Source organism: Petaurus breviceps, unplaced genomic scaffold (assembly GCF_028583685.1).
Source record: "Petaurus breviceps papuanus isolate PSGF00001 unplaced genomic scaffold, PetGlider_PUasm1.0 38, whole genome shotgun sequence".
Taxonomy (NCBI): domain Eukaryota; kingdom Metazoa; phylum Chordata; class Mammalia; order Diprotodontia; family Petauridae; genus Petaurus; species Petaurus breviceps.
The window spans coordinates 94,656,866-94,801,044 of NW_027186304.1; the positions used below are offsets into that span (position 1 = coordinate 94,656,866).

The following is a 144,179-nucleotide window of genomic DNA, read 5'->3' on the forward strand; positions in this document are numbered from 1 at the left end:
ACTACATAGCATTCAATTTCTTTCTGTCTTTCCTTTTCCAATTTATAGTGTTGTAGCCATTGTACATATTATTGTCCTGGTTCTAGATGACACAGTGAAAGGGGTCAGAAAGACCTTAGTTCAGATCATCTTTTTTTTTTTAAAGCAATTGGGGTTAAGTAACTTGCTCAAGGTTACACGGCCAGTTATTTTGTGTGGGTGCCAAGTATCTGAGGCCGGAACTGATCCCAGGTCTCCCAACACCGGGGCTGGCACTCTTACTCACTGCACCACCTGGCCACCCCCAGATCAAATCTTAGATATTTACTAGCTTTGTTACCTTGGGCAAGTCATTTAACCTATGTCTGCTTCAGTTTCCTCAACTGCCAAATGGGGATAATAATACCATCTACCTTGAGGCAGCTAGGTGGTGTAGTGAATAGCACTGGCCCTGTAGTCAAGAGGACCTGAGTTCAAATCTAGCCTCAGACACAACACTTACTAACCATGTGACCTTGGGCAAGTCATTGAACCCAAATTGCCCCTCCGAAAATAAAAGCAAATTATTGTAAGGATCAAATGAGATAGTATTTGTAAAACACTTTGCATAGTGCCTGGCACATAGTAGATATTATATAAATGCTTTTTCCCTCTCTTCCTCTGACTTCATTCTTCATTAGTTCATATGATCCTTCCCATGATTCTCCAAGTTCATTATATTCATTGCTTCTTAAATATTTCTTTAATGTTCTAAATATTCTGTTACTTTTATGTACCACAGTCTGTTTCTCTAATCATTAGGTGTCTACTTGGTTTCCAATTCTTTGATACTATAAAAAGAGTAATATTTTGGTAAATATAGGTGCAAATGAATACCTTCTTAAATGTTCATTTTAGATAATGGTGTTCATATAAAAACATTGAAGATATAAGCAAGCAACAATAAAAGCCAACTAAGTTAACTGAGTTGAAGTGATTTGAAGACCATGTCATTGGATAGAAAGGCACTGTGCTAAGTGCTGAGAACACAAGGAAAGGCACAACAAAAAAATAGTTGGGGAGACAACATGCAAACAATTATTTACAAACAAGGTATGTAGAGTGTAAATTGGAGATAATCTCAGAGGAAAGGCACTGCATGAAAGTGCCTCTGGAAAGGTTTCTTTCAGAAGGTGCGGTTTTAGTTGGAACCTGAAGGAAGCCAGGAGATGAAGATCAGGAAAAAGAAGATTCCAAGCATGGGGGACAGTCAATGAAAATGCTTGAGTAGGACTGGGTTTATGATTTCACTGGATTAAACAATTCCCATATGAAGAAATTTCTTCTAACAATTGACACCTTTTCTGCAACTTATATAGTTGCTGCCTAAAACACTGAGATGTTAAGTGATTTGGCCAGGATAAGGTGGGACTTGAACCGAGTTCTGTTTAGGTTCAAGGGCTGCTCTCTACCTACTACACCATTCTGCCTTTTTCTAATGTCATTGAAAGGAATAAAAACAGAACTAAATGATACTCATTTCTGAAGGACTTACTATGAAAAATGCGATCCATCTTCAGAGAAAGAACTAATGGAGTTTGAATGCAGATCGAAACATACTTTTTCTTTATTTTTCTTTTTTTGTCTATGTTTTCTTTCACAACATGACTAAGATGAAAATATGTTTTGCATGACTGCACATGCATAACCTATGTCAAATTGCTTGCCTTCTCAAGAGCGGGGAGGGGGAGGGAAATAAAAGAGTGAAAGAATTTGGAACTCAAAAATTATTTTAAAACAAATGTTAAAAATTGTTTTTATATGTAATTTGAGTAAAATAAAATATTACATTAAAAAATTAAAAAAAATGTTTAAAAAATAACTAAAGGATACTAAATAAAAGAGCAAATCAAAATGAAATACTATGGTTCAGAGTTCAATCAGTTATCAAACATTTAATAAGCAACATACCTTGTTCCAAGTAGTATAGATGGATTTGGACATAGACATACAAAAGTAAGACAGGACTTGACCATAAGGAGCTTGTATTCTAGTGGGGGATACCAATATAACACATATAGATAAGAGGTGACAAAGGAAGGAAATTTTCATTTAGGCAATAACAGAGACTATGAATAGAGCTATAGGATGATAGATTGGTTTTAGGGAAAAGAGAGCAGGGACTGAAGCAGAGGATGATCTACGTAGAGAGAGATATGGTGAGGAATCACTCAGGCTTTCTAGTTGAGGGCATCTCCTCTCCAGGGTCAAAACAAAAGAATCATTTGGGGAACATGCTATGTTATAAGTGAGAGCTCTCTGAGGTACAAAGACATCTGTTTTTAATAAAAATATTAATAATAAATGATGTAAGTAGTATATGAGCAGTGGATAAAGTCAGTTCTTTTTTTTTGCTTTTTGAAGGGCAGTTGGGGTTAAGTGATTTGCCCAAGGTCACATGGCTAGTAAGTGTTATGTGTCTGAGGCCAGATTTGAACTCAGGTCCTCCTGACTGTTCACTGTGCTACCTAGCCACCCCTAAAGTCAATTCTTAATGCTAACTTCTTCATTTCAAGAGCCTACAATGAAGTTACATAAAGGTAAGTAAGTGGATCAATCATCATAACCTTTAAATTTAGTGCCTGTACTGGAGAAAGTAAATGTTACATTTTTCAAATGCAGTACTTCTTGCATGCAAATGATCTGTCTACAAGAATATATCTTTTTTTTTTTAAGAAATTTTAGCTGAACATACTTAATAAAAGTAAAAGACATAATTTGCTATTTGCTGCATGCTTTTCCACACCCTGAAGAAGAACAAATGGTGCAATTTGCCTGCCAAGTTAATGGGCAATGATATTCTGAGGTTACTGTAACCTTGTTCTCATCCTGTACCAGCTGACAATGTGGGTTTCTGGCTCTGATCAGTTCCCACCTGACCTCGAAGAAACACTCCTTTAGGAAAATATGTATACTAAAAGTAAAGTCCTTTATTTATAGGGCAACTTCTGGTGTACCTGTTCTCTTCAGTCTTCCATAGTTACTACCCCTCATATACTCATATCTTCATTATCCTGATTTCCATCTTGTATGCATCTGGCACTCAATAACTATTTATCCATTGGTTATATGCTTGATTGCAAGAAAGAATGGGATAGAGGTGGGAGATCTACGAGTGTTGCGCACTGTACATATTTTTGAAATTTTTCAACATATTGATTAGTTATGCTGATTTTTTTCCTCTCTCTTTTTCCTTTTATCTTATTTTAAAAAACATATTGTTTGTTATATAGAATGACACCCTAGATGAGGAGGGGGGAGGATCCTGGGGAAATTTATGGTGATGTAAAAAAAAGACCAATGAAAACTTATGTAATAAAAAGAATGTTAAGAAAGAGATTCATGTAGCATTTTCTAGCCTTCAACATAATGCCACTTGTTACTGAGTTTATACTCCTTCAAGTTATTGGTGGCAAGTACAGTCCTAGGAGCCTCACCATGCCTACAAGAATCCCATAAGTCATCTTCATGTGTCCTACGAGCTATCCTGAAAGAGATACATCCTATTTAAATTTCTTTTCTCAGTTGTTTCTCATATTTGACACATCATCCGATATTTCCTGGTTGTCAAGATCATAGCACCTATGATGATTAAAGAGTCACATTCTATACAGTCCATTCCAGGACACGTTGTACAGGAAGTAAGAAAGCCTGTAGTACCCAAGAGGATCTTATACCCTACTTTGTACCCTGTCTTCCAACCACACCCCACAGTCCATTCTTTTATGGACTAAGAAGAATCATTTCACTGAAACTCGTTTTTCATTTCTATCTACTCTTTTAAAAACCGACAGCCCTGTCCAATGGCTGTTCTAACAAATCCCAAAAGATGGCTCTCTACCATCTGGGCCCTCTTCACTGAATGACTGACTCTTTTCTCCTACTCCATCTATTTCTGCTCTTCTTCCTCTCTACAATGATAGTTTGTATAACTATAATGCAAAGTCCTTTGAAATATAACTTAAGTCCTTCTAGAATCTTAACTAATTAACTAAGCTTAACACTGATCCTTTTGTCTCCTTAGTCCCTAGATGTATTGTATATACCTTGCATAACATTCATGTTACCTCTATCATTTAATGCATCTTGAGGTCCTGACCAGATGAGGTCTTTATGGGTATTGTTCTTTGTTTTTGTATCTTTCATAATACTTAGCATAGTATCTTGTATACAAAAATCCTAATAAATTATGACTCAGTTGAATGGAAGTTTATGTCTATAGTGGGGAATAACAGAATTTTATAATTACAAATCAGTAAAGTTGTATCTATAAAACATCAAAATAAAGTCAGAATTCAATAAATTCAGTTAAATCAGTGAAAATTGCAGTCAGTTTTGCCAATCAGCTAACATACTATCAGCGTACCTACTTTGCTACTTCTTCTTCCATGATCTTGGGCAAATTACTTCACCCATCCTGGGCTTCCCACAGCTGTAAAATAGAGGGGTTAGATTACATTTGATTTTTTTTTAATATTGTTTCCTTCTTCTAATCACTACATTAACAAAAATGATTGATTGACTGAATTTTCCACTTTTCAACTGATTGTTTAGGTTTCATGGAGCTGGGATCTTTTGTTAAGAAATTTTGAATCAATCAAGTTGCCAAGAATCTTTAAATGTTTAAAATCTGCGTATTACAAGATCACTTATAAGAGAGAAAGAGTTTGGTTGATGAAGAGAGGGGGCACATCCATGTCATCAAGAAGTATATAAAATTATTTTATAATTAGCTGCCTGTTTCTCAAAGTCAATATGTCAAAACTGAAATGATCAACTTGCCTCCAGAACATGTCTCTTTCTTCTACTTTCCCTATTTCTATCAATGGCCCTGCCATTTTCCCCAGTCACTCAATGTTGAAATCCTGATTGCTTGGACTTTTTCCTTTTCTTATCACAGCCAAACCAGAGGTAAATTTTACTAAATTTGTCTTCACTAAATTTGTCCCCTGCTTCCCTACTACCACATGAATTTAGGCCTTAGTCACCACCATAGTAGACTTTTACAGTAGTCTTCTAACTGGTCTCCCTGCCTTTGGTTTCTCCCTTCTCACAGCCATCAGTTGCCAGAGTAACCTTCCCATTAGACAGGCATGGTCATGTCATTTCCCTGCCCAAAGATCTTTAGTAGCTTTCCATTTTTTATATAATCAGATACAAATTCTTTAGACTAGCTTATAAGGTGCTTCACAGTTTGGCTCTAATGATTCATATACTCTCCATTCCTGGAAAAGTGCATTCTTTTCCAACCTCATCCTGCCCTGTCTTACCTCTGTGCATTTCCCTAGGCATAGGGGATGTCCTATGCCTGAGTGGTAGGTCCTCTTAACCTATTACTGCTAACATCTAAACTTGCTGAAATGCTGTATTTATTTTCAAAGACTGTCTCAGGTGCTATCTATCTCCTCCATAAAACCTCCCCTAATGCTCTTAATCAGTAAATGATCTTTCCCTCCTCAAATGTATTGATAACACACTGAACCTCTTCTACAACCTTATTGCATTATAAAGCATATGTCATAATATAGTGTTTATATAATGCTTTAAGGTTTACAAAGTTCTGTACATATATTATCTCATTTGATCCTCACAACAACCCTGGGAAGAGGAAGTAGGTGTGGTTATTATTTTAATTTTTACAGAAAATGAGGCAGAGGATAAGTGACATCCAGGATCACCCAGCTAATAAGAGCTGAGGCAGGATTTGAACTTAGGTCTTCTGAATCATCTATGTAATTCTTAGCCATTTTAGTAGATTTCTTTTGGATTGATTTTATTTTTGATAGTTCTCTGAGTACATGGGCAGGGCATGCTTTTGTTTTGCTTTTTTGTGTGGACTTGTAGAAGTCATCGAACTCCTTTGGGTTTCAGTTTCTTCACTTGTAAAATAGCAAGGTTGAACTAGATAGCTTTGATATTTTATCCAATTCTGGATGTTAGTTTGATCAGGGTCCTGGTGGAAGCTAACACATGAGTTCTCCTAGTCACTTGGGGTGGTTTTCAGAATAACAAGATGTGTCCAAAGGAGGCTCATCAGCAATCTAAGTCCTCAAGTTGAGGTTCAGGGCAAAGCTCAGTGAATACTGACTGAGACTCCCCTTCCCAGATCTTCCCTCCTCCCCTGGTGAGGACATAGGTCTGACCCTTTGGACTAGGGGAACTTGTGGATCTCGGTTCTCTGTGTCTGATCACAGACGTGAAGAGAAGATTGGTTGCGTCTGTGTCTGAAATAAAGTGAATTGAAGTTAGCAAACAGATAAAAGGAGGCAAAGTCAGTTTGAGGCTTGGTATATATGGACACACAAAGTCTGAAATTGCCTTAGAAGGGTCCCATCATTGGAAGGGAATAAACACTGAAATGTCATTCATTCCTTGCTGTTGGAGATACTCCCAGAAGCTAGATGACCATTTTGAAGGAATGCTGTAGAGGGGAGATTCATTTATTATTTTATAATTGAAAAAAACTGAAGCCCAAAGAGATGTCACTTACTCAAGGTCTTATGGGAATCACTCAAAAATTACTAAGTACTTTCTATAATAATCATTGTACTTAGCTTTGGAAATATAAAGGTAAAAACAAAATAGTTCCTTCCCTCAAAGTGCTTGCAATTCAGTTGAGGGAGAAATATAAAGTATGTGCAAACAAAAAATATACACAAGATAATTTAATTTTGAGGAAAATCAGGAAAGGCCTCATGTAGAAGATAGCATTTGAGTTATTTTAAAATGCATTTTATTTTCATTTTCTAATTCTCTCTCCCTCCCGCTGAGAAGTCAAGAAAAACAAAACCCCTTACAAATATGTATAATCATGCAAAACAAATTGTTAGCCATGTCCAAGAAATAAAAGAAAGAAGGGAAGAAGGGAGGGAGGGAAAGAAAGAAAATATGCTTCATTTTGTACTCTTGAGTCCATCAGCTCTCTGTCTGAAAGTGTTTAACATGGTTCACCACGAGTCCTTTGGAATTATGATTAGTCACTGTGTTGGTCAGAGTTACTAAATCTTTAAAAGTTGTTTATCTTTGCAAGATTGCAACTGTTGTATAAATTGTTCTTCTGGTTCTGATCCCTTGACTTTGCATCAATTAATTTAAGTCTTCCCAGGTTTTTTTTTTAAATAATCCCCTTTATCATTTCTTATAATATTCATTACATTTAGACACCACAGGATATGAATAGTCCCCAGTTGATGGTCATTCCCTCAATTACCAATTCTTTGCCACTACAGAAAGAGCTGCTATACATATTTTTGTACATATGGGTCCTTTTCTTCTTTCTTTGATTTCTTTTGGGTACAGACCTAGTGGTATGACTGGGTCACAGTTTAATAGTTTTTTGAGTGTAGTTACAAATTGCTTTTTAGAATGGTTGAACTAGTTCACAGCTCCACAAACAGCATATTAGTGTATGTATTTTCCTACATTCTTTCCAGAATTTGTCATTTGACTCCTATTCATGGAATTCTCTCTCCTCATCTCTGCCTCCTAGCTTCCTTGGCTTCCTTTGAGTTTCAATTTAAGTCCCACTTTCTGAAAGAAGCTTTTCCTGGTCTTCCATAATCTTAATGCCTTCTTTCTGAAATTACTCCCAATTGATGCACATTGTTATTTGCATATTGCCTCTCTCCCCCTTTAGACTGTGACCTCCTTGAGAGCAGAGGCTGGTTTGGGGTTGTATTTTTTTTGTTTTATTTTGTTTTGTTTTTTGCCTCTCTTTGTATTCCTAGCACTTAACACAGTGCCAGACACTTAGTAAATGCTAGTTGATTGACATGGACAGAAAGGACATGGGATATAGGTTGGGATTTGCATCATTGATTATATACTCTCATTACTTATCTGTGACTATGACGTCACATAGGCAATAAAAGCCTTAGAGTGGGATTAGAATCCAGGTCTTCCAACTCCAGGGTTAATGCTCTTTTCTCTGGAGTGTCTTAAGGTAAATGTTAGCCTTAGTCTTTGAGACCAGGGTTTTAGGGGGGATTTTTACCATGCCACCTCAAAATGAACAACCTGAAGACAGACAAATATAAATCAGGGCATTAAAAGAAAATTTTTTAAGCAAAACATGATGATGCAAGCATGGTAATCAAAGCACTTAATATAATTTAAGACAAAAGTTACTCAAGTTAAATTACATATTTGGGTGATAAATCATATGTTATCATATGCAGGTGTTCCTAAATTGGACCTGAGCAAATAAAAAGTAAATTGCAATGTGGAAATCTACATCTAAGCCTAATAATGAATTTCTATTACAGGAGTAACTAAATTAAAAACATAATATTGTCTCTGAAAGCAAAAACTTAGGTTCTTAAAATAAGATTTAAAAAACAAATATTCAGAGCATAGGCAAGGGTGGGGATAGAGCCAAGATGGCAAAATAGAGGCATCCCAGCTGAACTCTCTGAACATTTCCCTCCAAACAACTTTAAAATAATGCCTTAAACCAAATTTTGGAGTGGCTGAGCAAACAAAACATCAGAATGAGACATTTTTCTGGCCTTAGGAAATTTAGGATAACCATAGGAAAATTTTGTGATACTGGGGTGGAAGCTGATCACATATACAGGGCCTCAATAGTGTCTGTAGCAGCAGCAACAGAAGCAGGGTTTGGGGAGTTCCCAGCCCAGAAAAGGTAAGGTCAAACAACTAGTTAGAAAGAGATTACAGGGGACCCTTTGCTGGCACTAATTGAAAACCCTATTGTCCATATACAGTTCTGGGTTACAGTTCCTAGGCAGACAAGAGAGATAGGGATAGGACATAAGGGAGCAGGGGTCCTGATTGCAGTTCCAAGGCAAAGAGAGCACTAGAGCTTTCAGTCACAGGGGACTAGGGGCCCTTCCTGGATAAAAACCAGAATACAGACTGGAAGAACAGTGACCATACCTCTCCCAGAATCATTCCACCATTGAAGCACTAACAACTTGTACACCCCCAGAACTAGCTCTGAAAAATACAGTGTGGAAAACTCTGAAGCTTGAAACAGTGCATCCACATCTTCAGGTGAACAGAGCTCAACTTTAACATAAAATTCAAAGATGAGAGGGGTGGCTAGGTGGAGAAGTGAATAGAGCACAAGCCCTGGAGTCAGGAGGACCTGAGTTCAAATTTGGCCTCAGACACTTAACACTTACTAGCTGTATGACCATGGGCAAATCATTTAACCCCAATTGCCCTGCCTTTTCCCCTCCAAAAGAAAAAAAAAATTTAAAGCCAAGAAATAGGCTGAAAAAAGAGCAAACAACAACAAAAATAACTTGACCAATAAAAAGCTACTATGGCAGCAGGAACAACTAAGACACAAACTCAGAAGAAGACAACAATGTGAAAATAACTACAAACAAAACTGCAAAGAAAATCGCTAAATAGACCAAAGTCATACAAGAATTGCTAGAAGAATTAAAGGAAGAGATAAGAATGGCAGAGGAAAAATTGAGAAAAGAAAGGATAAGGATACAAGGAAATTATGAAAAGAATTAAAGGCTTTCTAAAAGAGGCACCAAAAAAATGCTGAAGAAAATAATGTCTTGGGGTGGCCAGGTAGCACAGCGGGTGGGAGCACCGGCTCCAGTGTTGAGAAGACCTGGAGATTGAATCCCGGGCTCAGACACTTAGCACCCACCCAGAAACACCTGGCCGTGTAACCTTGAGCAAGTTACTTAACCCCAATTGCTTAGGGGTGGCCAGGTGGCTCAGCAAGTAAGAGCACCGGCTCCAGTGTTGGGACGACCTGGAGATCAAATCCTGGGCTCAGACACTCAGCACCACACCCAGAAATAACTGGCCATGTAACCTTGAGCAAGTTACTTAACCCTGATTGCTTAAAATAAAAAAAAAGAAAAATAAAAAAAAAGAAAATAACGTCTTAAAAAAACCAGAATTGGCCTAATGGTAAAAGAGGTAAAAACATTCACTGAAGAAAAGAACTCCTTAAAAAGTATAATAGGCCAAATGGAAGAGGAGGTACAAAAGCTCACTGAAGAAAATAATTCCTTAAAAATTAGAATTGAGTGAGTAGAAGCTGATGACTTCATGAGACATCAAAAAACAATAAAACAAAGTCAAAAGAATGAAAAAAATAGGGGAAAATGTGAACTATCTCATTGGAAAAACAACTTACCTGGAAAATAGATCAAGGAGAGATAATTTAAGAATTATTGGACTACTTGAAAGTCACAATAAAAGAAAGAGCCTAGACACCCCATTTCAAGAAATCATCAAGAAAAACTGGCCCAAAGTCTCAGATACAGAAGGTAAAATAGAAATTGAAAAAAAAATCTACCAACCACCTCCTAAAAAGATTGCAAAATGAAAACTCCCAAGAATATTATAGTCAAATCCCAGAGCCCCCAGGTCAAAGAGAAAATACTTCAAGCAGCTAGAAAGAAAAAATTCAAATACTCTAGGCCCATAGTCAGGATCACATAAGATTTAGTGGCTTCCATGTTAAAGGAGAGGAGGGCTTGGAATATGATATTCTAAAAGGCAAAGAAACTAGGGTTACAATCAAGAATAACCTGTTCAGCAAAACTGAACATAATTCTTCAAGGGGGAAAAAATAAATATTTAATGAAATAGAGGACTTTAAAGTATTCCTGATGAAAAGACCAGAGCTAAATTGAAAATCTGACATTCAAATACAAGATTCAAGAGAAGCTTAAAAAGGTAAACGTGAAAGAGTAATCAAAAGGGTCTCAATAAAGTTCAACTTTTTATATTCCTATATGGAAAGATGATACATGTAATTCCTAAGAATTTTATCATTATTAGGGCAGTTAAAAGGAGTTTACATAAAGGTCAAGGATATCAGTCAATTATATTGTAATGATCTCCAAAAAATGAAGAAATGGAAAAAAAAAGGATTCACTGGGAGAAGGGGGAAGGGAGAGGTAGAATGGAGAAATTTTTCTCACATAAAAGCAGGGAAGAACTTTTACAGTAAAAGGGGAAAGGGGAGGGGTAGTAAGCAATGTTTGAACCTCGATCTCATCAGAATTGGTTCAAAGAGGGAAGAATATATATACATACAAATATGCAGGGAAATCTAATTTAGGAGGGGAGATAGGTGCTATAATAATTCCCATTTTGCCGATGAGGAAACTGAAGCAAATAAAGGTAAAGTGACTTGCCCAAGGTCACAGAGTTAGTAAGTATCTAAGGCAATATTTGAAGTCAAGGCTTTCTTACTCTAAGTTCAGGTCTCTGTCTACTGCATCATATAAAACATAGCTCTTACCCCTCAGTCAGATCCTGGATGAAAATAATTTTATTCAATCTTGATTTACTCCCTAACAATACTTTTCATAGAAGTTACTCCAACTGTCCTCAAGTTCATGCATCCCTGGCCACCTCTTTATCTCAGTAGATGGCCTTGCCTCCTATGCTACTGAGAAGACTGGGGCTTCCCCTCCTTGACACCTAAAAACCTTTCTTCGTATTCTATTTCATAGTCATGAAGAACATTTCATATTCTTCATATTTCTATCATTTTCACTCCAGTTTCAAAGGATGAGATAGTCCTTGTCTCTCTTAAACTTACCCCATTTCTGTTGTCCATGATCCAAATTCACTGCCATCTCCTCCAGGAGCTCCCTCCCAAGAATCTCTCTCCATCTCCTGATTCCTTTCTTGACTCCATGAACACACTTAGCTTATCTCTATCCTTAAAGGCCCTGGTCCTGTCTTCCTCTTAAATTATCAATTTAATTTTCTCCTACCTTTGCTACACCAGAAAGAGTATAGCCTTTACTTGCTTTCCTCAATTTTACTCATCATTTATTCACTCTTCAACCTCTTGTAATGTATTTTAGGATTCCACTAATCTAATCTAATGGAATTGTCCTCTCAAGATCTTCAGTGACTTCTTAATTGGTAAACCCAAAGATTTTTTTCTCAATCCTCATTCTACTTGATCTTGAATTGCAGTGTTTTGAGGGAAACAAAATTAATATGCACAAAAGAGTTAAAGTGATAGCTAATAACAACAGTAGTAGTTTTTGTTGTTGTTTTTGGAGAGCAATTGGGGTTAAGTGACTTGCCCAAGGTCACACAGCTAGTTTTTGTGTTAAGTGTCTGAGGCTGGATTCTATAATAATAGAGCCGGTGCTCTATTCACTGCATCACCTAGCTGCCCCAGCAATAGTACTTTCTGGCACTTAAAAGGTCTAAACACACTTTACAAATATTATCTATCTCATCTGACCCTTACAACAATTCTGTGAAGTAATTGCTATTATTATACTTATGTTGCAGGTGAGGAAACAGAGGCAGAAAGTGTTTAAGTGACTTACACAGGTTCACACAGCTAGTTAGTGTCTGAGGCTGAATTTGAACTCAGAATTTGACTATAAGTCTAGGAATCTATACTCTACAAAATCATAAATATATGATCCTGTGCTAAGTTGTCTGTTTCAGATGACCCAAGATGTCACAATCACATTATTGAAATCACTGTTTTATTTTTTAGATAAAAACAAGATTCCAAAAGATCCAGACCTCTCCAATAAATTGCAATTCATCTCAAATGGTTAGTTGGTGTAGCACCAAGATGATATTCACAGTGTCTATGGTGGCTATGAGTATGCTGGCATAAGTTGAATCACAAAATATAACAGACTCTCCATATTAAACATAGAACCAAAACATTTATTCAAACACCAGAAATTCAAATCCATCAGAGCAACAAAGAAATCTATACACAATAACAATACAGGGGTCACTGCCATCCTCGGGCCATCCCACTGCTAGGGTCTTCCCACAAACAAACACTTACAGCTTACTGCCTGCTTCCTCTCTTTCCCTCAGCTCTAAACTGTTCTGACCAACTTCCTTTCACCAGCTCCACATCTTCCTCTTATGCCTGTTCAGCAAGCTCCTCCCACCACACGCTTCATGTCACTCAAACTCATGTGTCTTAGGCTTCCATGTGACTTAAGCAGTTCACATGTGCCTATTAATGAATGAGAAAGATCTTCCCATTTACATTAGCATTATACTTGGTCATGTCTAGGCTTTCAAATTATAACTAGAAATTTTTGTGCTTGGGGAAAGCACCACAAAGGATGTCCAGGACAATTGACAAAGAAGATGTCCTTGGTTTGGAGGGATAGGGAGAGTTGGACACCATTGTACAGGGAGATAAGTTATATAGTGAGATAAGGATTGAAGGGGTTGCTGCTGTGGAGGCTGTTCACTTCAGTAAGTGGGGCTATCCAGAAACTTCTTCTTTTAATTATTCTCCACAATTAGATGTTAAAGTCAGTTGTTTCTTTCTACAAATCCGATTGTGGGGGGGTGAAGGAATGGTGACATTTGTAATTATACCTGGAGAGGACCTTAGAAATTATCTAGCTCAGGAATTCTTCATCTTTGGTGTGTCACAGACCCTGTGGGCAATCTGGTGAAGCCCTTCTCAGAATCACATTTTTAAATACATAAAATGTATGGGATAACAAAGGAAATCAATTATATTGACATACTGATCAAATTTTTTTTTTAAAACAGGAACAACCACAAAACAAATTCGTGGATTTCAGGTTAGGAAACCCTGATCTAGTACAATGCATGCATTTTACAGAGGAGGAAACTGAAATCCCAGAGAAGGAAAGGGACTTGTCCAAGTTCACATTAAAAAGTTCATCCACACATTCTGGAAATTGAACCTGAGCTTTCATGGAGCCAAATGGAGCCAAAAGTCTCATAAACTTGCAGGACATGATGCAGTAGATAGAGCACTAGGCTTGGAGTCAGGATATCGTGCCTCAGACACTAGCTGTGTGACCCTGTACAAGTCACTTAATCCTGTTTCCCTCAGTTTCCTAATCTGTAAAATGAGCTAGAGAAGGAAATGGCAAACCACCCCAGTATCTTTGCCAAGAAAACCCCAAAATGGGGTCATCAAGAGTCAGAAATAACTGAGCAACAAAACTTAAGGGCAGCTAGAAGGCACAGGGATAGTGCACTGGGATTGGAATTAGGAAGTTTATGGTCTCAAATCCAGCCTCAGACACTTACTAGCTATGTGACCCTTGGCAAGTCATTTGTCCCTTTTTTTTCTCAGTTTCCTCATCTGTAAAATGAGCTAGAGAAGGAAATGGCAAACCACCCCAGTATCTTTGCCAAGAAAACCCCAAAATGGGAGTCACGGAGAGTCTGAAACTATACAGTAACAAAGCTCTCTACTAAGCCACTAGGAGGCTCAGTGGATAGACCTGGAGACAAGAAGACCTGAGTTCAGATTCAATCCTCAGACACATATTATTTGTCTGACCCTGGGGAAGTCAGTTAACCTCTGTCTGCCTCATTTTCCTCATCTGTAAAATGGAGACAATAATAGCACCTATTTCTCAGCGTCATTGTGAGGATCAAATGAAATAATATTTCTAAAGTATTGCCTTTCCCCCAAGGTGGTGCTGAAGGCAAAGAAGGAAGCCATTGTTCTCCCCAAGACAGAAGCCAAGTTCAAGGCCTTGAAGGCCAAGAAGGCATTGAAAGGTGTCCATAACCACAAAAAGAAGAAGATGTGAACATCTCCCATCTTCTGGAGACTCAAGACACTAAGACTTCAAAGGCAGCCCAAATACCCTCAGAAAAGTGCCTCTCAGAGAAATAAGTTTTATCACTATGCCATAATTAAGTTTCCCTTGACCACTGAGTCAAGGGAAGAAGACTGAGGACAACAACACCGTAGTCTTCATTGTGGATGTCAAGGCCAACAAACATCAGATCAAGCAGGAAGTAAAGGCGTATGATATTGACGTGGCTGAGGTCAACACGTTGATCCCACCCGATGAAGAGAAGGCCTATGTCCAACTTACTCCGGACTTACAGACTTTAGATGTTGCCAACAAAATTGAAATCATCTAACCTGTGTCCAGCTATCCCACACTGCGTATGATAAAGTTTTCCAGTAAAAAAAAAAAAAATGTATATATATATATAACATACATAATATATATTTCTAAAGTATTTTACAAACCTTAAAGTGCTATATAAATGCTCTTTTATATTTGCTGTTTATAAATGCTATTTAAATAAAGTTTGTATTAAATTTAAATAAATAACATTTTATATACATGTTATTTACATGTTAGCTATTTCTAAGTCTTTAGCTATTTACATAATTGCTAAATGGATATCATTATTGTTATTTTACAGAGTAGTTAACAAATCCAGAGTTGGTCTCAACTCAGAGCCTAGAAACTAGATCTCTCCACTTCCAGTTTAGCACTCTTTGAATTTTGCCCCCACTGGGGGCTATTTGTCCTCCCTAGGCAAACTAGCCCTTTCAGAACTGCAGCTCTTGGTATCATGACTCAGGGCAACTTGCTGAACAGGTAGAAGGACCCCTCTATCCCTCCAGGTACACTCTGGCCCCGAATTCTCCAGCTCTTCTCATTTTCTACTGCTTCCACACACTCTCACCCTCCTGCCAAGACAAAACTTAAAGGGAAAGCAAAAGTCCCTGGGATGGGAAAGCAAAGGTGTTTCATGAAGGCATGGCCTTCCAGCAGGTGTTGACCCTCATTTCCCTTAGCTTTGTACTGCCTCACAACCCTGTCTCAAAGCATATGTGGTTGATAAGTCCTGGAAGATATTTCCCTTTCCCTGGGGCAGCTCAACTCATGTGCTCTGTGGGCCTCCACTTTGAAGTACTTTCTCTTGCCTCACAGGGCAGCCTATCACAATTTTCAACCAGGTCTTCTTCCCTTCTCCATGGTCCAATGCAGGTAAGAAAAATGCCTCTCCCTAGCCTACCCCTGGTCCCTCTCACCTGGGGAAAAATATGCTTTAATGGAGTGGGAGAGCTCTCTTGTAGCCATCTTCATCACTCATTACCTGCTCTACCCCAGCAAAGAAATAAACACAAGACAGAGAAAAGTACACGTGGTGGGAAGAGAGAACTTACTGGCACAGTTGCTTTGGTTGCTTACTCCTAGTCTAGCATATCTGAGGTCTGAAAAATGTAAGCAAAGGATGACTCATCAGAATACTTGGAAGAGTAAGCTATTTCTAGAAGTGACATGTTTCAGTCATCAAAATTGTCAAGAAACGACTTCTCTTCCATACTTCAATGAATCTGTTATTTCATTGGTGTAGGTGCAGATGAAGACCCATCCAAGCCCCGTTTCATCCAGTTCTGTTCTTTAAGTACAAGCCATTCTTTACTTGTACTTTTCTCTCTCCTTCCCAGAATGCTGTATCACATAAGAAATAGTATTTTTTCTATTCTTTTTAGCTTTTTTTTTTGAAGAGGGGAAGGCAGGGCAATTGGGGTTAAGTGACTTGCCCAAGGTCACATGACTCGTAATGTGTTAAGTGTCTGAGGCCAAATTTGAACTCAGGTCCTCCTGACTGGAGGGCTGGTGTTCTATTCACTGCACCACCTAGCCACCCCAGAAATAGTATTTTTTAAGCCAAAGAAAAAGAAAAAAGAAAAATGTATTAAATGTATTAAAGATGGCTGCTCCTTTGGAAGGAAAGCTATGGCAAATCTGCACAACATACAAAAAACAGAGACATCACCTTGCCAACAAAGGTTCATATAGTCAATGTTATGATTTTTCTAGTAGTAACATATGGCTGAGAGAATTGGACTATAAGGAAAGCTGAATACCACAGAACTGACACTTTTGAATTGTGGTGCTAGAGAAGACTTTTGAGAGTTCCTTGGACAGCAAGGAGATCAAATCAATCAATATGTAAAGAAATTAACTCTTGACTATTCATTGGATTATTTAAAATGTATTAAAAAGTCTGAAAATTTGCAAAATGTACACTTGTGGACATCTCACCTCTGCAAAGGGGTAGAATGGGAATGTCTTTTCATATCTCTTCGAGTCATGCTTGTTCTTTATAATTTTGCAATATCTGCTTCTAATTTTTTGTGTATTTGTTTCCCTTTCGATCTACATTGCGGTCATCATGTATATTGTTTTCTTGGTTCTGCTCACTTTATTCTGTATCAGTCAATTTGTCCATGCTTCTCTGTATTCATCACATTTGTCATTTCTTATAGCACAATAATATTTAATTACATTAATGTAACACAATTTGGTTAGCCATTTCCCAATTGACTTAAATCTGCTTTATTTCCAATTCTTTGCAATCGCAAAAAAAAATTGCTAAGAAAAATATTTTGTTGTATATGGGGACTTTCTTATCAGTGGTCTCCTTAGGGTATAAGCCTAGAATCTCTGGATTAAATGATGTGGACATTTTAGTCTTTTTTTTTTCATAATTCTAAATCACTTTGCAAAATGGTTGTATTAATTCAGAGCTCCACCAACAACACATTACTGTGCCTGTCTTCCCACACAGCCCCTCCATTATTGACTTCCTATCTTTTGTCATTTTTGTCAATTTTCAGGGTATGAGGTAGAACCTCAGTATTGTTTTGATTTGCATTTCTCTTAATATTAGTAATCTGGAGTATTCTTTCATGTAGATAATAGCTTATAATTTTTCTTTTGAGAACTGTTGTGTGCTTTAACTACTATCAGGGAATGTCTTTTGGTCTCAAAAATTATATATGTATATGTGTTGCTGTTCAGTCGTTCAGTCTTGTCCTACTCTGTGACCTTGTAGACCACAGCACTCCAGGTACTTCGGTCCTCCACTATCTCCTGAAATCTGTCCAAACTCATATTTATTGCTTCCATGACACTATCTAGTCATCCTATCTTCTGCTGTCCCCTTCTCCTTCTGTTTTCAATCTTTCCCAGCACCAGAGTCTTTTTCTAATGAATCTTGTCTTTTCATTAAGTGGCCAAAGTATTTAAGCTTCAGCTTCAATATTTGTCTTCCAATGAATAGTCGAGTTAATTTCTTTACATATTGATTGATTTGATCTCCTTGCTGTCCAAGGAACTCTCAAAAGTCTTCTCTAGCACCACAATTCAAAAGTGTCAGTTCTGTGGTATTCAGCTTTCCTTATAGTCCAATTCTCTCAGCCATATGTTACTACTAGAAAAATCATAACATTGACTATATGAACCTTTGTTGGCAAGGTAATGTCTCTGTTTTTTGTATGTTGTGCAGATTTGCCATAGCTTTCCTTCCAAAGGAGCAGCCATCTTTAAATTTCAGGGCTGCAGTCACTGTCTGCAGTGGTCTTTGAACCCAATAATATAAAATCTAACACTGCTTCTATCTTCTCCCTGTATTTTCCAGGAAATGATGACACAGGATGTCACGGTCTTAGTGTTTTTTTTTTTTAAATGTTAAGCTTCAAGTCAGCCTTTATATTCTCCCCTTTTACCCTTATCAATAGGCTTCTTAATTCTTCTTTCTGCCATCAGAGTGGTATCATCTATATATCTGAGATTGTTGCTATTTCTCCTGGCAACTTTACTTTTGGCTTTTGATTCAACCAGCCTGGCATTTCACATGATGTACTCTGCATATAAGTTAAATAAGGTGACGGTATACAAACATACTCTTTTCCTAATCTTGAACTAATCAGTTGTTCTATATTTGGTTCTAACTGTTGCTTCTTGACCTGCATACAAATTTCTCAGGAGATGAGTAAGATGATCTCTTTGAGGATTTGCTACAATTTGTTGTGATCCACACAGTCAAAAGCGTTTGTGTAGTCAATGAAACAAAAGTAGACTTTTTTTTTCTCCCTTGCGTTCTCCATAATCCAGCAAATGTCGACAATTTGGTGACAGGTTCCTTTGCCTCTTTGAAATCCAGCCAGCATTTCTGGTAATTCTTGGTTCACATATTGCTAAAGCACAGCAAGCAAAATCTTAAGCATATCCTTGCTGGCACGTAAAATGAATGCAATTGTTTGGTAATTTGAACATTCTTTGGCATTTTCCTTTTTTAGGACTGGGACATAAAACTATAAACTGATCTTTTCCAGTCCAGTGACCACTGTGGAATATATGTGTATGTGTATATATGCTAATTGTTATATATCTTGAATACCAAACCCTGAGAGAAATATGCAAAGACTTTTTTTCCCCATTCAACCGCTTCCCTTATTATTCTAAGTGAATTCATTTTGTTTTTGTTGAGGATTTTATTTTCATGTAATCAAAGTTATCAATTTTATTATATGTAATTGTCTCTATTCCTTGTTTGACTACAAATACATCTTCTACCCATACCTGTAAAGGGCATATAATCTACTTCTCTTCTAATTTTTTTTTTAAAGCAATCGAGGTTAAGTAATTTACTCAAGGTTACACAGCCAGTTATTTCTGGGTGGGTGCTAAGTATCTGAGCCCAGATTTGATTTCCAGGTCTTCTCAACACTGGAGCCAGTGCTCTTACTCTCTGTGCTACCTGGCTGCCCCTCTAATTTTTTTTAATAGTAAGGTCACACATACATTTAAAATGTATTGTGGAATGTGATGAAAGGTATTGGTCTAAGCTAAATTTCTGTCATACTGTCTTCTAGTTTTCCCACAATTTTTTTTTATCAGATAAGGAGTTCTTTCCCAAGTGCTTTATGTTTTCCAATTTACCTGAAAGTAGGTTTTTGAATTCCATTGTTTCTAATTCTCTTTTGTCTAATTTGTTTCATTTATCTACTCTCTATTTTTAAAAATAGATGGTTTTGATGATTTTTTTTATACTGTAGTTTAAGGAATAGAAGTGCTATTCTCCCTTTATCTCTATTTCTTTTAATTATTTCTCTTGATATTGTAGATAATTTGGGTTTTTTTTAATGACTACATTTATGATCTTGAGTTCTATAAAGTATCCCACTTTTAATTTGATTAACATGACTCCATCACACCTGGAATGTCCTCCTTCCTCACTTCTGCCTCATGCTCCCCAGGCTTACTTTAAAACTCACTTCTAATCCCAAAGAAAACCTTCATGCACAAAAATATTTATACTAGCTCTTTTTGCAGTGGCAAAGAACTAGAAACAAGGGGGGGGGTGTCTATTAGCTGCGGAATGGCTAAACTAATTATAGCATATGAATGTAATGGAATAGTAAATACTGTGCCATAAGAAATTATGAAAGCAACAGTTTTAGAGACTGGAAAGACTTGTATGAACTGATAGAGTGAAGTGAGTCAAACTAGAACACTTTCTTTTTCTTCCTTCCTTCCTTCCTTGCAGGGGGGAAGGCAAAGCGATCAGAGTTAAGTGACTTGTCCAAGGTCACATAGCTAGTAAGTGTGTTAAGTGTCTGAGGTAAAATTTGAATTAAAAAAATTGAATCACTCCTGACTCCAGGGCTGGTACTCTATTCACTGCACCACCTACCTGCCCCAAACCAGAACACTTTAGATAATAACAACATTGCAAGAGGACCAGCTTTGGAAGATTTCGGTACTCTCATCATCACAATAATCAACCATGGTACCAGAGTACTGATGATGAAGCATGCTTCCAGCCTCTTGACAGAAAGTAGATGGACCATGCATTGCTGGTGGAGTTGTGAACTGATCCAGCCTTTCTGGAGAGTAATCTGGAATTATTCCCAAAGGGCTATAAATACTTTCATACCCTTTGATCCAGCAATACCACTCCTAGGTTTATATCCCAAAGAGATCATAGAAATGGGAGAAACACCCATATGTACAAAAATGATTATAGCAGCTCTTTTTGTGGTAGCAAAGAATTGGAAATTAAGGGGATGCCCATCAATTGGGGAATGGCTGAACAAGTTGTGGTATATGCATGTTATGGAATACTATTGTGCTATAAGAAATGAGGAGCAGACGGTCTTCATATTCACCTGGAGAGGTTTAAAAGAACTGATGCTGAGTGAGAAGAGTAGAAGCAGGAGAAATTTGTACACAATTACAGACACAACATATGTGTGATGACATACTTTGATAGACTGGACTCTTCTCAGCAATGCAGTGATATAAGTCAATCCCAAAAGACTCATGATGGAGAGAAATATGTGCATCCAGAGAAAGAACTAGAAAGAACTAAGATTATATCCAGGTGGAAGCAAAATACCTGATCTTTTTCCTTCTCTTATTTGGTTTTATGTCCTCTTTACCATTTTTCATTCCAGCTGGTACAATCCGTCCTTATAACCTGACCAATGTATAATGTGAAAGTATTTACAGATCCTATACTTGACTATAAGCCGCCATGGGAGGGAGGGGAGGGAGGGGGACAAAATGTGAAACTCAAGGAATTGTGGAATTGAATTCTGTAAACTAAAAGGAAATAAACAAATTAACAAAAAAAATTTAAAAAAAAGAAAGTAGATGGACCCAGGATGCAAAATGAGACATATATTTTTGGACAGGGTCAATTCAGAAATCTGTTTTGCCTGACTGTCTACATTTGTTACAAGGCCTTTGTTTTTCCAGTTTTCCCAATGTGGGAACATGAGAGAGAAGAAAAAAATTCATTCTTTGAAAAAAATGTATATTAAAAAAAAAAGATACCACAAATCCCACCTTCCACAGCATTTCTTTCCAGACTCCACCCTAGTGGCTTCTGGTAAGATTACCCTTCCTTTACTCAGCTTATATCTTGTATATACATAGTTATTTGATAGTTATCTCCCCCATTAGAAAGTGAATTCCTTAAGGGTAAGTTCTAGGGATCAAATTTTTTACTTTCTTTGTATGCCCTGTGCTTAGCATTGTGCCTAACACATAAGAAAGGCTTAATAAATTCTCTGACTGGCTATATCAAAGTGGTTGTCTTGGGAGTAGAGAGAAGGGAATGGATGTGAGAAGTGTTGAAGAAGTACAAATCAGCTTGATTTAGTAACTGATCAGATGTGTGGGATTAAGGTAAATAGTCACAAATGACCCTTAAACTGAGACCCTATTTATTTATTTTTATAAACTGTATTTTATTTTTTCCTATTACATGTAAGGATAATTTTCAACATTCATTTTTTTTATAAAATTTTGAGTTCCAATTTTTTCTTCCTCCCTTCTTTCTCTGTCTCCTCACCAAGACAGCAAGCAATCTGGTATAGGTTATACATGTGCAATCATGTAAAACATATTCCCATATTTATCATATGTGAAAGAAGAAACAGAACAAAAGAAAAAATATTTTTAAAAAAGAGAGTGAGGGTAATATCTTTCAATTGGCATTCAGATTCCATGAGTTCTTTCTCTGGATGTAGATAGCCTTTTCCATCATGAGTCTTTTGGGCATTGTCTTTGATCATTGTATTGCTGAAAAGAGCTAAGTCATTTTATAGTTGATCATTGCACAATGTTGCTGTTACTGTGTACAATGTTCTGGTTCTGCTCACTTCATTCAGCATCAGTTCATGTAAATGTTTCTAGGCTTTTCTGAAATCGACCTGCTCCTCATTTCTTATAGCACAATAATATTCCTTACATTTATATACTTTGAGACCCTATTTGTAAAATGCTTACTTAGCGCAGTACCTGGCAGGTAGTAAGTTTATTCCCTTTTCCCTTCCCCTCAACAGAAATAAGAAGTTGGGAAGTAGGTTTACTCTAGTATATCAATCAATCATTCAAAAAGTTTACTAAGTGCTTACTATGTGCCATGTATTATGCTAAGCACAGGGAATACAAAGAAAGTAAAAAATAGAGTCCCAGTCCTAAAGGAGCTCACATTCTACAATGGGAAGACAGCATGCAAACTATATACATACAAGACATATACAGTGTAAATGGGAGGTAATCCTATAGAATAGGCACTAGAACTGGGGATGGAACTGGGAAAGTCCTCTTGTAGAAAGTAGAATTAATCTAAAACTTGAAGGAAGCCAGTTAGATTAAGATTAGGAGAGAGAGAGAAAGAGAGAGGAAGAGTATTCCAAGCATGAAGAATGACCAGTGAAAAGGAATCACCAAAGTCTCTAAATTGGAAAGTAGAGGGGAGTAAAGTAAGAAGACTGGAAAGGTCAGAAGGGTTCAGGTTGTAAAAGGGTTCAAAAGTCAATCAGAGGATTTTATATTTGATCTTGGAGATAATAGAGTGCCACTGGAATTTACTGGTTTACTGAGTGGGGGGTGGAGGTAGGGAGGTGCAGGAGTGAGGGGTGGTGAGGGGAAGGCCTTGATGGAGCTGCACTTTAGGAAGGGATCATTTTGGCAAATGAATAAAGCATGGACCAGAGTAGAAAGAGGTTTGAAGCAGGGAGATTAACCAGAAGACTATTGCAGTAGTCTAGGCATGAGGTAATGAGGGTCTGCACATGGATGGGGACAATGTCAGAAGAAAGAGGTACAGAAATGTTACAAAAGTAATATCAACAGGACTGGGCAATAGATTGGATAAGAGATATGAGAGAGAATGAGTTCAAGATGACACCTAACTTGTATGCCTAGGTGCTTAGGAGGATGGTGTTGCTCTCAATAGTAATAAGGAAGTTGGAAGAGGGCAAGATTGAGATGGAGTAGAGGTGCTAATGAGTTCAGTTTTTGATATGAGTTCAATGCTAATGAGTTCAGTTTTTGAGTTCAAAGTGCCTGCAGGACTTTCAGTTCAAGAGATCCAAGAGATAGTTGGTGATTCAAGATAGGAAGTTAGGGATGGACACAAAAGATTTGAGAATAATATGTAGAGGTGATCATTGAAATCATTGGAACTGATGACATCACCAAGTAACATAATAAAAAGGAAAAAGACTAGAGGGCCCAGGATAGAGCCTTGGGGAATTCTCAGTTACTGGGTATGACCTTGAGAAAGAACCAAAAAAGGAAACTGAGGACAAACAGTGTCAAGTAGGGAGGAGAGAGTATGCAGAAGAAGAATCATGATCAACACTGTAAAAGACTGAAGAAAGGTCAAGAAGAATGACTCTGGAGAAGAGGTCATTAGATTTGGCAATTAAGAGATCACTGGTGACACTGGAAAGATCAGTTTTAGTTGAAGCCAGATTACAGAGAGTTTAGATTCAAATGAGAGGCCAGGAAGTAGAGATATCAGACATAAACCACTTTCTCCAGGAGTTAAGCCAAGAAGGGAAGAAAGAAAAATCTCAGCCAGCAGAGATGATCAGATCAAGTAAGTATTTTTTGAGGATAGAGAGATGTAGGCAGTGAACAGTAGAAAGGAACAGAATGAAGATTAGAGAGAGAATGAGGAAGACAGAAAGATAAGCTTAAGGATGTATGTAGAAAGGTTTGCCTTATCAAGGAGATGGGTTGCCTCTTCATGAGGCAGGGGTAAAGCAGAAAATAGACAGGGAAGCCTGAGTGATGTGAGATGAAGAGGGTAGAAGAAGCTCTTAGAAATGAACCTAATTTTTTTTAAGGAAGTCTGAGGCAAGGTTCTCAGATAAGAAGGTGAGGGCAGCACAGGAAGGCTTACAGAAGGGGTGAAAAGATTTAGAACAGACATCTTTAAAAGCACTCATTGCCCTGCCTGGGGCACCACACCTCCTCAGCGCTAGGTAATCTCCTCAGATTTGGGCCTCCTGCTTTGTGACTGAGCTGAGCTTATCCACCCCCAGACCATGCTGCATTCCCATAAAGGTTAACGGGGACTCTCCAATATGGACATATGGCCATCTGCCCTGCCATTGACCTATATCACAACTATCCCCTCCTTTCACACTACCTCGCACTCTGTGATCAATAATTAAATTACTGACCACTGCTACGGGAAAGGGCTTCCATAGTTCTGCTTACAATCCCCCTAATTTAAGCTACAACTTCCTTCCTTGGCCATCACATTAGAATATAAGCTCCTAGTGGCCTACTTAATGTCCTACTTATGTACGAATACATATATTTAAATGCATAATGTAAATTAAATATGTATTTACATATAAATTATATACATATGTAAATCTAGTGCCTAGTACAGTACCTGGCACACAGTAGGCACCTAATAAATGTTTGTTGATTAATCATTCCATTTTGCTTTGTATTATAATCATCTATGTACCTGTTACCAGCCCTATTATATAAACTATGTGCAGTGACTCTGTTTTTAGCAAATAACAGATGCTCTATATATGCTAAATTAATAAATGTACTAACAAAACGTGTAAAGTTACAATGGGATCTTAAAGAATTTGTAATCTAACAAGGGAAAGAAACATGGGCTAAATACACATAAAACTTTAGGTAAACCTCATAACTAATGATGACTATAGAAAAATATTGTAAATTTACAAAAATTAAGAGATTCCTGGAGTCACTGGCATGATTAGGCTTGGTTGAGAAAGGCTGTTTTTAATTCTTCATTAGAAAATTGATAACACCTGTTAAGGAATTAGAGCTCTGTAGCATGGAGAAGCCAAAAAAGAGAGCACTAGGCTACTATTACCTAATTTGTGACTTTGGGTAAGTCATTCACCTCCGGCTTTTAGTTTATTCACCTGCAAAATGATTTGGAATAGAATATTCTTTTTAGGGTATGGGATAGACTTTTTGACCCTGGAGGTCCCTTCCAGTTGTGGAAACTTTGTGGTTTCAAAGATCAATTAATTAATTAACATGGATTTATTAAATTTCCATAATTTGCCAGGTACTGTGCTAATCACTGAGAATACAAAGACAAAAAGGAAATAGTCGTTGCACTCAAGGAGTTTACACTATATAGGTTTTGGGGTGCTAGTGGTGATAATTGTATAACAAAAGTATAGAGGAAATACATGTCAAATAAATTCAAGGGACATTTGGAGGATGGGGAAGGACTAGTAGCCGAGGGTATCAAGAAAAGCTTCAGAGCTCTTCTATTTCTAAACTTCTTTTGTTCCATGTTAGATTTTAGTTAAGTCTAAAATAGTTTAACAGTCAGTTTTCCAAGTTAAATGAATCAAGACTGTTAATAGAACAAGGTAGGACTTTTCCCATGACTCACTGAGAGTAATGGATTTAGATTCAGAGCAATTAGGTTCAAATGCTGGCTTTGTAACTTACTCCTTCATGTGACCTTCAGACTGTTTCTTCATCTCAATGACCCCCAAAGTCCCTTCTAAACTTATGCACTTATGATTCTATGACTATCTCGAGGAAGATACATTTACTATTCTCTGATAAAATAATGTCTCCTGTAAACAATATTTGACTTCAGATGAATCTCCTTCCAATGGGCAAATGTGCTACCCTTGTCGATGAACTCTGGAAAATACTCCCCAGAGTGTCCACTGGATACACTGAGGGCTTTCCCCTAGACATGTTAGCACTGCACACTGAGGGAATTTGCAAAGGAAATAATAGATATTTAATATTCTAATAAAGGAAAGAAATAATGGCTAACATGTACATGAAAACTCTAAACAAATATTCACAGCAGGCAGACTGGTGACTTTTCACTCTTGATACCTGACTGTCCCTCTTTTGTTTTAACCTTACAACTTTGATGATATCTTTTCCACCCATTCTGCACAATTCTTCATTGGGCAGGGACTGGTTCATTTTTATCTTTTTGCACAGTGCCTGACACGTAGCTTCTTTACCTGTAATACTTTTTTACTCAATCAACAAGCATTCATATTAAGTACCTACAATGTGCCAGACACTGTGTTAGGCCTGAAGATACAAATACAAGAAATTAAACAATCTTGCTCCCAAGGAGCTTAAATTCAGTCCTGAAATCCCTTCAACTTTAGAATAGCATTTGGTCTTTTACCTGCATGCATACTTTAGTAGAATGGAATCTTATACCATGGAAAATCTTTTGTATCCACTGCAATCTTACTTTGCGGGTGTGAATTTAGTGTTAGATATCATAAGCTATACTACATCTTTAACAGACCTCTAGTATTTTTACATGCTTGTTATAAGGAAAACAAGTTTGGCTGGAGCAGCCCTTTGACCTGCAGGGCCCCAGCAAAAATCCAGGATCATCATTTTACCTGTACATACAAGATTCCAGAAAAGGCAATGTTTCTTTTTCAAAGCCAAGGAAAAGTTCTCTTGGTTTTCGCAAGCCAGAGAGTCTTCTTTCAGAAATTTAAATTTAAATTAAACTATAGCAATAGTAAAAGTTTTGTGTTTTTTTGGTGGGGGAGGTCCCCACACAGGGGGTGGTGACTGGATTACAAATCTTGGAGGGGGGATACCACACAAGGTTCAGTCATTTATCTATAGTTTTCCTTTAGGGGAACACAAAGGATATTGATGAGCTTAGAGCTCCAGTAAGTACAATCAGTGGTTGGGTGGGGCTTAGTAGAAGACATTCTTTCTCTGGGTGTCAACAGGGAGTAGTAGTCTGAGTTTGGGGGATCTTCCCTCTGTTTCCCTTAGGGGTTTCTCTAGACTTTATCTACCCCCTACCCTTAATTTAGAGTGGAAAGACACAGAACTGTTCTCGATTTCCACAGTTACTGCTTTTAACACTTCCCCCACTCTAGCACAACTTAAAATTGACTCCAATTCTTAAAAAAAATTAAAAAGAACAAGTATATTTTAAAAGGCCTATTGCTTTGGGCTGCTATTAAGCAATCTACCTTATATCTAAGACAGAAATCAATTGACTGTGATAACTAAGTTATAACAAAAATCGTTTGACAGACCATACAATTTTTGTTTCTAAAAATATGGTCTGCAGGTCTGTGACCTCTCCTTTCTCTCTTCCATTTGTAGCTCTGGGACCCCGGCATTTCTATCCTGGATCAGTCCTCTCACCTCCACTACTGAGCAAGACTGCCTTCAATGCCAGCTTCTTTGGGCTTTAAATTCCTTTTCAATTCCATTCCAGGCCACAAAGCAACTCTTTTTTTTTTTTTTTTGCTTTTTGGAGGGCAGGGCAATTGGGGTTAAGTGACTTGCCCAAGGTCACATGGCTAGTAAGTGTTAAGTGTCTGAGGTCACACTTGCACTCAGATCCTCCTGACTCCAGGGCCTGAGCTCTATTTACTGTACCACCTAGACACCCCAAGAAAAACTCTTTAAAAAATATAACACATCATTAAGCAAATTTAACATATAAACAGAGCTTCAAAAGACATTAAAAACATAGAAACATTCCTTAACTAAAAAGTTTTTTTTTACTAGAAAACAATATGGACAAAAAGTAGCATGTAATTATCAAATTCCAATTATTCTAGCAGCATGCCTAACCTAGCACAAGGTAGGCACTTAGTAAATACTTATTGAATTGAATCATTTGGATGCTTGAGAATGTCACCAAGATAGAAAAAAAAGTTAAGCTGCTACTAGAGTCTCTCTGTGAGGCCTCAAGGGGCTTCAGTTTTGAGTATCACCAGTGGGACTGGGTAAAGCTCATCGATGTCGTCCTAATGAGGGATTCTAATGGGGGAGACATTTATAGGAGAGTTGTAGCCAGGGATGGGTATTTTGGTTTGGAAAGTTATAGGTTTGGTGAAGGTAGCTATCAGGGAGTAGACTGATAAATACACCCTTTTCTGTACCAATGGTAATATTGATCTGGATATACTTCTATTATTGTAATGAAGGGAAGAGAAAGGAAGGATATTGAGGATATTCATGTGGTACCAAGGTGCCTGGGGGAAGATGGTTGGAAGTAAAGTGAAGCTTGGCTAGAGTGAGTCTAGATATAGTGGGCATTTGTTAATCTGTATAGTGGGGGCCCTAGAGAAGAAGTTCCAGAGCTATAAAGGGCTAAGTCTCTGGTTCAGCTGGGGAGGTAGTTAGCAAAAAGATGGCAACACAATTTAAACAGACTGATATTAGTAGCATTGTAGAAAATGCATTAAATAGATAATCTGCACATAGACAGTATGTAGTTTGAATATCTCACTTTGCAGAAGAAGAAAGTAAGGCTCAGAGATTTAGGTTCACAAAAGTAGTGAGCAGCCAAACTAGGGCCTAGAGCCAATCTATCTTCCCATCATACCACACTCTCTTTGTTGTGTTTGTTTTGGCTTTTCTTTTTTTGTAGATGTTCCGAAAACTACTTAAAAGGCAGAAAAACTCTTACCTAAATTTCACTCACTGTGGCTTCAGCTCTTGCTATAAAAGTTCCCCAGACAAGGATGGGGAAAGAATGGAGCCATTAGACAAGTGACTAAACTCTGAACTAAGCAGTGGAATGAGAGGCCTAGAACTGGCCCGATCACAGCCCCAGTGACCACTGGTAGCCCAGGCTCTTGGTATGCTTTCCAATGGGGCTGGGGCAGATGCAGGCCCTCAGTTGTCACTGTAGGAGGCTGCTAGGCTGTGCTAGATGGTTGGGGGAGGTTTGAACCAAAATAAAAGTACTGAGGACACAGGAACTAAAATACTTAGGGCATATGCACTTATTTGTAAGTCCCAAGTCATGAGAGCTATAGGGGTGCCCAAGGAAAGGATAGTGTCCCCAAGTAATTCTTGGCCATATTCCAGAAGGCCAAATTTCAGTAATTTAGCTAAAAGAGCACATTCTAGAAGTCAAGAGGACTGAGTTCTGTGCTCTTCTTTGACACTAACTCTAGTTTCTCTGTTTCCTCCTCTGTAAAATTAGAAGGCTGGACAACATAGCTTCTAGTTGTAATGTTCTGTGAATCTATGAGATGTAAGTTCCATAGTACTGCCTCCATTACACAGAATACAATAAATCTTGTTTTGGGACATTGGGTGAGTTACTTCCCTTTTCTGAGACTTCAATTTCCTCATCTATAGAATAAAGGAGTTGGGCTGGAAGATAATCCATAAATTCCCTTGTAATCAATCAATCAAATTGTCATTAAGTGATAACTATGTATAAGGTACCTGCTAAGTGCTCAGGATAAAAATGCAATGAGAGTAGCTCACAACAGCATTCATAGAGACAAGTTTCTCCTTAGCACTTCCAGGAACACATCCTCAACTGATGAAAGATTTTAAGAGGAATAAAATGCAATAATCCCTTAGTGCCTATAACAGAAGCAGGGAGAGAGGCCTGTGAGACCCAGGGGAGTAGTGGCCAATGTTTAACAACCAGCTCTCTGGTGGGAAAGAGATATGTGTGATTTTTTAAATTTAATCTGCATTATTATTTTTTCTTTTAAATTCTATTTTATTTTTCAGTTACATGTAAAGGCTATTTTTAACATTCATCATTATTAACATTTTCTTCATCACTTTCTTAAATCTAGACCATCAACAAAACAATACTTCAAGCTCTGATTTGTAGTCCAATTTCCAAGGTGTAAATATTCACACACTAAATTTAACAGCTGGTTTTGGGAGCTAGATGGAGAAGGCTGTAGCACACCCTAACTATAACAGAGTCTGTGGAAAGGTAAAGAGATGAGAGATATAAGGGATGGTCAATATAGTGTATGAAGGGTAGTAATATATAATAAATCTGGAAATGTAGCCTAGAGCCAGATGGAAAAATGTCAAAGGTATTTAGAGGCCACTGGACTTTCTTCAGCTGGGTAGTGATGTGGTCAGACCTATGTTTTAGGAATATCACTTTGGCAGCTGTGATGGACTAGAGCAAGAGAATACTTGAAGAGTGAACAATTAGAAGCCTACTGAAACAGTTCAGGGGAGAGGTAACAAGGATCTGAACTAGGGTGATGGCTATTAGAAATAAAAAGTATCAGGTGACTGAATTTGTAGTTATTTTACATTCTCTGAATAGTTTTGTATAAAAAGCTTTTTTCTAGTGCATTTGTAGAAGGTATTAGTACAAAATGTGGCAAGTCAAATGGAAAAAAAAAAAAGAACATTGGGCAACCACATCTATCTAAGTGAAGAGGTTACTCATAAAGAGGGTTAAGGTTGCTCTGGAGACCCCAGAATACCAACACACAGGGTCCTGCCAGAATGAATTCTACTCAAGTCTTCTCTCAGACAAAGAAAAGTAAAGTATTAAAAGTTCCCTTGTATTAGACACAGAGTAAGTCTGTGCTAGGTCATCCAATGGCACTCTCACCATTCTGTGGGGCTCTCACAAACATGGAGACAAGATGGGGTCTTATATATAGAAAGTTGTGGAAGGAATCTAGGTGTGGTCTAGAGGAGAAGTTTGGAGAGGGTCTTCAGGAGGAGTTAATGAGGTCAATGAGTGATTAAGGGTGGGAAATTGCTGGAGGCTACCTGGAGACTACAGACAATGGTGGGCTAGGCCAGTTCAAGGGTGGATTGATATTTTGATAGGCTCTAGGGTGGCAAGTCTAGTAACAGAGGCTTGGGCTCAGCCACAAAGTAAGGCTTATTGCCTCATGCAAATGCCTCATCAAATGGGCCAATTTAATCAGTCCAAGGGGGGTTCCCAGAGCCTGTACCTCAAGGACTCAAGGGGAGACAAAGGGGGCTCCCAGAACCCATACATCACCATAAGGATAAATAAGATCATAGGAAGGATGAAAACCTAGGTAGAAAACCAACTAGATTGAAGGAATAAAATTATAACTAAGGAGAGATCTCTAGAACCTAAGAATTGGAAATACTAAGTTTTCATACTGTTCTTTCTTTTTGAACTTTCTACAGGCATAAATGATAATTTGAAGTCATCGTCAATGCTTGATATAGCAGCATTTAGGAAGTGAAAACAATGGTTCCATTAAAGAAATGGATTATCAAATGGAAGAGGACAGAAGAAAAATAGGAAAGACTTGCAAAAACCATTTCAAGGAACTGTTTACTCCATTAACTTTCCTGATGATTACATCAAACACTAAGACACTGCAAAGCCTCCTCTAAGAGATCTGTAATTACTCAGGAATTCGGCCTGTCCATTCACAAAGGAAAGAAAAAGTGGATGAAGAATTCGTAACTGTCCAGATTCCAATATTAATTTGGACAGACATCCTAAAAAAAAGTATGTCCAAAAATATGTAGATCTTGAATAGATAGTACAAATTGGTAATGAGCTAGGTCCAGAGTTGAAAAGAAGAATGGATTGAATTGTTTTTGAGAAATTGCAAAGTCCTTTAAGGCTCCTAAATATCCCCCAAAAGAGTTGTGGAATATGAATGGAATGGAATACTATTGTGAAATGATGAACAAGCAGATTTCAGAAAAACACGGACTTACACGAACTGATGCAAAGTGAGGTAAGCAGAACAAGGAAAACATCGTACACAGTAACAGCAGTATTGTACGATGATCATCTACAAATGACTTAGCTATTCTTAGCAATACAATGATACAAGACAATCCCAAAGGACTCATAATGAAAATACACTATTCACTTCCAAAGATAGAAATAATGAAATGTGATTGCAGATTGAAGCATACTTTTTTTTTACTTTATTTTTTCTTGCTTTTGGTCTATATTTTTTCTTTTACAACATGACTAATATGGAAATTGGTTTTGTATAACTACACATGTATAACCTATATCAAATTGCTTGCCTTCTCAATGAGGGAGGGAAGGAGGGAAAAGAGGGAAGCTGCATATTTGAAACTCAAAATTTTAAAAAGAAATGTTAAAACTTTTTACATGTATCTAGAAAAAAGAAAACATTTAAAAATATATTAAATTTTTAAAAATCTTTCTCCTCCACAACAATCCACATGCTTAGTAACTACAGTTATTCAGGCTCTGTTAAAAATTTAAATGACCATATTAAGTATAGATAGCAAAGAGTGTGAAGGAACATTAGAAATACAGAACAGATCTGCTGTTCTAGCTATAGCTAGGTAGTAAATGAAAAAAAAACTTGAGGCAGCTAGTAGTACAAGTGGATAGAGTATTAGGCCTGGAGTCAGGGGTTCAAATCAACCTTCAGATATTAGCTGTGTGATCCTGAGTATGTCACTTCAACCTCGGTTTCCTTCTGTTTTCTCAACTGTAAAATCAGGATAATAACAGTACTTCCCTCTTAGGGTTATTGTGAAGATCAAATGAGGAAACATTTGCAAAAAGCACCTGGCACATAGGAGGTGCCATATAAATGGCTTATTTCCTTCCCTATAGCATATAATAACTTCTTACAGTCACTAGATTTCTTATTATTCATGTCAACAGTTTGTTGCCAAGCTTATTGACACCTTTGTTTCTAATTGTGTTTCACTACATGTTTTGATATTTCTCTACCTTGTTATTATTTCTTCCCTTTAGCTAACTGTGAAATATTTAGTTTAGTTTGGTGTGCTGATCTGGAAGATTTGTGTAGATGCAATGCCATTTACATGATTGATTCAGTACATCTGAGTGGCAATCAACACTGTTTTTACATCTTTGGAATGATTGCATTCTAAAACATTGATCTGAAGGCTTTTGTCTTGCATAGGATATAGACATAGAAGTAATAAACCTGTCTAGAACTGAATTTTATGTGGATATTGCTGCAGGATCATGTGACATGCCAGCAGTTGCTGCTCCCCCATCCTCCCTAACCAACCTCCCCTTCCTCCCCATCCCCCAGGCTCACCTGGTAAGTCTTTAGTCTGTTCTATTTTCTGGTCTATCATTCATACCAAACTCAACCTGTAAGACTTCCCAAGCTATCACTGTCTTAAGTGTTCTAGTTTTTCATCCACAAATGCAACATTTGACAATATGCTGTCAATGTAACAGTTCAGTAATAGTGCTGTAAGGTAACAGGTGACATATTTTTGTGGGATGGTTTTTTTTTCACTGGTAGCTAAATTCTGTCCATAATTCCAACAATTTCCATTATTATTATTTTTTAAAAGCAATTGGGGTTAAATAACTTGCTCAAGGTTATACGGCCAGGTGTTTCTGGGTAGGTGCTAAGTGTCTGAGTCCGGATTCGATCCCAGTTCATCCCGACTCTGGGGCCGGTGCTCTTACTCGCTGCGCTATCTGGCCACCCCAACAATTTCCATTATTTAGTTGACTTTGAAGTCATATTGAAATTGTGCTCTGAGCACTTTTTTCAGGTGGCACCATAACATAAAACTGACATGTCATTTCAGAACTATGGGGGGCAGCTTTGCAAATTAACACTCATCCAAGTGCCAAGAGTAACTAAAAATAATGAATGAGCAGTTCATCCCCTTTTTCATAAATTTAATTGGCCTTATAAACATATTCATATATTTCTAATCCTACAAAGGTCTTCCCTAGACCCTAATGCCTCATCTAAGCACTTAGTTTAGTACCTGGCACATATAGGTACTTAATAAATGTTTGTTCAGGGGCAGCCAGGTGGTACAGTGGATAGGTTGCCAGGTCTGAAGTCAGAAAAACCTAAGTTAAAATCTGGCCTCAGATACTAGCTGTGTGACCCTAGGCAAGTCACTTAACCCTGTTTACCTCAGTATCTTCATCTGTAAAATGAACTGGAAAAAGAAATGCCAAACCACTCTAGTATCTTTGCCAAGAAAATCCCAAGTTGGGTTGCAGAGAGTTGAGCACAACTGAACAATAACAAATGTTTGTTCCCCAACTATTGCTCTTCCCCTTTATTGGGAGAATTCTTGAGAAAATTATACCTGATGCTTCTTCTTTCTCACCACTCACTTTCTTTTCAACTCCTTCCAATCTTCCTCCCATCCCTATTTGACTTAAACTGTTCTAAGGTCATCTAGTTGCTATATTGAACAGTATTTTTCTGCCTTCATCATTTATCTCTCTGTAACATTGGACATTCTTTACAATTCTCTCCATCAGGATACTCTCTCCTTGATTAGCTACAATCACGACCCTTTTCTGGTTCTATATCTTTTAACAGTTCCTTCCCTGTTGTGCCTCTGGTCCATTCTCCTCCGAATCTCATGGTAGGTGCTCAGGGTTTTGTCTTCAGCCCTTCTTCCTTTTCTCTTCATACTTACTCCCTTGGTAATCCCATTTTGCTCCTTTCTTCAACTATCTCCTGTATAGATGATTCCAAAAGCTCTATCTCCCGCCCTAAATTCTCTTGGGCTATAGACCTTCATCTTTTCCTGAATGCCCCACTGGTCCTTCAAATCCTAACCAGAATTTGCCATCTTTTCCCAAAAATCTATTGCACCATTTCACCCAAACTTCTATGTTTGAAAACATAAATATATTTTCCCTCACTAGCTAGTTAGTCCTTTTGATTTTACCTTTGTATCTCTAGTATTCATACCCTTCTCTCTATTCCCACTACCATCTTTCAAGTATCATTGCCATAATAGCTAAGATATGTCTGTTGGTCACATTTCATTACTCTTCTCAGAACCTTTTAATAGTTGTAAATTGCCAACTAAGTTAAAATTCCTTAGCTCTCGCAATCTGTACTACCTTTTTACTCAATCTTATATCATGCTACTCCCCTCCATATGCTTGATTTTCTAGCACAACTGGGACTACTTATTGTTCTGTGCACAATTAGCAATTTTAAGTGTCTATCAAATTTGACATGATAATAAAACTGTTCTGCTTACCTGAGTCACATTCTTGACTTTCTTTTCCTCTCTTCTGTGCAATAAAAAAAAAAATTTCACTGATATCTTCTATTTCTACTTTTTTGCACAATTATCATTACCTACAAGTTCTCCTTCCTTCCTCCCCCCCCCGTACTGCTAAAACAACTTTGTCAAGAAAAAACAGATCAATGTTACCATGTCTGAAAATGTATGTCCCATTCTGCACTTCTAGTACACTGCCTATTTGCCAAAATGTGAGAAACATATTTCATCATCAATTTTCTGAAGTTATGATTAGTCATTGCATTAATCAGAGTTCAGAAGTCCTTCAAAGTTATCTTATCTTATTTTATTGATGTCATTGTATAAATTGTTTCCATGGTTTTGCTGATTTCACTTTGTATCAGTTCATATACTTCTTCTAAGGTTTTTTTGAATCTTTAGCATTTGTCATTTTTTATGGCATAATATTCCAATATATAATTTTTGTTCAAGTGCTTACAATTGATAGGTACCCATTTTGCTTCTAGTTCTTTGTTACAACAAAAGATGCTGCTACAAATATTTCTGCAAATATAGATCCGTTCTCTTATCTTTGTGATATATGCCTAGTTATAGTTATCACTGGGTCAAAGGGTATATAAACGTATAGTGACTCAAAAGACAGTAACAAATTGCTTTTGAAAATGACAATGAACACTTTTTCTACCTTCCTACACTACCTGTACCTATTTGTTATTTGAATTTCTAATCTAGCTATCCTTTAAAACCCATCTAAAACTCCTTTTCCAGAGAGCCTTTCCTGATTCCCCATGTAATCAATCACCTTTTCTCTTCTCTTTTACCCTCCCTCATAACACTTTGCATCTTCTTATGCGTTTCTTATGTATTATTTGTATCAGTTATTTTTGTATGTAATACCTTCTTATTTTGACAGTAAGGTCTAGAGAAAGATCTTACTAAACCTAGCCCTAGACCTAGCTAAACTGTCTTACCAAAATTTTTCTATACACACTAAGCACTGACTAAATGTTCAGTTGAGTTTAACCTCATCCCCACTTCACCCTCAAGCATTCAGTATTTATTAAGTACCTGCTATTTGCTAGGAGCTGTGAATACCAAGGCAAAAGTAAATCTGTCCTCACTCTCAAGGAGCTTGCATTCTGATTGGAGATGGGAGGTGGGAAGGGTGGGAAGACAACTCATGGAAGGGTGGGGTGAATAGGGATGGATATTTTGGTTTGGAAAGTTAGTTTTGAACTGGGGAGTAGATCAGTAAAACTTCCAGAGCAGCACCAAAGTTGATCTGATTATAATTACACAACTGAAAGGGTGTGAGATGCAGTGTAAACAGTATAAGTAAGACAACTGACAAAAAGATGATAAGGGAGTAAATTTAAATGCACATATATAGGTACATTAGACAAAAAGGGATCAAAATAATTTCTGGAGGAGGACTGGTACCTGGGGAAAACGCAGGAAAGGCTTCATGCAGAAGATGACGCTTGAGTTTTGAAGCAAACTGGGGATTCCAAGAGGAGTACAATTTAGGTGTAAAGATCAGCCAGTACTTGGGGGCGGCCAGGTGGCTCAGCGGGTGGGAGCACCGGCCCCAGTGTCGGGACGACCTGGAGATCGAATCCGGGCAGGTGGCTCAGCGGGTGGGAGCACCGGCCCCAGTGTCGGGAGGACCTGGAGATCGAGTCCCAGGCTCAGATACTCAGCACCACACCCAGAAATAAGTGGCCGTGTAACCTTGAGCAAGTTACTTAACCCCGATTGCTTAAAAAAAAATTAGCCAGTACAAAAGCGTGGAGATGAGGAACAGGAAAGCCAATTTGATTGGATTGTACTGTGCGAAAAGGAAAGTAACTTGAAATAAAATCGAAAGGTTGATTGGGGCCAGGGAAGAGATTTTGCAGTAACTGAAATTAATGTGACAGATAAAACTGAAATTCATCTAGCATCAGATAAAACAAGACTTATTTCAGTCAATCAGAGGAATGTAGGACATTACATTCAACAGGAATATGTGAATAAATGTTCAAAAGCTCACTAATATCAAACATGAAATGATTCGTTATGTAGGAAAGGCCTTACATAGGGGGGTGGAAGCAAAAATGGGATAGATGAAGGATAAAAGTACTATAGTATAATATATAGATAATGCCTTTTTTTTTAAAACCTGAAAGTTACTTTCTTTACTAAAGTACTGTATCCAGAATTGGGTTCCACAATATAAGTGATTTATAAAAGCTGGATAGCATTCAAAACAGAATCACAAAGATTATAAAAGGGTTACAAAATAGGAGTTGGTGTTTTTTAGCCTAGATTATAGAACCCTAAAAGGAGATTTAATAACAGCACTCAAGTACATGAAGAGTTATCATATGGAGGCTGGTGATGAGCTACTCTTTAAAACAACAAAAATCAGCATGAAAGAATTAAGTTAGATGTAAATAAATCTTTGACAGTGAAGATTGTCAAACTATAAGAATATTGTGAAACTTTTCTCTGGGTAGTTTAAATGTGCAACTGTTTCTTATGTCTAAGGTGTTCAGTCAACTTTACTGACAACAGGAAGGTGAATTCTTTTTGAATAAGGACTTAAGAACTGTCATTTTGTGTTATGGAATACTATTCTTCCATTACAAATGGTGAGAAGTGGACTTCAGAAAAACCTGGAAAAACCTGCATGAACTGATGCTGAGCAAAGTGAGCAAAATCAGAACATCAACATTATGCAATGACCTACTTTGTTAGACCTAGCTTTTCTCAGCAATATGATGATCTAAGATGATTTCAAGACTCATGATGGAAAACACTATCCAGGTCTGAATACAAATTGAAGCATATTATTTTCTTTTCGTGTGTGTTTTTTCTCAGTTTTTGTTTTCTTTTGTTCTGATTCTTCTTTTACAACAAAATTAATGTGGAAGTGTTTAATATGATCATACATGTATAGCATATATCAGATTGAATGCTATCTTGAGGAGGGGGAGCAGAGGTAGGAGGGAAAATTTAGAACTCAAAATCCTATAGAAGTGAATGTTGAAAATTAAAAATTAATTAATTAAAAAAAATTAAAGAACTTTGTCATTCTGGACACTGTAAGTTCAAGATCCAATTAGCTTTCTTGGCTACCATCAAACTGTTTATTCCTGTTGCATCGTGTCCAATAAAATCCAATAAAAAGCTGAGGTTCTTTCAGATGAATTGCTAACCTGGTATCTTTTGTTCTTCCATCCCCCCACCTCCCCTCCTGCATTTGAGCAATTGTTTTTGGTTGTTGGTTATTTATTTACTTATTTATTTAAGCAGTGACCTTTACATTTATACTGACCTATCCTTTCAATCTTGAGATCTTTGGGCTCCTGATTCTCTCATCGATTGGCTACAAGTCAATCTATCTCAGAGCCTTGACATCAAAGTCTGATACACCACCTTTGCAATCTTCCAGGATGCTTTAACTCACTTGGCAAACTGAAGATGACATTTGCATAATTAGTGACTCATAGTAAGTCTACATACTTTTTCAGTAATAAATAAGGAACATTATTCCAACTCTCTTGTTCTGTGACACCTAATACCATACTGTAGTTATAGGGTCATCAATACGTATATCAACACTTCTCATATTGTAGTTCTTACTTGCTGTGCTCTCATTTTTCACTTTTCCTCAACAGTTTTGATAAATGTAACCCTGAGCATGAGATGCAAAGCAATATAAATTTGGTTATTCAGTCTTTCAGCTGGAATTGATAATCCTGAAATGTTTAAAAATCAATGTTTTGGCAGTTAGGTTACAAAATCATGGGTAAAAATGTGCCATGCACTTGAATTGTACTTGTCCAGTGAGCCTCATTATTTTAATGGCCAGGGAGGCATAACAACTTTGCACAACATAACACCAATTTGACTGGCCCAGGAGAGAATACACCTTACAGTTGGCCAGCAACTCCTAAACTCTAAATTATCACCCCATTATCTTAGTAGAAAAAAAAAAGTGACTCTCCTATTGTACTTAAAAGTTCTTAGCAATTAAAATAACATGTCATTTAAACATGAAGATACCACAGATGAGCTGTGCAAAGGGCAAGTCCTTTGAATTGTTTACAATGTGCTTATCCATCCATACTCTCCTGCCCAGTGGCATGTTTATGACTGCCATTCCTTTATGTCTGACATCAGTGGTGACCTCTTGAAAAATTGAAGTAAAAGCAGCAGTTACTGTGTTTTCTAGATCATCCACACTTTGTAAAAATTCATTTTTAGGGGCTGGAGTTGTGCTGGCATCTCTGTAGAATTATTTTTTTCTGATACAAAGGTGTGACCATCTAAATAATCTTCAGAGCAATAGAAGATTAGGATCATAGATTTAGAGCTAAAAGGAAGCTTTGAAATGAATAGGGCCACTCTTTCCCCATATTTAAAAGTTTAATTGATATCTTCTGTTTTGACATCACAGTATTACCAGATAAACCCCTCCCTCTTTTCTAGCCTTCCACAGTGAGCCAAACCCCTCATTTTGCAAAAGAAGAAACTGAGGTCTAAGGAGGTAAATTACTTTCCTAAGGTCACATAAATAGTAAGTCAACTCAACAACCATTTATTACCTGCCTAGTACTCATCTGAAACTTTCAGGATAAAAAGAGAAAAATGATAATAGTTGTCACCTTCAAATTCTTTGATTCTGGGGCGGGGAGGGGTGTCGTGGAAATACAACATATGTAAACAAAAAGTAAGTTTAAAACACTTTGAAGAGAAAGCATGAAGTAGAAGTGAATCAGGAAAGGGTCTGTGCAGGAATTGGTAGCTGAATTGAGATTTTAAGAGACAGAAATGAGGAGAGACTGCATTTGAAGCATGGAGTCTAACCTGTGCAAAGGCATGAGGGAAGGAGATGAAACATCATATTTTATGAATTCCTAGTAGGCCAATTTAGTCAGGATGTAGGGTGCATAAAGGGGAGCAATGTGAATGGCTGAAAGGGTAGATGGAAGTCAAATTGTAAAAGGCTTTAAATACCAGGCTAGAGAGTTTGTATTTTCTCAAAGTAATTAAAGATTAATGAGTATGGAAGTGACATGGTCATATGCTTAGGAAGTTAGGAATGTGCTTCAGGAATATTAAATTGGTGTGTGAAGGCAGATTGAAAATGGGGAAGAGACTAAAAGCAAGGAGGTTATTGCAATGCTCCAGGTGAGATGATGAGATCCTAAATAGGTAATGGCTATGTGAGAAAAGTGGGAATGGATGAGAGGGATGATATAGAGGTAAAATGAACATGACTTGGCAACTGACTGGATATGTAGGGTAAGGCAGATCAAACAGTCAAGTTCAGCTCTAAAATTGTGCACCTGAATGACTGTAAGGATAGCAATGTTCCCAATAGAAATATAGGGAAATCAAGGGAAAAGGTGGTTTTTGGGGAGAAGATAATGAATTTTGTTTTAAGCTATCTATGAAACATCTAGGTGGAAATGTCTAGCAGGCAGCTGGAGATATGGACCTGGAGTTTAGGAGAGAGATGAAGGCTGAATATATAGTTTGCCTGCATAGAATAGATATGCAGAATAACTGAACTCATGGAGTCTGATGAGATAAGAAAGTCCAAAACAGAGCTGAAAGGGGAGGAGGGAATGATACAACAAAAAAAGCAAAGGAGATGGAGAATGAACAGAAAGAAAAGAGAACCAAGTGATGCCATGAAAGCTGAGGGGGAAGAAAGGATTAAGTAAGCAAGAAGAGCCCAAGATCTTTATTTCAAATCCAGCACTCTTTCTACTACAATGCACTAACAATTTCCGTTTGAAATGATTCTGCATAGTCTCTGTGACACTGTCATCCTACTGGTCCTTTCACATTTCACACGTGGTCCTCTTTATGGTCAAGAGTTTACATTTGTGAGACAGCTGGTGAGGGTTAGGGCCTCAGCTATGGAACAAAGCAAAGTTAACTCACCCACAGGGGGAATAAAACCCATGACCTTGGCCTCATTAACACAGTGCTTTAACTAAGTGAGCTAAGCAGCCACAGACTAAATATTTACAGTAGACCAAATAAAATAAATTTAAAAGATTTTGTTATATGTGATTTTATAAAATGCAGTTTAATAAAAATCTAAACATCAAATATCTTATTATGTTTCTCCTATTTTATAATTGCCTATAAAATGAAAATTTTTAGCATAGAAAGGGTTTACAGAGGGGGAAAAGGTTAATTTAATTTCCACTTTGTCTACTATCAGAGAATAAATCAATGAGCAAAGTCATGTGAGAATAGTGCTTAGCCAGAGTGCAGAAACCAAAATTCCAAAATGTTTTAACTTAACACTGTGATTTGAATTCTTTTAAAATTTGTATAAAAAGCATTCAGAGATTAGGAAATTATTGAACAGTACTGCTTAAAGAACTGAAGAGATTTAAAAATACATCCTCATAGCCTAGATTTTATTAAAATTCTTTACCCTTACTTTAAAACTATGGGCAATCATACATATATACATAATATATATATTTCTGTCAAGTGATTTGTCAGGTTATTTTTCCTATATTTTAATATTATTTCTTGTATATATACATTCTCTTCTTCAAACAGTACAAGGAGTTACACAAGTGATTATATACCTTACAAAGATGAACTTCTATGCAACAAATATTACTTTTCTTTTGGTGCAAAGAACTATGTTAGGCACTGCAGTTAACAGACAAAAATAAAACAACCCCTAAGTCTCAACTCTGCGTATAACCTGTTTAATCTTGGGCAAGTAACTTAACTTCTTTCAGCCTCAGTTCCTCATCTGTAAACTGAAAGGGATCAGACTAGATGGCTTCTCAAAGTTACTTTAATCTGTAAATTTACAATCCTACAAACGCTTAAAGAGGTAATATTCTATTGGAGAGTTGAGGGTCATCGAAGGAGTCCAGAGTGAAGAAGGGTTAAATGCTAGGCTGAAGAGTTTTTATTTTATTCTGAGGTTGGACTGAGAAGGACTTTAACCCAAATCTGAAAAAATTCTGAACAGTGATCATCCAATCTGTTTGAAGGCCTCCACTGAACAGACTCATTACCTGCTAAGGAAACTGGCCCAAATATCAACTAGCTCTAGTGGTTAGTAAGTTTTTCCCTACATCCTGCCTAAAATTGTCTTTTTGCAACTCCTACCCATTACTCCTAATTCAGCAACTCAAGTCAACTAGCACAAAAAGCTTAATAAATGCTCATTGAATAGAAAAGCATATCTTTGTAGGCTTTATAAGCATATGTGTAAACACTATGTTCTCTTGAAGCAAGAGAATTAAGCCATCATGCCCCCTTCTCCTTAAACCTTTTCTTTCTCAGGCTAAACACTACTTTCTTTTTTCTTGGGGGGGGGGGAGGGCAATTGGGGTTAAGTGACTTGCCCAATGTCACACAGCTAGTTTTTATGTTGTGTCTGAGACCGAATTTGAACTCAGGTCCTCCTGACTCCAGGGCCGGTGCTCTATTTGCTTCACCACCTAGCCACCCCTAAACACTACTTTCTTAAAGTAATCCATATAGCATGAACTTATGGCCCCTTGAGTTGGCTGTCCTTTTCTAAAAGTAATCTTGATTCCTAAAATGTATCAAGCAGAACTGAGCACAATACTTCAGCTGGAGCCTGACCCCAGCAGAGCAGAGCAACACCCTTTATTCCCTATTCTTTGATATTATGTCTATCTCAATTTAGCCTAAGACTGCAGTATCTTTTTTGGATCCCATTTTTTCTTATATTGGGTTGGCAGTCCACTAAAACCTCATGAGAGACCTTTTTCAGATCCAAGATCTAGTCACATACTTTTCTTACCTTGTACTCGTGAAGTTGCTTTTTTAAGCCAAAATTCAAATGCTGCATGTAAATATTAAATGTAAGGAGAACCATAGTTTAGATATACTAAGGAAGCTTGCTGATGAAAGATATTTTATAAAGCAAATAATCTCCTGGTTTACATTTTATTAATCTGTATCTGCTTAATGAAGAACATATATGTATTATAAAATTAATATGCAACAAACTATGTGGAAGGAAGTGGTGTGAAGGTTGGAAAGGCAAGTAAGAAGACAGTGGAGGTCCACAAGGCCAGGCTAAGGAGACTGTACTTTTATTTTATGGGCAAGAGGGGTGGGGCACTGGTTTTGGAGCAGGGTAGGGACATTATTAATAAGCATTCAATATTAAGAAGATTATTTGGGCAACTACATAGTAAAGGATGGACTAGAAAAAAAGGAGAAACTGGAGGTAGAGAGACCATTTAGGAAGCTATTACAATGGTCCAAGCAACAGGTCATAAGGGAAATAAGGATGATGTTAGGATAGGACAGATTCAAAAAAAGTAGAGGGAGAGTTGATCAAACTTGAGGGGGGTTCCTACTTTGAGTTTCATAACCATTGAAATAAAGCTTTTGCAGAATTCCTGTAAAATATAATAAAGTTACCTTATGCAGAAAAAGTTACTAACGTTGCCTTTAGTGTCCTTCTCTGAGAATCTTCATATGAATTAGTTCATTAGTTCCCACAACTTATGCTCTAAAACTGAGATCTGATTACTATGAATGGCACATAAAATATCCCAAAGACAGCCCCTTCCAATTCTAGAATTAATCCAAAATTTGTATCTTTCATAGGTGGATTTTTTATATATTAAAATTAGGGAATAAAGGCAAAATTTAGCTGAAGCATGAAGCTTAAAACAATAACACCTGCAATTCTCATAACTAGGACGATAAACAGATGATCCTGAGGCATTTGACAAAAGACCAATATCAACTAAAAATATTTCATACCTTTTTTAAGGATATTAAATTATGATCAGGAAAAAATGATTTCATTTTAAGGTATTAAAATTGGCATTGCTCATTTTAGAAAGTTAGGAAAATATATGTAGATATTCTGCAGTTTGAAATATATCATGCAACCATGTATTATGCAACATTTAAAAATGTATAGTATGTAATTTAATTGCTAAGGCAATTTATAGTAGTGTACCACGAGCTGGAATGGTAACCTGGAGCTTTATGTACTACTTACTGCTGACTCACTGAATGACGTTAGGCAAGTCATTTAACTTTAACCTGCCTATGCTTCTATTTTCTAATTTGTTAAATGAAGATAATAGCCAATCCTCAAATAATTCATATAGTTGTTAAATAATGTCAGTAATTCACTTTAAGTGGCTCAGAAAGACATTAGTAACAAAGTATTACTAATATATTTTAATTAACATAATGAGCAGCACCTTAGCATTTGAGAAAGCTGGCCTGGGAGTCAGGGTGATTTAGGTACAAGTCCTGCTCTCATACTAGCTGTGGGAACCTGGGTAAATCAACTAATCTTGCAGTGTCCCCAGGCAACTCTCTAAGACTGAAAGTTGTATAGCAATTGCACAATCTGCACTGGTAGAGGATGCTTCTTCTCTCTAGACCAATGAAATCACAAGTCCAGTACCCAAAAAAGAATTATGTATATTTTACAGAAATTCAGCACAAAATTTAATTCAGTAGTTTAAGACATTCTTTTTCTTGCTCTTTAATCAAAAAAGAAAAAATGTCAAATTTCCCAACAAAGAACAGCATCCTAGCAGGCAGGTTAAAAGCAAGCAATTCCATGGACAAAGTCTCAGGTCACTCTGTGTTGTCTCAAATGTGAAAGCCAGCAGTTAATAATTGGCTTTTCTTGATGTGCTACACAGCACCTGGATGATTTTCAGGGCCATGGCAGCTTTAGATAATCTGGTATAGTCAAGGGGAGATCAACAGTGGAACCTGGGTCTTGCTACAACAGTTCAGCCCAGTTGATTCTGAGCAATAGTGGGGTATGGTCAAGGTGACCTATGACAGCTTTAAATAGTCCACAGGAAGATCAGCTAAGGACAGGAATTTAGGGGAAGCCGTCAAGATGAATGGTTTTAAATCCAAGACTATGAAGGATAGTCTAATATATCTTGGTGTCCAATTGGGTATGGCAATACAGACCTCCAAACTGTCTTCATCATTTGCTTCAGGCAAATATTTTTAAGGTATTAAAAGTTTCTTATTCCAATTTAATGTACTGCAAGGCAAGAGGAAAAATCCAAGCATGTTACAAACTGTAAGATTTAAATATGTCCTAGCTATACTAAATCAATCAATAACCAAGAACTATTTATTAATATATCCCAGGTGCCAGGCACTGTGCTAACCACTTGTTTCATAGACAGCGACATTACATATAGTATGGCATAGTGGAAGAGCAGTAGACTTGGAATCAGACATAGGTTTGAGTCTGCCACTTACTAGATTGCTTCTATGGATCAAATCTCTCCCTGAGTTTCAGTTTCCTCATTTTAAAAATGAGAATAATTAAAATTGCTCCAACTCAGAGGGTTACAAATGATACATGTGAAAGAACTATTTGGAGATCTATAAAACCCTTTACAAATATAAGCCATTATTATTAGAAGGCTTTGCCCTTTTGTTCTTAACTAATTTGATTTTCAATCTGCAATCTCAAAACACTGAATAACTCACAGGATTTTCTTTTTATACCACCCAGTGCCCTCTGAACTTATCACAGAAGGAAGAAATCTTAAAAGCATTAAGTAAGAAAAAAAACAATGTCACTCTGATGCAATTAAGTTTGTTTCAAGGTGTCTATTTGCATTTTAAAAAGCAAGGTGGGGATAGGAAAACCCAAGAATGGACCTTAGGGGGCTTAAAAAGATTTAAAGTCCACTGATCTAGTTCCAAAAGGTTTATAGGTCAAAATGTATTCAGAGACAAGTGAGTAGTGAATATAAACTACAGAGCATCAGAGTAATCAAAACAGATTCAAATTTAATGAGATGCCAAAAGCACGAATAAACATCAGATGAACATAACTACCTCGTCTATCTACAAATCTCTTTAGTGGGGTTCAATGGTTTGTATCTAGATCTACAGTGAGGCTCTCCCATCTTCCTGGGGTTCCCCAATACAATGGGAATTTCCTTAATCTGACAGAACCTCAATAGGAAATGTAGGTTTTTAAGGGTTAGATTTCTATTTGCTAGTAGGAATATGAAAAGGGTGGGGGAATTCCTAAGTGCCCACTTAGAGAGCAGGGGATCCCCATTTGCTTACCAGATTTCTCTCACTAGAAGATACTGAGCATGCCATGCCACCCCTCCTCCGCCTCATTTTTATCACCCTTTCTGGATCTCTATGACAACTGACAGTGCTTTAGAACTGTCTGGCTGTTAAGGATTCAAGGATTTCATTCAATGATAGAGCCACCTGTTATCAACGAGATAATCATTTATCGCTAGCTAAATGTCCAGATTTATTGTACTCAAACCCAGACATTTTATTTAGTGATAAAAAACATGAAGTATGTCAAAAAGTCACTTCCTGGCATATTTACAAGTTTGGTACACATCAAATTTTTGGTACTTTACCATCACAGAAAAATATCATAGAAGATGAAAAGAAAGTCTTACTTTTTTTGCTTTGAAAAAAGAGAAAATTTCAATATTGAAAGTATTGAATGAAAAATCAAAACTTCATATTACCCCCAACCCTGGAAGTTACTTCTTTGCTACTTTTTTCCTTTAGTATGATTAAACTGTTTCTTTGCAAAATGCCATGATTTTTTTTAAGTGAAAGGATCAATTTAAGAAAAAAAAGTAATGTACTTTTAATATGCTAAATCACTGTTGATCCGAAATAATGTAAACAGCAGATATTCCTAAAATTAACAGCTAGAACATGGTGGTAATACCAAATCGTCAATCTTAAAGACTAATTAACTGATTCAGAGAGGAAAAAAACAAACCCCCTAGTTCCAGGGCCACAGATTACACTCTTAACCAGACCAGATATCTCTATTGTTGGTCACCAAGTGAGTTAAGTAATAATGTGCACATCAACTAATCTACCTCACTGGGCAAAAACCATGAAACTCATTATTTCACCAGTGGTGAGTAGTATCATCTTTACTTAGTTAATGTACAAAGCAGAACCGATTTTGTTAAAAGTTAAATGTTTAGGAGAGATAATTTTAAACATTCTACTTGAAACTGTATTGTATTAAATGAAAATTGCTTTCAGTAAATGACCTAAGCCAAGGATAAAAAGACATATTTCATTTGTAAGCAAATTAATTAGATATATGGTATATTTTTGAAGGTTTCATAATTACCTCAATAATGCAGATAAAAGGCAGTATTATTTTTATTTTAAAATGAGAATACAAAAAATACCTTAGCAATCAAGAGCAAGAATCTTACAATCAAAAATCATAAATTGTTTAAAATTTAAAAGTCACTTAATTTTTACTTTTATCACCCCTAGATACTACTCAGAGCAAGGCAATAGTCAGAAAAACCTAGGTTCAAGTCTCAACTCTCAAATCTACTACCTATATGACCCAGAGCAAGTCATTTAACCTCTCAGTACGCCGGGCCAAGACTTAAAATTACATACCACTGCATAAGAATTGCATTTGTATTTGCATTTATATATCAATTGTATTTGATAGGGGGAGTTCCTTACACCAGTGTACAGAGTAAAAACGATCAACATTGATTTTGAAAAGTTAAAAAAAAACAACACGACCAAACTCCATATTTGAAATAATTTTACTTGAAAATTCTCAAATTAATGAGTTCACATTTAAAAACCTAAGTACAGTTTAATAAACATTAGTTATCATTTAAAGACACACAAGCACCTTTACCTAGAATAACATCCATCCTCAAGTGAGTAAAAGTCAGAAAACTTTTTCTAAGACTATTAAGGCAGCTTTATTTTCATCTCAAATTTGTCCCTCTAATTACGTCTAACTTATAATAATAAAAATGAAACCATTCAAGTGGATATTTTTTGTAAAATGAAGACTGTTATCTCAAATGTACGTGCCACACACTAATACCGTATAAGCTGACTCCTCCCCACTCCGGGGAAAACCCTGCCTAATATTTATAACGTTATGACATACTGTAATACTCACAAGGTGGTTGTAGAAATATAAACACAACTGGAGTTATCTGATTGGCTGCCGGTGATGTAACACCCATGTCAATACTTCCCAGTGAACGCACGTGTTCGACCTTTTATTTAAATTTCCATTTCATCACAGCAATAAGACACTCGGGGCGGTGCATTTCTGTGAAATGATTATTGCCTTGGGCCCGGGGTGCTGCCTCCCTCACTCCCTCACACGCAGACACACACAGACACAATGCATCAGAGGAGGAGGTGTCCATGGTGCAATCATCTCACTCCAAATGCATCGCCCGGTCCAGCCTTTGTGAAAGGACGAAAATAAGTTCAGTTACTTGGGGGACTCCCACCCACCGCGGACCAAAAGCCAAAGGCTGGATACCCCGGCTCCCTACGCGGAGATTATTTTCAGAACACTTCTTCCAAGGGCTGTTAGCTCGTGGCTCGAGAAAAAGAGAAACGGGCATGCAGGCAGGCAGGCGAGCCGGGACCGAGGAGGTGCGAGTGGGCTGCAGGAAACGCACCATAACCTGACACTCGCCAGCTGTTCCTCGCGCCCGGCCCGGCCTTTCTCCTCATCCCACAGACCAGGCCCCCTTCCCTCCAAGCCCCCAATAATCCTCTCACCTTCTTGGGTGACACCTCCCACGCCCCACTCACCTCCTCCACCCCCATCCCTGGGTCCGGCTTCCTTTCCGCTCCCCCCCACAGGCCCAGCCCAGCCCCTTTCCCGTTCCCCAGGCGCCCCCCCACCCCCAAGCCCAGCCCCCCTCCCCAGCCCGGCCCCCACCCTCTCCCCCTCCAGCGGTTACTGCTACCCCGGTGCATTGTGGGCGCACAGTCCGTTGTTCATTTGCCATTCGACCTCCGCCAGGGCCTGGTCGGACGGAAACGCTCTGCCGGGTTCATTGTCGGTTTTTTATATGGTGGAAGCCGGCCGCCCGGCGCGCCGCGGGTTCTCTCGGCTCTGGAGGCTGGCGGCGGGGTCCGGACTCGTGCGCCCCGAGAAAAGGCTCTCTCTTTTCGCTGGCCTTCCGAAGGGGGCAGGGGAGGGTCTCCCTACTCTCCGCCTCTCAACTTTGAAGGCCCCACGCACCCCCGACTGCCTCCTCCTCCACAGCCGCCGCCACCTCCACCGTCGCCGCCGCCGCCGCCGCCGCTGCCTCCGCCACCTCCCCCCGCCCCCTAACCTTTCCCGCGAAGCGCTTTTCGAAATCGCCACGGAGGGGGGCGGAGGAGGAGAACGGCCCAAAGAAGAAGCTAGGCGAGCGCCAGACGCGTGAGAGGGACCGTGAGCGCGAGACCGGAGGGAAGGGAGGGGGGAGAGAAGAGGAGCGCGAGACCCGGGCGTGAGGGGCGGGGGTAGGGGGTGGGTGGGTAGGTGGGTGGGTGGGAGGGGGGCGGGGGAGGAGGAAGAGAAGGAGGGGGGGGAGCAAATCGAGGGAGCGCGCGAGACGGGGGCACGGAGCGAGCGCGAGACGGAGCTCGAGACCGGGCGCGAGCCGGGGGCACCGGGCGGCTGCGGCGGCGCGCGCCATGTTCGCTGAGATGAACCGCAGGACGCTGGCGTTCCGAGGAGGCGGGCTGGTCACCGCCAGCAGCGGCGGCGGCGGCTCCACGAACAATAACGGTGGCGGCGGGGAGGCCTCGGCCTGGCCGCCACAGCAACAGCCGCGGCAGCAACAGCAGCTCAATGGGCGGGGGGCGGACGAGGAAGTGGAACTGGAGGGCCTGGAACCCGAAGACCTGGAGGCCGCCGCCGCGGCCGCCCCTGCCCCTGCCGCCGCCACCGCCACCGCCGCCGCCGCCGCCGAGGAAGGGAAGGACCTGCTTCTCGCGCAGGACGGGGGCGGCCCCGCCTCGCTGGGCGGTGGCGGCGGCAGCGGCGGCGGCGGCGGCGGCGCCGGGGGCCCCATGTTAGCGGAGAGGAACCGCCGGACTCTGGCCTTCCGTGGAGGCGGTGGCGGGGGTCTCAGTAACAATGGCAGCGGCGGCAGCGCAGAGGCCTCGGCGTGGCCCCCGAGGCACTTCAATGGGCGGGGGACGGCGGACGAGGACCTCGAGCTGGATGTGCTGGAGGGGAAAGAGTTGGTGCAGGACGGGGCGTCCCTGAGCGACAGTAGCGAGGACGAGGAGGAGGGGGCGAGTCTGGGCGACGGCAGCGGGGCGGAAGGCGGCAGCTGCAGCAGCAGCAGGCGGTCGGGAGGCGATGGGGGGGACGAGGCGGAGGGCAGCAGCGTGGGAGCCGGGGAAGGAGAGAGCGTCCAGCACTTCCCGCTGGCTCGGCCCAAGTCCCTCCTGCAGAAGCTGCACTGTTCTTTCCAAACCTCCTGGCTGAAGGAGTTTTCTTGGCTGCAGTATTGCCAGGACACTGGCCTCATGTCCTGCTCCTGGTGCCAAAAGAGTCCTGAGGATGGTGGCAGTGGGGACTTGCCCCTAGTGGGCCACGATGAGCTTTCGAGGGGTACTCGCAACTACAAGAGAGCCCTCCTCCTCAGGCACCATCTCTCTGCCGAGCACAGACTCCACGAATCCAACACGCAGGTACAGTACAGCGCATACCCTCCTTACTTTTCCGGACCCTTTCCTTCGAGGAAGGCTAACCTTCCCAGGAACACCCATTTCTGGATGGAGGGGTCTTTCTGATTGTAGGAGGAATGGTAGGCTTTAGGAGCCTTTTGGGAGTCGGGGTTCGGGGAGCAGTGTTGATGGGTGAATGACAATTCTAATTATCATGCAGAATTACGTTAAAGACCAGTTTTACCTTCTGTGACTAATAAGCAGATTGCTTTGCTGTATCTTATCTGATTGGATCAAGATTAGGTTTCCTTAGGCACTTAAAAGGTTGCAGTTTCTATTCATCTAAGTTTATCAGCACTGACAACCCATTTAAAATATACCTGTGACTTTATGGGTCCTGACTAATGTTAATATTACCTTGGGCGAGTGCTGAGCCGAGTCGGAAGGCTAGTAACTGATTTAAGAATGACATCCATTGCTGCAACTTTAGGACATTACCTTAAATATATTTTTTTAATTAAATCAGGATAATTTGAAATTTTGAACAGATTGTAGAACAAGAGAAATTCTTTGGGAACAGGCACTTTGTTTCTGATTTGTGAATGAATTTTTTTTACTCACCTCCTTTGCTTAAAGAAATCTCCTTTACAGGTCTATCTCTGGGCCATGTTCCTTTTCTTAAAGCTCTTGTACAGTACCTTTTAAACATTGCGTATTAGATACCCTTTTTTCCCTCCGTGTTGTTAGAGGTAGGATGATGTGAGCAGATACAACTATTTACATCAGGCCTTCGACTTCTGCGTTTTTTGTTTCCAAAGTAATTGACTATTTGCCAAAGTGACAGAAGTCATGAATAGACCAGTTTGTGGTGGCTGGGTATAGAGCTGCATGATATTATTCCCAGAGCCAAACATAATGAAATAATAGAAATTTGTAGTTCTGGCATGTTATCTCGATCAAGCTTGATGCTAAACTGATTTGGAGATTTGATGTAACCTGTGTGTTTCAGTTAGTATGTAGAATTCATCTTTAGAGGCAGTTGTCACAACATCTCTAAAGTATACAGATGCAGTCTCTCAAGATGTCAGTGCTGTGAATTGAAGTGATTATAATGATCCGGATTTAGAGATCTCATTTTGTAGTTGGTCAGGCTCTTATTGATAACAAGGCAGGAATCAGAAGTTAACATTTTAACTTAGTGTGTAATCTAAGTCAGTAACTAAATAAGTTAGTCTAGCCTACAAAATAGCATTAGCAAGCTTCTCACCAATAGAAAATGGCAGAAGATAATGACATAAATATTAGTTGACCAAGAAATACCTTTGGTAGAGCTCTGTATTATAAGCAAGACCTTGAAATGCATTATTTTTTTATTATGGGACCTTTTTAATTTATCAATCTTTTCATTTTACTGATGAGGGTAAGCTCAAATAATTTGCCCAAGATGACACAAGTTTAACAGTGGGAGAACTAACATCAGATTCTAATTTCTTAACTCCTAGTCTAATACTTGAAAATTAAAAGACTTTATGCAAATGCCATTTTATGTGAAATGTTATTACTGAAGTTTTTCTTAAACCTGATATGGATACAGAATTGAATTTGGAGCTGGGACCAGGGTTCAAATTTTTGTCTCTGATGCTTTACCTATTGTAACCTTGGGCAAATCCCTAAGTCTTTCTGGGTCACAGTCTTCATTTGTAAAATGATGGGGTTGGGCTAAATCTTGACCTAAAATCTAGTAACTTGTAATTTGAAAACTATTTCAGTCTAATCTGTTTGCTTTGGAATGCTATATATTTTATTTTGTGCAATTGAAATATTTTGATAAAGGGTCTGTGACCAGAAAAAAAAGGTTAAAAACCCTTGGACTAACCCCTGAACTAGATGGTCCTTTTTAGTTCTTAAATTCTGTGAGCTCACACTTGCATTTTGGCATATACTTCATATAGTACACATTTCTATGATGAAGGGAGGGTATGAACCTCTGTTGTTCTGGGGGTACAATGCATCCTTGTACTTTGTCTTCCACTTGGGGTACAGTCTTAGTGCTTCCTTGTCTCTCTGCTCTTTATTCCTAATCCATTCTGGCTGGACAAATTTACTCATGTCCAGAGATTGCTTTGACCGTCAAAACTCATCAAAAATATTTTACTGTTACAAATTGCAAACTACTGACAAGTTTCACACCATTATTTTAGATTAAATGCAAAATTGGACTGCTAATTACTTGTTTATAAAGCATCGCTGGAGTTCAAATATGTGGGAACTGGTTGTTGTGGGAGGTCTGTTCATGTTACTCCAGGTATTTCCAGGTGTTTAAATTGACTTCATTACTTATCCTATTACTTATCTGATGAGTGTTGCCATCCCTTAGCCACCCGTTTGCAGTATTGTGCTTGCTCATAGGTGGCTGTATTTTAATACTGCTCGAAGTTAATTCTTTTTTTTTTTTTTTTTGAGGGCAATCGGGGTTAAGTGACTTGCCCAAAGTCACAGAGCTAGTAAGTGTGTTAAGTGTCTGAGGCCATATTTGAACTCAGGTCCTCCTGACTCCAGGGCCAGTGCTCTACTCACTGCGGCCACCTAGGTTCTTACTAGTATGTATTTGAAGGATTTGAGGAGATGCAGTGATTGTGTTTGAAAATAGGGAAAGTTTGTACTTAGATAATGATAAGTTTGTTAGGTTTTGAAAATGTTAATTAGAGCAGTCCCCTTTCATATATTTATTATAAAAGTGGCAGCACACCCAAATTTGTAATTAATATTTTCAGACAGTTAATTGATGGATCAGACCATTGACTCTTCTTCAGTCTACCTTTTTCCAGTGACTTTCCATTTGACCATTCTGCTTGAGTTCTTTTGCTGATATTACATCAGAATCAGAGCTCAATGGCAGTTGAAGCAAAGAAGGTAAAACAAATCTGTCATCTTTCCCTTCATTTGGCATAAATGGTTCCCAGCAGTTGAAGCCTTCATAACTACAAATTAGAAACAGAGTGAGAGACCTTTACCCAGGAGGCAAGAGGGAGAAATAAAGATGAAGCTTACTTAAAAGCCAATACTATTGCCTACATTTTCTAACTCTGCATTCTTTTTATATATATTCCCTTCAGACTAAAGTAATTTTTTAGTGTAACAATCTTTCTTAGCATTAATGCCAATCAAGTGCTTTTTAATTCTTATCAATAAGGCATTGGAGGTTACAGGTGGTAGGAACATGATTACTCTTAATGCTTTCTTATTTCTTGGCTTCTAAATTACTTTAAAATGTTTCCCCAATTTATTTTTTGAATCTTGAAATATTAGAAAATAGCTTTTGTTATGTGTAAGTGGTATTCTCTTTATTGTGTAACTACCATGTGTAGTGGAAAGGAACATTGAGAGACTGGTTCTAATTGAGAGGTACCATTAAGTAGCAACTATGACTTTGGGCAAATTACTTTGACCTCTCTGGACTTGGATTTTCTAAGTGTTAAATGATACACTAATATATGGTGATATACTATGCAACACAATATACTTATAGTTTGAGGGAATTGGGTGTTAAATAAATCCATTAGTTATTGGTTACTTGTTCAGTAGTTGAAACTAAAGGGTGTCTTCAGTTACGGTTCTTAAGAGGGTTTTTTGCTATACATTTCAAATTTGTTTATACTTTTTAGCATGGATTGTGGTGAGAATAAAGTTTCTAGCCTTTTGTAATATTCTATTAAAAATTTTTAAAATATGCCAAGGCTTCAGTTGTTTAGTTTGAGATGTAGCCTGAAGTTACTGTTTAGCAAGTATAAATAATATCTATTAGTTGGGTTTGTCAAAGTGAATTCTTCAGCTTTGGTGAGAAATCAGACTACTGCTAGAGTTGCTTAAACTCATTTTCTATGAACTTAAAAAGCAGTCTTTATGTTTTTGGTATAGTCTTAGTCTCAACTATATATAATAATACTTTTCAATTTTTGCCTTGGAAATATGTTTTCCAAACTTCAACAGCCAAAAAAAAGTTGTAGAGCACTGCTAATGATTTAAATTTTTTTTTAGGTAAATTTTAATTAAGGGGCAGCTAGGTGGCAAAGTGAATAGCACATTGGCCCCTGGAGTAAGGAGGACCTGAGTTCAAATCCAGCGTCAGACACTTAACACTTACTAGCCTTGTGACTTTGGGCAAGTCACTTAACCCCAGTTGCCCTGGAGGGGAAGAAGCCATTCCAAAAAAGCAAAAGTAATATTTTTTTTAAAAATTAAATCCATACTTGATTATTTAGTGTGAGTTACTCATTTTGTCAGGATTTGGACCTGCTTTATACCTGTCATTATTTAGGTATTTCCCTGGCCATTACAGCCTTTAAATAGACTGAGAAGAGGAAGGAAAAGAAAACAAAATTCAAAATCAAATTTGCCACTTGAGTGGGTTCACCTTGATTTGTAGGAGAAAGCTGAAGCTAACCTAAACATTTTCATTTTACCTTGGATCTTAAGATTTTGATCTTTCTGCTCTGTTGCCCACATTAGCTAGATATAACTTGGAACTGTTAGAATGATGTGGTCTAGGGGCGGCCAGGTGGCTCAGCGAGTAAGAGCACTGGCTCCAGTGTCTGGATGACCTGGATCAAATCCGGTCTCAGATGCTCAGCACCACACCCAGAAATAACTGGCCGTGTAACCTTGAGCAAGTTACTTAACCCTGATTGCTTTAAAATAATAAAAAAAAATGATGTGGTCTTGGTGAATATGGTCTTTTTGGATGGTGGGGAAATTTTAGTTTTGCTGTTCAAAAATTATATATAACTAGTTAGCCTCATGGCACTTGTTTTCAAGGCAGTGTCTCTACTGGGCATAAGTATAGCCTGCACACAGTGTTTGGTTTGGAAGGTGTATATGTGTCTACACATACATAGACACATATTTATGTATGTGTGTATATATGTATGTATATGCATGTGTATTTCTATAACTCTATATCTGTGTGTATATATATATTATTGTTTAGATGGAGGGACAAACAATTCAGGCAAATGGAAATTAAGCTATACTATCTCTTTTTCTACCTGTCCAAACTCTGGTACCTAATTTATGTTCATTATTCTTTGTATAAAAGTGGAAGAAATGGTGAGGAAAGGTGCTGGGGTTTGTATATGTGTGTGTATTGTCCTCTCCTTTAAGTTGCTCCTATAGATTGTTTTGTTATATAACATTCTTAGGAATTATTCCTTTCCCTTTCATATGTACTCAGGTTTTAGTTTTATTAAGATGCTTTTAAGTGGGTTAGTTGTAGAACTCCATTTTAGATGCTTACCACTCATTAACTTGGCTATTAGCATGATTCCTTCCCCCTGTTACTCCTGATCACAAAAGTAAGTTACTTGATCAGGCGATAAAAGTTTAAATGAGATTTTAAAGGCAAATAATAAAGCAAAATGTATGGTTGATTATAGCCAGTGATTTTTTGGTAATGCTTCTAAGCTCCAACGTACTTTAATTATTTCATTTGATAATTATACCAACTCTATGAGTAGGTAATTGATTCTACTTTCCATTTGTATAATTTTTTAAGGTTTTACAGTGTTCTTTTTTCACAACCCCGTGAGTTAGATTTTGCAGGTATTATCTTCATTTTAGTGATGACAACACCAAAGCTGAGAGGCAAAATATTTTGCCCAGTAAATTCAAAGAACTACAAAATAAGTCTAGGTCTGATTCTACATCTAGTACTATTTCCTAAAGAGTGTTGTGTTAAGACTCATTAATAGGTGAGGAAATAAATCTAGAACCAGAAGAGACTGTTTTTGGATTCCATTTAGTCCAGCATCTTCATTTTATAGATGAAAAAAATTGAGAGACAGAGATTAAGTGACAAGTCCAAGATCATACAATCAAATGACTCCCAGACTTAATCTTCTTTCTTTCCACCATATAGCAACTGGGTTGTAGTTTCTTGTTGATTACCTCCATATTACATAGCTATTAATTGTAGGAGCTAGGACTCCCAAACCACATAAAAAGAGTAAGTAAATATTAGGCTAATTATGAGGGGTGTAATAATAGGTCACAAACTTTCTGAGCCTAGGCTTTTCTCAAGAACTTTTCTGTATCTAAAATTAACCACAATTTTCTATAAATGGATCTTTAAATTAATTCATCTCTTCACAGAACTCTGTGCTTTTAAAAAACAAAAACAAACCACAAGAGTGATTAGGACTATCTTTTGCATGATTTCAAAGGAGAGAAATAGAACCAGTTGGGTGGAAAACTTGCAAGATGTTCCACGTAGGGAGGAACTTCATAACAATTTGAACCACGTAAAAATTTGTTGGAGAGAGTGTTGAATTTGAGGCTTGTGAAAGGACATTGCAAAATGTTTCTGTATGACTTCAGGCAAATAATTTAGCCTAATCTCTCAACCTCAGTAATCTTTATTCTTCTCCTTGGCTCAGGTGGTGGTCTAGCAGAGTCTAGATGACCGTCATGTGTAAGAAATATTATAGATGTTCAAGTAGGGGTTGGTTCTCTCTCACTTCAAATTCTTACTTTTTCATGACTGTACTTGTCTCAGAAAGATAAAAACTAATACTCTGCCCATCTGATTTTAATATTTAGGTAAACTTTTTTCTGTAACTACTTTGGAACTTGAAATAGCCTAGTCATGGGTACATTTATGCTTTAAATTTTTTTCACCATCCCACCTCTGCATACTGATGACTTTAGACCAAAGAAAAATCCTCCTACTCAGAATTTACCCACTAACATGGAATTTTTATGAAAAACAAATTTAAAACTCAGTTGGTCTTTTAAAATTTATTGCTCTATTTTCTAATTTCTTCTAGGTTCCATCAAGAATTTGATAATTTGTGTTGTTATTTTTTAAGTCATACTGTCACTTTTATAGTGCTATGTAATTGCTGATTCTTGTCTTTTAATAAAATCCTCCAATTTCTCTTTGGGGACATGTGATTTAAAGAAAAAGCACTTCCAGTTTTTGTCCTCAGGAGTACACAAGCTTGACTTGACAAGCTTCAGTTGAAGGGCATGTTTAACAGCTGCTAATAACAAACATATGGCACAGTGCTACTATTCAAATGTGAGTAGGAGGTATTAAACACAAAAGCAGTGAAAATTCTTTAAAGCTGTTTTGATAACTACCTAATCCAAACAGTGAGAAAATAATTTTAATTTTATTACGGGAATATTCTGGTTTGTTTCTATATTTGATATGCCAGAATAGATGGCATAAATTTTTAGATGTGAATGACAATTCTTATAATTATAGTATATGGAGCATAGAATAATGCTAGAATTCTTCTTCTCCTTCACCCAGTTGTTTTTTGTTTTTGTTTTTTGAGGGGGTGGGGAGGTAGGTAGATCAATCTTAGTGTATAAAAGCAACTTGTTTGGCAAGTGAGAGTTTCCTCCACCTCTGCATATTAACTACTCATTCTTAACTTGGAGTCTTGGACATGTGCTAGAGGTGCTGAGATGCCCAGTGACTGATTGCCTGTAGTCATGCAGCTAGTAACCAGGGCTAGACTTGGACCTGGTTCTGTAATTCCAAGGCCAGCCTTTATGGATTGGTAACATACTGCCTTCCTCCCCATCATAGTAAACTTTTTAAAATATTGCTAAAGAGAAAATACTTTCTTAGTTTAAAATGAGATCAGCATTTTTCTTTTCATCTTTCTGGTTAACAGAATATTTCTTCTTGTAAAAGATAATTCATATGAGTAAAGTTGTACTTTTTTTAACCTCAGTTTTACCAAAAGCAGTGCATGAGCTTTAATTGAAGCTGAGAACTACCATCTATTTACACAGTACTTGAAGGAGTTGTAAGAGTGCTTAGAATTATTTCACTATTATCTCCTCTTTGAAGCAAATACTATAGATATTATTTCCATTTCTTAGATGAAGCAACTGAAACTCAGCAGTGATTTGACCATAGGTATACATGAGATTTTGAACCCACTTCCCTTCTGGTTATAATGCGCTTTCTTTCTACTTTGACAGTATGCCTCTTAAGTAGAGAATAGCAATATAAAGAAGATTTGTAAGATTTATATAGGCAGGGAAATGTTTCTCATTCTTTTATATCTGATAATTAGGAAAATCTGAGAATTTGCAAAATAGCATAAGCTTTATTTGTGCTGACTTCATTCAGACATAAAAGTTTAAATCTTATTCCCAGAAATCTTTACAGATAGGGAAAAAATAAAATAAAATAAAAATTCCAAGAAATTCAATTTGTCAAGTTGGTGCAGAAGAAAAAATAATACATTTGAAGTTAGAATTCCTGGGTTGGATTTTTAGCTCTGATACTTAGCTTAATTTCCACACCTGTAAAACATGGATAATGCTTTGTAAACTATCTTATAGGACTGTCTTGAGGAAAGGAAGTTGGTGGGAAGATGTTGAGGTGGACGAAAGATTGAACACCTGCTTCATAATCATTATAAATGGTGAAAGAATTTGTAACCATGAATTTTAATTTCTTAAAATGCTCTACTGTATCTGCCCAAGCAGATTGATCAGAAGTATCATGCTTCTTTCTAGTATTTTCCTAAAGTTGGTCCCATGTTCAGAGCTAGTAGGTATACTGGAACTTTATTTTGTTTTGTTTTTTCCTTAGGTAGAGAATGTCTTTTTCCCCATTTCTTCCTCATTCCCATCTGTGAGAGAAATTCCCAAAACATGGTTACTGTTAACAAGTGGGTCAATTTAATTATAATTTTCTTAAATGATAGAATAGCAATTTTGCAAATTATTCATCTTATTCAAGGTAGCATTAGAACTTTAAAAAGGAAATTGATTTCAAATTTATATTTATTTTTCTGTCTAATTACAGGAATCAGAAGGAGTACCATCAGAATCCACTAATGAAGAGGGATACTGTGATTATAACAGTAGGCCAAATGAGAACTCTTACTGTTATCAACTTCTTCAAGAACTAAATGAGCAGAGGAAGAAAGGCATTCTTTGTGATGTCGACATTGTGGTGAGCGGACGAGTTTTCAGAGCTCACAAGAACATCCTGGTTGCAGGCAGCCGTTATTTCAAGACTCTATATTGCTTTACAAACAAAGAAAACCTTCCAAACAAAGAAAACCGTAACCAAACCACTGTTACCCATTTAGATGTTGCTGCAGTTCAAGGTTTTTCAGTCATCTTGGACTTCTTGTATTCTGGTAATCTGGTGCTTACTAGCCAAAATGCCATTGAAGTAATGTCAGTGGCCAGCTACCTTCAGATGACTGAAGTTGTTCAATCTTGCCGCAATTTTATTAAAGATGCCTTAAATATAAGCATAAAATCAGAAGCTCCAGAATCTGTAGTTGTGGACTATAACCGGAGATCTATTAGTAGAGATGGTCTGCCTTCATCAAGGGATCAGAAGGTTGCCAGATTTTGGGCAACTCGAAATCTTACAAATTTGGCAAGTAGTATAAAAAGTGAAAATGATGGTTGCAGTATTGATGAGGGCCAAATAGAAAACTACCAAATGAATGACTGTAGTTGGGTCCAGGATAGTTCACCTGAAACTGCTGAGAGTGAATCCCAAAGTCAGTCAAAAGTGTTTGTTTGGAACGATATGGGATCACAGGGAATGCAAGAAACTGGCAAAGCAAGGAGAAAAAACCAAACTACAAAAAGATTTATTTATAATATACCACCTAATAATGAAGAGAACTTAGAAGATTGCTCAGTGATGCAGACATCTGCTTCTTACCAAGAAGAGGATTTGCAATTTATTAAGGAAGAGCCAGGTAACTATTTTGTGATTCTTTGGATTCTGAAAGAAGTATTTTAATTCTATTTGTTTTTTGTTGAAAATAGTATATGAACTGACTTAATCGGTCAATTTGTGTAATTTTTAAAAGCATGTTAAAAAATACTTCCCTCACTTTCCATACTGTTTGTTTGCTCTGTGCTTACTTTTAAGTTCAGTGGGAGTAGAAATGTAGTTTATATTGAGTTTTGGATTTCCCTTAGTTAATTCTTCCAACTTAATAGATACAGAGCTATCAGGCAATGTTAAATAATTTAAGTTATTATAAATAATTTGACTTTTTCCGTTGATTTTGCTTCATATGTTTAAAGAGTTAACACTTTAGAAATTTGGTAACTGGTATGTGTGATAGATTATAAATAAAATTGAGTTTGTTTAAACTCAATACTTATGTCTCAAACTTAGAAGAGCTAGATGTCTATTATGTTATTTGTGCTTCTCTCTTTTCAAGTATGTCTTAATCTTGAGACTTTTTAGGGGTTGGCAAGTTTTTCTTGCTTAGGATAAGATTGAGTGAATGTAGAGTGGGAATTTTTTGTTTTGTGAGGTGTGAGGTGAGGCAAGAGCAAAGCCTTTCTATAGAAAGATTTTAGGTTAATTGAGTTTGTTTTGCAACACTATCTGTTCATAATTCCGGTTTATTTGAAGAAGCAGCCCAGTGGCTTTGAGGTTTCCTATGTATGCCTCAGACTTGTCCACCACTGTCAGATATGATTTAAGGCTTATGTTGCCTCAAAGAATTGTTAGTTGCTCAAAGTGTGATATGCTTGAAAATCTGGTTGCCAATGGCAACCACATTAACATAGCTGCAGTGACCGTGCTAGTGCTATCTTCTGTTAGTAAAAAAGACCAATCTTTAGTTCCCCTGGGGGGGAACCAGCATTTTGTGGTGTGAAGCGGTTCATCTCATGTTATTAGTTTTGTTTTTCTTTGTTAGAGTAGAAATGTACTTTAATTGACTGTTTATAACAAATAGTTTCTGCTCTACAACTTTGTTTCTGTTTTAAGGGTATGAACTAATTTTAAAAAACCTTTTAAGATGCAGTTTTGAGCAGTAAAAGCCTATATATGCTTTTGTTTCTTTTTTTTAAAAGAAAAGGAAATTCTTTCCACCTTCCTAATTGTTAATATAGAGGATCCCAAAGGAAGTTTTGAAAATTACAGTTGTACTATAGGCAGGTAACACATTCTATTCGGTATGTGTAGAAAGGTAAGTTGCTGGCATTGGTGATGACAGTAGGCATTTATATATATCGCCTACTCTGTGGCAGGCAGTGTGCTGAGCAATTTATTAAAATTGGACTTGAAATCAGGGGAAAGAGCTGCATTCTGGTGCTTACCAACTGTGTGAACATAGGCAATCCACTTTAACCTCTCTAAGCTTATGAAGTGGAAATAGCAACAGCAGTAATTGATCTCTGAATTTTTATGAAGATCAAATAATAAGTGTTAGATAATCATCTTTGTTATTACTGGCTTACTGTTAACTTAATTTTTCATAAAATTTATTTTGTGTAGTGTGTTCTTAAGAAGCAGTAGTAGAATTAACATTTTGTCTTCGTTTCCTTCCTACCCTAAAGCACAGTGAATCACCCTTAGTAGGTGCTTAATAAATAACTGCTTGTTGAATTAGTCAATTAAATCCTTAATATGATTTATTTTTTTCTTGTCTTGATGAAATAGAAATTACTAAATTCATTTGGTTTTGCTTTTTTGGAGGGGGGAAGGCAAGGCAGTTGGGTTTAAGTGACTTGCGCAAGGTCACATGGCTAGTAAGTGGTAATGCATCTAAGGATGGATTTGAACTCAGGTCCTCCTGACTCCAGGGCTGGTACTGTATTCACTGCGCCAGCTAATCACCCCTACTAAATTCATTTGATTACAGAAGAGTTTTAACTTGAATTAGAAAGTGTTCCAAGTAGTATGGCATAGTTCATTTATGGTACAGCAGTATTTTACACAACTAAACAGTATCTCCAAATACTGGGCACTTAAAATTTTCTATGACAAGAAGTAACTTAGATGTAGAAGGGGTAGTGATACTGCAGAATTCTTTCTTAGCTATCCTGTTAGCTGGCTGTCCAACTATGCTTGAGTATTTCCACTGATTAACTGCTTAACGGTGCAGCCTACAAGTAAAATATTTAGAAAATTCCAAATCTGTTGCCCGATAATTTGTTCCCCATTGGTTCGAGTGAAGATCATAGTCATAGGATTTAGTTGGATCTTACATATCATCTTGTCTCTTCCTCTTCCTCTCATACATACATTTTACAGATGAGGATCATAGAACCATAAACTGAGCTCACAGAGACTTTTGCTTCGGGACAGAAGGTTGGGATTGGAATCCTAATGTATCTCCTTTCCTGTTCTTCCAGTGCTTTTCTGAAGCAACAAGCAAAAAATATGTTCTTCCACATGTTTTCTTTTGATTCATTTAAAAAGTCAGCTAGCTATCTTTTATACTATCTTTTATAATTTCTCTTTTCTGGGCTAAATGGCATCAATTCCAATATGTGGTTCTTAAATCGATAAAATGGGTTTTTCTTCCTGCTCTAACTGGGCCTTATTTCTAGTACCCTATATTAGCCCATACCTAAACCAAAAATGTGGTTTTCAAACTCTGATAGCCATCCATTTGAAAGTCCTCCAGGTTCATAGTAGCATAGATTTTGAACTCAAGAGTTCCATCTACCTGGAAAAAGTGATGAATTTGGAGAAGAGCCTGGGCTAAATTCAGACCGCTAGTTTCCTGTGTGCCTTTGGGCAAGCCATTTTTGTTTCACCTGTAAAATGCGAGTGGGTTCCACTGTATGCTTCCTAAGATTCCACCCAGCTGGAAATTGAATTCAATCCCCAGCTCCTCATTTTCAGACAAAGAAAGGTACCCAGGACACAGAGCAGCAGAGCATGGGTAGGAAGCCAGGTTTGGGGGCATCATATTTAGGGTTTTCACCTCACCATGCTGCTGTCAGTATTCTTAGAATGTGACTTCTAGATTGGAGTATAACATTGTAGACATGGTCTCACCAGCATTTGGCATTCAAATGAGACTATTTTCTTTTAAGGGCATAATCCTTCTAATAGATAGTTTGACAAGATCAATGATATTTTACTTACTATGCTCTTTTAGATCTATAGTCATTGTAATGGAAAAACACTGATCCAGGAAGAAAAATGAGAAAAGTTGGACATTGAGAAGGTTGGATCTTTAGGGGTCCCTTCTAGCACTAATGTTTTATAATGATAGGCATTAAAAACAGAAATGGTTTGGTGTCATAATATTCAGAGATTGCATATTATTTATCACAGGTAGAGCTAAACATCTTTTTAGATTAAGGTCTACCTCTACAGCTTATACATTACTCTTGGGTTAATTAAAAAGGAGTTTTAATATTTAAAAACTTTAAGAAGAAATTTTTGTTGTAAAGTTAGTAAAAAAGTAAAAATGGAAATCAAAGCTATGTATAGTCATATGAAAAAATGCTCTAAATCACTATTGATTAGAGAAATTAGAATTAAAACAGCCCTGAGGTACCACCTCACACTCATCAGATTGGCTAACATGATAGAAATAAGGAATATGACAGATGATATAGGGAATTATGGAAAAATAGAAACCATTGGTGGCATTATGAATTGATCCAACCATTCTGAAGAATGTTTTGGAACCCATGCCATAGAGCTATAAAGCTGTATATGCCCTTTGACCCAGCTATACTACTATTAATACTATATTACACCAAGATAAAATAAAAAAGCAGAGGCGAACTATAATGTACAAAATTATTTATAGCAACTCTTTTTTGTTTTGTTTTGTTTTTATTCATTTGTTTACTTGTAGTTTACAAGATTTGGTTCCACAATTCCTTGAGTTTCAAATTTTCTCTCCCTCTCTCCTTCCTTCCCCCCATGGTGGCATACAATCAAGTATAGTATCTACAAATACTTTCACATTGGACATTAGTCAGGTTATAAAGAGGGATTGTATCAGATGGAATGAACAATGGGAAAGGGGAAACAAAACCAGACAGGAAAAAGAAAAAGAGCAGGTAGTTTGCTTCAATATGGATTCAAACTCAGTTGTTTCTCTGGATGTAGACTTCTCTCTATCATGAGACTTTTGGGGTTGGCTTATAACCTTGAATTGCTGAGATGACTCCAGTCTATCAAAGTTGGTTGTCATACATATGTTGTGTCTGTAGTTGTGTACAATTTTCTCCTGGCTCTACTCTTCTCACTCAGCATCAGTTCGTATAAGCCTCCCCAGGTAAATAGGAAGTCCATCTGCTCCTCATTTCTTATAGCAAAATAGTATTCCATTACATGCATATACCACAACTTGTTCAGCCATTCCCCAATTGATGGGCACCCCTTTAATTTCCAATTATATGCCACCACAAAAAAAGCTGCTATAAATATTTTTGTACATATGGGTCTTCCTCCTACTTCTATGATCTCTTTGGGATACAACCCTAGAAGTGGTATTGCTGGGTCAAAGGATATGAAAGTATTTATAGCCCTTTGGGCATAATTCCAGATTGCTCTCTAGAAAGGCTAGATCAGTTCACAACTCCACCAGCAATGCATTAGTGTTCCAATTTGCCCACATCCTCTCCAGCATTTATCATTTTCCTGTTTTGTCATCTTAGCCAATCTGACTGGTAAGATGTGGTACCTCAGAGTTGTTTTGATTTGCATTTCTCTAATCAGTAGTGATTTAGAGCATTTTTTCATATGCTTATAGATATCTTTAATTTCTTCCTCTGAGAACTGCCTGTTCATATCCTTTGACCATTTATCAGTTGGTCAAATATTTATCAATAATGTACAAAATTATTTATAGCAACTCTTTTTGTGGTGGCAAAGATGAGAAATCTAGGGAGATGCCCATCAGTTGAGGAATGGCTAAACAAGTTGTGGTATATAATTGCAATGGAATATCATTGTATAAAAATTTTGAGCAGGATTGTTTCAGAAAAACCTGGGAAGAGCTATGTGAAATGAACAGAACTAGAACATTATAGTATATATATATATATATTTTTTTTTAAGCAATTGGGATTAAGTAACTTGCTCAAAGTTACACGGCCAGTTATTTCTGGGTTTGGTGCTAAGTATCGTATCTGAGCACGGATTTGATCCCAGGTCTCCCGACTCTGGGGCCAGCGATCTTACTGTGCCACCTAGCCACCCATCATTACAGTATATATTAACAGTAATGTTGTAAGGATGATCAACTGGGAAAGACTTGACTACTCCGATCAATACAGTGATTCAAACCATTCCAGAGGACACCTGATGAAAAATGCTATCTACCTTCAGAGGGAGAACTGATGAACTGAGTGCAAATTGAAATAGAATACTTTCATTTTCTTTATTTTTCTTGCCTTGGTGGGGGGGGCAGTATTTCACATGTGTAATCATTATCATTTCCTACTCAATGGATAGAGGAGGGGTTGGAGAGAGAATTTGTAACATTTTTTAAAATAGAAAGTTAATTTGAAAAAATGTAAAAATAAAAAAGTAAAAGTGGGAAACTGCATTAACTTGGAACTAGCTTGGAAAGACTTTATTACCCCCATTTCCACCCCCACCCCCCCACACACACACCCTCAGTCTTCTATGACTAGATGTGTTGGAGAGCCAGGAGCAAGTGATAACTTCTGTCTACCTCAACCTTGTTGAGGAAAGAGATTGTCACTTGGTGTTACTTGGTCTTCCTACCAAGGAGCATATAGTGCTTTGCAGTAAGCCCTAAGCATTTTGTTGATGTTTACTATAAAATTAGTTAACATTGCTGTGTCTGTCCTCTCCCTCTCTCTCTCTCTCTCTCTCTCTCTCTCTCTCTCTCTCATTATTCCCAAACAAGGAATAATGTGAAACTCTTATAGAAATTCCCACTATTTTAACTGAAATAGCAGTGCCATAATTGTCTCTCTTACCAAGCTTTTCTAAGTCTATAAAAATCAATTACATGGGGCAATGGAGTAACCATCATAATTACGTTTAGCATGATTATTCTGTAGTACTCTCCTGGACATAATTCTTTGCAAGTCTTATTTTATGTTTACTTGCTTTATTTTGTATATAACTTGTTTGCACATAGTTGTTTGTTTGTTTTTTAAAGCAATCAGGGTTAAGTAACTTGCTCAAGGTTACAAGGCCAGTTATTTCTGGGTGTGGTGCTAAGTATCTGAGCCAGGATTTGATCCCAGGTCATCCCGTGAACCCAGGTCATCCCGACAGGAGCTGGTGCTCTTACTTACTGAGCCACCTGGCCGCCCCTAAGCAATTGGGGTTAAGTAACTTGCTCAAGGTGACAAGGCCAAGTGTTTCTGGGTGGGTGCTAAGTGTCTGAGCCCGGATTTGATCCCCAGGTCATCCCGACACTGGAGCCAGTGCTCTTCCTTGCTGTGCTACCTGGCCACCTCTGTTTGTTTGTTTTTGACCCCCGTAGATTGTGTGTTCCTTGGAGACAGGTGCTATCTTTTGCTTTTTTTTTTTTTCCTTTGGCCCCAGCCCTTAGCACAGTGCCTGGTATATAGTGGGTGCTTAATAAATGTTTTGTTGACTGATGCTTTCCCTTTAAAAAAAAAAACATCTTTACTAAACTGATGAATTCTCTTAGTTTTCTGCAGAATTTATCTTAAGTCCCTCCACCTACATAAGGCTTTTTCTGATGCCCTCAAAAATTATTTTTTCTCTTATATGGGGGGGGGTGGGATGGGGTGGAGACAGAGAATGGGAGAATACACACACTTTACCTCCTTTGATAAGTTGTAAGCTTTTTAAGGGCAGACACATTTGATTTTGGTTTTTGTATCCCTAGCATCTAAGTACAGTGCCATCTAGATGGCTCAGTGGATAGAGTCCTGGGCTTGTACTCAGGAAGACCTGAGTACAAATGTGACTTCAGATACTTACTAGCTTTATGACCTTGGTCAAGTCACTTAACTTCTGTTAGGCTTGCTTCCTTAACTGTAAAATTGAGATAATAATATCACCTACCTTCAGGATCAAATAATATGTGTATTATTTTGTAATACTTTGTAGCACAGTGGCACATAGTAGGTAGTTAATAAAGGTTTTTCTCTTCCCCCCATTTAGCTAATGCTTGTTATTAATCCATTATTGTAAACAATCTAAAGCAAACAGCAATAATTTTGTGTTTTTTATATTAAATATAGCAGAAAACAGGAACAGAGATCAGCACTATCAGTTTGCTTTAACGTGGTTTTGTAATGTTATATTGTTGCTTGATATCTCAGAGCTTTGGTTTGAATTGGTGGTCAAGTTAGCATATAACATTGAATTTACCTATTACTATCAATGGTACCAGGATCGTTCCATTCATACCTAAGTTCAGAACCTTATAGTCATCCTTGACTCCTTTCTTTTCCTTCCTTTCATATTTATTCCCATAATTGTCTAGTTGTTTTGAGCTTACCCTCTACAGTATCTCTCACATATCTCTACTCCCTTATCCTCTGTTATGGTTCAGGCTCTCCCATACCCTTTAGCCAGGATTATTGCAATAAGCTAATTGATTTCTCCTTCTGCATGCAGGCTCTTCCTTTTCCAAAAAGACTGTCCTTTCCATATGATTCAGTACTCCAAAAACACAGAACCAACCATGTTACAACCCCTATTCCCTTCAACATTTCTTGATTCCCTATTTTATTTAGAGAAACAGGAAATCTTCTGTCATTTAAAGCATTTTACAGTTTAGCTATTTTGGTACTGTCCTTTATACCCAGTCTCTCCCAAGTTAAATTGGCTTGCTACCTGTGCCTATACATAACATTTCATTTCTTGACCACCTTTGCCCAAAAAGTTCCATGTGGTTGGGTTGCACTCCTTCCTCACCTCTACTTGGTAAAAATCCTAGCTTATGTAAAATTCAGCTGACTTTTCCTACATGAGGACTTTTTCCTTATCTTTTGGTTATGAATACTGTCTCCCTCTTCAAATTACTTTGTATTTATTTGTAAGGTACCTGTTGTAGTTTTCCAGTAGAACAAACTTCCCCAGGGCAGGTACTGTTTCTTTCCATTTGTATTCTTTCTCTTCCTCCCTTCTCCTCTCAGTGAGAAAGCAGGCAATTTGATATAGGTTATACATGTGCCCATAAATCTTAAAGACTCTAATTAATGTAGTATAAACATGATTAGAATAATGCTGGATTAGGACAGCTAGGTGGCACAATGGATAAAACACTGGGCTTGGAGTCAAGAAGACTTCCATGAGTTCAAATCCAGCCTCATAGACACTTAATAGCTGTGTGACCCTGGCCAAATCACTTAACCCAGTTTGCCTCAGTTCCTCATCTAGAGAAAACTAGAGAAGGAAATGGCAAACCACTTCTTTGTCACGAATTTTCCTACATAACTGAAAGGACTTAACAACAATACTGCATTAGAACATTTTTAAATCATTGATTTAGGATCATAAAATAATGTTAATTTTTCCCCATAACAGGTTCCATTAGATTCACACAAAAAAAAAAGTTGTTCTTCAAGTAGCCACTTAAAACATTTTTGAAATTCCTTCAGAGCTATTTTACCAACCACACACAAACACACAACACATGAGTCTTGTCTTTAGGCACAGGACATTTTCTCAGTCTCCTATCCTTTTTATTTCTTCTCTCTTTTGCCCCACTTAATCTCCTTCCTATGCCACTTCTAAGCCATTAGCTGAAGGCTATCAATTTTGTTGTTTGGGAGCTGTGAAAGAGAGGGCCTAGGGCCTGACCAAGAGTTGAACTGGAGGAAACCTTACCTGAAACACATCAGGAAGCCGTTTGCTATATAAGTTCATTTGTGTGCTGCCCATTTGCTATGAGTGGCAGTAAGTACATGTAATTGGCTTGAAGGCTGCCCATATTTAAAAAGATTAAAGAAAATTACCCAATTCAAACTCAGCTTAGTTTAATAGTTAGGAATTATCATCTAATCATTTTTAAATAAATGTGTGATTTGGTAAAGAGTCTCATTCCAACAATGTAGATCCTCTTTCCCTTAGTAGAGGGTATCCTTGAGTTTCTGAGGCCCAGAGAGTGTCACCTGGTAATGTCATTAAGAACATATAGGACAGATAATCCATTGTTGAACATATCCTCAAAGACTTGCAACTTGGACTTGTTAGACTTACCAGAGCATTTACTTTGTTCTACTCAGTAGCCTTTTAGTATTATTCTCAATTTAAGTGTAATCTTTGCATATACTATAGCAATAGGCCCCTTACCTGGTCTCTCTCCCAAAGTGATTTTCCTTAAAGCAAACATCTGACCAATAAACTTCAGTGGTTCCCTTTTACTACTCCTAAGTTCAACCATAAATATAAACTCTTAAGTTTGGCATTTAAAACTCTCGATTTACCCCTTTATTTTCTATTCTTGTATATTACTTCCTCTTCAGTCTACAATCTAGCAACAATAAATTATAAATAACAGCATTTCTACAACGATTTAAGGTTTGCAAAGTGTTTTACATACTTTCTTTTGATCCTCCATACCAATCCTGGGAAGTAGTGGCTGTTATCCTCATTTTACAGATGAGGAAGCTAAGATAGAGGTTAAGTGTCAGGCAGGGGCCACAGCTAGCATCTCAGGCAGGATTTAAATTCAGGTCTTCCTGACTCCCTAATCCAACAATCTATGGACTGAGCTACCTACCTGCCAATACCGGACTACTTGCTATTCCTCTCACACAGTGCTCCATCTGTGGCTATCTCAGTGCCTGAAATCTGGCCCTTTCCTTACCCCTCCCTATTTAGGATTCCTGTCTTCCAGAGCTTCTGCAGAAAGCCTTTCCTGATCCCCCAGGTGCTGAGGCCTTGTTTTTTAAGGCTACTTTGCATCCATACCTATTTTTGTATATGTTGTCTCGGTTGGCCCCTCCTCTCCCACCCTGCCCCCACATTAGAATCTCCTTAAGGATAGGGATTTTTTTCCTCTGCTATATTTTTAGTGTTTTTAGCACATTACTTTGGCACATAGTAAGTACTTAATAAATATTTGTTGACTGTATATACAGATGACACAAATGTGGGGGTGTACAGTATTTTTGTCTACCTCGAGATAATAGCTCTAAAAATGTGTGTCTGTGTGCAGCTGGAAGCTAGGTAGATTATTTGAATCACATTATGGAACAGACTGCCTCTGGACTGTTTTTATCCTGTGTTGGTAGCACAATGTAGTGGAGTGAACATTGAACTTGGAGTTAGTTAAGACTTGTGTTCAAATTCCACATCTTTATATTAGCTTTGTACCACTGGCTCTTTGATCTTTTTTCCCCTCATCTGTAAAATAAGCATAATAATACTAATAGTACTTAGCTTTTAAAAAGTTTGTAAACCTTACCTAAATGTTAATTATTTCACTGAGGAGCCTTTGTACTCTGCTGGGGTTAGATGTAATTAGTGGATTTTTTTATTTGACTGTTTTTAGTGAGCCTTACCAAAAGAGTCTTTTTGTTTGAATGAATGAATGAAAAAGCATTTAAGTGCTTTCTGTGTACCAGATGCTAAGCTAAGAGCCATCTATACAAACACAAAAAGTGCCCTCTAGGAGTTTACTTTCTAATTGGGGGAAGACAACCCTCATGGGGGATGGGTAGTAGGGATACGTGTTTTGGTTGCCAGTGTTACTGGGGAGTATATGTACCTTTTCCAAGAGTGTTGACATAATTTGATTTAATTATGATTCCAGAACTGGGATGGGACAAAGGGGGCTGTTAATCTGAGGAAGGTATGAAAGAGATAGGTTTAGACTTTGCCTTTTTGGGGTCAAGTATTGTCTGTTACATCATAAAGCAAAATTTAAGGCAGTAAACAAGTAATTCTCATTAAATATAGTGACACTTATTATTTATGCTTAATGTTAAACCCTGTTTGTTTTGTTCCCCTCTGTAGATCATCTTAACTTGGTTAGAAAACAATTTTAAAACCTTTCTAGAACCAGTAAAATGACCTTTTGGAGGGAAGGCAGTTTTGGGAATATGGAACTACTGCAGTGCTTTCTGGATCTGAGACTCTTGATATTCCCATCAAAATGATGCAGCTCTGTACCTAAAAGCTGTCAGATAAAGAAAGCCATTTAAAAAGAGCATCATGTAGGTATAGTGAATCAGTCATCAACCGAGTTAAACCACATTGAGAGAAATTTTTGTCACTATGGATCCTCTACAGTTGTATATAATAACTCAGTCTTCCTCATCTACTCAACATGGCCCTTCTCTTTGTTTTAACAGTCTCTGCAATCTCACAGTTTATGTGAATGTGACCAGCTTTTTCTGACCATAGATTTCCTGTATACTTATTATTTCTTGTCTGCTAAACATTGTTGGTAATATTTCAGCCCATTTATATCCACCAAGCATTTCTCCATTGCTCTTTGTCTCTGTCAGTTTTAAATCTTTGAAGATTATGGTGTTCCATGACTCACAGTTATATAGTATCACCAGGAAAAAAAAAGTGGGCTTCAAAAGATGGCTTTTTATGTCGCGGTAAATATGGGTATAACTGTAATGGCAAACGTAATTAATTATAATCCATATTCCTATATAACTTCTGAGCCGTACATTTTCAGTGCAATTTTTTTTTTTATAAAAAGCACTTAAGATACAGTTTAAACAAAATATTTAAACAATTCATTTAAAAATCCACCCTGACTTGGTAGATAATGAAATAAAGCTTAATAACATCCCCTTAAGCAGTGAAGTATCTTAGTTTCACTTAGCTAACTCTGAATGTGTGTCTTTAGAGATAAAGCCTACTTGTTAACAGCCTAAAGAGATGAAAATTCATAGACACCATCCTGGCCTCCAGCTGTGGTACAGATCCTTTGTATACAGCTATTTTAAACCTCTTTTCTAAACTCTTTTAAAGAGTGTGAAGTGTTTGGTACAGTTACTTGTTTTTGGAGCCACATTTACAATCATTAACCAAAAACACTCCATTACTACTCAAATTATTGTAGTGTCTAGTATAATACATTCCAGTATAAAAATTTGACGTCTTGAAAAGTTACATGGTGTGAATAACATTGGAATAATGGATTGTGTTTTTGCGTGGGCAGTAGGTAATAATGCAGCACATTTTTCTGTGCAGATAATATAAATATGAAGCAGCAGTGAGAATAACAGATAAATTTTGAGTAGGTTTTTTCCCCCCTAAGTTTTGAAGGAGAAAACTGGAGACTGATGAGAGAGAACAGTATTTTTTATAAGTATAGGAATGATATTTTGTAACCTTGACATTCATTTAGTAATTTTTGATGGCGTACCCCTATGTGGGGGCAAGAACCTGGGCAAAACTATGAAATGCATTTAAAATGTTTTAGATTCCGGTTTTACCTTTTAGTATTCCTTTACTCCCCTTTTCTACTCTGGCATCACTTCCTGGTTTCTCTTTTGTAATTCATTAAGGTGAAAATATTCCCCAGGATGTTTGTATTTTAATATGAAAATTAAATGTTCTTCAACTCTACAAGGCACATTTTGATTTCTGAACTGCTGAAATCAGAAGTACAAGGTTGTATTTTTCTCTGCATAATACAGGGGGAACTTGTATTTGACTAGTGTGACTCTCACTTTTAAATCATTCCTTTGGAAAGGTTTTTTACCCTTGTTAAGAGAAAAGGAAAGCCTTTTAATTAGCATGTCCAAAGATGATCTCTATTTTCAATTGTACAACAGTTTTATATATGTCTGTTGACTATTTCTTAATCAGTTCCCTATGTATCTTAGACATGAGAACTAACTCTATTAGAGAAACTTATTGCAAAATTTTTTTGCCAGTTTCTCTCCTAATATAGCTAACTTGGTTTTGGATTTATGCACAAACTTCTGAATTTTATTTAATCAAAGTTGCCCATCTTACCCCCTGTGAACCTCTCTAGTTCTTGTTTGGTTATGAACTCTTCCCTTATTCATAGATCACAAGTAATTCTTCCATGAGTCTCTGATTTATGACGTCACCCTTTATCTCCAAATCATTCATTCATATTCTCTCTCTCTCTTTTTTTCTCCCTCTCCCTCTCTTTCTTTCTCTCAACTTTCTGCCAGACTCCTTTCTAGTTTTCCCAACAGTTTTTTTGGTAGAATAATGAGTTGTTGCTTTAGGAACCTGGGATCTTTGTGTTTATCAAACACTAGACTTTATTAGTTGTATACCTACTCTGTTCGAGTGATCTTCTATTAATTCTTACCTATACCAAATTGTTTTGATGATTACTGTTTTGTAGTATAATATGAGATCTGGTACTTTTAGACCTCCTTCCTTTCCACTTTTATTTCCATTATTTCCCTTGAGATTCTTGACTTTTTGTTCTTCATATGAATTTCATTATTTTTTCTAGCTCTGTGAAGTAATTCTTTGATAGTTTAGTGTGGCACTGAATAAGTAAATTTAGGTAGGGTTCTCATTTTTATTATTGGATATTAATATCACTGAGTAATTAATGCATCTCCAGTTATTTAGAGCTTTATTTCTGTAAAGAGTGTTTTGTAATTGTATTCATTTAATTTTTCTTGTGTCATGGTAGGTAGACTCCTGAATGTTTTAAATATATTTTATTTTATTTTATTTTTGCTTTTTGGAGGGGGGAAGGCCAGGCAGCTGGTGTTAAGTGACTTGCTCTTGCCCAAGGTCACATGGCTAGTAAGTGTTAAGTGTTTTGAGGCTGCATTTGAACTCAGATCCTCCTGACTCCAGGGCCAGCACTCTATTCACTGCGTCACCTAGCTGCCCTTTAAATTTTTAAAGGGAATTTCTAGCTCTTCCTGCTGGATTTTGTTGGTTATATACAGAAATGCTCGTGATTTATGTGGATTTATTTTCTATCCTTCATCTTTGCCAAAGTTGTTAATTAGTTTTCTAATTAATGCTCTTGTGTGCTCTTAAGTAAATCATATCATCCTATGCTTATTCCTTACATTTTTCTTATTGCTATAGCTAGCATTATATTGAATAGTAATGGTGAAATTGGATTTCTACCAATCTTCTATCTATGAAGTCGCTCTACCCCCTGATTCTGTTGGAAAGGCATCTAGTTTATTGTCATTACAGATAATACTGACTCTTCGATTTAATTAGATACTACTTATCATATTAAGGAAAATGTACTTTTTCCTGTTTTCTGGTGTTTTTAACTAGAATGAGTGTTGTATCTTGTCAGAAGCTTTTTCTGTATTTCAATTAGTCAAGATTTTTTTATGTTTGTAGTTTCCTTAATATTAAACTAGCCCTCTATTACTAGGATGACATAAATCTATTCTGGTCACTGTATAATCTTATTGATATGTTGTGGTTAAAATTTTTTTGTTGGGTTTCAGGACCATATTTGTGTCATAGAAATTTGCGCAGGACTCCTTTTTAAAATTTGTTTGGTTTGTATTAGTTGTATTGGTTAGTATTGGAATTTTCCTCTAACCGTCTGGTCCTAGGTTTTCTTTGTTATACTTTTGAGAGTTCATTTGTGATTTGTTTAATTTCTTTTTTCTGAGGTACAGTCCTCTCTATTTCCTGTTCTGTTAATGTGGGCAATTTGTATTTTAAAATACTAATCCATTTAGTTTAGATTGTCGGTTTTGTTGGCATACAATCAGAGTGGAAATTTTTAATTTCTTTTAATTCCTTATTCATTTTTCTTTTTGGAGAGGGGAAGGCAGGGCAATTTGGTAAAGTGATTTGCCCAAGGTCACACAGCTAGTAAGTGTTAAGTGTCTGAGGCTGGATTTGAACTCAGGTCCTCCTTACTCCAGGTCCCATGCCCTATTCACATTGCCACCTAGGCACCCCTCTGACTTTATTTGTAAATTTAGGGGGTGGGAAGATGTTTTTGTTTGGTTTTGTTTTGCCTTTTTTTTTTTTTTTTTGGAAGACAATTGGGGTTAAGTGACTTGCCCAAAGTCACACAGCTAGCAAGTGTCTGAGGCAGGATGTGAACTCAGGTCCTCCTGCCTCCAGGGCCCCTGCTCTATTCACTGGGCCACCTAGCAGCCAAATTTAGTGTTTTTGTTTTTTGCCTTTAATTTTCTTTTCAGGATCTCTGTTTTAGTATTGGGGGGGAGTTCTTTATTGTATACCCAATTCATTGATCTCTTTCAGCCTAGTAATTTCATTTCATTCTCTGATTGTGAACTAAACTTTTTCATTTTTGATACAGGTAAATGTTTTTAAAAATCAAGTTGGTTGTTGTTAGCTAGTGACTTACTATTTTATTTTTTAAAGCTAGTTCATAGCTTTGTTCATTGGGATATTTTTGTTTTCAATTTTGTTAATTCTTTTATTCAGGATTTCTATTTTGATGTTTGGTGGAGAGGGACAGTGATGATGTTCATAGATTTTTAAAAAATTCTATGTCTAGTTGGTTCTGCTTTTTCTGTTTTGAAGCAAGTGTTTAGAGATATAGATTTTCCCCCCTAAGCAGTCAGGTAACTTGGAGGTATACTAGCAGCTGGGGACTAGGGAAGATCAGGAAAAGCCTCATATGGGAAGTGGTGAAACCAGTAACTTAGAAATATTCCTTTCAAATAGACTTTTGCTGATGGCAAGGGCATCCTGGCCTAGTGTATGGAATTCGAAACTTCCTGCTTGGAAGATGTGGGCCTAAATCATGCTTCAGACACTTGCCAGCTGCTTTCATTTCCTCATCTATAAAATGAAAGTTGGGGGTAGATAGGTGAATAGAGCATGGGCCCTGGAGTCAGAAGGACCTGACTTCAAATCGGGCCTCAGACACTTAACACTTACTTTACCTTGGGTAAATCATTTATCCCTAATTGCCCTGCCCTCCCCCCCCCCAAAAAAAAAAAGCAAATAAATAAAATGAGAATTGGACTTGATGACCTATAAGGTCCTTTTCAGCTTTAAATTTCTTCCAGTAGAAGTATTAGCCATACTTTCATTTTCTGTGACTTGAAGATTGTATCATGTTTAATTCTTATGTCAAGTTAGGGGTTCCTAAGTATCAAGAGTTTGTTTTTTTTTTAAACCTCACTTCTTTGCCAGGGGAATGATTGGTTGCCTGTCTTATGACTTCTGATGAATTTATTAGTGTGTTTGAAAGGAACTAGTAGGTACAGAAGTGTTCTGTAATGTGCTTAGCAGTATTGGTGTTTGGGGGGAGGGTGGCGGTACTAGTTAATTGACAATCACAGTTATTTAAGTTTTATTGCTTTTTATATTCCTTACCTAAAACAGTTTTAGGGAGCTGCAGATTTTAGGTGAACTGTTAGATTTTTCCCTTTATTTGAAATTATAGTAGTAATAGATCAATTTTCTGTGACACTTCACAATTTTCAGAGCACTTTCCCCTTATCTCCTCCCCCTCAACCCTGTGGTATAGGCTGGGATTATCACTCCCATCTTATATATGAGAAAAGGAAAGCATAGAAGTCACACAGCTATTAGGTAGCAAAGCATGGATTGGGACTACTAGTTCAGTATTCTTAAATGTATATCACAACAATTAGAATTGTATATTTTATTTTTAAAAATAAAATTGCATGTCTCCAGCTTTGATCAGGATTTTAGTTTTCAAAAGAAGCTGACTATATACAGAAGTAATATGGATTTGCCATCTGCTGGGGACACTGAATATTGGCTCACACTTTGCAAATTCTAGCCTTTTGTTAATTTTGGTAGAATTACCAACCTCAAACTGTATTGTGGTGGGATAAATAAGTAGTAAGGTTAAAACTAAATCCTGTATTTCTTTGACAGTGAACCTCTCCCACCCCACCCATGCCTTCTTGCCAAAATATTACATTTAAGACAAAATGTTCCATAATTAGCATGTGTGAAAAACAGTGGGAACTGTCCATTTTATATGTTTTCAATAACTGCATAATTTACCATTTTGTTCATTCAAATCATTGAACTGCCTGGACAGGTAAGATTAATCATAGGACTGTCTTTGAGCTGGGAGTGACCTTAGTCCTACCAAGGCCTCATCTAGTCCAACATTCCCCTCACTTTACTGATTAGGAAAGTTGGGCTCACAGAGAGAGATTAATTGATTGGCCCGAAATCACAGAAATAGTAGGCACTGGGATTTGAACCTTCTGAATTTAGAGCCCATTGTTCTTTTCATTGTACCAGGAAGTCTTTTTAAACATCTGGAAATCCAGTATTTACCTAGAAAAATCATCATTTAAGCTTTTTTTTTTTTTAAAGGCAAAAAGCTATCTGATTACTTTGAGGAATCCACCTTTGGATTTTTGTTTTTAATTTTTTTTTCTTTTTGGAGGGCAATTGGGGTTAAGCCCAAGGTCACATGGCTAGTTTTTGTGTTAAGTATATGAAGCAGGATTTGAACTCTGGTCCTTCTGACTTCAGGGGCCCTGGTGCTCTACTCACTGTGCCACCTAACCACCCCTAAGCACTTTTTTTTTATAATAGGCAAGTGTCAGTCTTTCAGCTTTAGTTTCCTCATCTCTAAAATGGTAATAAATACTACCTGTAGTATTTACCTCAAAAGATTAAGATCAGATGAAACATTGTATTTCAGGCATTTACTACTGCTATGATTTACATATATAGTATATCTTGATCGTAGCAAAATGTTATGGTAATCTTTATGGCAAAGGAACTGAAATATTGAGCTAGTTAATGAATACTATTAGGTGGTCACATAAATAGAATCACCCATGAGAGTTGATTAATGGTTCTTTGTCTTGCTAAAGGGGGGGGGTTGTCACAGAACTCTTAACTTTTTGCCCATGATATGAATGAAGACAGAAAAGAAGGCATGCTGGTCAGCCTTGCAAATAACACAGTTAGGAATGATAGATAAAAGAGTAAGATTGGACCACGAGGAAAGGTCATAGTGGTTTAGTTTCCTGTCAGATCAAAATGAGTTAATGTTGTGATCAAATCTTTGGATACCGTACTAAACTATAAGACAGGTCTTACCCTTGTCTGCTGTGGTACATCTGGGATGTGGTGTTGCTTTCTGGGTAATGGATTTTTGAGAAGGGTCCTGACATACTGGAGAATGGTCAAGAGTTTGAAACAGTGATACTTTGGTCTTGTACTGCAAGAGTACTGCATCTTGAACCAAAGGATCAGGGTTTGAATCTTGACTTTGTTTCTCCCTAACTACAGAGGGAGTGGGAAAATCCCTTTCAGCTTAAATCTTGTTGATCTTATGATCCTATGACCATGTCATCAGAAGAATGATTGATGCACCCTGGGGGTTGTTTAGAGTTGTCTTCAGGTACTTGAAAGGCTGTCCTTCTCTAACTAGAGTATACTTCCTCTCTTCCTTACTATTCATCATAAGATCATAAATTTAGAACTGAAAGGGACCTTTAAAAAGGATCAACTAGTTAACCCTCTCATTTTTACAAAGAATTGAAGTTCAGGGAGTCAGTAACATGCCTCAAGTTCATACTGGTAGCAATAAAAATAGTTAACGTTTGAGTAACATTTTATGGTTTTCAAAAGCATTGACATTATTTCATTTGATAGAAAGGTGGTAGATGATGGATCTGGGATTTACACCCAGGTCTTCAGTTCAAAACTCAGCCTTGTTTGCAAGGCTATTCTTCATTGTTACAAGGCAAGCCTTATAAAATTTTCTTTTTCTCTTCCAGCCTCTCTACCCACTAGCTGAAACCTAGTTTTCCTAGAGTAGTATTGTCAGGGCTACTTATTGCCTTGGAAAACCACAAATGAACATTATATTGCATGGTATTTTTATTTCCCAATTACATTTTAGTTTGTTTCCAGCCTACTGGAGTTTTGTACGCCATGAGTACTCTCCTCCATCCTAGAGTGCTTAGGATTTCTTCTTTGACCCCCTTAAGTTACAGTTGTCTGTGTACTTTTATATACACACTCCCACCCCGACGTAAATAAATAAAATGTAAACACCCTGAAATAAAATGTAAATTCTCTGAGGGAAAAATTGTTGTTCTTTGTTCCTAGCACCTAGTACAATGCCCTACAGAGTTGTAGTTACTTAAGAAACTGGAGATGATTTTTCATGTAGAAGAGGACAGGAATATAGGTGAGGTTCATTTAACTAGTAGTCAGAGTAGAAATAATACATTAGATTTTTCATCTCATTATAGGGACAAAGTTAATTTTCCACTGTGGAGTAGCCTTCTTAGGTAATGAGCTTCCCTGTCATTGAAGGTATTTAGGCAGTGATGGACCAGGACCATCTATTGAGACATCTGTAGAAGAGATTCTTTTCTTGTGGGTGGGAGGGTCTATTAAATCAAGTGTTCTTAAGCATTTTTGTGTTGGCAAGTCTGGTGAGGTCTGCAGATCCCTTCTTATCAAACATTATAAGCGCACACAATCTACAGTATTCTGGGGATAGAAAAGAAATGCAGGAGCTTAAGAGAAATGAGGAGAAAACATGTACATTGCTATACAAACAATACAGTCTGCCCTCAACTTTTGCAGACTTAATTTTACTAGAAAATTACATGAAAGTCAAAAATGTGACTGATACATTGAATATATGGGAAATAGGGGGTTAAGTTTTCATGAACATTAAAAACTACTCTTGCCAAAGATTACTGAAAATATTTTTAACAAAACATTAATCCTTTTTTTTTGTTTATTACTTGTTTATTTATTATTTTATTATTAGTTATTGAATACTCATTAACTGGTCATTCTCTTCCATATACTTTGTATATACATTCTTCACTCTGCATCAGTCCATAGAGGTCTTACATTTTTTTCTAAACTTCCTTTGTTCATTTCTTTTTATTTTTTAAATTTGTTTTTAGTTTTCAGCATTCATTTCCACAAGATTTTTGAGTTACAAATTTTCTCCCTGTCTTTCCCCTACCCTCCACCCCAAGATAGTAAGCCTACTGAATACCCTTTCCCCCAATCTGCTCTCTCTTATATCCTCCCCCATACTCCCTTTAACTTTCTAGTAGGGCAAGATGGATTTCTATACCCCAGTGCCTGTATATCTTATTTTCCAGTTGCATGTAAAAAAACATTTTTTTTAACGTTTGTTTTTAAAAACTTTGATTTTCAGATTCTTTCCCTTCTCCCCTCTTCACCCATCCTCACTGGGAAGATAAGCAATTCAATATAGGTTGTACACATGTAGTTAGGCAAAATGTTTCCATAGTAGTTATATTGTGAAAGACTAGCTTTGTTGCCCTTCATCCTATCCTGCCCCCATTTATTCTGTTTTCTACTTTGACTCTGTCCCTTTTCAAATGTATGTGCTTCTAACTGCCCTATCCCCCAATCTGCCCTTCCTTCTATCATCTCCCCTCTTATCCCCCTTCTCTACTTTCCTATAGGGTAAGATACCCAAATGAGTGTGTATGTTTTTTCCTCCTTAAGCCAAATTCAATGAGAATCAGATTCTCCCATTCCCTTTCATCTTCCTGTTCTTCCCCTCCATTGTAACAGTTTTCTCTTGCCTCTTTTATATGAGATAATTTGCCCTATTCTATCTCTCCTTTTCTCCTCTCTCCCCTCTTAATTTTATTTTTAAAATATCATCCCTTCCTATTCAACTGATCCTATGCCCTCTGTCTATGTATACATGTACACACATAAATACACTCTCACATATGTATTTATACACACATACACCCTCCTATACGTACATATATATGGATGTATATGTTCCTTATACATTCCAATATATATTCCCTTCAACTATCCTTATACTGAGAAAAGTCTCATGAGTTAAAATTATAGTTTTTCTGTGTAGGAATATAAATAGCTCAATTTTAATGAGTTCCTTATGATTTCTTTTTCCTGTTTACCTTCTCACACTTCTCTTGCTTCTTGTAATTGAAAGTTAAATTTTCTGTTCAGCTCTGGTTTAATCATCAGGAATGCCTGAAAGTCCTCTATTTCATTAAATGACCATATTTTCCCCTAAAGCATTATACTCAGTTTTGCTGGGTAGGTGATTCTTGGTTTTAGTCCTACCTCCTTTGACCTCTGGAATATCATATTCCAAGCCCTTTGATCCCTTAATGTAGAAGCTTCTGGATCTTGTGTTATCCTGATGGTGTTTCCACAATGTTCAAATTGTTTTTTCCTGGCTGCTTGTAATATTTTCTCCTTGACTTGGTAACACTGGAATTTGGCAATAATATTCCTAGGAGTTTTCTTTTGGGGATCTTTTTCAAAAGGTGAGAGGTGAATTCTTTCCATTTCTATTTTGTCCTCTGGTTCTAAAATATCAGGGCAATTTTCCTTGAGAATTTCTTGAAGGGTGATTTCTAGGTTCTTGTTTTTGATCACGGCTTTCAGGTAGTCCAATAATTTTTGCATTATCTCTCCTGGATCTATTTTTCAGGTCAGTGGTTTTTCCAATGAGATATTTCACATTGCCTTCTATTTTTAAAAAATTTATATCTGTTTTATACTATCTTGATTTCTCAAAATCATTAGCTTCCATTTGTTCCAATCTAATTTTGAAGGAATTATTCTCTTCAGTGCATTTTTGAAATTCCTTTTCCATCTGGCAATTTTGGCTTTTTAAGGCATTCTCCTCATTGGCTTTTTAAAGGGCTTCTCTTATTTTTCAGTTAGTCTTTTTTTTTAAGGTGTTATTTTCTTTAGTTGGGCTTTTGACTTGCTTTTCATGATTTTCTTGCATCATTCTCATTTCTCTTCCCAATTTTTCCTCTACTTTTCTTACTTGATTTTCAAAGTCCTTCTTGAGCTCCTCCATGGTCTGTAACCGATTCATATTTTTCTTTGAAGCTTTTGATGCAGGAGTTCTGACTTAATTGTCTTCCTTCTGTTCCATGCTTTGATCCTTTTTGTCCCTAAAAAAGGATTCTGTGGTCTGTTTGTTTCCTCTGCTTGCTCATATTACCAGCCAATTACTTGACTTTGGAGCTTTTTGCCATGGTAGAACTCTGCTTCCAGATTGCAGAGAGCTGTGTCCACAATCACTAGGGTTTTCGCAGATGCCAGAGCTATTAGGAGGGCACCCTCTTTGCAGCCCCCACAAGCTCTGGCACACTGGCTACACACCCCAGGACCACTGCCTAAGAAAGCAATCCAGATCACAGCAGGTTAAAGCAAGAGTGATAACCCTCTGAATGATCACTTGGACCCTCTAAGACAGCACGCCAGGAGGTCTGGAGGCAGCCATGTGGCAGCTGCTGTACCTCCTCCACCTCTTGCCCAGGGGCAGGGACCTACTGTGCTCTTTGGTCACCCAGTTCCAAAAGAGTTCCCCACTGACCTTTTACTTTGTCTTTGGCATTTATGGGTTGAGAAGTCTGGAAACTGCCACAGCTACTGGGCCTTCACTCTTCTGAAGGCTGCTCCAGCTGGTTGAGGCTGCCCTGGGTCTGTGTGGTCAAGAGCAGTTCATGTGGGACTGTGCCTGGCTTCCAGCTTGGTGTGATAGACCCTTCCTGTTGGCCTGCCATGCTCCCTTCAACGGGAGACTTGTTTCTCTCTGTCACTTTGTGGGCTCTGTAGCTTTAAAATTTGTTTAGAGTCATTTTACAGGTATTTGGTGTTTGGAGGTGTTTGGAGCGGGAGCCACACAGAATTCCTATTTTTACTCGGCCGTGTTGGCTGACTCCCCACAAAACAATAATTCTGATAATACATACTTCCTTAACACCATGATCATGAAATCACCCATAAAATGCAGTAAATAAATAATTTTAAATTTATAAATAAAATTGGTAACATGCAAAACATTTTTTCTTGCTAGTTATACTGGCAGAAGCCATTCCAGTTTATCTCACTAAGTCACATCACTGACTTTGCATCCTTGGGCTCTGAGGACTTGCACTATGTTTTGGGAGCATAATTGCAACACAGAACTTGAGTTTTAGTGCCAAATAATAAAAATATCCAGCCGAATGCACAGTAGGGTGAGCAAGACCAGTGAAAGTGCCTAATAGGATCCCAGCTGATCCACAAACATGTGCCTCTTTTTTTCTCTCTCTAATGTGGGATGTGCTGAGAATGTGCAGTTGCCAAAGCAAAAGTGAAAATGAGAATATTAATAAAAACACAGGAATGCTTGAAATCTTTAAAAGTTAAAGCTCAAATATTGAGGATTGATTGTATATACAGGATCAATTAGAGATAATCAACAAGGAAAGCACTAGTATTAAGGGGGATTAGGAGGGGCCTTTTGTAGAAAAGGTGCCTGAGAGGCAGAGATGAGGAGGGAGAGGATTCTAGGCATGTGGGACAGGCACTGAAAATGCCAGGAGTCAGGAGATGAGTATTTTGTGCAAGGAACCAACAAGCCAGTTTCACCATCAAAGTGTAAGATGGTAATGAATAAGATTTAGGAAGATAGGAAAGGTGAGAAGAGGCCAGGTTATCAAGGGCTTTCAGTGCCAAACAGAATTTTTTACATTTGATCATGGAAGTAATAAGGAATCAGTGGACTTTTTTGAAATGGAGGTGAGGAGAGTAGTGATGTAGTCAGACATGGACTTTTAGGATGATTATTCTGAGAGATGAGTGGAGGGTATACTGGAGTGAAGAGAGATTTGAGGCATAGTATTTTAAAATAGCATAAGATAAAAAGGAAGTACATGATAATAAAGGAAGTAGTTATAAAAAAAAGTTTAACTAGTTCCCAGACCCCAAATTTAAGAACCTTTAGACTAAATTGGTTTTCTTCCACCAGTTTCTTTGAAACTTATAATTCTTTCTGTAAGTGTATTAAGGCAAGAATCAAGGTCACTAGGTTTGTTAAGCAAGGATACCCTTGTATTAAACATTTTGTTCAGTCTAGTGTTATCAGTAATTATATGAAAGTAAACAGGTTCATTTATGGAATTTTATACTATTGATTAAAGAAACCCATAAGATAGATAGTTTATTTCTTTGTTATACTCAGTTTTGAAAATTAGGACAGCTTAAAGAATACAATGGAAAGACATTAGTAACTGAAAAGGCTAAATAGTTTAACTAAATAGGCATATTTCTCTTACTTTCCTTTGTCTCTTTTGTCCCCCTTTCACCTTTAACCTCTGGGGTCTGCTTCACACCCCTTTATAAATAAAATCTGTTTTCTTTGGAATCAAAGGGCTTAATTATATTCTGCTAAAGTTAAAGCCTGAAGATGACCTAGAAGTTCTCTATAATTTTTCTAATTGAAGGACTTGATTGTATAATTTCTAATATCATCACAGAATGAGCAACTGATATTTTGTAGGCTTTAATGGTATCTATTCAACAGCTAGTTCCTTCCCTTCCTTAGTCTCTTCTAAACTAAAGCCACCTAAAGTCTTACAAGTACATTTGGCTACCAAAGGCAGCTGTGGTGGCACAGTGGATAAAACAATGGGCCTGGGTAAAACAATAGAACCCGAGTTCAAATTTGACCTCAAAACAAGTCACTTAACCTCTGCTTACCTTAGTTTCCTTAACTATAAAATGGGGATAATAATACTACCAACAAACTAGGGTTGTTTTGAGGATCAAATGAGATAATATTTGTAAAAAAGCACTTTGCCCCAGTGCCTACTCCATATTAGGTGATATGTAAATGCTTATTATTTACCTTCCTACTCCCCATCTCTTAACAATTTTTCTTACGTAGGTTCTGATTTAAAAGAATGACTGGGGTTTTTTTTCCTTGTGTGGATACTTTTGGATTCTTATACATTCATTGGGCAATTTTGCATACTAAAAATAGAGTTTTGAGTTTTGTTTTTTTTAACATTTTACTACTTCCTACTCCTATTAGTTTTAAATTCTGCCTGGTTTCAAAGCCAGTCTACCTTTTCAACCATACATAGTAATGCATCCTTCAGTTTTGTCCCAGGCCGTATGCCTCCACTGATGTGGTTCAAAATATATTGCTTCTAAAAATTGCACTCATAATTTAATGCCCAGATCTGACCATGTATCCACAAACACTTCTGAATGTTCTGCCTCTTATGTTTTTCTCTCTCCTGTCAGTACCAACTGAAGTCATAATCTATGAATTCAGTAGTCTTTTAGGCATTGATTGTTCAGTTTATGTCAGTCTTGGTTCCTCAGCTAGGGTGTAATGTCCTTTTGCCACCTTGTTGCTTTCCAAAGTGTCGAGTATGGAGTAGACATACTATTAATATGCATATGAAACTAAAAAAGAAGAAAAGTATTTTGTGAATAACAGTGTATTTTATATGTCCTTTTCAGATTTGGATGGTGCTCTACTTTCAGGGCCGGATTGTGATAGGAACATGAATTCAGGTTTGCTGACTGAAGCTAACTCAAGTCAAGACGGAGGTGATGCTGGTAGGTACTAGGTAGAGTTGGAACTTTGAAGGTGACATTAAAAGGATTTGGAAAATAAGTATTATGTATAGATTAGAGAGGAGAGAGCTAGATTAATTTTATTCTGATGTCTGTGCCTTGTGACTTATGGTGATTTTACCTAGTCATCTTTATAACTATGACTCATAAGGAATTTATAATTGCAGGTAACTATAACATTTTACTATATGGAGTCACTGGTTATATTTATCAGTTTAATTTCTCTGTATTGAACAAATGAGTAAAACTAAAGCCATTTATTTGAATATTTAATATTAAAAGTATTTTGAATTTTGTGCTATTTTAGATGTAGGTTAATAATTTGTTTACAAAGGCAGTGTGGTTCATCAAAGTGTTATCCAGGAGTCAGGGTAACCCAGTTATTCGAATTCTGCTCCTAATACATTCAGGTTGTATGTACCAGGCATGTCACTTAATCCTTCAGTACCTTAAGCAACTCTCATAAGATTATGCTTGCAGAAAAATTTTTGATCTGCATTGGTAGAGAGAATTTCTTTATCAGGTGTTCACTAAATCAGTGAAATCACAGGTCCAATACAGTTTTTAGTAATTATGCAGATTTATGGGAAAGGAAAGAAGGTATGTGCAGAGGCAGTAATGGACAAAAATGAAATGCTTTATGGAATTTTTTAAAGAGATGAACCAGTAGCAGATTGGACAAGAATGATTTTTAAGTTATACTGGGGGGAGAAATTGTGTGTGTGTGTGTGTGTGTGTGTGTGTGTGTGTGTGTGTGTGTGCGCGCGCGCACATGCGTGTGTGCCTCTAATTTGATTAGCTTGTGTGTTCTCTCTTCTGAGTAAAAACCTCATCCTGCAAGCAGTGAACCCCTTCGAACCTAATTAGGCTGGGGTCTTCAGATAATAGCAGCATATATATGTTTCCAGCTTGGAAAGGACTAGCTAGAGCTTGCCATATTCACCCTTCAGTAAATAAGGATCAACTCCAAGCCAAGCTGAAGCACTGTAGTTCTTTAATAAAGGAGGATATATGCATAAGTACACATATAGTTAGTATATTATTGTTATCTCATAATGGAATGGGAACATACTTTTTGTATTGGGTTGTTGGAATGTGGATGCTTAATTTCTTATACTTAAAAAAGTACTATAACTTACATGATTATGTTAAGGCGATTAGAAAGTGCTCCCTAAAATAGACTTACAGTAACAGTATGCCACTTAAGGGAGAACAGAGACAAGAATCATCATCAGTAAGCATTTATTAAGTACTTAGTCTATACCAGACACTTTGTTGAACGCTGGGGGTACAAAGCAAGACAAAAACGTGGTCTCTGCCGTCAAAGAAGCTCACGTTCTAATGTGATGAAACAGTCCAAGGACCATTAATCTGCAGTTTGTTCAGAACTTTTCCAAGTTCCTTCTTTTTACAACCTGTTGTAATATGACTTAATATTCCAAATCCTGGGGCGGCTAGGTGGCGCAGTGAGTACAGCACCGGCCCTGGAGTCAGGGGAACCTGAGTTCAAATCCAGCCTCAGACACTTAACACAAAAATTAGCCGTGTGACCTTGGGCAAATCACTTAACCCCAATTGTCCTCCAAAAAGCAAATAATAATAATAATGTTCCAAATCCTTTCCAGGGTTGTTGTGGCTGAAAAATTCATTACTTGGTAGTGACAACCTGTTGATGAGGCTCTTTGAATTTAACTGGGGCAGGCACCAGCAGTTGACGTATAGTCCATTTACAAGGTTCAGTATGGAGACCTTTCCAACTTGGTAGGGCCTGTCATTCCTTGTGGTTCATTGACCTAGCCTTTGAGAATTTGGAGCCACCTTACATTGAGAGTTATCTCCTTCAGAGTAGTTCCTGTTTTGAAGATTTTTCTTTTTTTCTTTGCTTAAAAGCTTTTGAGCTCATCTTTACATGTACCATCTCATTTAATCCTCATAACCCTTTGAAGGATTTGTAAGCAGAAGTTTATTATTTCCAAAACCAAAAAAGGGCATTTAAGGTAGAACTGCAAGGATGTGATGTAGGTCTCATACATAAAATTGATGCTCTCTACCTACTTCCAGAGGAATGATGATCAAATTTCTTTTTAATCTTTTTGCTTCTATTCAGCATGATGGATTGTTCCATTTTGCAGATGAGGAAATGTAGAATGAAGGGTTGGGACTAGATTACCTCAAGATTAACCCAACTAGCCATTCATTAAAGATAGGTAAATGAGAGAATCCCAAATCTTTTCACTAGGTCAAGCCAATAATTTATGTCACAGGGGCTCTGGCTATTTCAGGGTGCTTGGAATTATTTGAATGTTAGTGGAAGTTGTTGTTTTTTTTTTAAATGCTTTATTAACTTCTGATTTACATCGTTCGTTTCCGCCAGATTTTGAGTTACAAATTTTCTCCCCGTTTTTCCCCCACCCATCCCCCCAAAACAGCAGTCCCACAGGATATCCCCACCTCTGATCTGCTCTCTCCCATATTTTCTCTCATACCCGTTTCAACTTTTCCAGTAGGGCATGGTGGATCTCTATATTTCCCAATTACATGTAAAACAATATTGATAATAGTATATATATATTTAAACATTTGATTTCAAAACTTTGAATTCCAGATTCATTCCCTTCCTCCCTTATCACCCACCCTTACTGGGAAGATAAGCAGTTCAGTATAGGTTGTACATGTGTGGCTAATGCAAAACAATAACATAGCAGATATATTGTAAAAGACTGACTATATTTCCCTCCCTCCTATCCCACCTCCCACTTGTTCTATTCTCTACTTTGATCCTGTCCCTTTTCAAAAGTGGGTGCTTAGTGGAAGTTGTTTTGAAATTGTGTTGGGGTAGGCACGGATGGTGATACCCTTCTCAAGAATTGCTACCCTTTATGTTGGCTCCATGGGTAAAACTGGAAGTAAATCTATTGGTCAAGGTGCTTTTGAGGTATCTGGCACATGTTGACATCCTTCAGGGGGGAAATTAGTAATTATTTGTACTTGGTTAATATTTTTTAAAAGTCATAATTTCTTTGTTATTTTAGTATATGGAATGCCATTGGACCGTACCTAATTAAGTACTGAAAAACTTATAAAACCTCTTGATGAAGCCATATTGACATTTAAGAGAAGTTATATCTATCTTTTCTAAATATCCAGACTGTCGCTCAACATCATGATCATTGGTTTATATGTTAGCCCCTTTTCTTTTTCTTTCTTTTCTCTCTTTTTTTAAAAAGAAAATTGAGCAAGTATAGCATTCTCTAAAACTGTGGCTTATTCTAGTCTTAACATTCTTTGAGAAAAAGATCACTGATAGGATCTCAGTCATATCTACCAGGTTTTTTTTTTCCCCCAGTATGCTAGAATGGAATTTGAGCCTGGAGAGGTTAAATTCATTGAAGGCATCTAGGTGAGACCTCATTGAGCTTAGATTTTTTTTTTTTTTAATTAAGCAATAAGGGTTAAGTAACCTGCTCAAGGTTACACGGCCAGTTATTTATGGGTGTGGTGCTGAGCGTCCGAGCCCGGAATTCGATCTCCAGGTTGTCCCAACACTGGAGCCGGTGCTCTTACTCGCTGAGCCACCTGGCCGCCCCGAGCTTAGATTTTAACTCAGCATTCTTATTATATCCTTCCCAGTTCAAAGATTATTCCTCTTGAAAATGAAATAAAAACATTAGATTTCCATTTTCTTCTTAATTGGGATAATTTTTTGTGGTGGTAGAATTTCATTCATTTAGAGCTTGAGGTGTCTCTTAGGACAGGCTTCCTTCATAAAATACATACCATTACATTCTAGCAGTATTTTCTTTAAATCCTTTGAAATGGACTCTTTGACATGCTAAGAGTATTTGGGCAAGTCCCAAATTTATTGGTTAGTTTTTTTTGTTTGTTTGGTTGGTTGGTTGGTTGATTTGGTTTGATTTTTAATGGGGAGGGAGTACCAGCAGATTTTTTGAAGTTTATCCAAGAGATTTTTTCGTGTTGTTCTAATTTTGGGATTCTCTTAAGGAAACTATATTTAATTGCATCCAAATATGCCTAATTCCTTCAATTTCTGTTTTTCTTATCTCACTGCTATTTCTTGAATTCTCTATCAAATACTCTAGATAACAAAAGGACATTCTTGCACTGTCCCTGATCTTCAGTTATAAGTTAATGCTAATTTTTTATTTTAGCTAAAACTATCACATTGAGTAAATTTATTCCTTTCTGTTAAAAATTGATATAAATGCATGCTATATTTTGATGAAGGCCTTGTGTTTTTTATGTGGTTTTTGTTATCAATACAGTCTTACTAACTTGATAGTTTTCCTTACTATGTCATTTTCCTGGTATCAGTCCAACCTGGTCATAGTGAATAAACTGGTCAATATTTTTTAGCCTTATTGATAATTTTTTTTGCTGTGACAAAGATTCCCCAAATTCTTAATCACTGGAGGAGAAAAGGAGAAATACAGCTGGTTCTCAGCCACCCAAGGGTAGATTGGTAAAATCTTAGATTTACTTTTAGTTGGTGTACAGGGTGTTTGGGTTTCTTTACCTTTCAAATAGTGCAGTTTACCCATCCATAGTGGTACTGGCTTCTTATGGAGATGAAGAAACAATTTGATCTCCTTCTTTGCCTCTAACTTTAAAAGTTAGGGAGTACCAAGTACTCATCTCTGACTTTATAAGCAGAGAACAAAGTATTTTAAAAAATTATTTATTTTTAGTTTTCAATATTGATTTCCATAAGCTTTTTGGTTTTAAATTTTCCCTACCTCCCTCCCCTCTCCCTTCCCCAAGACAGCTTGCAATCTCTGATATAGGCTCTACACATACTTTCTTATTAAACATATTTTCACATTGTTCATGTTATAAAGAAGAATTAGAATGAATGGGAGGAACCATAAGAAAGAAAAAACAAAACAAAAAGAGAGCAAATAGTGTGTTTGGATCTGCATTCAGACTCCATAGTTCTTTCTCTGGATGTGGATAGTATTTCCATGATGAGTCTTTTGGAATCGTCTTAGATACTTGCATTGCTAAGAAGAGCTAAGTCTGTCAAAGTTAATCATTACACAGTATGGCTGTTACTGTGTACAACGTTCTTTTGGTTCTGTTCACTTCACTCTGCATCAGTTCATATAAGTCTTTCCAGGTTTTTCTGAAGTCTTCCTGCTTTCTTCTAGTACAGTACTATTTCATTACATTCATATACCACAACTTTTTCAACCATTTCCCAATTGATGGGTATCCCCTCAATTTCCAGTTCTTGATCACCACAAAAAGAGCTGCTATAAATATTTTTTTACATGTGATTGTAAAATGCATTTAACATAATGATGCTATGATGAAACATCCTATCCACCTATTGACTTAAAATGTGATGGTCTTCATACAGATTAAGACATTTCTTGGACATGGCCAAAGTGAGAATTTGTTTTGCTTTTCTATGCATACTTGTTACAAAGGTTTTCTTTTCTTTTGAGAGGTGGGAGAGAAAGTTGGCTTTTCATTCATTGATTTTTTTTTTTAAATGAGGCTAGACAGTTCTAAAGATAAATTGTAACTACCATAGTTAATTTTTGAATAGAGCCCCAGCTGATTGATGCCCAAGCCCCTCCTGCCTGTCTTTTTTTTTTGGGGGGGGGGGTCTCTTTTTCTCCTCAGCTTCAACCTCCTGAATGTGTTTCTGTTAACTCCTTCACTACCATATTAAACTCCATAGATAGTATTCTTCCTATGTCCTATCTATACTGTCTCTGATATCTGTCTTAGCAGATCAGTATGGACAATTTTCTCCTCGCCCCTCTGTTTTCAGATTTAAAAACAGCAACAACAAAACTCTTGCTTCAAAAAGCAAGGCTCTATGCAACAGTATATCCTTATCAGGTGCATTTTCATCTCTTGCCAAGAGCCCATAATTTTTATATTTTAAGCTATGCTCTCTAGAAAGCCAAGTCTCATTTTCATAATTTTTAAGGGCATCTTTTTACTGATAACCTTTTTATTTTTACATCACATTCAACCCCAAATATCCTTCCTTCCTTCCCGTCTTTAGCAGCAAGCACCCCAGCATCCCCAGGGTGGCTGACAATGCAGGTTCTTAGATCTGCTTTGTTAAAGGAAAGCAACTCAAAATGGGTTAACAAATCAGTCAAATATGTATCATTTACCTAGTTCAGGGGAAAAAGGTCAGCACCCCAAACTTCAGAGTATACAGACAATTATCAAGACAGAGAAACAGATCGAGTAGACAGATTTCCAAACTGTCCAACCATTACATCCATACCAAATCAACATCTGGGTTTTTCAAAGCCAGGGGGACTCTCAACAACGGCTTCCCAGAGCCTCATGTGATCAAATCACAGAACACTTCTCAAAGTGAGCCCCAAAACAAAACTACACAATCAGGGCTTATATAGCCTTCTCCTGGCTCAGAGAATGTAACAACCTTATTGACCCACTGGCGAATCAAAAAGTATCTGCTGAAAAACAAGCCTCCCACCCCAGGCTCCAGGTGTACTTTAGCCTAGGGGCAGGGAAATTTACATTCCCATTGCACCATCCCAAATGAGCCATTCTTTATAACAAAGCTTTTTTTTCCTTTAAAGCATTTGGGGGAGGGTGACAATACAGTTTAGCAAAACTATATTTGTGAACTGGAGAGAGAAGTAAGTGACTTGCCTCTCCGAGACAATTTTTGCAAATTAATCTGTGCTAGAAGGTGGCTCAGGTGATAAGATGCAGGAAAATTCTGAATGATTTGCAGTTCTGTCAAAGCTCTTTTTAGGTCACAATTAAAATTCCTTGTTTAGAAATGAATTAATATGGATAGATAATTTTAACCTGACCTAATGAAAGCAGTGAATCACGATGGCATAATGAAACAAACAAAAAAGGTTCAGGTCAACTGAATCATATATAATCATGTGTGTTTCAAGCTATAATGTTTGTTTTGAAAACATGATCAATAAATCTGGGAACATTTCACACATAAATAGATGAGTAAAAATTAAGAAACTGCACTACTTTATGAAAATACACAAGTTGCAACCCTTCAAACTCCCAGTTCAACAGGTAAACCAAGGCTTTGTCAAGGTAACATACTATATTTATTGTATATCTTCTACTTCGATATTAGGAGTCGAGTATGGCTAGCCCTACTCACACCCTTAGCCTGGAGTTGAGGCCTGCCCCAACTTGCTCCTGCAGGCGATGGAATAGCCTCAGATTGGCTATTATTCATTGTAGTATTTATGTATTTCTTAACCGTTTAACATTTTTATTAGATGCCTATATTTTTGTGTGTGCCACAAATTTTTTTTTTTTAGCATTCTGTCCCTAACTCCATTTCCCCTATTTTGCTTTGTGGTTTTTATTATGTGATTTTTGCATGATGAGTTGTAGCAGAACTTGGCTTGTAGTTGCTTTTTTATACCTGTTTCCTACTGCATTTTATTTATTGTATTGTATCCTGTTGTATTTATTACTAACATGTTTATTGTGGCTAATATGAAACCAAGTTTTCCTTGTTTGTAAAATCAAAAGGGTAATATTTTCAGTACCTACTTAGGGTTATTGTGAAGAATGAAAGTACTTTGTAAACTTTAAAGCATTGTGATCTAAGTTTGTGTCCTGGGTTTAAAAATTTTTTTCTTTGTATCTTCTTTGTATTCCTTAAAGTTTATTTTATAATTACTTCACTTTTACAACTCTTCTGATGTAGCCCCAGGTAGCCCCATTTTAAATATGAAGATACTAAGAGTTCTGAGGTTAGGTGACATGGCTATAAAAATAATGATTTTGGTCACATTCCTGGCATAAGCTCTCCCTCCTGGGAAGATGTTGAAATCACCTGTTGATCCTTGATTTCTATAACTAGGCTTATAGCACCATACTCCCCAGTGTAGGTATGGACAACAAGAGGTTAAATCTTTGTCCAGGCACCTGGTTTATATCTAAGGAGAGGTCTGTGGGCTAGCCAGAAACATCTGGGATTTCCCTTTAATGGGATCAGACTCTGAGAATAACATTTTAAACAATGAGCATTAATTCAATGCAAAACTTTTTTTTTCCTTTTTCTTATTTTTTTGGGGGGGGAGAGGGATTGGGTAAGAGGCCATTCTTTGCCTCATTTTCACTTTGCTTTAATTACTAAACAGGCATTGCCTCAGTTAAACTGAGATCTTTTAAAGACCTTAGCTTAAAAAGGCCAAGGTTGGGGCAGCTAGGTGGCACAATAAATAGAGCACCAACCCTGGAGTCAGGAGGACCTGAGTTCAAATACAGCCTCAGACACTTAACACTTACTAGCCATGTGACCTTGGGCAAGTCACTTAACACCAATTGCCCCGCCTTCCCCCCTCCAGAAAAGAAAAGGCCAAGGTCTCCCACTGCTTCTAGGACCATCTCCAGTCTTCCTGATCTGTATCTTGCCAATGGACCCATATGGCTCACTTTGGAGGAGCAAGTGAGGCTGATGACTTTGCACAACCCTCCCTCACTTAAATCCAATTCGCTTGTATGTCATGATATCACCTACCTGATATAATGGTCTTCTTTGAGAGCAAAGGACAAACAATAACCTCTGTGAGTAGAAATAGGAACTGCCCCACTGGGGACCCAACTGGAACTGGCCAAATAGGCAATACAGCTCCCTCCCTCCCTCTCTTGCTTTTCTTCTTCCCACCCCCCTACCTCCCACCAAGGTATTCTACCCAAAGGAATGTAAATTTTGATCCCTGAAACCTTTTTTTCCTTGAGGACCAAGTCTTAAGCCCAAGTCACTCTACCTCTCTCATAGATTGACCAACAGTAGGTCCCAGGCCAAGCTCCACTATAAAACATTTAGGTTTCCTGCCGTGTTCACCTTCTTTTTAACCCTGTTGCTTTATGGAATTTTTCTTTTGTGTACTACCAAGGGCACATTGGACAGAGTAGAGTGATAAAGACTTGGAGACCTAGGTTTGAGTCTGCCTCACACTTAATAGCTGTGTATTACTTTGCAAATGATATTCAGAAAAATATTGCTACTACCACGACTATTACTACTATGAACAATTGACATTTTCGTGTCCCAGAATATTTTATATCACAGGGAACTAAATACCTTGGAACAGAATTTGTTTGAGATGTGGAGGGATAAACTGTAGAAAAACTGGTTTTAGCTCTAATATCCAGCAGTTTTGTGACTGGTTACTTCAATTAAACTTCTGTGAACTCTAGAATTTTCTCATTCTAAAATGTAAAATAATATATACTCCCCATATTACAAAATTGTCATGAAGAAAGCACTAGTATGTAAGTCTTAAACATCTAAATATGAATTATACCTGAAGTGGTTACTTCAGGAACAAAAAACATTCTCAGAAACCAGTTTTCAGGATCAGTGGATCTATCAGCAGGTGGAAATTACAGTTCTTATTTAAGTTGAGCAAAAGAGTGTCCTCTAGCACATATTCAGTTCTTAGTCTAGAAAACATGATTTTCACTTGTATGACAATGATGATGGGGTAATTGAGATGAGACATTATAATTTTTTTTCACCTTTCCTTGACTTTTATGTGCCGAGTGAATTAAATTCTGTGGGTTCTACTTCATTTCCTGCCATTGCCTACTCTAGTTTTATTGCTGAACCCATTGAATCCATTTACCTTTCTGAGGAAAAGATACAGAGTATATTAAAAAGTTATCCAAATTGGCAAGTGGTATATTTTTTAATTAAAAAAAAATTTTATAGGGGCAGCTAGGTGGCACAGTGAATAGAGAACTGGCCCTGGAGTCAGGAGGACCTGATTTCAAATCCAGCCTCAGATACTTAACACTTATTAGCCCATTTGACCTTGGGCAAGTCACTTAACCCCAACTACCCGCCAAAAAAAATTTTTTTTTTTTTACTGTGGTAGATAACTTTTCCTATCTACTCCTTTAACTCTCTAATGTCTGACAAACATAAAGCTTAGACTTTAAAGGAATGCATTGAGATTAGTAGATAATAATAAGAAGTCTTTGCTATGGGGGTAAAAGCATCCAGGGATAGAGCAGAGATTGAAAGGAATCAGTATTTCTACCATCAATATGCATCCTGGGTGAATATTTTAAGTCTGGTATTTAAGTGTATTTCCTGAAGAGTAGGACACAACAACCATAAGACACACAAGTTCTTGGATGTAAAGTTTAAGAAATAAAATTTCATTTTTAAATCTTTAGTAGTACTTACTTAAACTAACAAAAACAATCTTTATCTCTCTATTCTTCTTGTTGACTCATAGTGTTACGGGGAGTATGAGGAAATTGAAACAATTGATTAAATGGGATGTTTCAGGGTAAACATCCAAAACCCTAGATTTGATACCAGGGTAGTCATTGTACCATTGTTTCAGTTTTAATTCTACCAGACCTGTACAGTGGGATTGAAATGTCTTGAACACTCTCTACTTTTGAAATGTTTCCTGAATTCAAGTTGGAATGCTGAATGAACATTACCAAAACATTGTTAATGCATAGATGTTATATTCTCACTGCAAATTAACAGCCTAATATGCATTGAGAATACCAGAGAGGAATGTGATCGTGCTCTGTGTGTGTGTGTAGAAGAATTGTTTAATGCCTTCTTAGCTTATGGGCTTCCTCTTTTTTTTCTTTTTGGAGGGGGGAAGGCAGGGCAATTGGGGTTAAGTGACTTGCCGAAGGTCACACTACTAGTATTTGTGTTAAGCGAACTCCTGACTTCAGGGCCGGTGCTCTATTCACTGTACCACCTAGCCACCCAATCCTTCAGTCTTTTAAAGAGATTTTTCTAAAGTACAAGTACAATAATCTCAGCACCCTCTCACATACCATATCCCAGACACCCCCACTGGATAACTCCAGTAGCTTTCTTTGTTGACTCCAAGAACAAATACACAATTCTCTGTTTGCCATTCAGGGCCCTTTATCACATTCCTCCTCCCCCCTTTCCACTCTTTAGACCTTACTCCTTAACAGATATTCTTTGATCCAGTAATTCTGGCCCTCCTGGCTGTGCTAGGAACAAGATTCTCCATCTTTTGGCTCTGGATGTTTTGTCTAGCTGTTCCTCATGCCTGGAACACTCTACCTCCTCCCTCTTCTGATTGCTAACCTCTCTGGCTTCCTTTAAATTTGCTCTTTATCCTGTATATAGCTGGCATGTATATATTTGGTTACAAGTTGCCTCCTCCATTAGTTAGATTGTGAGTTCTTTGAGGGCAGGGACTGTTTCTGTCTTTTGGTTTCCCTAGTACATAGCATAGTGCCTTTAGGTGGTGTATGAATTATCAAAGTCCTAATCAGGGATCAGATCTTCTCTTAATACTTTCTCCTTTCATTAGACAAACATGGGATCTAATTATGTTGCTTTTCTTGGTCGCTCCTTAAAATTCTCAAATCTTTTTTGATTTCTGCCTTGATAAGAAAAAAAATACACACTTGTATCTTAACAGGGGGCATTAGGAGTTTGGTGAGGGCAACTAGAGGTGTTAGGCTATTCTGACCAAGATAGTGATCCATGACAATTCCAAAGGACTCATAATAAAAAATTCTGTCAGCTTCGAGAGAGAGAATTTATGAACCCTTCAGTGACCATTGAAGTATGTATTTTTTTACTGGATTTTTTCTGGATGGTTTTGTTTGTTTGCAACATGGCTAATATGAAAACATGTTTTGCATAACGTGATGTATAATGGATATTATTGCTTGCCTTCTCAACAGATGGAGTAGGAGTTAGAGGAAAAGTATTTGTAACGCAAAATTTTAAAAATGAATGTTTAGGAAGTATATAGGGGTTGTTTTGAGGGAGGTGCAATTAATCTTCCCTCCCCCCAAGCAAAAACAGTTAAATAAAGTGTGTTTGTTATTCATATTTTGTTCTTGAAGAGGACCAATGATAACACGGGTGAGTTGCTCATGAATTGGTTTTAAGTGAAGCAGAGCTGCACAAAGTTGTCAGTCTCACTCTTTCCCCCAGAGTCAGCAAAGTCGAGTGACAAGGCAAAAGTCAAGACTGGTGATGGCTAGAGACAGATTTAGGCTTTACCTAAGGACTTACTTTCCCTAACAATTATTTATAAATGGACTTGGCTGTGTATTTTTTTTTCATTTTTCAAATGCTTTTTAAACTTCTGATTTACATCATTCATTTCCACCAGATTTTGAGTTACAAATTTTCTCCCTGTTTTTCCCCTACCCACCACCCCAAAATAGCAATCCCACAGAATATCCCCTCCTCCAATCTGTTCTCTCCCATATCTTCTCCCATACCCCCTTTGACTTTTCCAGTAGGGCATGGTGAATCTATGTGCCCCAGTGCCTGTATATCTTATTTCCCAATTACATATAAAACAGTATTAATAATGGTATATATATATATATATATATATATTTTTTTTTAAACATTTGATTTTACAACTTTCAATTCCAGATTCATTCGCTTCCTCCCTTGTCACCCGCCTTTACTGAGAAGATAAGCAGTTCAGTATAGGTTGTACATGTGTAGCTAATGCAAAACATTACTATAGTAGATATATTGTAAAAGACTATGTTTCCCTCCCACCTCCCACTTGTTCTATTCTCTGCTTTGATCCTGTCCCTTTTCAAAAGTGGGTGCTTCTAACTTCCCTCCCTTCCATCATCCCTCCTCTCATCACCTTCCCCCCTACTCTCCTGTAGGGTGAGATACCCTATTTAGTATGTCATTCCCTCCTTGAGCCAAATTCAATGAGAATAAGGTTGACCCATTCCCTTTTGCCTTCCTATATACTTCCCCTCCATTGTAACCATTTTCCCTTGCCTCTTCTGTATGAGATAGTTTATCCTATTCTGTCTCTCCCCATCTCCTCTCATTATATTCTTCTCTCACCTCTTAAGTATCATCCCTTCCTATTAAATTGATCCTGTGCCCTCTATCTATGTATACCTGTAAACATATATACACACATTCACATATGTATTCATACTTGGCTGTGTATTTTTAAATATAGTGTATTCCTTCTTTCTTAGAGACCCTCAGGGGGCACCTCCAGTCATACTGATCTGTATCTTGCCACTGGACCCAGATGGCTCCAGAGGAGAAGGTGAAGCTGACTTTGCCTCACTTAAATCCAATTCACTTTGCAAGTCATGGCATTACCTTTCTGATGTCATGGGTTGTGGGTTTTTTTTTTTTTTTTTTTTTTTTTTTTGAGAAAATGAAGAACATAAAACAAAGACCCTCAAGCAATGAATGGTATATTATAAGTGAGATTTTTATTCATTTATGGTCCTGTTAGTTCTTTTTCATCTCTTAAGATATTTTGTATTCTATTCTTAGTGTAGTTATTGGATTTTTATGATTATTTCTTCTCTTTCACAGAAACCATTCCTTTAATAATGTATTGCAGAGTTTTGTCAGGAATCAAAGCAGCTTGCTGTCCTAACTCAGGTTTCCTAACTAGAAATCAAGTTTTATAGCATAGGATAAAGGAAGGAGAGTTGATAAGCAGGTGGAATAATCATCAAATTGTCCCTGTAAAAAGCTGGTTGCAGTTTTATGCTTTCATTATTCAGTCTTTCCTTTCTGAAAAGACTTTTTTTTTTAGCACAAATAGTTTCATGAAATTTCACTCCAGAACTGAAAAAGGTGGTTAAATACCCCTAATTCTGTTGATGTTAAATTTTGACAAGGAACACATGTATACATATATTTGCATATATATATATGGGGGGGGGTGCGTGTGTATACACCCTTATCCAACTTCAGCAGCTTGGTCCTCTGGAATCCATTCTTTGTAATCATTGCCAAAGTTGACAGAAAAATTAGATGGAAGGGCTTTGGAACAGACAACAAAACACATTAATGCACTGTTCGTTGGTGGAGCAATGATTTGTCCAACTGTCTGCACAACAATTTGAAACTCCAGTTCCTCTAGAGAAATGACTGGTCACTATGTTGGCCCAAAATTCTTAAGTCTTTACAATGCTGTTGTCTTAACAGCTGTTGATCCTCCTGCTTCTGCTCACTTCACTCTGCATCACTTCATTCTTTTTAGGATTCTGCTGCATAATAATATTTCACTAAATTCATAACCACAATTTGTCCTGTTCTCAATTGTCTAAGGTCTCCTCTTTTCTTTTCCCCTCTCTTTTAATATCCCCTTCATCATCACAAAGTTTGCTTTGCTTGTGACTGTTCCCTACATTTTACCTCCCCCACCCCACCCTCTTTGCTTGTTTCCCTCTGATATATTTCTACTCTATATTCTGTATGCTGTGTTCAGTCCTTGTTTCAGATAAAAAGGAGGTTCATCTGATGCCCACTTCCCTACACACCTTCCTCCTTGTTTGTATATTCTTCTCATGTTCCCTAATTGTGAGATACAATAATGCACCCTCCTTTCTACCCTCCCTTCTCTTTTCCTTCTTCAAACCCTCAAAACCAAACACATATACACCCCCACCACCAAGCTACCTTTGCTTTTTTTCTTATCTTTTGAACCCTTTGAAGATATGAAGGTTCTGAAGAGACACATTTCTTCTTCTGTTAGAAAGCTAGCACTGCATCAGCATACATATCCTTATAATTGCTCAAAATTACCTTTCTAGGCTTTTCTGGATTATTGTGTTTTCATTTCAAAGTAGCTATTCAGTTCTGATTTACTCATCAAGAATGCTTGAAAGTCCTGTTTTCATTAAAGGTCAATTTTTCCCCCTGTGTATTCATTGTTGTTGTTATTCTTGGCCAATTGGAATATTGTATTCCAAAATCAAGTAGAAATTGCCACTTCTTTTGTGATCCTATATTCCTTGGTATTTGAACTACTTCTTTCTGGATGTTTGCAGTATTTCTGTTAATATGGAAATTTTGGATTTTGTCTGACATTACTATAACTTTACTTTTTGAGTTTTCTTTTGGGAGGAGATTCTTTCCATTTTTGTCCTTATGGTTTTCATTGATATTTTTTAAAATGTAGTAGTTTTCAATTAGTCTAATGATTCTGAAATGATGTGTTTTTCTAGGTCAGGCTTTTATTTATATTAGGTAACTTATTTTTTCTTTTTTCAGTCTTTTGCTTTTGTTCTGTTATTTCTTAAAGCCTTGTAGTGATTTGTTTTATTGGAGTTTTCGAGAAGTTATTTCATAGGTAGAGTTTACTACATAATTTTCTTAAGCTAATTATTGTCCTCCAGTTCTTTATTCTAGAGCCCTTATTTCAGTCCTTGTGGGGAAGTCTTTCACTTTGCCCTTTGAGTCAGACTGCTTCAATTATTGAAAAGCTGTTCTTGACTTTTGCTTTAAATATTTTTAAAAAATAATGGCCTGTGTTTTCTTTGATTTACTGAATCTCTTCAGTATTAGCCCTTGAACTGAACTTGTGAGCAAGAAATACCTGCTCCATCCTGGCCTTTTGGATGAGGTGGTCAGTTCTGTTTTGTCTTGCCCTGCATCTCCTAGATTCCTTCACTGACTTCCTCTTTCCAAGATTAGTGCCTGAGCTATGCCACCCCCATCCCCCCAATCTTTGCGGTACAGAATGCTGAATCTTGAAGGCCTGCTGTACCATGCATGCATTGATCAGTCATTGTTGCTACTGCTTAGTACTCCCAAGGGTTCCCACCCTGAGAGCCCTCCAGAGCTCTAAAATCTGCACAGAGGGTTCGGAGGTTACCTTGAGCTGGCCTTTGGGTAGTCACTCTTTCCTATTTCTCTGGCCTTCTGACTGACCTTTTGTCGAGTTGTAGGATTGAATAAGTAACATTGTAGTTTCTCATTGGATTTCTTTATTGTATTCATTTTCATCTGTACCTTAGTGTTTTCTATCACCCCTCTATCAGATAAAAGTGGGCACCATATTTCTTCATGAGTCCTCTGGAATAATGGTTGGCTATTGTGTCAGAGTTCCTAAGTCACAGTTGTTTGTATACTTTACTGTTTAAGGGTGATGGTGGGAATCATAAATATTTTGAGGTATTTGAAACATAAGTATATGATTCTGAGGTATGATACTGGTACACATAGTGTTGTTTTTTTGTTTTTTAAAGAGCAGATTGATCAGGTGTTAGACTACATAGCCATTCAGCTTCTAAAACTCATTAGGACATTAGTTCCCTAATTCCTCATGTGGAAGAATGTTCGATTGCAAAATTTGACACTTTTATCCAGTAAACTCCCAAGAAGACTACATTATTTTTGAAAGGTTAATAGAGTTTGTGGTATTAAATAGTTTGGCATCAGTTCTTTTGTCTTACCTGGGAGAAAGTTGTGAAACATGGGCATTCATGAATCGATTGATTCTTTGTATGAGCAATTTCAAGATCCATGACTTTGCTATGATACATGCATGCAAACACAGACGTCCACTACTGACTCATATAAACTCAAGGGCGTGCACATACTCATACTTTTTTTTTTAGAAGAGGTAACAAATTAAGAATACTTCATCTAAAAATTCTAAAATTTTCCTGTTTTCTTGTTCCATTATTAGCCCAAATCTGGAAAGTTACTCCTTTTAAAGCTATAGTATTCAGTTGTAGGGTGAGAACTGTCTTGCTTTATAGTGGCCTGCTTTTTTTGGTTTGTTTTAAGTAAAACAAAGAAATACTTATTAGGGTACTCCAAAAATGAAAAATTCCCTCAAGCAAGAAACCCTAAAGAAGGATTAGCCATCTTAATGCTTGGAATACATCTTCCCCTAAGTGCAGTATGATTCAGTGGAAAAATAGAATTCTAAGTTTAGAATTTTGCATCAAATATTGCCTCCTCAGAACAAACCTATTTCATTTATTGAAAAATTCCAGCATATAATCAATTCAAATTCTTTTGCATAATGGGTCCTTAGAATTATCTACAATTTGCATTTTAAAAGTTTATTTAATATGCCACCTACTGTTTCCTTAACTTTTTAAAAGTTTCTTGAAGTACTGTTTTAAGTTTCTGTTATCTTGTTTCAGTCATTCTTGTGGTTTTTCTTTTGTGGTATAGCTTCAAGGCAAAAAAGTGATTGTTAAAGTATGGAGTGGAGGGGAGGTAGCACCATTATAGAGTAGCTAAATGCAGATCTGACTCAGTCTAGTGCAGATTATGATCTTTTTAAATTGATCAGTTTATTTTGTTTTCATTTTTCATATTCTTTTCATAAGACTTTCGAAGCATACAATGGGTTCAATAGTCAGTTATAGGAGATGAGACAATAGTATTCTTAGCTGGAGAAAATAGCAGTACCTGATAAAAAATTTAAATATTTCATTTGGTGTACTTGGCATTAAGTTATTGGAAAATATGACCAGTCTTTACTTTTTTTTTTTTAAGCGTGCTTTCCATACTTCATATACAACTTGGGTACTTGATTCCAGTCCTTTACTAGTAAATGCTTGAATTACTTTTTTGTAACCTGATTTGCTCTGCTTCCTTTACTTTCCTTATAAAACTAATACGTTTACTGTAGATGACTTCTGGAAATTAGTGAAAACAATGGAGGGGAGGAAGAGAGGGAAAAACTAAGGAACCTGTAAAATTTTTATGTTTTCAGAATGATACCTTGATATATAGCAAGAAACATTCTTTGCACTGTCCAGAAAAGGAAGGTATTACTTTTTTTTTTTTTTTCAAATTATAAACTGAAATAACCACCAACAGAAACATTCAGACTTAGAAAACATGGGGGCAGAAACTTATCTTTAAACTTTGACAAGACAGAATCAGAAGATCCAACAACCAAGCAAATTATTAAAAGGTAATAATATTATTCTCTGTCCCTTTCAAGGCCTGTTTGAAATTCTGCCACTTTTGACCCTATTTTTCTAAAGAACACATTTTTTAACAACTAAGGACCTTGCCTCTCTCCTTGTAGTAATTGCATTCACTTATAAAAATAATTTTATTGATATCCCTCCCTTTTTTTTCCATTCCCTAATGTGTTCTGCTCCCATAATAAAAAAAATATTAAAAGGGAAAGGGGGAGGGCAGGAAAACAGCCCCACAAAAAGTCACCTTATTGAAAATGTCTAACATCATATGCAATACTACATGCTTCTCTAAAGAAGGGGGAGGCAGCAGTGTTATTCTTTATCATATCAATTGATATAGTAAAGGTTGGTTGCTATAATGAATTTCACAGCATTCAGTTTGTTGTTGCTATTGTACATATCCTTTCCTTGGTTCTGATTATTGCACTTTGCCGTGGTCCATGTAAATTTTCTCTTGTCCAAGATGGAGCAGCTAGCAGAGGTGGGACTCAATCCGGTTTTCCTTTCTAGCCACAACATCAAGCCTCCAAAAATTTATGTTTGACTAGAGATTATATCCAATTTTTAACTGATACAAAATGCATTAAAGATATATAGTGGGGGTTGGCCTTGGAGTCAGGAAGATGACTGGAATTCAAGTTCTGCCTCTGACACTTATTAGCTATATATGTAGCCTTGGGCAAATTACTTAATCTCTCAATGCCCCAAACAAATCTAAGACTTACCAGGTAAAATGCCTTGTATTTTCCATGTATTTATGAACAAGTTTCCATCCCTGGAGTTCCTCACATGAATGAAATAAAGTCTTAGCTTCTAATCTTCCTACTCCCCCAAAATCCAGGTTAAGATATTGATTTTATAATATTTCTTTTTTGTGTGTGTGTTTGTTTTTGTTTTTGTTTTTTTGCCTTTTGGAGGGCAATTGGGGTTAAGTTAACTTGCCCAAGGTTACACCGCTAGTTTTTTTGTGTGGGTCTTAAGTGTCTGAGGCCAGAACAGAACTCAGGTCCTCCTGACTCTGGGGCCAGCGTTCTCTTCACTACCCCACCTAACCGCCCCAGATTTTATAGTATTTCTGAAAGCAAAATAATAAGCATTTTAGTAAAAACAATTCACTCAAGTAAACACAAGCAAAAAGGCAAGAAAAACTTAATAGGTAAAATATCTGAGTTAATAAAAGGGAAAATAGAATTCACTTAGACTTAAAAAGGGATGGTGATGAAGGAAAAACCTATCTGTCATGAACTCATATCCTCCTGACTTCCAGGGCTGGTGCTCTATTCACCGTGAACATTATTTTTTAGTCCAAATACCACTGCCATCCAGTAATATGTTCAGTGCAAACATCTCATGGCCAACAGATGGTGTCAGAAACCTTGAGACATAGAAGAAATAATTACTGTCTCCATGAATGATTAGGAGGTCAAGTTCTTTTCCCCCCACCCCCATTTGCATTTTGACTCAGTGCCTAGGAACTTTACTAGACAGGTTTTTTAGCTTCTATTTATGCCAGTGATATAAGACTGATAGTTTATTTTTAAATGATGGAATGCATTTTAGGCTTGAATTTAGATTTGTCATCATCATTCCCTTGCTATTCTGACATCTCTATTGATCCAGGTAGAGTAAGCTACAGTATACATATGTTTGGGTAAAGATTCATTCTTTTTGTAGTCATTAGCAGCACCCTGGTAGACTGGAACCTGTAAAATTTCATTTCGTTCTTAGTGAACCATTTCTTGGCCAGGACCTTTATAACTTTGTTGGCCTGCATTAAAAATTTATTTTGTCTTATTAATTCCCCAAATTATCCCTTTAACGGTTTTGTTCTTTGGATACTGAATTTATGGGTTACTTTGGCAACTCTCTTTAATTGTATCTTAATCATCTGTCCAAGTGAACTTTTCATTCACTTGGAAACCTATGAAAATCCCACTTCTCATCTTTATGTGTGCTCCTCCTTTGGAGCATGGTGGTCAGTCATTGAGGAAAATTGCTATTTGTTTGCCAAGGACCTCACAGCAATAAGCACTTCTGTTCCATAGTGCAGTCTTCTACATAATACAAATCTGAACTATTGGGATTCACAGATATCTTAATTTTACACATGGATTAAAATGGGGTATAAATGATGGTTATCAGTCAAGGGTAGAAGTTTGATCCAACAGTTGCACAGTGTTCTTAGAGTTTGAATGTATGTGCTCAGTCAAGCGAGAGTACTATATGTTGCCCCTCCATTTCTGCTGAACAGGCATCTGTTATGGTACAGACTTGCAGTCAATCACGTTATTCTCCTTTATTATGCTTCACCAGTAATCATTTTTTCACTTGGACATAATGCAGTGTAGCATGAGGCAAACTGTATCAATGATTTATCCTCATTTAAACCAGTATCCTACATCTCTATCTTCATGTTTTAAGTATTTATACCTTATAACATACACTTTTCCTCCTTCTTCCCCCTACATACACCCCCACTCCTACTCCATTCTATATTTTAAATCCTTAGGCAACTTTCTAAGATAAATGGCCTCTTTGGCAATGGAGACCACTTGGAAAGTATATGAGTGATGCAGTTGTATGAGAGTCTGCTGCATCCTTTCAGGTATAGATAGTTGTCTTCATTCTTTACTGTTGAAGAGATTACTAGCATGAGTCAGATAGCCAGAGCTGTAGTCAATCTCCAGCAAAAAGCCAATAAGCATCATTCTGTCTCTAAATGTAATGATAGCACCTGCCTTTTTAGAATTGTATTTCTCTGAAAATACTACTGTAGCCCACTATATAACTATGACTTTGTTTAGACGTGCACAATATTTACATTTTGTTAAAATACTCAATTTTCTTTCTTGACATTGAATTAGGTATCAAGTAACATCTTATTACAAATAAGATACTTAAAGGTTAAAAAAAAGCTTTTAATTTGTAATAGGTCCTTCAAATGATTTCAAGTATGGATTGTTGCCGGGTACTTCAAATGATTTCAAGTATGGATTGTTACCGGGTACTTCAAATGATTTCAAGTATGGATTGTTGCCGGGTACTTCAAATGATTTCAAGTATGGATTGTTGCCGGAATCTTGGCCAAAACAAGAAACCTGGGAAAATGGCAAGTAAAACCAATAGATTATTTTTGAGAATTTTAGAAATTATCCTAGCCACATTTTTAGGTCCTGAAATTTATCATATAGAAAAATTTGCTTAAAATCTTAACCTAGAATTGCCCACAGTTTTCACCTCCCCCTGTGCACAATCTCATACTCTGAGAAACATCTTGCCTTGTAGACTGTGTCATTTCGGTTACCAGGTAAACCTGAGCATTGAGATTTGTTTAGTTACGGGCTCAAATTTTTGTACTCAGAAGATTACAGGGCATTTTGTCTAGGTTTAAAGTCTCTTATAAAGTTAGCAAGTGATATGATTTCACAACTCATTTTAGAATTTATAGATCATAATGAGGGTACTGCTTTTTATTATTGTGTGTGATGAACAAATAGTTCATACTTGGTAAGATATATTTCATCTGGGGCAGCCAGGTGGCGCAGTGAGTAAGAGCACTGGTCCCAGAGTCAGGAGACCCAGGATTGGTTCTGGCCTCAGATACCCACACAAAATAACTGGATGTGTAACCTTGAGCAAGTTACTTAACCCCAGTTGCTTAAAAAAAAAAAAAAAAGATATGTTTCCTCATAAAAGAAATATTAAAAATACTCTTAGCAATTAAAAGGTTTGGGAGGATTCTCCCCACCCCCCAATTTTAAGTCCCCTTTAAAATGATGCTACATTGAAATCTGACATGGTCAGGTGAGAGACTATTCCTTGTTGAAGTAATAGGGCAGAGAAGTAAACTAATAAATTTTTTTTAAAGGTCTGATTATTATGTGTGTTATATAAGTGCATACCCCTTTTCCTCTCTTCCTGTTTTGGGATCGTTGCACTGTCTGTATGTTGCACATCAACAGAAGTAAGCAAGGGTCTGCCCATTTTTCTCATTGTTAGCAGTTTGGGGAGTGGATTTGGAAAGAAGTTTGGAACTTGGCTAATTATTTTAGTGTTAATAAATCTTGACCATTTCTCACACTAGCTCTATTTGGTTTCTTTCTCTTCCTAAAGGTGAATCATCTATAATCATGAACAAGTTAAAATGCCCTCATTGCAACTATGTAGCCAAATATAGACGAACACTAAAAAGACACTTGCTCATTCATACAGGAGTGAGATCATTTAGCTGTGATATCTGTGGGAAATTGTTTACTCGAAGAGAACATGTAAAAAGACATTCCCTGGTAAGTAATTTCTTATATTGACTTGAAAATCTTAACTATATTTGTTAAATATATTTGTGAGGTTTGAAATATTTTAAAAATCATTACAGAGAAGGATAATTGCCATAGGTTTGTTTGTGTAGTCTTGAATAGCAAATGAAGTAAGAATTGAACCAGTTTGTATAGCACTCTACAAGCATTGGAGTCAGACACCATGGTCTGTTCTCCTGTTTACCTACTTCATGAAATATCTATTATAATTTAATTTGTATAATTACTTTAATATTCTCTTACCTATTTAAATACTCTTCTGTATATCAACCAACTTTTAAAAACTTTTTTTTCTTAATTAGGTGCATAAAAAGGATAAAAAATATAAATGTATGGTGTGTAAGAAGATATTCATGTTAGCAGCCAGTGTTGGAATAAGACATGGATCTCGACGTTATGGAGTGTGTGTAGAATGTACAGATAAATCACAACCAGGAGGTCAAGAAGGTGTAGACCAGGTGCAGGACACAGATTTCACTAGAGATGAAGAATATGAGGAGAATGAAGCAGGAGAAGCTGACGAAGAGTTGGTTGACGATGGGGAGGAACAGACTGATCCATCTCGATGGGACGAATCGGGGGATGTTTGTATGTCACTAGATGATTAACTGACCTAGCATACTCCTCAAGGATGCTGCAGTTGGACATAATATGAATTGACAATTTGAATTCTTGAACTGAAGGCTTGCAAAATATGGTACATGCTGGATGGTAGTTATGTTGCTGTGAAAACTGTAGGGTCAAAGCCTTATAGCAAAAAATATTACTAAATTTTTATATTTGCACAGGACTGTACAGCAAACAACCTTTTGGTTGAATTATACAGAGTACTCACATCTCCAATCAGTTATCAAAGTAAAAATATTTTTTATTATTTATAGGATATACAGTAGCTATTTGAGTCATATTAAAAGCATAGTAACTGTCCTCGTAGTGTTTTTACATTCATGTGTTACTTGTTACCATGAATGGAGAAAAATTTTATGGAAGTACAGAAGTAGCTTCCTCAAACCCAATCACACTGTCATCAAACCACTCAGGCTAGTTTGTGCTAGTAGAGTTTTGTTTCTATTTTTTATTTTTAAACAAATTTTTTTTTTAAAAGAAAAAGTAATACAGATTATCTGTAAGGGGCTCTAGTTCCCCAGTGGTTCAACTTTTTTCAGTTGTCCAATTTCAGTTGCTTCATAACTTAAAACAATTCATTTTTGGTATTGATATTATGGTTTCCCAGCTCTTTGTTCCTGTGTGTCCCTTTACAAGAACTGGAGAGGTTATTTATTGGAATGAACTAACTGACTCCCCCTTTCCCTTCCTCCCTTCAGACAGTTTAAATTGCAAAAACTTCACTACTTCATGAGATGTGGAATGATGTTGCTGAAGTTAACTTTATTTTCCAATGAAGTTGACAAAATACCACTAAAATGATTGATTATAAGTAACTTTCTCCTGCTGCTTTAGTTTAATTTGATAAATGGTTACTATATGACGTTTTCTGACATGTCCGTCTGGTTTTTGGTATCTGTTACCTTGGCACTGTTTGTTAGCTACCCTCTTCCCACCTCCCTTTATTTCTCCCTCCTGTACTACCCTTCCTGTCTGGCCAGTGTATATACCTCAGTCCTCTATAAAAGGCATAAATTTCTAATAGAGAGTCATAGAATTATTAAGCCACATGATTTGTTTTATAATTTATCCTGCGTGTCCAATTTGGTTAGTTTGTTATGCAGTATAAGTCAAACATCAGGTTATTTTTACTTCCTGTGCCCTTTTTCATCATTAAAATTAACACAACAAATTGCTTTCTTCTTTTGTTTCACATTTTCTGGGCCATTGAGTGTTTTTAGAATTATGGTAAATGATTGATTTTTAACTTAGTTCTCAGTACCTTTTTTTTTTTTTAAAAGAAAGATACCTTGCTATTATATTTATTGCTACTAGTAACTAATTCATGTAATCTGTGCCTATTTCAGCATACTGAAGTTTGGGGGCACTTGGGGAGCATGAAGATTTGAAACATTGGATCTTTTTTTGAAAACCTTTAACATATTTACAGATTAATTGTGCTATACTTTCTATTTAAGGTTCTTTGGGATATAAAAGGGTACTGTATTATTAAGTTAAACTTATTAACATAATGTTGCCTAGTGGCAAATAAATTAACTGATCATTGGACACCAAGAACATTTGACATGATGGATTAATATGCCACAATATTAATATGCATAGCATTTACCAGTAACACTTAATTAGGCCAGTGTGATAGTACTGTATAAGAATAAGAAGGTCACCATATTTTCAGCTTTGTTTTAAGTATAAAATGACTATTTTCCTATTTTATAATATCAGGTAACTAAATTATGTTGTGTGGAAAAGTTTTGAAGTATGCCTTGACAGACATAATCTGTCATAATCTTTTGGTGCTCCATCCGATCAAAGTTGATATGTATTTTAAGAGACAAGTTTTATCATTGTCCCTTATTTCAGTAGAATGATGGTTTAATGTTAGACGCTGATGTTTTCTGCTGGATGAAACAGATAAAACTACAGTTATATGGATATTAAAATGCATCTTTTCATCTAATTGTTTCATTGGTAGCTACTGCATCACTGTATACCTGACATGGCTAGATTTCATTTGATTTTTATTTTAATCTGAAGCATACATCCTATTCTCATTGTTCTAGACTGAAATGAGTAATGTGTAATTTTGGTGGGGTCCAAAGTAGAAATTAGTAGGGCAAAGATAATATGAATGAAAAAGTATTTTAAACGTAAATGTTCTGCTTTGTGAATATGTAAGTATAGTATAAAGATTTTTCCATCCCATTTATCCCCCCTTAAAGAAAAACCATAGTTTACAATTGGTAGATCTGTCTATATATATAAATATATATATATATATTAAAAAGAAAGCTATATATCTGAAAATCACCTAAATCTGCTTTATTAGACTACAGCTCACTTACTGCATAGAAACTGGACCTGGCTTTTCATTCTTAATGTACTTTAACTTTTTTCTCAAGGTATGAACTTACTCTCTTGAAACTGAATCTTCTTTTACTACTTAAATCATTTATGTATATCTGGTAAATTATGACCAAATTTGTTGTTAGATTGCATACAGTAAATTGAAATATACACTTGGTACACTACAGAATTGTTGTGCTTTTGTTTCGGTTATAATTTGAAAGCGAGGTTTAATATAGATGACTTGTTACTGATAATTTAAAATATTTTATAATTGATTGTCCACTGCCTTTTCTGTTGTTATGACAGATTGGCTTGGTCAAATGACATTTGATACTTTTAATATTTGTTTTGAGAAGGGTAATCCAAAGGAAAAGTGTTTATATTCCTGAATATATTAGCTACAGCCTATAAAAGTTATTTCTTAAAGTAATAATTTTACAACAAAAATGGAATTGACAGATTTTTTTTTCTACTTGCTGACTGCCTAACTTATTTTATCTCCTGATCTTGGAGGGGCCATCTTTCCCTTTCTAGGTCTTGTTTTTTAAATCACTTAGTACTAAGTTATACTACTGGAGGATTCTATTTTGATAAGTGTTCCTTTATCTGACTTGCAGTGCAATTTAAGGAAGTTGTTTTTGTTGGAAAATTCTGAAAACTTCTTTCTCAGTCCTGAAGGCAATACCAATGGAATAGTAATTTATGTTTGTTAAGGAGCCACTGGAAAAATTAGAAGGTTCACATTTATTGAAATAAAAGGAAAATAATTTAATGGAGTGAAGAGCATAAAGCATTGTCATATATCCATTCAATAGGAAATGGATGCCCATACAATATCTGCTAAAATTAAGACCCAAGTGTTAAATTTTTTAATTCACAAAAAAGATTACTTCCACTTTGGTCTTATATTATTTATTGTAGCCATCGGTCATCATTATTAATATTTTCCAATTATTATACTATTTTTCCATATCTAGGTCTATTGTAAGCTAAAAATGAAATGCCTTTGTAGGAATGGGAGAACTGAAGAGAGAAGGGAAGTTTGAGATTCTGGGAAATATCTAATGGTCATTGGTCACTAAGGGAGAGACTAAGAATGAACCCAGGAAGAATGAAAAGATAGATTTGAGAATGGGAATAGAAGAACTGAAAATTTAGAATAAGGGGGAAATGTTAAGCACTGTGAAATTAGTTTCTATTAATAAAGTTGTTGGAGGACCTGAATAGAGCAGCAGAGGTGTGTGATGAGTTGCAAAGAAGAAGAGATGCAAATCTTTAAGGCTTAAATAAACTTTCATCTACACCCAATTAAAGAACAAATAAATTGTAAGCGCAGTTTAAAGATTTCCAATGATATATGCTTGGCAAAGTTATTTAAAGGTTTAATATGTTATAAAATTATATATTAAAAACAATTCTATTATGATTCTTTTTTTAAGACTGACTTGTGGAGTAAGCTTCACTTTGTTCAGTTGGTTGTCCCTCAAGCCCATGTTGATAATGTTTTTAAATGCATGAAATCTGAATGTGACGTGGAGGATTTAGGTTTACTTCTCCCCCTTTATGAAGTTAATTTCCCTTCATATTATACATGAGTTTTTCTCATTGAAAAGTGATGAATTAAAAGCCCTGAACACACAGTTTCCCTTCAGAACAATGGACCCTCCTTATCCTGTGAGTCTTTGTTTACAAGGTCATAGGATTCATTCTCGCCACAAATCCTTCAATTTCTGCTATTTTCTTCTGATAGGGTAGTATTATTTGTTACCTGGCCCAATTAATATGAGCTACACTGACTACTAATCAAATGTCCCACTTTCATGTTATGAAGGCTGGATTTCAACTGGGGAACCAGAGATACCTTTTCCTGTGCCATTCAGTCACCCAGATCCTTAACTATGGTATAATTATTGGTATAAATACAGTTTTTTAAAAACTAGTCTCTGTAGTATTTAATGTGTGATGCTCTTCATTTCAACCTTGTCCCTCTCTTCATTTAAATAATTCCAGTATTTTCAAAGTCAGGGACAAGCCTACTTTTAAAAGGACTGTTTAATAGCTCTTGAGTTTTATAATATCAGGATCCTTTAATTTTAATTGAACAACAAAGTTTTGGAGCGGGAGGATGGATGTGAGCAATTATAAAATGGGGGAGTATCTGTTTTAAACACTGTAAACATAAAAACATGTTCTTCTAAATGCTGTTGTTTGTAAAAGTTCTTCTGGAAGATCTTTTACAAAAATCAACCTTTTGTTGTAATCTACCTACCTAGTGTCTTAAGACATGTTTGTAAACTTCCAAAACTGTTTTGTCAGTGTATTTAGAAAATACACAATATTCTTGATCAAACCTAAAAATACAAACTTGTGAGCACTAAACTCCTTCCTGCCTTGTGAATTTATTTTAATTTTTTAACTAATATTTCAGGGGTTTTTTCTCCATTTATAACATTGAGGAGGAAAACTTAATTTTTCAAAGTAATTTTTATTGCATTCAAATGCATAAGAGTAACTTATTAGGATTACAGTATTACCTAAAATATTGATTCATGAACTGCTTTAATGAATAGATATTGTTATAGGAAGCATTATGCAGTAGAAAGAGCACTATACTAGGAGTCAGTATACCTGAGTTCAAATGCCAGCTTCTATATCACTTTGTGTGTAATCAAGGGTAAGTCATTTAAGCACTCTGGGTTTTTATTTTCTCATTTTTCAGTTTAAAAAGTTAAAATGGTCTCTCAGGTCTTTTCTACTTCTAACAATCTAAGACTTATTTGGTATATTTTATTATTTTTTTTATTTCTTTGCTTTTTGGAGGGCAATTGGGGTTAAGTAACTTGCCCAAGGTCACATGGGTAGGTTTTGGGTTGTGTTTGTGTGTGTGTGTGTGTGTGTGTAAGTGTCTGAAGTTGGATCCGAATTCAGGTCCTCCTGACTCCAGGGCAAGGTGCTCTGTTCACTGGACCACCTAGCCACCCCCTATTTGGTATATTTTAATGGGAGGCCCACTGGACCAAAAGTTCAGAGTCCTCAGTTCAGACTATGGCATGAACAAGCTTTGAAATTTTGTGCAAGTCAATTTCTAAGCCTCATTTTCTTCACATGTAAACATTAAAACATGTTAAAGCACCTTGAAAATTTTAAAGCCTTGTATGCTATTTATTATTAATAGTTATTTTAGAAGTAGTATTTAGGGTACTTGAAATTTGTTTCCAAAGGGTGGTTTTTTTTTTTTTTTGTTTTGTTAGCCATTTCCCCCTGCTGCTTAAGAAGAAAAGATTTGCTATGCAAATTGTAACACTTGTAATTGGTCCTTAGTTTTTTGTTGCTCAAGAAAATATTTTAAGTTTAAAAATTAATTGTAGCAGCTAATAACATCTGCCTTTTTGTATAGCATACTTAAGTACCTTAAGGGGGAAAAAACCCAAAGCACATATGAACTCTTATTATTAACCAGCTTTTTTCTGACTGCATCAGGTTCCTGATTTGTTAACAACATAGACCAGTTTGGAGGATGTTGTTAAGTTTAAACATAATCACAAAATTTGAAAACCAGAAGGGGAAAGATTATCAATCTTATGTTCCATTATTACACAGAAATTGGGGCCTAAAGAGTTAAACAGCTTCCCCAAGTTCACTTAAATTAATAGCAGAATCTGAACTAAAGCCCCTGTGCTTCTGCTTTGCTCTTTCCCACCACACTCACTAGTAACATTGTGAATTGCTTAAACATGTATTGAATTTTTAGCTTGGGGGGGAGCATTTTAACTTAAAATTATTCACAAGTAAAGCAATGTGTAATTCTACAGAGATTTTCCATACCAGTTTTTAATGTTGCAATCACTTATACATGGTGTCCCCAAAGGTTACATAACTTTTGAGATAACCTGGCATATGAGGAGCAGCTATATTATTTTGATCTTTTCAATTCCCTCAGGGAATAGAGGTTGGTATTTTGCTTCATATTGAGTGTGTAGACTAAACTTTTATTTTGACCTCAGAGATGAAGCTCTTGAAATCTACTCTAGGGGAGATATTTCTTAGTACAGTATAGTCTTTTGGATCTAAGTAACTCATGCTCTACACATACTTGAGCTATATGATTCAACCTGTAGACAATAAGTTATATACCAGGTGCTCTAATGGAACTTCTTTGGGAGTACCCTACACTGATAAAATCCCAGGCCTGGACCACTGACCCCTCTCCCACCTCATCACCAAACATCCAGAACAATAAAATTTAGGGACAAGATCTATGTACCCCGAAACATTGCCTTATCAGAGGGTGGATGGTACAGTGGATAGAGTATTGGCTCTAGAAATAGCTTGAATTAAAATCCTGCCTATAGTGCTTATTGTGTGCTTGGGCAGTTTACTTAATCTCTCTGAGTCTTGACTTCCTCATATCTAACATAAAGGTGCTCCATTATATGGCTTTTAAGTTCCCTTCAAGCTCTGAATCTCCTCAGCCAGTCTAACCCTCCATTTCATAGTTGAAACATGCCCAGAGCAGTTAGTATTGCTTGTCCACAGTCACCAGTTTGTGGCAGAGCTGGAATTAGGGACTTCGAGATTCCTATTCCAGTGTTTAAGGCATTGGTATTTATATTGTCATATCTGAATGAAATAATGAAAAACTTTCTGAACTGTACATTACTCCAATTATTGAAAAAGAGAAGTAGGTAGGTGGGACACCATATCTAGCAGTCTTTTGATAGCTCCATTTGGATCTTTAGAAGAATGAGTCCCAACCCCCGAAATCTGTTAAAATCTCAAATCAAACTTTTTGAGACTAAGAAGAATGATGGTACCTAGAGTTTCACATGGAAATTGCCTTGAGCTAATTGTTTCTTGTTTGTGAATTGACCATAACCTTAGGATACTTTTACCCCTTGAGGTCATTAACAAAGTCCGTTTGAAAGGAACTTCGAAGCTATACTCTAATCCATACCTGAAGAGGAATCCCATAACCAAAAGCTTTTACAAACTACTTCAAGATATCTAGTGTGGGAGAAGCAATTACTTCTCGTAGTGCCAAGTAGAACAAGTCTTAGTGGTCCTTCAACATGTTAGCTCTTCAATACTTAAAGATACTTAACCTATTCCCTCTAAATGTCTTCCTCAGGCTAAACGTTCCCTGTTTCTTCAACTGATCCTTCTTTGGCATGGTTCTTAACATTTATTAGAAAAGTGACTTTAAAGAATGACCTTCTTAGTGCTTTAGGCAAGGGCCCTTAGTTTGGGGAAAGAAATTATTCTTTCCTCTATACTCCAGCACTTTCAGGTGAGACTTTCTTAGTACGATTACTCTTTCTTTCCTCCTCTCCCCCCCCCCTTTTTTTTGTACTAGTGGTGTTTAATACTTAAGACCTATGAATGTTTCCATATAATCAATGAAATGCTTTTCAAAATCTATTGAATTTCTTGGTTGCTGAATCAGTATCGTTTTCTGCTAATTTCTTGATAGCTATTGCTGTTTCCTACAACTTCTAAATATAGTACTGGTCTTAGCCTTTAGCTATTTGGCCAAATTTTGTCAATTGCTATCTAAGAATGAAGAGAAATCTTGGGGATTTTCTCTATCCAGCATGGTCTTCTTGGCTTTCAACTCTTGTGCCTTTGACATAGACAATGTATATATGGGAAAAATGTTCAGTCTCAACCCATAAGTACTAATGAAGCATCACTTACATGTTGGATACCATGCTAGGTGCTGGAGATAAAAAACAAAGGAAGTTATCTTCTAAATAACTTGATATGGTACTCATAGACTTAAGGTGCCATCAGATATGAGGGAAAGGAACATTTATTAAGCACTTACTACATGTCAGGCATTGTACTAAAAACTTTACAAATATCTAATTTCTCCTTTCCTCCCCATCTTAAGGGTTAACACCAACCCAGCTGTTCATAGATTGTTGGGGCTGAAAGGGATTTGGGGATAAGAATTAAGTTTCTAAGGAGGCTTTTAAAATGGTCATGCCCTAACTGCCTAAGACCAACAGAGAATGATTCCCCTATTTCATTCAGTTCTCCATTTAGTAACTGCTCTTTTCAAAATAATTGTAAAGAGTATACAATTAACCTTTTTCAGTGTAGAAATCTGTTACCTCTTCAGTTTTTGTATGGAATTGAATATTACCAAAATGGAGAATTGTTTTTTCTCTTGTGCAGAAATAGGAAAATTAAGTTTCAGAAGAAAATATGGACTAAGTTTATTTTAGGAAGAAGACATAATTTTTCTTTTTCAGACTACTTATTGGAAGTAAGCAGAACAGCAATATCATGGGCAAGTTTCCCTTTTCATAGATTATGTAGTGTAAACTGGCAAGACTACTCAAATTAATTGTCTTTCATCAAGCAGTAAGTATTGGGATGCCTTTTCCCCTTATTGCACTAACCCTTCTCCAGCCCTTTCTCTAGTGAAGACAACTTATTTGTGTGCCACCACTGCTTGAGGTTGCAGTGATGGCAACCTCACTCTCTCAGAGATGGTCTCATAAAGGATGGAGTATGCTTTCCAAATAAAGAATACTCTTTTTAAAGGAAACGTGGGTACATACCACCTCTCAGTTGACATGTATCTTTTTAACCCTACCTCTTCATTTGATAAGTCATAAGGAAACTTTCCTGAGAGAACTATTTGAAATTTAAATCCTTTCTACTTGGAGCTAACCTGCAAACTCTTACTTGCCATCTCTACTTTTACCTTTAGAATGTTTTTTGAAATAAACTTTTGAGTGCCTCCTTCACTTAGAGATACCTTTGGTGTTCCTTATCTTTGTAGAAAATGAGAACAAGGGGAAGCTACCAACACATTTACAGTAGACCTCTATCTTTAGGGATATTAATGTAGTAAGAGTGATACTTTTTAGTAACTTCTAAAATAAGTTCTCTTGAGAAAATTCCCTTCCAATTCAGCCACTGAAAAGCAATATGGCATAGCCTTGTTCTTTTTTCCAAATAAGGAATTCCTGGTATGGAAACTCTAACTGCTAATAATACAGGTTGGCAACTTATCTAATTTATAGTTTTAGAGAATTGCTGGGTGGCACCCAAGATGCCTGTAGTCACACAGCTAGTATGTACCAAGGCAAGACTAGAACTTAGCTTTGAAACTAGTCTTGTAACCATTTCACCACCTTAAAATGCACCTATACACAGGTATCTTGTGTATATGCACAAACACATGTAGAATTAGAGGCACTGGCATAGGAAATAGAGAACTGGCCTTGGAATCAAAAGTCTGGATTTGAATTTTTGCCTTGAGATGGAACTGGTTGTGTGATCTTTGACTTAGTTTTGACCTCTCAGTTCCCCCAAGCAACACAAGAATGAAATTCCTCCCTTTACTGATCCAATCACATGTCTGGTCCAACTATGATTGACAGATAGATAGACAGATGGGTAAATGAATATAGAACAACAGGATTGAGTATTGTTTTTTCATATGCTCAGAATTTTTACTTAACATCCAGTTTCTAAATTAGTCACCAAGTGGTTTTGACCACATTCTTTTTAAGGCCTCTCCAAAGGGATAAAACCTTCCTTTGAAGATGCTAACACTAAGCTGTATACAGGCAAAACCAGGTCAGAACCAGTTTTAGTGTTCATGTGGTAAATTGGTCAGTATTGAAGTAGATATGATAGCAATCTTAAGACACAAGGAAAGCCTATAGGACAATCTGAACATTAATGCATCTTTTCATTAGCCACTATTACTGTGTGACTAATGTCTATCGATAATCCTGATTTGGAACTGGTTGATTTCTTCAGAATTGCTTCTCTTGGTAATCCTTTCTCCTAGCTCCTTAGTTTATGGTCCACTACTCAGTCTTAACCAGAAAATTATTTGACATTACAAATAAGGTTAAGAGGAGCTCTTGAGGTCCTCTGATCTTTTTCCAAGGTCATCCATGGCATTAGACAGCAGTGATAATACTTGGATCCTGGTTTCTAGACACCTATTCCAGTGTCATTTCTGTCACATCATGATGCCTCCCTATTTGTTTCTTTGAAAGTTTTTTTTTCTTTTTTAAAGCAATCAGGGTTAAGTAACTTGCTCAAGGTTACACAGTCAGTTATTTTTGTGTGGGTGCCGAGTATCTGAGGCCGGAACTGATCCCAGGTCTCCCAATGCTGGGGCCAGCACTCTTACTCACTGCACCACCTGGCCGCCCCTTCTTTGAAGGTTTTTTAAACCATAGGAAGTTGACCCAGTTCATCTAAGAGTCACCTTATTAATAAACCTTATTATAGCAACTTGTACCTCTCCTCGCCTCCTAGGTCAGAACTTTCCTTCCTCCAATTGACTTTGGGTATTACTCCTTGTCAGAGTCACAGGGAAACCCACAAGGCCGTTTAACATCCTCAAAGCCTCTTCTATGTAGGACACATCGTATGGGCAGCTGGGAGAGTTGTTAAGCTTAGATAAGATGAAGTCCCAATATTTATGGAGCTTATAGAGGCCATTATATTCTTTGCAGCCTCTATATGAGCAATATGAAAAACTTTACAAGCATGCATTGGTGATCTAGTCCACAGTGTGTCTTAGACTAAGGGTACAAGTAGGAAATTTTTTTTCTGCCTTATTTTTAAAGAGGAGAAATAATTAATTACCTTTCCCCTCTTTAATGTCTACTCTAGATAATCTGAGGATTGAGAATTGTGATGAATGGAGGACCTAAAAAGACTTGAAAAAGGTGTAGAATTTAAATCGACCAGAATATTTGCTAATGGCCCTACGATAATTCTGTTATTAGTTCGACAGGTATATTAGATTCATTCTGTCTTTTGGCACCAAAAACTTGTTACTTAGCTCCAGCTTCACGTTTATTAGCTTCATAGTTGCAATACATTTTAATATGTTCTTAATGCAATCATACATTTGCTTTAGATAATGTGACTGAATGAATAGGAAAAACATTGTCAAAATTTTTTCTTCAATGTTCTAAATTATTTTCAAATTAAGTAAGATTTAAGTTGTAAAAGAATTTTAGTTTCTGCAGGCCTGTCACTCTCCTTTAAATGGAAATAGTAGGACTACTCTTAGCTTTTTAGAAGTCTTGACATAGCAAATATAGCTGTCACAAAGATAGATAATAATATCTAATATAATATCCTCATTGAGCCACCAGTTCACTCCCCCTGAAAAGTCTAAACTTAATAAGTATTCTTTCAGAAGTTTCATATTAAATTGTGGTCATCTGTCTGTATCAAAGCTTTTGTAAATGTAGTTACACACTATTAGCAAGTTTGTTCATTGCTTCCCTACTGGTTATAATGGTTCTTATGCACTCCAAAACCTTAGGCTGCTAAATTGTATTCTTTGTAGATGTTCTCAAAGATTTTCAGCTATGTAGAAAAAAACGTGAAATATTTAATAGTTCAAGTAGATGTTAATTGTACCCTGATATCAGGTCAGTGGGTCACATTTAAACTCAGGTTTAACTTAAGCACTTTTTTTTTTCACTTATTGTGACTATTTAATTCCAGAACCGAAATAACCATGTTTAAGAATTGGATCTGAAAAGTACATGCATGTTCTTTATTTTGAACAAAGAATCATCAATACTGATCTGCCCTTATTAAGTCTGGGGCATATAAGATTGAAGTGACTTAAAAATCAAAGTTGGGCATTCTTCCAACTAAATTATACCACCATTGTGAATGTTTTGCTTTTATGTAGCATCCTTGCACCTTTGATCTCCAAGTTTATTACTAATGTATTTAGAGATAACTAGTTAAGGAATTATACTGGCAAGGCTTGAGTTTTTTTTCAGCTATACTCATATACATGGATAACAAAATTTCATAATATCCTTTAAAATTAAGTAAAGACTTAGGCAGATTAAAGACTAGGTATAATGTAATTTAATAGCATCTATTCAATTTGGCTAATTCTGAACTTGACAAAGGTTTCTTCAAGATTCTACTTGGTATGATTTGAAATCTGTGCTTCAGTTTTGGAGCTGAAGTTTCCAAAGTTTTATGAACCAGCAAGTCTAAACTTTATTAATATATTGTTCTATCAGTTGTAGACACAGGAGATTAAAATCTGAAGATTCCATGAAATACAAAGAAATAGCTTTCTCTGAGCTGATCCTTAAACAGGTGTAGTTTAAGTTCCATGGTGTTTAGATGATTTAAAGAGTTTCAGTGTAAATTGTGGAGTTTCACTAAAACTGGCTTAACTTGTTTGAGCAAGTATATTTGGTGAACAATTGATTAAACCATTTGTATCCTTTAGTCACCCAGGGATAGTTTAGATCATATTTGTTTCTTCTGCTGTATTAGAAACCCTTCATCTTCTCTCTGGTAAACAAGTGACTATCAGTGTATATCAGCTATATTCTATAGTACCTAGAGTAGAATACACTATGAAAATACACTGAAATGTCTTTTAAATTCCAGATTTTTTAAAAACATACTTTACAGGATAGTTACTACTAATAGTATTCATATTTGTAAGTAATTTGGTTTAAGATTTGTGAAGTTTGAATAAAAATATGAATAAATTGTTTGGGAGTTCAAATTCTTTCCTGAGTTCCACTGTTTGGAATGATTCCCCATTTTCAAATCTGTCTACTTTAGAACCACTCTCTGAATTACTAATTCAGTCTTCTCTTTCCAACTGAACTAACTTTAACAGACCCTTATTTTTTCTGACATTCTTTTGGCTCAGACCTTTAACCCAGATTTAGTCATGTTTGAGGTATAAAGCCTGTAGAAATCTAGATTTAGATAATTTGAAAGACCTATGCTGTGTTTCACTACAATTTTATTTCTTTGAAAAAGCATTTTGTGCTTAAATTGATCACATAAATTTACCAGGTGACACCTGCCTTTCAGGGAGTTTTTTTTTTTTACTACCCATTTTTGTGCCTCTTGTGTGTTGGTATGAAACTATGCCCCAAGTCTTTCTGTCTCTGCATTGATTGTGGCCCTCTCTTCTCAGAACAGGTTGGCCTGCCAAACAGAAAACACCAATTTCATTTCTCAGTAATCTATATAAAAATCCACCAGTGCCCAAGAGAAACCTGTTAGAAAAACTCAACCTCTTTCAGTCTTGGTGGTGATTATTTCCTGACACTAAAGGCTTGCTAGCATTTAACAAGTATCCACTATATGCAAAACAGTTACATAAAAGATAATTTTTGGACAGTCTCTGTCCTTAGGGAGTTCAAAGTCTAGTGGGAAGATAAGACATAGCTGTAGGTAACTGATTGTAACATTTCATTGTCAGAGCATTAGAAACATGCAAAACAAAGAAGTAGACACCGGTGGGGGAAGATTGTTAACAAAAGGGAATATTAGGGAAAGGTTTCACGGAAAAGGCAACATGGGCTCAAATACTGATTATTTCCTACAGCTCCAGAGTTTGTTTCTCATTGAGTATACTGACATACACCGAGTCACCCAGGTTTATAACTTCAGTCCTTTAATTCGACAAATATTAAATACATACTGTGTGCAAAGCCTTGCCTTGGTTTTTGGGGATACAAAGACAAAGCAAAAAATAGTCCCTGCCTCAAGAAGTTGACATTTTTTAGGAGGATGCAACATGTAAATAGATACAAGGTTATTTGAGGCTGGAGAGCACTAAATGAGTAGAATAATGAAGAAATAATTCTAGGGAGCACATTCCAGATATAGGAGAAGAAAGCCCTCAGCAAAAGCATGGAGTTAGGAGTGACCTTACCAAGTTTTGGAAGCATCAAGGGGCATATTATGAAAGTCTAGAAAGGCTGATTCTGGATTATGGAGGACAATAGGGCAGGCTGAGGAAATTCTGTTTTATCCTGGAGGTGATAGGGAACCAAGAATTGTGCTTTAAGAAAATTAAATTGGCAGTCAAAGGGAGGATAGGTTAAAGAAAGTGGGGAGGGAACTGGAAGCTATTGTGTCACTACTGGCAAGAGATAAACTGAAGAAAAGGGGACTGGTTTAATACTATTTGGAGGTATAATTGAAGAGTCTAGACTACTGGTTGGATAGGGTTGGTATGAGGGAATTCAGATCACTGAATTCAAATATTTATAATTTTAAAATTCATATCCATGTATGTATGCCTTCCTCTTCCTTGAGCCCAGGTCAGAATTTGTCATGCCCCAGAAAACTTTAGTTCCTTTATCTAAGATAAGCTATGAACTCCTGTCATTTAAAGCCCTCTATTTTTAGAGACTGATTTAATTACTCCCTTTCACAAATTCACCATTTCAGCCCAATAGGCCAACCTGCTATTCTCCATAAATAATACATTTCCCATCTCTTTGCCTTTGCACAAACTGCCCACCCCATATCTGGCATGTTCCACCTAACCAGCTAGCTCCCTTAGGACTTGACTCAAGTGCCAATATCCTACACTTAGGCCTTTCCTGATCCCTGAGTTGGTGCTCTGGCACTGACTTCCAAATTTACTCTGGTTTTATTTTGAAACTATTTAGTATTTACTTATATGTTTCCCCTCAGTAGAATGAGTTCCTTGAGAGCAAGTATTAACTTTTTTTATTTCCTATCCCTGATTCCTTACACATAATTGTTGCTTACTTAATATTTATCTAATCAAATTCAATCGATTCTCAAACATATATAACCTGTCCTATCTTCCAAAATTCCATTTCTGTTGACACCACCATCCTCCCAGTCACTTTTTGAATCTTCTCTACCTCACCAATAGCCAATCAATTGTTCAATCTTAGTTCTATTTTCTTTTACGAACTGTTCTCAGGACACTATACTACTTGACATTCCCCAAAGTGGACAATGCATATCCCACCTTTGGTTGTGCTGTTGTGTATGTGAAGGCATCCCCATGCCTGAGAAACACTACTTCCTTATCTTTATCTTTAGGACCACCTGAGTGCTATTTCTCTAAAGCCATTCCTTTCCTTCCTCATTTTACTTTGGATTATACTTGTATGTGCCTATCTTCTTCCCACCCCTCCCCCAATTTCTAGAATACATTCCTCTGGAGCAAGAAATGTTTTGTCTTTATATATCCAAGATCTAGTATAGCACCTGGTATATTGTAGGTGCTTAATAAATGGGTATTGAATTAAATTGAACTTTAAAGGATAGGTGAAAATTCAGCAGGTGAAGTCAGGGAGAAAGATCTGAGGCATATAGAAAACCATGCGCAGAGGTCCAGAGGCACGTTTTCAAGTGGCAAAGAATAAGCAAAACAGTTTGACTGGAATCTGTGTTCATAGATATTCATAAATGCCTGTAGGTATTGTCAGAAAGATGGAAAAAATTGGGAGAGCTAAGGATCAGTTGTAGGGGAGAATGAACAGAGAGAAGTACCTATTGGGTTTTTCTAGTAATGGGACTATGGGGGTGGGAGAGCTGGTAGTGATGGCAGTAGGAATAGAAAGGAAGGTGTGGATGGGAGGGATGTGATTGTAGAATCCACAGGATGTGTGGAAACATTGCATAAGAGAAGAAAGCATCAAAGAGGACCCTAAAGCTTTTGAGCATTGGGTTACATGCCTTACCCCAACCCCTTTAGATCTTTGAGACAATTTTTTCAAGCAGTTTCACAATCAAGGGGAGGAAAGGGATAGAATTAAAGTGAGATAGGGATAATAAGGACAAGAAAAATAGATTTTTTTTTATTACAGCAGAGACCTGGTCATATTTATGGACATGGAAAGGAGCCAGTGATGGGGGGAGAGATGTTTCTAGAGCTGGTCCTAGAGGAGGTAGGAAGGAATGAAATCAAAAGTTCAGACAGACATAAGACCTTTCTCATTATTAGGATAGTTAGAAGGGGTATATATAGACAGAGGGTACCAGTTGTAAGTTGAATATAAACAGATGATATCTAAAAAATAAAATCAAAGGGTGTGACAGAGGAATGTACTGGGAAAAAGAGAAAGGGAGAGGTAGAATGGAGTAAATTATGTCAAATAAAAGAGGCAAGAAAAAGTTTCGAGGAGGGACAGGGTAAAAGGAGAGAGAATAGAATAAATGACAGGAATAGGATGGAGGAAAATATAGTCAGCAATAGTAACTGAAAAAAATTTTGAAGCAAATTTCTCTGATAAAGACCCCATTTCTCAAGCATATAGAGAACTGAATCAAATTTGTAAAAATAAGAGCTATTCCCCAACTGTTAAATGATCAAAGGATATGATCAGTTTTCAGATAAAGTAATCAAAGCTATTCAAAGCCACATGAAAAAAATACTCTAACAGTATTGATTGGAGAAATGCAAGTTAAAACAATTCTGAGGTACTACCCCATACCTATTAGATTGTCTAACAGAATAGAAAAGGTAAATGACAAATGGTGGAAGGGATATGGGGAAATTGAGACATTAAAGTATTGTTAGTAGAGTTGTAACCTGATTCAGCTATTCTGTATAGCAATTTGAAATTATGCCCAAAGGGCTATGAAGCCTCCCTTTGACCTAGCAATACCATTACTAGGTCTGTATCCCAAAAGAGATAAAAAACAAAAAGGAAAAGGAACTATATGTACAAAAATATTTATACAGCCCTTTTCTGGGGGCAAAGAATTAGAAATTGAGGGGATGCCCATTAATTAGGGAATGACTGAACAAGTCATGGTATGTGATTATGATGGAATACTGTTGTATTATAAGAAATGATGAGCAGGATGCTCTCAGAAAAATCTGGAAAGACTTGCATGGGCTGATGCAAAGTGAAATATACTGTGTATAATGTAACAGCAATATTGTAAGATGATCAACTCTTAATGACTTAGCTATTCTCAGCAATACAATGATCCTAGACAACTCTGACGGACTTATGATAAAAAATACTATCCTCAGAGAGAGAACTGATGGTGTTGGAATACAAATTGAAACATACTTTATTTAACTTTTTTTTTTGAGTTTTTTTTTGTTTATGTTTTCTTTCACAACATGATTATTATGGATATGTTTTGCATGGCTAAAAAAAAAGTTCAGACAGAAAGATTAGCTTTAGTGAGAAGGAATACCTCCTGGAAAAGTGACAATGTTATTTTAGACCCTTGAACTGAGTTAATTTTTATGTCAACTTGCCCATATAGGATCATGCCATAGTCTGTAATTCATAAGGGAGGCTTTGACTTCATTATCCCATTTTAAAAGACAGTGCTAACCCTGATTAAGCCCAAAATACAGATCTTACCCTGACATGTAGCTATAAATTTAAATACTGATCCATTTTTATTCTCTACATAGCTTCTCTTTCAGGGTCCAAAGGAGTACAGTCCTAAAATATTTTATTGGCTAGGATCTATTATTTGAAATGTGGGGGTGGGTGGGGCAGCATTGAAGAGTAAACTCCCAGTTCTGTGTTGTGGGGATTTCAGTGACTTTGAATACCTTTCTTTGTTTCCACTATGAACATGCCTGGTCCTGGAACGGTATAAAGCCACAGGTCTGTGTGAATGCCCAAAACACTTAAAAACACATACACCAGCTAATACCTATCTCTCAGCTGATTTTTCAACTGTTCTTGCCATGGATGTAAACCATAGCTCCTCCGCTCTGCCCTTACCAGGAAAAGGCTGTGTAAATTTCTTCCTGTTTAGGTGCAAGGCTCTTTAAATGACTCATACTAATTCTTGTTCAAGATGGCCCCAAAGGCCCAAGGCTATATTTAGGAACTTGCTATAAAAGTACCTGCTACTAATTTCATGGTCAGTTCCAACCAGTTTTTCCAACACAATGTAAGGAGAGTTCCAAGTTCAACAAGCAATAATGCTGTATCTCTAAACTGGCTAAAAACCTCTAATTTTAAATTTTGACATTCCCTTTAGTATAAAGTTATAGTTTGTTTTTTTACAAGTCCTGTGATTTCATTAGCATAGTGAGCTCCAAGTAAGGAACTTCATCTAATAATGCTTATAAACACCTTACCTGCATTTTAGTTTTCAAAATTTGCATAGGACACTGGAAGGCTAAACAATTTGCCCACAGTCACATAGCTGGTATATGTTTGGAGAAGGGGTGGGCAACCTGCAGCATAGAGGCCACGTGTGGTCTTCTTGGTCCTCGGGTGTGGCCTTTTGACTGAGTCCAAGTTTTATAGAACAAATCCTTTTATTAAGGGGATTTGTTCTGTGAAGTTTAGATTCAGTCAAAGGGCTGCACTTGAGGACCTAGAGAGTCACATGTGGCCTCGAGGCCACAGGTTCCCCACCCTTGGTCTGGAGGCTGGACCTGAGCCAAAGTCTTAATGTCTCTAAGGTCAGTTCTCTATCCACTATGCCTTGTTGCTTCTCTATACAACATTCTCTTTTAATATCTTATTTATTTTCAATCAGTATAAATCTATCTTCTCTCCATTGCTCTCCAACATTCCCCCTTCCCCACAATTGAGAATGAAAGACATACATCCCTGTTACATACGTAGTCAAGCAGAACAAATTTCTACATTGACCTTGTTAAAAAAAAGTATCAATACACAGTTTAAAAGCTTTACTTCTCTATAAGTAGGTGGGTAGTATGTTTCATCATTAGTCCTCTGGAATCATGATTGGTGATTACATTAATCACAGTTCCTAATTCTTTCAAACTTATTTGTTTTCACCATGTTGTTATCAATGTATAAATTATTCTTTTTGTTCTATTTACTTCACTCTGTTTCAGTTCAGTTAATCCTCCTATGTCTCTCTGAAACTATTTTAATTATTTCTTACAAAACAATAGTATTGGGGCGGCTAAGTGGTGCAGTGAATAGAGCACTGGCCCTGGAGTCAGGAGGACCTGAGTTCAAATATGACCTCAGACACTTCACACACACACATGCACACACACACACACAGACACACACACACTAGCCATGTGACCTTGGGCAAGTCACTTAACCCCAACTGCCCTCCAAAAAAAAAGGAAAAAAAAACAATCGTATTACATCACACACACACACACATATACACACACCCCATAACTTGTTCAACCATTCCCCAATCTGTAGACATCTCAGATTCTCATTCTTTACCATCTCAAATAGAGCTATAAATATAATCCTTAGATTATGTTTTGTTTAGGATTAACCCCTCCTTTAAGTTACCCTTCTGCTAATTTCCCCTTTTCCCCTCCTCCTCCTATTTCTCCATTGAATGAAATGTATTTTTGTGCCCAATCTTGTGTATGTGTATATATTCTTCCCTCCTTTGATAAGTGCAGAGGAGACAAAGATTTAAGTGTTAGCCATTTCCCCATTCCCTCCTCTTTTTTTGCATAATAGATGCCTAATTGTGCATTATGTGAAATAATTTTCTCTAATCTAACTTTCTCTTCTCTCCCACTGTATTCTTCTTTTCCTTTCTTTCCCTTCTTGAGATCAACATGAAATAACAACCCCTGACAGGCCTTCTATCTAATTAGACTCTCTCTATGATCGCTGATTATGATAGAGTTCAGTAGGGACATATATCTTATCATCTCCTCTTATTAGAATGTAAACAGTTTATTCTTGTTTAGTCCCTTATGATTGTTCACTCATCTTTACTTTTTTATATTTCTCTTAACTCCTTTGTTTAAACTTCAAAGTTTCTATACATCTATGGGCTTTTCACCAGAAACACTTGAAAGTCCTCTATTTCTTTAAAAATCTTCCCCCCCACCCCCGTAGCATTATATTCAGTTATGCTCAGTAAATTATTCTTGGCTGTAGACGTATATCCTTTGCTTCCTGGAATATCATATTCCAGTCTCTCTGCCTCTTTGTCTTGGTGGCAGCTAGACCCTGTGTGAATCTGACTATGGCTCCTCAGTACTTAAATTTCTTCTTTCTGGATGCTTGCAATATTTTTTCTTTGACCTGGAAGCTCTGGATTTTGGCTATAGTGTTGCTGGGAGTTTTCATTTGGGGGTTTCAGGCAGTGACTGATGGATTCTCCACTTTGTCTTCTGGTCCTTAGAGATCTGGGCAGTTTCTGTTAAGATACCTTGAAACATGATGCATAGGCTTTTGTTTTGATTGTGGCATTCAGGTACTCTTATGATTCTTAAATTTGTTTCTCCTCATTCTATTTTCCAGGTCAGTTGTCATTGCTATGAAATATCTTATATTTTCTTCTATTTTTTTTTCAGCTTTTTGACTGCTTTAATATTTCTTTTTTTTTTTTTTAAGCAATTGGGGTTAAGTAACTTGCTCAAGGTTACACGGCCAGGTGTTTCTGGGTGGGTAATAAGTGTCTGAACCCAGATTTGATCCACATGTCATCCCAACACTGGAGCCAGTGCTCTTACTCGCTGTGCTACCTGGCCGCCCCTGCTTTAATATTTCTTATCTCATAAAATCACTAGATTCTATTTTGTACATTCTGATTTTTAGAAAGTTTGTTGGTTTGCCAAGGTTTTGTACCTCATTTGCCAAGCTTGGGTGTTAATTCTCTTTCCAATTCTTTCTTCCATAGTTCCCATTTGTTTTCTACTTTTTTTCCCCTTTAGCATTCTCATTTCATTGACAAAGACATCTTTAGTTGTTTTTTTTTTAAACTCTTAATTCATCTCTCTAGGAATTCTTGTCAAATTTGTCCCCAGACTGTATTTTTCTTTAAGGCTTTGCTTGTAGATGTTTTGGAGTCATTCTCTTTTTCTGGATTTGTGTTGTGAATATCTCTATTGCCACAATAGCTTTTTATAGTGACATTCTTATTGGTTTGCTCATTCTTCCACTCTGCTTCCTGGCTTCAGACTTGATTTTAGGGCTGGTCTCTATGCACTTCTGTAGGGAATGTCTGGGCTAGTCCTACTGTAGCTTTCTTGGGAAACTGGATGTTATGTTGTTCTAAGATCTCAGAGACAGTTCAGGCTAGGGACCTGTAAGCTTTCATTGCTCCCAAAGTGATCTGATCTACAGTAAAGTCTGATTGATGTCTCCTAGATCTGAGGTCTGCAAGTACCTGACCTAGGTTTGGGTCTGAGGAATAGTAGACTGCTAGTGGGCTCAGCCCCTATCAGCCAACTAAGAAGCTTTGCTGGTTCAGAGTTACAGAACTGCAGGCCTCCCTTTTGCATCTGGAATTTCTGGCCTGGTCATTCCTTTTCAGGCTTCATACTGAGCTAGAAGTTATAACCAAGATCCTCCTCTGTTCCTGGGATCTGAGCCCCCCTGAATCTTTGATCTGGAACTGAGTCATGGACAATAGTGCTGCCAGTTGACACCTATTCCAATTGTAGTGCCCTGGTAGGAGTCTGGAGGTGCCCTAGAATGGGTCTAGGATCTCAGTGCTCTTTGTGTAGCCCTCCTGGCCAGATCTAGTCCCCACTGGCCACAGACCTCTCTGTCTCCCTCTGCCAAGCGGTCCTAGAAAAATGACTCATTGTGACTTTTTTCTTAGACTTCCCCATCAGCATTTGATCTGTGGTGTTTTCTGGGTCTATTTGAAGGAGTTGGGGGTGGGGAATCTCACTGTACTGCATCCTGCTACTCTGCCATCTTGTTGCCGCCTCTTAGAATAGTCTTAAGCAAATAAAAAGCTACCTTTCTGTGATTTAACTTTATCTTTTCCTCTGCCTGACATAAGATGCCATTGCCTTTAAAAAAAAAAAAACATGTTTAAAATGATCTAATAAATATTCTGTGTAGTGACCAGAAACTCTTTCCAATAGTGGAAAGAATTCTAAACTTGGAGTTTCTGGATCTAAATTCAAATGCCAGCTCTGCTACTTTTACTATCTATGTGACCTTGACCTCAATTTTCTCATCTATAAAATCAAGGAATTGATTTAAATGACCCTTCCAACTCTAGGCTTCTTCCTTTAAAACATAGTCTCTCAGGAGACATTATGAGTAAAGGTGTCACCCCACCAGAACACAGCTGAAGACATCTTAGGAGAAAGGAGATGAAGGTGCATTTTCTCAGCTCTTCTCTAGGGTCATTACAATTATGCAGAAGTTAAGTAGAATTAGAGCATTTATCAAGTATCTAAGTGCCATTTAGTTTTGTTTGATGGTTCTTTCAATTTATGCTAGTGTCATTATGTATACTATTCCTGATTCTGTTTACTTTGTTCTCCATCAATTCGTATGTCTTCACACATTTCTCTGACTTTTTCATGGTCATAATTTTTTTTTACAGTATAGTAATATTCCATTACATTCATGCACTACAATTTGTCTAGTTATTCTCCAACTGCTGAGCACCTACTTTGCTTTCAGGTCTCTCTTACCTCAAAAAGTACTACAATTAATACTCTGATATACGTGTGACACCTATCTGTCTTCGCCCTCCTCGAATGCATACGTAGCAATGGGATCTCTTGTACAGGGTATGACATTTTAGTCCTAACTTTATTCTCATAGGACCATGGCACTCTGTTGTATTAATACTCATCCTTGTCCTTGTTTCCATCTTATTTATGTGTTTTTTGTTTTGGTTTATTTTTAAATATGAGTTGGTCAGAGGGATCCTGATCCATCCACATTAGCCTCTTTAGGTGATGTCTCCTTTTTTCTAATCAGCATCATTTCTACATGTCAGAATCCTGGTGCTCTGCCTCAAGATTTGTAAGGTATCTCTCCACATGTTTATCTTTTTTCTCTGGAAGCTTGGCTTGAGTCTGTGCCCACCCAGCACCTAGAGGTGCCACAGGATCTTTGGTGCAGAGGCAGTATGGGATAATGCAAAGTGTGCTGAATTTTGAGTCAGGACACCTGGGTTCAAAGTCTATTTCTACCATGTACCTTGGATGACCTTGAGCAAGTGACATAATGTCTCTCTATTTCAGTTTATACATCTATAAAAGGAGAGGATTAGACTAGATGACCTCTAACACTCCTTCCAGCTTTAAATTTTATGATTCTAGTTATCTTCCCAGCTCTTCTCCAACAGGAGTCTGAGACTAGGCCTACACTTTCCTCTGAAAGAAACTCTCAGGCACAGATCTATCCCTCTGAGCCCTGCCTATGGCCTAGAAAAGCCTGTTGTGCTCCCTCAGACTTCTCAATAAGAAATAACTTCTTTTGCTTGATCCCAAAACTACTAATCTGCTAGATTCAGGCCTTGACATTTTAGTTCAAGTACCACCATCTTATAGGAAACTTTTTCTCATTTCCCCAGTTATTAGTACCCCCTACCCCAAAATTATATGTATATTTACTTTGTGTGTAGGTGAGTGTATTTTTTTTAAAGCAATTGAGGTTAAGTAACTTGCTCAAGGTTACATGGCCAGGTGTTTCTGGGTGGGTGCTAGGTGTCTGAGCCCGGGTTCGATCCCCAGGTCATCCCGACACTGGGGCCGGTGCTCTTACTTGCTGTGCTACCTGGCCGCCCTGGTGAGTGTATTCCTCATCATTTAATTGTGTACATGTTTTATTTTGGTTTTTCCACCACTAGAATATAAACTCCTTGAGGGCAGGGGCTGTTTTCATTTTTGTCACTGCATCCCCAGTGCCTGGTACATAGTGGGCACTTGTTGAATTGACACCTATCTAGAGATTTTCATGCTCTGGTCTCTTCAGAAGTTGTTCACTCCTTTGCTACTTGTTCTCAGTGATCCCCTAAAGAAGATTTCTTTCATCTCAATCTTTCAGCCTAGTCAGTCCTTTTTGAAAAATTGACCTCTTCACCCACATATCATGTAAGCCCAACCTCATGACTGCAAGGATGGGCTCATTCTCTTACTCTATGGCTGTTCCCACCAGAATAACTGTAAGGGTTATGGGATTTAAAGATCTTCCATGCCCCATTGGATTTGCTGACGTAGCAGGAAGGGGCAGAGCAAGAGGAAGCGGAAGCCAAGCTAGCGTTCCTGCGGTGGCTGGCGGTGGCTGGCGGTGGCTGGCAGTGGTGGCAACGGCAGCGGCAACGCCGGCAGTGGCAACGCTGGCGGCGGCAGCAGCAGAGGCAGTGGCAGCGCGAAGCCCTTTTTGAGTTAGGACTGCTAAGGACTCCTGCTGAGGACTGCCAGGGGCCGGAGCTGCTGGGAGCGCGCTTCCAGGACGCTGGGTGGTTGCTGTGCGTGGGGAGAGGAGGACCTTTGCCTGAGGAAACAAATCTCAGAGTCACAGCTACCACAACTGGGAAACAAACGATTATCCCAGCCCCCATACTTTCCTTTTACTCTGCAGATCCTGTTCGAGTCGCCATTTTGTAGCAGCAAGCACCCCAAGCATCCTCAGGGTTTGCAGCTACCACAGGTTCTTGGATCTGCATTGTTAAAGGAAAGCAACTCAAAATGGGTTAACAAGTTTACTTTAATCAGTCAGACATATATCGTTTACCTTGTTCAGGAGAAAAGGTCAGCACCCCAAACCTCAAAGCATACAGGCAGAATTATCAAGACAGAAACATCAAGTAGACAGATTTCCAAACTGTCCAACCATTACATCCATACCCAGTCAACATCTGGGTTTCCACATTCTGGGTTTTTCAAAGCTGGGGGACTCTCAAGGGGGACTCTCAACAACAGCTTCCCAGAATTCAGATCAAATCACAGAACACTTCTCAAAGTGAGTCCCAAAACAAAGCTACACATCAGGGCTTATATAGCCTTCTCCTGGCTCAGAGAATGTAACAACCTTATTGACCCACTGGCCAATCAAAAAGTATCTACTGAAAAAACAAGCCTCCCTCCCCAGGCTTCTGGTGCACTTTAGCCTAGGGGCAGGGAAGATCTTTAAAATTTACATTTGCATTACAATAACCTAGTTCTCTTTTGTTGTTGACATGTTTCAGTCCTTTCTCACTCTTCATTGACCCCATTTTGGGTTTTCTTGGCAAAGATACTACAGTGGTTTGCTATTTCCTTCTCCAGATCATGTTACAAATGAAGAAACTGAGGTAAATAGGGTAAAGTGACTTGCCCAGGGTCACATAGCTAGTAAATATCTGAGACTGGATTTGAACTTAGGTCTTTCTGATTCCAGGCTGGAGCTGTATCCACTGTGCTACCTAGCTGCCTGCTTACCTCTCTAAGTTTTCATAAAACTATTTTTATTAAGTCACCATAAACAAAAATCATACACATTATAGGAGACAATGTGCTGATGAGAAATGAGTACTGGATTAACAGTCAAAGGACCTGGGTTTAAAATTTAGTTCTGCCAGTTACCACTTATGTGACCCTGGGAAAGTCACTCCTCTGGGTCTCAGTTTCCTCCTCTGTAAAATGAAAGTTGTTCTGGGAGCAGAATGCAGGTTTCCTGCTGACCCAATCTAATTCACTTTTAAAGCTTCTCTGGCTAAAGTCCAGTGAGGGAAGAAAAATGACCAAATTCATGAATTATATTTTGTTTTTGCCTTTTGCCAAATTGTCAATGCTATTTTTTAAAATTATGTAAACAAAGAGGCATTTGTTAATACACAGACACACAAATCATGAGCTACTTTCTAAGCCTCTGTCCTGGACATAAAATAAAAAAGCTTAAGAAATTCAAGTGTCTTATGGAATCCAAGAGAGGCAGCATGTTGCAGGGGATTAAAGCCTGCCTCAGAATGGGGAAGACTTGAGGATTGCGTCTGAAACATCCTGGCTGTGTGACTCAGAATAAATCACCTAGAGTCTCAGCACTCTAAGTAACTTCCTAAAGCTATAAGTTAGTAATAACTACAGTAACAATAATGCTAGCATTCACACAGTGCTTTAAGATTTACAAAGCAGTTTACAAGTATTGTCTCACTTTATCTCCCCAACAACTCTGAAAGGTAGGTGTTATTACCATCCCAATGAGGGAACTGAGGCAGATAGAGTTTAAGTGAATTGCTTAGAGTCATACACTTGGTAAATGTCTGAGGCTGGATTTGAACTTGGGTCTTACTGACTCCAGGTGAAGAAGGAGGAGGAGGAGGAGGTGAGGGAGAAGGAGAAAGAGAAGGAAAAGGAGGTTAAGGAGGAGGAGAAAGAAGGAAAGAGAAATATAGTTTCATCATTGAACAATGATAAAAAAATTACTTCCTTAACTATTGGTTAGCAACTTCTTGTGGACCAAAAACCTACATAATAACATGAGTTAACAATGTAAGGATATTTGTATGGATATTTGTAAGGACATTGGTATGGGGATATTATTATCTTTATTTTACATGGGGAAATAAAAACTGGGAGAGGTTGAATAACTTACCCATTTGAACCTAGGTCTTTTAGGCAGCAGATCCAACACTCTCCACTACAATATACTGGGTTTTTTTCAATAATGCAAAATCTAAAATGTCACAGAGCTGCATTTGATGAAAAGCCAGATACTGAAAGGTTTTGAAGAGGCCTCATGAAGCAAATAGGAGTCTTGACCTGAGTTAGAGAGGGAGAAGAGGTTTTGGGTAGGTGGAAAGAAGGGGGAAAGTTTTTTCAGGGAATGACTTGAGCAATGTGGAGAAGAGACTTTATATACTACTTCAAGGCAAAATAAGCTTTGGAACAATCTGGCTGGAGTAAAGTATATGTGTGTTAAGACATTAGGCTCAAATGGTAGGCAGGAAAGCCTCGAATGCCAAGGTAAATGTTTTCTATAGAGCTAAGTAGAGAGAAAGGCAACCATGGTCCCAGGCAGAATTGTGAACTAAGGTTTTTAATTCTCCAGATTCTCCATTCTCAACTTCTCCCTTCCTTTCTTTTTCCCCTAGTGCCCAATGTCTAGACTTTCTCTTCAGAGCTAAACTCGCTTGCAGAGTTTTTGGTTTTTATTTTTATTTTGAGCTTGGCCTATGATTTCATAGGTATAGAGAAGTCCTACTGAGGAACCTTCTAACATTTCATATTAGAACCTCCTCTGTGATTTATGCCCCAGTTACCTGGGACACCAAGAAGTGACTGGCCCAGGGCCACACAGCCTGTGCTGTGTCAGAGGCAGGATTTAAACAGCTCTAGGTGTCGGCTGTTCCAGGGTGCTCACAAGAAATGCTCGGAATTGACTCACAATGAAGTATAACCAGATAATAACAGTTTGAAATATTACTGAATCTCTCAAAGGGATTTACTTTTTAACTGGGATCAATGCCTTAGGTTAAAGGAAGTAATTAAAATCTTTCTTTGGAGGGGATGCTGTCAAGTGAACTTTTCCTGGAGCCCTGAATTCACATAAAATAGGCTATCGTCTCCTGAGGCTGCCTCTTCTAAGAGCCATGGCCTAATACAAAGCTTCTGACTACCAGAACACCAGAACACATCTGATCATTTTTCAGAGGTTGAAGAGCTCATTGAAGATTGCAGACTACACGGATACCCGAGAAGAATCATATTGAGTAGTGAGATTATGAGGGTGCCTCATGGGGTACCATGAGGTTTGGTAGTAGACTGTGTCTTCTTTAACATCATTATTAAGGGTCTTGATAAATGTATTCGAAAGAATGCTAATTAAATCTTTAGAGAGTAAGTATTTAACTGTGGGGAATTTCAGGCACTGGTGAGCAGGGAACTAACTGGTACCCAGAGAATAAGATAGTTTAGAAATAGAGACAAGGAAATAAAAGGAAATTCAGCTTGGGAAAGTGTGGGAGAGGCAATCTGGAGGAAGACATTTCTAGAAAGGCACACCAGCAGGCAGCCGTGGAGAAGGAATAACTCAGGATGAGAGAGACATAAAGCATCTGACAGTCTTGTTTTTACTGTACCAAAAGGAGTCCCAACAATCTTCTGGTGTGAAAGTACACTACAGCGAAAGCTGCCTCTGTCTTTTTGTGCTTGATTCTCCCTTGTTTCTACATCCTCTGCAGTCTGACTGCTGACCTCTCCACTCAGCTGAGTCTGCCCTCTCCAAATGATCTTTTCATTGACCAATCTAATGACCTTTTCTCAAAGTTCATCCTTCTTGACTTCTCTGCAGCCTTTGCCACCATCAATCACCACCTTTTCCCCCCTGGATACTCTCTCCTCTCTAGATTTTTTTCCCCTAGACCTCTCTCTTCTGGTCCCTCTCCTACTTCTCTGACTGCCCTTTCTCTGCCCGCATGTTGGATCTTCATCCAGGTCATGCTTGCTAGCTGTGGGTGCTCCCCCAGGGTTCTGTCCTGGGTCCTCTTTCCCTTTGGCTTGGTGATATTATTAGCTCCCATGGGGTCAGTTTCTCATCTCTATGCAGTTGATTCCCAGCCCTAATGTCTTTTCTGAACTTCAATTCTGCCTTACTGCCTTTTGGTTTCACAAAGCCACTACCCCCTAGGACTGGGTGTCAGCACATCTTACAGTCCACACCTGGACTATTGTAAAAGCCTTTTATTTAAGTCTGCTATGTGATGCAGTGGATTTGAGAGCACTAGCCCTGGAGTCAAGGATTTGTTTTCAATAATAGTTGTGTGACCTTGAGCAAGTCACTCAACCTCCACCTGCCTTGTTTCCCTAACTGTAAAAATGGGGATAATAAGCATCTAACTCCCAGGGTTATTATGAGGTTCAAATGAGATAACATTTGTAAAGTACTTAGCATGGTGCCTATCACATAGTAGGTACTTAATGAGCTTTTCCTCCCTTTTAACTGACCTCCCTGACTCAAGTTCTCCACTCCAGTCTATCCTCCACTCAGCTGCCACAGTGATTTTCCTAAAAAGTAAGTCTGAATATGCCACAACCGTAACTCAATAAACTATGTCTTTCAGGATCAAATATAAAGTCCTCTGTTTGACATTTAAAGCCCTTTACAAATTTTCCTCTTCCTACTTTTTCTGTCTTTTTACACTTGGTTGTCCCCCACACCTCTGTTATCCAACGACATCAGCCTACTTCCTATTCCTTACAAACAATCCTCATGTCCCGACTCAGTACTTCTTCCCTGGCTGCCTCCTAGGCCTACAGTGCTTTCTCTCCTTACCTCCCTCTTGGCTTTCTTCAGTACTTTCTTCTGGAGATCTTTCCTGCTCCACCTCACTGCTAAGATCTTTCCTCTTATATTACTTTCCATTTACACAACATATTTGCATTTATACAGTTATTTGCAGGTTGTGCCATTCATTGGAATATGAACTGATTGTGGTTAGTCAGGGACCACTTTTGCCTTTTTTTGTGTTCCTAACATTTACCATGGTGCCTGACACGTGGGAAACCCTAAAATACTTGTTGACTGACTTCCAGGTTATTTCCAGTTTTCTTGTAATTAGGTGTAATGCTGCTATGAGAACCTTTGAACAGAGACAGAATTCTGCTTTGTATATGCCCAGGCCAAATGTTTATTTGCTGGAGAATTCTTTGATGGCTTGTCTTATTTCTTCCTCTAAGATTGATCAAATTAAATTATTTTCCTGCTGGGTCAGTTTTAGCTATATTTTGAGGTAATCATCTATTTACTATAAATTCCCCAATTTGTTACATCTCTGTGTATCATTCCCTAACATTCTTGATTTCTTTTGTGTTTCTTGTGATCTCTCCTTTCTCATTAGTAATTTCGCTAATTAGGATTTTCATTCTCCCCTTTTAAAAAACATTACATTAGCTAATGACTTGTCAATCTTGTTGGTCTTATTAAAAATCAGCACTTGGTTTGACTTATCTATTCAGTTCTTGTTTTCTGGCAGCATGATCTAAGGACAGGGACCAAGTCTCCTCTTTCTTTTATATTCTCTATAGCACCTAGACCTGGGCTGAACAGACAATATGTCCTTAATTAGGACTTGTTGATCTGATTGGCTTTTTAAAATAAAGCTATGAGATTGAGAACAAAAGATTGCTACTTTGTTCCCTGCTATTGCTGTGAGAGATTTGGACAGTGTAGGTCCAATGGGAAAGGGACTGCCTGTTCAACAGACCTAAAGTATACTTACTTGCCTTCTAGGGGGAGTCCATGTTTTGAGTCTTTGAGGGACTGGGTCAAGGACCTCATGGGAAGAAATCCAACAATGTCAAGGAATTGTCCCACTGGCAAATCCAAGTTTAGTTCCCTTCTGAAAGAAACTCATGGGCTACTGTAAATACTTTATTTGTTTTCTGAAACTCTATGGATTCTTGTGAGTTCTTTGAGGATCTTGAATGTTTTCTTTTTCGGTTCCTGTGAATCCTTTGTGTATTTTTTGTGGGGTAAAATAGAGGCTATCCTCTAAACAATACATTTTGCTACCTTGAGTGCCTCTATGGGAGCTGAGGATCCTGTCACATACATTCGGAAACCTAGACAACTATACCTGAACTGTATTTGGAGATATTCCCAGAATCAACTCCAAGTTGGGGCAACAAGCCAAAGAGAAAAATTGGCCCTTCTAGGTCTGCCCTGCCATTTGGACCAAGTCTGTGTGGGTCCAAAGTCTATGGGGACTACTGGGCCCCAGGTTGTACTTTCATCTCTCTGCTGCTGCTTTTCTTATAACTAAATACTCTTGTTATTAACTTCCTTTAAGTCCCAACTAAAATCCTGTCTTAAACTAAAAGCCTTCCTCCACTTCTTAATTCTAATACTCTCCCTCTATTAATTATATCCTGCTCATCCTATGTATGTAGCTTGCTTCGCATATATTTGTAAATTGTCTCCTCCATTAGAATGTAAGCTCCTTGAGGGCAGAGACAATGTTTTACCTCTTTTTGTATCTCCAGCACTTAGCACCGTGCCTGGCATATAGTAAGCATATAATAAATGTTTATTGATTGATTGATTGATTCAGGAAAAAAGATAGGATGGGTACAGGTAGAAAGCACTGAATAACTGGAGAGAAGTATCCTATTCCTATAAAATTTAAGTCACAGAATTTCTATTGGTGTCAACAAAATATTCAGAATTTTAGACCTGTTTCCCAGTAGAGCACTCCCTGTTGCCCTGCCTTATAAATACCAAAGCTGTAAAGTCTTCATTTTTACTTGCAGGCTATAAAGTTGTATAAGGGTCAGGGTATAAGTTGCCTGTTCACACATTTGTGCAGCCACTGGCCTAATGAAAAAAACATTTTTTCAAGATTTACCCAGCATGTACCATGAGTCAATTTATAGTAATAAAAATACATAATATTTATATAGCACTTGAGGATTTGGAAAAGTGTGTGTGTGTGTGTATGTGTGTGTGCGCGCACGCGAGCATGTGTGTATATGCCCCAAAAGTCTTAATGCAGTTTTAAGCTTCAAGAGCTGAAAGGCTTTTCTTTTTCTATAAATGAAGCCTGGTAATCCACTTCCTTCTTTTTAATTTTCTTTTAAATTTTGAACTGTTTGAGTTTAGAACTTACTTTTAAGTTTTGAGAGTTTCATTTCCCAAATGAGCATTTTTACATACAAAGTAGAACGCACTAAAAAAGGATTGTATATGAAACTGTGAATTTCTAATCTATACTGTTTGCTTTTCTGAAAAAAAATTGTCTATAACAAACTCAGTCCATTGCTTTCAAAACTGCCTTGCTAGTCTGTACTTCTTTCTGGACTCCTCTGTGCACTTTTTAAAATGTCACAACAATTCTCTTCTTTTTCTTCCCTTCCCTTCCCTTCCCCTTTCCCTTCCCCTTCCCTTTCCCTTCCTTTCCCTTTCCCTTCCCTCCCTTCCTCTCCCCTCCCCTCCCCTCCTCTTCTCCTTCCCCTTCTCCTTTCCCTTTGCCTTTCCTTTCCTTTCCATTTCTTTTACTTTTTGCATCACCATCACTACCCCATTTCCTTCTTCCCCTCCTCCTCCCCCAGTGAAATGGGGATCATTTCAGTTGTAATGGATTCCCTGAGAGTTAGAAGAATGGTGTCTGTGGTTCTGTAAGATTCCAAGGGCTTCAAAGATAGAAGGGTCTTTAGAGATCATCAGGTCCAACCCTCTCATTTTACAGATGAGAAAACTGAGGCTTATGAAAATGTGGAGTGCATTGTCCAAAGTCATACAGGTAATAATACTAATAAATAGCATTTTTATTGCACTTTAAGCTTTGCAACGCATTTTAGTCAGACCACAAATTGGTTAATAAGCAGTTATGAAGTGTTTACTATGCTCCAGGCACTATGCAATGCATACAAAGAAAGGCAAAAGACAATTCCTGCCCTCAAGGAGCTTACCATCTAATATTTACACAGATTATCTCATTTGATCCTCACAACTGTCCGGTGAACTGGATATTGTTTTTCTCCCCATTTTACAGTTGAGGAAATTGAGGTTCAGGGATGTTAAGTGACTTGTCAAGGGTTACACAACTACATACCTATTAAGGGTCTGAGACAATTTTCATCCTCAGTTCTTCCTGCCTGCCAGTCCAGCCGTTTATCCACCACGCCAAAAAGCAGCCAATATTTTATAATTGACATTTATAGAGAGGTTTAAATTTGCAAAAACCCTTTCCATGTATGTAATCACATGTTCACAGGAATTTCACATTATTTATCTACTGAGCCCCAGGTGGACTGATCCCCCTCCCGTTCCTGAGGGATGGGAAGGCGAAAGGGAGGAGCAAGAACAGCTCCAGATGGGGTGACTTGGGGAGAGGACAGAGAAGAGAGACTGGCTGAGCAGGTTGGAGTCCATGGACATGGCTGCCACTGCTATTGACTGCTGTGTTGGGGACTCAAGATTACACGTCCTCTAGGAAAAGCAAGCAAAAGTGCTGCTACCACCACCCATGCTGGGGACTGGTGAGCAAAAGAGTGTAGGCCAAGGAAGCAGCCCACAGTAGGGAGACAAGGAAGGCAAGCTCTATGGGGAAAGCCACCATGGAGGCAAGAGCAGAGAGAGCTACCACTGTGAGGTATCTCATTATTATATTATATCTGGCTTCAGGCTGAGGCTTATCTGGGCAGGTCCTAGTTTGCTGAACTCACCCAGAGGGGAAGATCCAAGATAATTACATTTCCTCTCTTTCCCCTTCCCTGGGAGAGCATGGGCTCATTTCAAAGCTATCTCAGTTATGTTAAAGTGAATTTAAAAAAAAAAATCTTCTGCTTACACAGTCTTTTAAATTAGTATTAATGTGAAATGCTTAATTAACCATTTGAATTGATGATCTATATGTTTCATTACTCAAATGCAATTGAGGGGCCACAGGTAGTAAAGCACACAGAAGAAGGAAACAGGAGATTTTGAACTGAGATATGTTATTGTTGACAAAGAGAGATTCTCTAATCCATGAGACTTTCTGAGACGGAAACTGGAGGGGAACAAAAGAGAATTACCAATTTATATTTTTATAGTTTCACTTAAAGAATTAGGAGAACAGTCTATGCAATGGCAACAATATAAAGAAAAAGCACCTTTAATGACTTTTGAATGAATGCGATGATAAACCAAAATTGATAAGCAGAACATTCCCACATTGGCATATCCAAAAGTGTATGCCTCTCTTTGAATTTTAAGTTTGTCACGCCTCAGGAGATGGATAGCATGTTTCATCTTTGATCTTCTGGAATCATGGTTTGTAATTGCATTGATTAAAGTTCTAAAATCTTTTTTTTTGGAGGGCTATTGGGATCAAATGACTTGCCCAAAGTCACACAGCTAGTAATTGTGTCACATGTCTAAGGTCGGATTTGAACTCAGGTCCTCCTGACTCCAGGGCCTGTGCTCTATTTACTGCTCCACCTAGCTGCCCCAAAGTTCTAAAACCTTTATGTATCATGATTGCTATAACAAATATTTGCTGTTGTTGTTTTAAATTTATTATTTATTTTTAAAGATTTCTTTTTAAATTTTGATTCTCCCTCTTCCTCTCTGTCCTCCTACCCACTGAGAAGACAAGCGATTATTATATCAATAATACATATTAAATCATGCAAAACATATTTCCATATTAACCATATTTTTGTTTGTTTGCTTTTTTTTTGCAGGGGGGAGGGCAGGACAGTTGGGGTTAATGACTTGCCTGAGGTCACATGGCTAACAAGTGTTAAGTGTCTGAGGCCAAATTTGAAGTCAGGTCCTCCTGATTCCAAGGCTGGTGCTCTATTCACTGCACCACCTAGCCTCCCCCTAGCCACATTTTTAAAAAAAGTAATAAAAATAAAGTAAGAAAATTATACTTCAGTTGGTCCTCAGAGTAAGCAACCTCTCTGGAGGTGGATAGCATTTTTTTCCTCATGAGTCCTTTGGAATTGTCTTGGATCATTGTATTGATTGGAATAGCCACATGTTTCACAGCTGATCATCATTACAACATTGCTGTTACTGTGCAACATGATGTTCTAGTTCTTCTCACCATCACTTTGCATCAGTTCATATAGGAATTAGCATGTTTTTCTGAAACCATCCCCTCTCATTATTTCCCAGCACAATTGTACTCCATCACAATCTTATGCCACAACTTGTTGAGCTGTTTCCCAATTGACGAGCAATCCCTTGATTTTCAATTCTTTGCCACCACAAAAAGAGATGGTGGTGGTGGCTAGATGGCTTAGTGAATAGAGCACCAGCCCTGGAGTCAGGGGACCTGAGTTCAAATCTGGCCTCAGACACTTAACAGACATACACAAAAAAAACTAGCTGTATGACCTTGAGCAAGTCACTTAACCCAAATTGCCCTCCAAAAAGTGGGGGAAAAAAAGAAAATAATAAAATTTTAAAATGAAAATATAACCCTTTGTTTCCAGAAGCAGCTTTGGGTCATTGATAAAAACTACCGCATAATTTTCCAAATGTAATTCAGTCCACCATCATCCTGCTTAATTCTATATCCAGTTTATTATTTATGTGTAAAGTCTGTCTGCTATATATGTATGTATTATATGTATGTATATGTATATATTGTATGTGTGTATATATAATATATGTATGTGTGTGTATGCATATATATACACACATACATTGTTAATACTATTCTGTATCATGATTTCAACAATAGATATTTTTCATCCACATGGTTTTTCCTATGTGGATAGTTGACAGAGCCCTTTGGAATGAGTGTAGACTGAAGTGCTTAGTCTTTACAGAATAGGTAAGATTTGATCTGGGTCTTGAAGAATAGGGAAGATTTGGGTCACTGAAGGGGAGCAGCAGTATAATAATTCAGTACCTAATAGTAGACATTAGCAGAAACTTAAAATATGTACATGTATGAACCAGAGGGTGTTTTCCCCTTCCCTTTGTGGCTAAAGAGTCAAGGCTGTGGAATTTTTTGCTCTGGTTTAGACTACTTGGAAACCCTTCTGGAAACATGAATGACTCCATGTTCTTATTAATAAGAGCATGTATTTATGCTTGTTTATTTACACTTCTAAATGGCCCTTGTATTTTCAGACTCCCTCCACATTCTTCATGTTGTCAGTCCCAACAGTTGCTCTGAATAGTGGCAGAGATCTGCTGGGTGAATTGGGAGTTAGGAGACCTGGGTTTTTGTCCAAGCTTTCAATCCTTTACTGGACGATACCTCGTATATCAATGTCCCTTTATTTTGTTTTAAGTCACCTGTAAATGGGGATAAGTCCCAGACAGCTAGGAGATCCTTGGGAAGGGACATTATTTATGTGTATGCTGCCACTATATATTGTATTTCATATTTTAAAAGTAGTTTAAAAGGTCATAATCACCAGTTGGGATATTGCTATGAACTATGTAGAATAAAAACATTCAATAGAACTAAATAGGAGACAGTCAGTCCAAATTGGTGATAATTTGAATTATAGAATATTTTAAAAGAAATTTAGGTTTGTGTGTATGTGTGTGTACATTAACACTCAAGTCAATAAGCATTTATTAAGCACTTACAGAATTCTGAGCACTACGCTAAACTCGGGGAATAAAGAGAAGTAAATGGAGATAAGGCTGCTGAGTGCGT

The 144,179-nt window shown here is 37.3% G+C and overlaps 1 protein-coding gene and 1 long non-coding RNA gene across 2 annotated transcripts; one reads left to right on the forward strand and one right to left on the reverse strand.

The window, feature by feature from the left end:
* Positions 1–47,704: 47,704 nt before the first annotated feature.
* LOC138170192 (uncharacterized) lies at positions 47,705–49,134 on the reverse strand. The gene is made up of 2 exons (XR_011170559.1): positions 48,905–49,134; positions 47,705–48,389 (listed from the first exon to the last, which is right to left on the reverse strand). It is a non-coding gene; the product is annotated as an uncharacterized lncRNA (long non-coding RNA).
* Positions 49,135–49,607: 473 nt separating this feature from the next.
* On the forward strand, positions 49,608–113,009 carry ZBTB10 (zinc finger and BTB domain containing 10). The gene is made up of 6 exons (XM_069100168.1): positions 49,608–50,630; positions 59,437–60,355; positions 85,507–85,605; positions 106,274–106,450; positions 107,455–107,627; positions 107,960–113,009. The coding sequence occupies exons 1-6, from the start codon at positions 49,623–49,625 to the stop codon at positions 108,263–108,265; spliced, it is 2,682 nt and encodes an 893-aa protein (XP_068956269.1). The 5' UTR covers positions 49,608–49,622; the 3' UTR covers positions 108,266–113,009.
* The last annotated feature ends 31,170 nt before the right edge of the window (positions 113,010–144,179 follow it).

Coding starts and splice junctions, on each gene's coding strand:
- ZBTB10 (XM_069100168.1), top strand. CDS start 49,623: ATGTTCGCTGAGATGAACCGCAGGACGCTGGCGTTCCGAGGAGGCGGG. Junction 60,356..85,506: donor ATTTATTAAGGAAGAGCCAG/GTAACTATTTTG, acceptor TGTCCTTTTCAG/ATTTGGATGGTGCTCTACTT. Junction 106,451..107,454: donor ACAAGAAACCTGGGAAAATG/GCAAGTAAAACC, acceptor CTCTTCCTAAAG/GTGAATCATCTATAATCATG.